The sequence below is a fragment of the Sphaerodactylus townsendi genome, linkage group LG09 (assembly GCF_021028975.2).
Source record: "Sphaerodactylus townsendi isolate TG3544 linkage group LG09, MPM_Stown_v2.3, whole genome shotgun sequence".
NCBI classification, from domain to species: Eukaryota; Metazoa; Chordata; class Lepidosauria; order Squamata; family Sphaerodactylidae; genus Sphaerodactylus; species Sphaerodactylus townsendi.
This window is the reverse complement of record NC_059433.1, coordinates 21,070,830-21,213,384: the sequence shown is the minus strand read 5'-3', so window position 1 is coordinate 21,213,384 and position 142,555 is coordinate 21,070,830. Positions and strand designations below refer to the sequence as shown.

Sequence of the window (142,555 nt, the reverse complement as noted above, 5' to 3'; positions counted from 1 at the left end):
TGCAACAGGGCCCGGCTTGTGCGGACACGCTCGGAATGCGAAAGGAAACAGCTTACCTTTCTTAATTACAGTTTGATCTGGGATGTTAATACCCGGGTCTTCTACGTGCTGCAACAAAAGAAACACGCGGGCATGTGAAGATGGAGACAGGCCCAGAGAAACGCGCTGGGAAGACCCCCGCCTTCCCCCCCAACCCCAACCCCAACCCCCCCCCCTCCAAGGCATTTCCGCCTCTTTCCTGCTAGGCTGATTCTGATGATTTTATAGGGAAATATTTCATTCCAAGGCGTTCACCTTTGAGCATTTCTGTAAATTAAAGGCAATGCTTTTTTTTTCACCCCACCTTTCCTTCCCCCCCCCCCCAAATTCTTTGCCTGGGGAGTCCTCGCCCTAAACAGTCCGGTTTATGTACCCGGCAGCTATCCTCCTCGGATTCAAAGCGACTTACTTCCAAGCAAGCAGGTTTAGGATTGCCAGCCGGGCAACACAATTGACTCAGAGGGGGCCGTTTATGGGGTTTCTTCCCTAGGAAGCGCGCCTGCCTCCTCAACCCCAGTGTGGCCTTGATTCGACTGCAAATGAAAGCGTGAAGGGGGGGGGGGTTGTTTCCCCCCCTCCTTCCCAAAACGGGCTGTTATTAAAATAATCAGCAGAATCCAGAATGCCACGTGTCGCCTCTGGGCACAGAGCATCACAATAGGACCGGAGCGGCTGCACAGGCAGCAGAGGCGACGGGGGAAGGAGGCAGTCATGCCCAGGGGGTGGGGGAGAATCCCGGGGCAGGGGCTGGAGAGCAGCCCGAGCAAACAAGCCCCCCCCCCACTCCGCTCCTCTGCGGTCCACAAGCCAGTTGCCCTCCTGCTAGAGAGAGGCGTTGGCATTGGGGTGGCATGTGAAAGAGAGAGGGGTGCGCGCGCTGGTCTGTGCGCCCCACACCGCCCGGGCATCGGAGTTTCCGACCGGGATCAGAAAGGAACACCGAAACCCGGGTGTTCCTTGCCTTTGCAAGAATCGAATCGAATACGCGTCTGTCTGCGTTTACACCTTGGCACCGAAGCCGCTCCAAATCGAAGACTTGGCAAGGGGCTTACCAAAGGCAGGAGCTGCCCCCCTCCCCTCCAAGGCCTTCCCCCCCCCTTCTTCTCTAGTCTCTGTCCAACAATAATACCGGATTCTTCTGCAAACCCCCCACCCCACCCCACCCCCGCCCGCCCTCCATTCTGCCTTGGATTTATGCTCCTGTTAATTGTGCCGGATCGCAATGATTCCGGGTGGATGGTACGAAGTTGCTTTATTACAGGTTTTATTGTACTCAATGCTCTCATTTGTAACTTGCCTAAAGTGCTTCTGGATTTGAGCATAATTAAATTGAGAAATGTTCAGAAATGACGGCGGCGGCAGTTTCCTTTGGGTTTTTTTTTTTTTTAAACTATATTGGGAAATATGATCCCTTCAAGCAGGCGGCCTTAAACCCATAAAGTAAATGCAGTGGGGCGGAACATTCCCCCCCACCCACACCCCAGTCTTTTGCTCGTATTACTGTAACCTATCTAGAACCGATAGGAACCACCGACTGTTCGGTTTTAAAATCCCGCTGAGATATTTATAATGAAATAATCCCTGCCCCCGATTTAGCCTGCCTTCCCTTTCCCGTTGGCTAGGAAAGGTTAACAGCAGCAAGCACGGGAAAGAACCTTTTTCTACTGACCCAAATTCCTTACGAAGACCAGGGCTGCTTTCCCCCCAACCCATCCAGGAAGGAAAAACGCCTGGACCCTCCACAAACCGGTCCACACACACAGAGAGAGAGAGAGAGAGAGAGAGAGAAACCCACAACCCGGGTCAAAGTCGGAAGGCCCCAAAGCACTTTGTTCTGCGTCAGTGGACGAAGCTGGCGCTGCCGGGAGTCCAGGTATTTCTGCTTAACAGCGCTGGGGATCAGGCCGCCTATGCTTTAAAGGAGCGGGGGGGGGGGGCACTGTGCCGGTTTAACGATTTAAACCAGATGGCATCCGATTTTCTGCAAAGATGCCCAATGAGAAGTCCTCGCTGTCTTGAGACGCGAATGAAACAACCTGGATGATTATTATTATTTAAAAAAAAAAAAAGATCAATGCCAATTCGTTGTTGCAAAAGCTCTCCGTGGAAACGGAATTATGCCGGGAAAGGAGGCGATTTCAGATCAAGTTTCTCACAGTAAGCGAAACCCCGGCTGGCATCAGATTAGTTTACATCCCGATACCCAAAGACATGTGGCTGGTAGTCCCCTCGGTGGGGAGCAGAACAGACTTTCCTTCCTTGCCGCTCCTACAACAGACGCCGATTCCAAATATGGCCAGCATGGCGTTGATGTGTTTTGTTTTTAAAGATTAGGAAAAATGTTTCATTTTAGGACCATCCGAATTACTGCCTAAATTCTTCCCCACCCACCCCTGGAGAGAGAGAGGGGGGGGGGTTGTGGATTTCAATCGGGAATCGTCTAAACACAACCATTTCCGCGCCGGGCAGCGTCCAAAGAAGGCCGCCGTAGGTTTCCTATTCCAAGTCTGATTTGTTAAAGGGGCAGAGGGAAAAGGCCTTCCAAGTGACCCCCAGATAGCGGAACCCATCTGAAAAGATCTCCCTGCCACACGAAACTGTAAAGCATTAAACTGTCAACGGATATATTTTTTTGTAATATCTGAGACTGTAATTTGGGATGTCATATTAGCAACAACAACAAAAAAAAACCTCTCCCAAATCACATCCAGATACCACAAGCCGGGTTTCCCCCCCCCCCTCCCTCCCTCCCTCCCTCCCTGCCTTCCAGTCCTTTCTGGATGATACAACCAGCGCTAGAAACAAGCATGAAATTGGCAGCATGTTCAAATTCTAATTCCCCCCCCCCCAATTGAAAAAGCAAAGAGGGAAGGGACCTTTGAGAAGGAATTCTCTTCTTGAATCTGGCAAACCCCACTGGATATCTCCAGGGATCCCAGCAGCTCTTCTCGTTTGCAAGGAGCCGGGTTGTGTTTCCCCTCCTGTGCGTAGATTTGGGGAGCCGGGTCTTCACCACACACCACATTTCACTACAATGAACCTTCGCAGCTATTTAGCTGGTCTTGGTGAGCATAGGAGACCCTGGGGGTTATTGACAAGAGCCTCGTTTTCAGCTGCAAAAATGCACGCCTTCTATCCCCACCCAGACATCCTATATTTTTTTAAGTGCTGTTATTATTTGAGGTAGGGAAACTCTGTCTGGACTTAAAAAAAAAAAAACCCTTGGGAACCCTTCCTTCCCAAATGCTCGTGCCAATGGTTTTGTCTGGATAAATCCAGACACAGGCATTTGAGAGGGAAGCGATTTTTTTTTCTAGTTTGCAATTGGTAGGGTTGGATCCCTCACCTCGTATAATGAGGAAGGTATTTCTTGAGGTTCGGGGAATTTGTTAGGACGAGGTTTTCGCCCGCCCGGATCCTCCTTGGGGCCTTTCCCACAGTTTAGTGCTCTTTGTCCAAAGCTATTGTTAACAATGGCCCTCGTTTCAGTTATCCGATATTCGTTCGAGGGTGTCTCTTTCCCCACAGCACCCCCTTGAAGGCGCTTTCGAGAAAGGATGCCAGGAAGGATCCTTATGGGGCCAGGTGCTCGCTTGGAGAGTTTCAAAGGGATCGAGGCCGCCACCCCCGCGATCTGTGCTGTCATCATAGAACCCACACACATCGAAGTGTGTGTGGGGGGGTGCAATTGGGAGAGGCGGCCCCTTCTACCTCTGGTGCCAGCAGAGGATCTAACCCATTGTTGTAATTGCTTCCTGCTAGGAAGGCCAGCTAGCCAGTAAACATTTTTTTTTACACAGATTTGTCGAAATGTCTGGAACGTTTTTTCAGACTGGGAGTGACTTTCCCGATCGCTGAAAATTGTGTTCTTACACACACACACACACACACACAGGACCCCAAGGCAAATTGCGGCCGCGCCTGGGAGGGTCGGAAGGGGCCAAATCTGAGCGGGTCTCCTTACCGAGACGTCTTCTAGGGAGTGAGGTATCGAATGGATGGGGATGTCTCCTAGTCCTGAGCTCAAGCCGTGAGGTCCGTGCAAAAGGTCTTCGTGCCGCCGGTAATCCCTTCGTGGGTCCAGGCCAGACAGCTGGTGCGGAAGTCCCCGGTGGGTATGCAAAAGGCCGGTCTCCTGGCTCTGCCGCTGTCCGGGCCAGCCTGGGTGTTGAGGCTGCGGCTGGGCGTGGAGCGGGTTCAAGCTGTAGGGGTCGTTCACGTGGGAATAGGGGTCTTGGGACTGGGGGTAAATGGGCTGGTAGGGGGGCGGAAAGTAGGGAGGCTGGAAGTCAGCGTTGGGGGTGTGGGAGAGCGGAGGGGCGCTGGTGTAGGGCGACTGGCCCACGCCCCCCAGTTGGGGCAACCGGGCCGTTCCGTTGCTGGTGCCATCGTGGCGGTCCTGATGGAAGCAGACAAAGGGGGGTGGGGTGGGGAGAGAGAGAGAGAGAGAGAGAAAAGAAAGAAGGTCACAAGTAAGCTCTTGATAGCAGGCCAAGTGCCCTGTAGAGAGACACCCCCCAATGCAACCCCGATTTGCAATTCAATTGGTTCAAAACAGAGGGGAAAAGGGGGGGAAATAACCCTTCCGAGACTCCCCTGTCTGCAAGACCCTGGCCCCTTTGAAGCCGAGTCCGTATTTGGGGTTCATTTTGAAAGGGTGGCCCCAGTCTTCAATGCAAAGACGGAGGAAATATAAAACAGCGCTCCGTATTAAACGTTCTGATTTTGGGTTGCTTTCCCGCCCCCCGCCCCCCACCCCCCACTGCAAAACTGAATCTGTTTGGGGGGGAAATGGGACTCTGTGCAGGAAATATCTGCACATATATTCCGTGTCTTTCTGCAAGGGACACAAACGACCGGCCCCAAAGATATCTCCGTTGAGCGCCTAGTTAATTTTGCCTAAGAAAAAACCTCCCCAGAACTAGTCAAGGGCCTTCTTTCGATTAGTCAAAAACGGATCTGGAATCCTTCGACCCTGGACAAGTTTTCCAAGAAAAAATAAATAAAATAAAATCTCGGAACGACCTGCCATGGAAACAAATAAGCAGATCACACAACCACACTCTTGTGTAGGGATCAGAGCTCTACCGTACACGTGCGTATGCAGGAAAATAAACTATATCCACACATGCATGTATCGGAAGGAAAGAAAGAAAGAATGAAAACGTTCCACATAAATAATGAAAACAATTTTTTTATCATAAACTTGGTCTATGGTCGGAAAACAGAAAGAACGGGAGAAGGTAGGGGAATGAAATGAAAACGAGATTTCTGGGACGCGTGTACAACGGAAACTTGTGAATGGATCGCCCACAGGTAAGTCCAAGGGAAATGCAGACCCACTCGAATGGAAGGTGGGGCGGGGGGACCGGGGATTCGGAGCACGGCGTCGTTCAATGCAACTCACGCCAACCTCATCACCCCGGGCGAGAAAAAGAAGAGAAATGCGAAATGCAGATGAAGAGATTGGGGCGGAGGGGGGGGGGGGAGTCGCCTTTTGTCCCAAAAGCCACAACGACGGACACAACTTTCAAAAGAAAGAAAGAAAAGGACTCCAAGCGGGAAGGGGAGCCCCAGGAGCGGACCCCCCCCCCGGCCCCCAACCCCCCCATCCCCGGAAAAAGAGGGCGACCCGCCGGACTCACCATCGCCGAGAAGCTGTGCACTAACATCTGGGCGAGTTCGGGGGGCAGCAGACAGAGAAGGGGGGGAAGCGCCGGCTCCGGCTCCGGCTCCGGGACGCCCCGGCTCGCGAGCTGCCTCTCGGGGGCCCCACAGGCGCCCTGCCTGCCGCATGCACGCCGGCCCGCCCGGCCACACAATGAAAGGCGGCGGCAGCACCAGCCGCAGCCCCCGGCCGCCGGTCTAGCGCCAGCCCGCGCCCGGTCTCCGGCGCCCGGGCTGCTCGGCCAGCGGAGGCGAAGCGCGCCCAGGAGCCATCCGGAGGAAACTTGACCGACGTCTCGCAGCCGCTTAAGCAGGCGGGCAAAGACAGACACAGAGAGAGAGAGAGAGAGAGAGAGAGAGAGGGACGGATCCTGGCGTGCTCGCCCGTTGATGCCCAGCCGAGTGTGTGTGCGTGTGCGCGCTCGCGGGTGTGGGCGCGGGTGTGCGCTCCTTAATCCTGTTGGGCCCCCACCTTCCTCTCTCTCTCTCTCGCTCTCTTTGCCTGCTGCACGTGAGCTCCAGGGGTGGGGGGGGGGGAGTGAGAGAGAGAGAGTGTGAGAGAGAGAGAGATCCGCCGCTCGCTTTCCTTGAGAGTCCTAATAGCAGATATTCATGACTATTAATATTACACGAATACTTAATAAGGGAAGAATGGCTGGAAATCGAGCGTGAAGCGAGGAGGCGACCGAAGGCAGAGCCCGGTCTGAATGACGTCCATTGAAGGAAGGATCCGTGTATCTAATCAGAGGTGGGGGGGAGGGGGAGGGAGGGGGGAGGGAGAGACAAAAAGGGAGAGACGGGGGGGGGGGGGAGAGCCGCGCCGCCGCGTCTGACGAATCACGGGAAAGGGGCAACATTTTAAAAGGTTGCAGGGCATTTGCAGGAGGGAAAGAGGAAGAGAGCCGGGGAGAGGGTGGGAGCCGGGGGGGGGAGTAGGGGGAGGGGGAGGCGATTGAGGTGGCAGAGAAAGAAGAGCGCAAATGTGGGTTGGGGGAAGAGCTGGTTCCGAAGGAGGGGACAGGGGCTGCGAAAAGGAGGTCGCTGAAAGGGGAGGGGAGGGGAGGGGAGGGAGAGGGGGAGGGGGAGGGGAGGGAGAGGGGGAGAAACCGGGAGGGGAAGAGGCTCGGTCCCGTTGGGAGTCCAGGCAAGCTCTGGGCGCACCTCGGCCTGCTGCTGCTGCTGCTGCTGCTGCCGGTGCTGCTGCTGGGCGAACCCGGCCGCCTCGAAGGCCAAGCCCAGGAGCTGCGGGGTCCCGCCTCCCCTCTCGGCCCCGGGGGAGCCGCTCTCCGGGCCAGGCTCGGCGCCTCCGCCTTTCAGCGCCCGGGGCTCGGCTGGGCCCGGCTGCTCGGCTCCGGCAGCCTCCTGCTGCTGCGTCACGTCCATGGTTCGACGGGCCCGGCGGCGGTGGCGGCGGCGGCGGCGGTGGAGGCGGCAGGAGGGCCTCGCCGGAGCCCGGGCCTGGAGGGATCGCAGCGTGGGATCCCCGTCTTCCGCCGGCGCTCAGTCCCCGGAGGGGGCTGGGGAGGGGGCTGGGGAGCCGCCGTCCGCGTCCTGGGCGCCCCGCGGAGCCTCCGGGGCTAAGGCTTGGGAACGGGGTGGCGAAGAAGGGGGGGAGGGAGGGAGGAAAGGGAGGGAGGGAGGAAAGGGAGGCGACTGGAGCGCGGCTGGCCCTGACAAGCCGGAGCTCCCAGCCTCGGCCCAACCCGTCCAACTGGCTGAGCAACTCGCAGCCAGCAAATCCCGTGAGACGACACAGGCGGGCAGCAGCTCCACTCTTCCTCCTGCCGGCTCATCAATAACAACAGGCGCTCCGCCGCCGCCGCCGCCGCCTCCGAGCGTGTCTCGGCAAACCTCCCCGAGCAGGCCCCGGCCACGTCCAGGGAAGAAGAAAGCACAGGAGCCGGCCTCGGAAAACCGGGCCTTCCTTCCGGGGTCTCGCAGAGACACAGGGGGGGGGGGGTTGTTCCTGTAGCTCCCCAGGAAAAAGGGGGGCTTTATTCCCGCACGGACCCTTTCGCCTCGACGTTGGTGGGAATGGGAACCGGCCGAGGCGACGGAAGGTCTGGAATCGCGGCCGAGTCGACGACAGGACTGGTGGCTTCCAGGTCCAAATCGCCAGCTCAGGATCAAGATTTTTTTTTTTTTGAAAGAGAGTTATTTCAGGTCGTTTCAGTTTATTTTTGCGCACTTGGCCCCCTGTGCATGGTGGCTGGAGAAACGCATGTGGCGCATTGCGTCACCACGGCGGCCCTGGTCAATTTCAGGCAGCCCTGGTCAATTGCAAGTGATCTGCCACATTCCTCCCACGGCGCGCCCTTCATCGACGGAAGAGGGTCTCCTCAGCGCCCACCCACCCCCAGCCCTCTCCCCCTCCCCCACAGCGCTCTCGCCCTACCGGGCTTTGGAAGCTGCGCGCTGGGTTTGTTGACCAACTCGTGGTGAAGCCGCAAGAAAGCAACGAAAGAGATTTGCACAGAAACAGACCGGCGGGAGGCGCAGGCAGACCCCTTCAATCTGGGGGGTGGCGGGGGGCTTCTAAAAACCACACTTCTCTCGCGGTGGGAAGGCGAATTGTAGCTCTGCTGGCCGTCCACGCTCAGTTTCTGACATCTGCCGAAACACAGCGCCCTCCCCCCCCCCCCAAAAAAAAGCAGCCTTCAAGCCTCACACCAAAAGCACATGGGGCTCCTGAATGAATTTCCCAGACGGGCGCGACCCTGTTCTGGGCATCAGGGAAGGGCGGACACGGACACACGTGTGCCCCTTTAACACAACACGCCCGCCAAGGGGAGGAAGCCGGGAGAGCACCACACACCATAAGTTTTCACAGCCAGATTGTTCTTACAGACCGCCAGAACAGAAAGTAAACACCGGCCAAAAACTGGTCCAAAAGTATTCACCGCGCCGGTACAAAACACCCTTGAGATGAACGTATTTAATGCGCACCGTTGCTTTCATTCGAGCCTGTATTCATCCATTCCCTCGCGCCCCCCCCCCCCCCGCCCCCAAAACCTATGCCGGTCCACACAGCTTTCCACTTCTCCCCTTATCAACCTCTATCGGCCGGAGTCTCAAAGCCCCTGGGTTTGAATATGGCATCTATTCTAAGCTGTGGCGCGCAGTTTTGTCAGGGATGCCCGCGAACGGGGCGAGCAGATCTCTGCTTTCTAGCCCCGGCCGGGGAAGGCGCCGCGCTCTGGCTGGCGGGGGGGGGGGGGGGCTCCTCTGCCCAGGCGGCCACCCGGAGCCATCTCCCAATCGCAGAGCCTCGGAGGCGGCTTGGAGTTGGGAAAAAAGGCGTGCTTAAAGCCACGCGGTCCTCCAACCCTCGTCGAGTGGCTGAGCGGAAGCACAAGGTTGAGCGGCGCCTTGACGCTCAAAGTGACAACTGTCCACAGCGTCCTCGCGCTGGAGAAGAAGACCTGTGGACCGAGGGCGCCCGGCGTCTTTGGCGAGCGTCACAGCCAACTCTTGAGGAGGTCTCTCCGCTGCCTGTGTCCGCCAGAACCGTTTCGACTTCGACGGGTTGCCTTCTCTGATCCAAGCCCATCCATCCATCCATCCATCCATCCATCCATCCATCCATCCATCCATCCATCCATCCATCCATCCATCCATCCATCCATCCATCCATCCATCCATCCATCCATCCATCCATCCATCCATCCATCGTCCTGCTGCTATTTGGGAGCAGATGTTGGTCCCCCAAAATCCGCGTGGCTTTTGCGCTTCTCATCTGATCTGCTCTGGTCGCTTTTGGCGAGGTCCCCCCCAAAAAACGGGTCGCCCGCCCGGACCCCCTGTCCAACCCCCACGCGCTCTCCTTCCCCTCTGGAGCAGTGGCCAAGCGGCGGTGGGTTGATCTTCCAGGCACTTCCCCGTAGCCACGGGACTCGGGGGGCGGCGGGAGGCGGTGGTGGTGCGCCCCGGTCGCGGGGAAGGCGCTTACCTCGCAGTCCTCATACTTGATATTATCCGTCAGCTTCCAGAGCATTTTCATGGGTTGGCGCGGTGAGTGCCCGGGAGGAGAGAGCGCGAAGAGGAAGGAGGCTGTGCCCTGCCCTGCCCGCCCGCCCGCCCGCCCGCCCGGCGCTCTCCTCTGGCATGCACGCCGCGCCTGCTGGAGTGCAGGAGCAGCAGCAGGAGGAGGAGGAAGAGGAGGAGGAGGAGGAGGAGATCTCCCGTGCCCGCTCGGAGATCTCCCTCTAATGGTCGGAACTTTCTCCTTTTCCAAGCAGAGCCCTTTTCTTTTCTTTTTTTTTTTTCACCAAGAGCCTAATCGGCTCATTTGCATAGCGACCATAGCCAATTGCCCAGCAGCGCAACCACCTGCGAGCACCGGAGGGACACAGGTAGCCGGCCACGCAGGCGTCTCTCCGTCTTCTGGGTGCCTTTAAAAAAACACCCTCCCACCCCCCACCCCAAAAAAAACCCTGACAACAGGGCGGGGAGTGTTTTGATTTACTCAACGGAGGAAGGGGGGAGGGTTAAAGCCAAGATTCATAGGATCTCCTGTAACGTGCCTGCTCCCCCTCTACTCCGCGCGCCTCGCGCTCACCCACGCGCAGTTCCTAGCGGCGGAACAGAAGTAACAACCGGGCTGGAAGTAACTCTTCGGTTTGGCAGATGTTTGGGGCGAGAGGGGTCGCGCTTGCTCCTTTCCCCCTCCACTCCAACGCGGCGCTGTCTTCGAACTAGCTTTTTATATATATATATAAAGAAGACTGAAACCAGCGGGGCTCCTCTGTGGATCTGGCACTGGGAAGGGGGGGGGGCGCTTGGCTTTCAGAGGTTTGCCAACGTGGAGGAGGGGGGATCCTAGGCTTCACACGGAGCTGAGACCCCCCGGACACAGTGTGTAACAGACTTCCCTCTGTGATACGCCTCTGAAGATGCCAGCCGCGGTTGCAGGCGAAACGTTAGGAACAAGATCCATCAGACCACGGCCACACAGCCCACAACAACCAGTTGAATCTGGCAGTGAAAGCACTGGACCATACATGTCTGCTCGGGAGTAAGCACAAGACGTCCAGGGGTCTCAGCTCCGCGTGGCAGCTCTCTGCTGCTCCAACCCTTGCACATTCCGGCGAGTAGGAGTGGGAACGCAGCCTCAAAGGCGACAGCTGCTGCTTGGAGAGACCCCCGGGACAAGTTTCCGTCCTGACTTTGTTTTATGTTGTAAAACTGCTTTCTGTTGCACCCCCCACCCCACCCCGCCCGCCACCCCACTCCAATCTTACAGCACGCGATAGTTCCAAGTTTTAGCAAACTGGTTCCTTTGGGGAAGAAAACCTTCTCCCCCTTATGCGGATCAAGCGAATTTGCAATCTGTAAAACAAGTATTATTATTATATTCTATTTTGTTGTTGTTGTTATTACATACATAACCTGATTTTATGGTACCAATGAGAGAAAGTTCCATCTGTGCTCAGGGATACTCTGAAGCTGAAATCCGAGCAGTTCGGAACCGGTTCGCTCCCAAGAAACGCTTTAGGCCGGAGGAGACCGAGGCTGGATACATGTGTAGGCCACACGCAGACCAAATTCCATTCAAGGCTGCCGAATTTACTCCCGAGTAAACATTTTACAATATGTGGGGAGAGGGATCCTGGGGCTCCACTCAAATAACGCAGTTAAAGCCTCATTCCTGGGCTCGAAGGGTCCAGCTCTGGCGATTCTTTGGTTCCTGTCGCCGGCAATCCGCCCACTGGTTGCGTTTATTTTGGGCCGGGGCTGAAGCTCCGGGGATATCGTTTGGATTAGTCGTCCCGGATCTGAAGCCATCATCACAACAGTGCCTCTGAGCAGGTGCAAAGCGCCGTTAGCCAATCTTCGCAAGGCTGGAGGTGAAGCAGGGAGCAGAGAATCCAGAACTGGGCTCGAGCCCCGGAATGTCTCCTGTCATTCGCAGTGACGCCAGAAACGTGGTGGCACATTTGGATGGCACGGACTGGCGCCAATTGCTGGGATCCCCGCCGGGGGCAGAAAGGGCGTGGGCCCTTTTCCCTTCGGGCGCCCAGGAATACACCCCATGCCTCCCTTTAATTCTTTTTTAAATACTTCTCGGGCCCGAGGGCTTTTGCAGAACCGTTAATTCGGTTTCCTTTCTCTCCACGTCGGTTTACACTCTCTTCCCTATTTTAATCCGAATGTGCTGCGAATCGCCCTGTCGGCTCCGCGCTGGTTTTCCATTTTAACGCCTTTGAACACTACAGCTCTGTCCTGCCATTTCAAAGTCAGTGGGAGAGGCCGGCCCTCTTCTCCGGTCCCCCCCCCCCACACACACTTAATTCCACTCTCCTGGGGGGTAGGTTCTCCGGGGCAGGTGGACGGGCGAAGGGGGCGACCTGGAGCAGCCGCTCTGGCGCGGGTTGGGGAGCGGCCGACCAGGTTTCGCGCGGGCGCCGCTTCTTTTGTTGAACCACAGCGAGATCTACAGGTCCAAGAAGGCAGAGGCAGCCTCAGCCGGGAAAACCGGTGCTTTCTCGGGGAACGATACAGACCGATGGACACGTGGGTTCCGTTCGTTTGGGCGTTCAATCCGTTTTGGCTCCGGCTTAAGTGATTTGTGGATTGGGTGATTTCTCCTCCCCCCCCCGCAACTGCAGGACCCAACAGTCCGCTTCGGATGGCCGAGAAATTGCAAAGGGACGCGCGAGGCGGCCGCCTTGTCTGTCTCCCTTCCCTTGTGTCTTCAGTGCGTCCAAGAGCCCCAGAGCTCCTTCGGTTCGATTCCCACCCGGCTCAAGTGGGGCTGTGAGAACCTGGCAAGCCCCCCTCCCGCCTCCAGGCATGAGCGCCGGCTTGGCCGAAAGGGCGAGCCCGTTGCCCGACAGTTCGGCCCACCCTTGAGCCACAGACCCCAACGGGCGCGCAAGATTCCCCCCAGGGCTGAGCTCCTCAACGCTGGGGGCTGGACCCGGCCAGGACGAAGAGGCTAAATCTAGGCCTTTAGGAGCGGCCTACCCGCCACCAGCCAGCCAGCCAGGCCTACTTGGGCCGGAAGCCTCTAGCAAGAGCCCAGGAGCGGCCCCAAAGCCTTCGAGGCCAGAAGAGGTGCAGGCGGGGAGACTTTGCCAGTCGCCGCCTAAACCCCGAAAAGGCAGCAGCGTTTGAGTTCCCGGAGAGGAGGGGCTTTCAGGACAGCGGGGGGCGGGGGAGAGACTAGGAACAGCCCGCAAAACCTTTGAAAGTCCACTTCCTTTTAGGAGGGAGGCGATTGTGCGTAAAGACCTGGCCACAAGCGCCTTAGGGGCCCTTCGGGACTTCCACGTTGCCCGGCCGGCCCATTACAGCTGCCCGTGAGAAAAGTTGCGCTGCGATCCCGTGCTGAGCTCGAGGGGGCTTCGTTGCTGCAAACGTGATAGGTTGAGGGAGAGCCGGGTATCTATTACAAGCCCCGGACCCCAGACCCGGCGCTTGGCGTTCACTTCACCCAGAATAAACGCGCGGCGAACTTGAGTTAACTTCGATCCTCCTTTGGAAAAGGAGATCGATTTCGGGGAGGTTGACTTCCACCGGCCTACACTTTTAGGATCCACTTTCAAAGACGTATAAAATTAGGCTCCGTTAAGCCCGCGAGAGTTTTCTGTGGCCTTTACGCGCCAGTGGGCACGATCCTGTCAAAGTTAAGCAACTGCAAAATCCCATGGATTTAGATAGGAGAGATAGCCCGAGTAGGTTTATTTAGATTCCAAAATGCCGCGAGACGTCGGAGCCCGCGGGGTCCTTTTAAGGATCGCCGTTGAGGCAGAGCAAGGGGGAAAGGAAGGAACCTGAGCGGCCCCAGGGTTCGGTAGGCACTTTGACTCGGATCAGGCCTGGCACGCAAAAGCCACCGAGTTTCCCGCCTGCCGTGCGCAAAGGTCACCTTTCAAGTTGAGGCAGAGAAGGGACCCAGGCAGGAACGGGGAGCGATGGGAAGTTAAGGATGGAAGCTAAGCCACGCCGTTGCTTCTGGCGATCCGATGGAAGGGTGACTTTTTCCGGATCGACCCCTTACCGAAGAAAGATCTTTTCTTGGGGCGAGCCGGCCAGGCCCAGCCTCAGCAGCTGCGGGTGGGGGAAGGGGGAGGCAAGAGAAAATACTACGGCGGACCCTAAAACGTCCGATCTTCCAGGCAAAGAGCAAATTCCCTGAGGGTTTCATTTAGTGGCCCGACTTCAGGGGTTCCACGTCAAACTTTGCAAAGTTTCGCTTGCGAGTCTCTTTCCCTTTTTCTCTCTCACACCAATATTAAAACCCTCTTCCAGTTTCCTGAGCTCCCCCTGGCCACCGAATAAAAAACACCTCGCCGACCGAGGTCAGCAAACTATCTTTAAAAGTATGTGTGTGTGTGTGTTTTAAATCAGCGCATTTGGCTGAGCGCACGTGGAAAACCGGAGTTTCCTTTTGAAATAGCCAGCGGCTAGTTACGCCGGTTGCGCCGTCCCACTCCAAGTGGGCCTGCCTGCCTGCCTGCCTGCCTGTGGAGAAGTGACTGGCTCGCCCCACCTGTTGAATTGTCACCTAAGGCCTGGGCGGTTGCAAATGGCCGCGCCGCTCTTTGCTGGCTCCTTCCGGCAGCTGGGCAGGCCGGGGCGGCGGGGCCAGGCCGTCGCGCTTCCAGGGTCGCCCCGCGAGGAGTCGGCTCCGCTTCTCCCCTTCTAAGTTCCCCCGCGACGACAGGAGGAAAAAAGGAAGGCAAAGGAAAGTCGCGTTACCTGCCAGTCCCCCATTTTGGCGAGGAGTGACATGCTGGCTCCGGGCTGCCTACCACAAGGTGCCTGCTGGTCATGGAAGGAGTGATCCGCCCGCTCGCCTCGCCTGCGATCTCTTTAGGCAAATCCTCCTTTACCTGCCACAGGGCTCACCTGGTCATAAAGAGCAGGGTGCTACCTGCCCGCGCCTGCGCACTGGCGCAGGAATGCACCGGGCCAGCTCCCCTCCGGAGCTCCCAACCTGTCTCAGTGGATGATGGATTTGCAGCAACCGCCGGCTCTGGAGCTGCCTGGCTTCCCTCCTGCCCGCAGCTCCTCCGGGGAGCAGACCCGGGGGGCGGGGGGGGGGTGTCCAAACAGCCGCCAGCCAGCAACGCTGCGGGCCCCCTCGGCTCCTTGCAGCCCCTTCCTCTGTGCTCCGCTAGCTCGCAAGGTAGTGAGACCCGAGGAGAGGGGCTGGGAGCCGGAGGAGAGCCCGAGAGATGGAGACGCCTCCTCGACTCGCGCTTCGGAGGCTGAGAGTTGAGCCGGCGCTTGTGCCAAGCGGGTCTGGGCGGCTCAGGCGCCGGAGAGGGGGGGGGGGGCTGCGGAGAACCAGCCGGCAAAGGCACCTGGGCGTGGGGGGGGGGGGTGCCTCCTGCCTCGCTTGTCACCGGCTGCGGCGCTCGGCTGGAGGGGCGCTCGGTGGGTCCTGCGCTTAGCAAAAGCAAGAGAGACCCCCCCCCCCCTCGCTCGCTCTCCCGATTCCGGCCTCTTCAGTGCATCGGATCTAGCAGCGGCCCAGCGCCGGGCCTTTTCCCCTCGACGGCGGGCTGCAGAGCTGGGCGCCCCCCGCCCCCGAGTCCTCCTGGAACCGCCCGGCCCCGATTCACCGCCCGCACCCGACTCGAACCAGTTCCCAGGGAAAGAAACGGATCCCCCGTGCGCGATCCTTTCAGCCGCCTGGCTCCTGTCAATGGGCAGGAGCTGGACTTCGCAGACCCGACCTCTGGGACGGTTCCAAGTTGACCCAGACTGCGGGGGGGGGGGCAGGGTTCGGGCGAGCGCCTGGGGTCGTCGGGTTGCGGGAAAGTGCCGGGCTGGGCCGAATAACAAAGCCCTGCGAGCAAAGACGGCGCGGAGAGGAAGGGGGTCGAAGGCGGAGTGGCGGCTTTTTAATTTTAATTTTTTTTTGTAAGCTTTGGCTTTTCTTTTGCATTCTGAACATCGGAGTCCGGAAAAATAACCATGAGGCGTATTTGGACATTGACCGTGAATAAAGACTACTACTACTACGACTACTACTACTACTACTACTACTACTACTACTACTACTACTACCCAGGAGGCCTCTGCTTCCTCTCCTCGGTTGAACAGGGACGGAAGGGTCGGACGTGCCTCCCGCGTGTTAAGGAACTTCTGGTAACTTCCTGCGAGATCTGTATGTTCTTCCCTGTTGAAATCCAACCCAACCAACTCTTGTCTTGGAAAGTCGGGGGGAGTTTTGTTTGCTTGATGGCAACAGCTTCAGAGTATTTGTTTCTCAAGACTCTGGTGTGTGCGGGGGGGCGGACGAAGGGGCAAACCGGCTGGAAACGCGCTTTCAGTTCTCCTGCTCAAGTTAGCTCTGGAAGTTTTGCCCACGGGAAGGAGGGAATCGACTTTCTTAAGTATGCGAAACTGCAGGTCTTAGAGGGAACGGGCTAGTAAGGTGCCCGTGGGATCTAGAGAAACGTCAATCAACAGGTTCTTCATGATCTATTCTAGTAGGCCTTAATGATCGACTGGCGCGGGCTTCTAGCTTCATATCGAGAAGAAAGAAAGAAAGAAAGAAAGAAAGAAAGAAAGAAAGAAAGAAAGAAAGAAAGAAAGAAAGAAAGAAAGAAAGAAAGAAAGAAAGAAAGAAAGAAAGAAAGAAGCGGCCCTTGGGCACAACCCGCTTAAATCACGTGAGGGCTTTTCCCGAAGAATTACTCCTTGGCCCTAAATGCAGTTTTTAAGAGCCTTCCTTGACTGCGGACGCAGCTGCCAACCTGTTGCTTCTCCTCAACGCGTTTGTGGATTGGGCTCCTCCTCCCGCTGAAAACCCAAAGCTCGGCTCTGAACCCCGTTTTGGCCGCGGCCTCCCCAACCCGATGAAATCGATTTATCCCTTTCCCGGGGTCTGGGCTCTCTCGCCGGGTTTGGGTTGCGAGGGCGGAGCCAGCACCCCTCCTCACCCTCTCCCATGGAAAAAGCCCCCCTTCCCACCCCAAGGAGTGAGGTTTTGCCTGGGCCCGGGGAGGTTTGGGAAGGGGGGGGGGCGTTCAGGGAGCCAAGAGATAACAAAGCATCAAGGGAGCAGCGTCCTTTGCCCGAAGGGCTCCTCCGAACAGCAGCCGCGGTGGGTGGGGAATAGCAGGAATCCGGGCTCCAGTCAAGATTCTCAAGTAAACAGCCGCCTCTCTGCTTAAGGATCGCGCCTGCGGAACTCCAGGACGGCCTGGAAGGATCAGCTAGGGAGGCTCAGAGCTCCGGTTGACTCCAGGATGAAAACTTGAAAGAGGGGCCACCAAAGTCTACCTGGGAAGTGAAGTCGACTTGGGCCCCTTCCGCACACGCAGAATATTGCACTTTCAATCCACTTTCAATGCACTTTACAGCTGGATTTTACTGTGCGGAATAGCAAAAAATCCACTTGCAAACAGTTGTGAAAGTGGATTGAAAGTGCATTATTCTGCATGTGTGGAAGGGGTCTTGGACTTCCACCTCCTCACAGGACTTGGTTGCTCTCTCAGCCCCACCCACCTCACAGGGTGTTTGTTGTGGAGGGGGAGGGAAAGGAGATTGTCAGCCCCTTTGAGTCTCCTTACAGGAGAGAAAGGGGGGGTATAAATCCAAATTCTCCCTCCTCCTCCTCCTCCTCCTCCTCCTCCTCCTCCTCCTCTTCTTCTTCTTCTTCTCAGCCCGCGCCTCCCATTTCTGACAGGGGAGGTCCATCCTATGGAAGTCAAGATGGGATTGACTTCCAGCCTGTTCAGCTGACTTCTTGCTCCCAAGCAAGCGCGGCTGTAGGGTTGCTGCAGCCCCACTCGGTCAGAGCGAGTTGGAGGCCTCCACCCCAGGCGTCAAGGCTGCCAAGGGTTCGATCCCCGCATCTGCCCCTGCGAATGGTGAATGGCGCTGGAAACTTTTGGCCCGACCTTCTGGTTCTAATTAATTTTGCAGCGTTCCATGTAATAAGAAGGGAACATTTACTTGGGACTGACTGCTCAGACACGACTGCAGTTGGTCACAATGGGCACGATCCTTTAACCTGAATTAGAGTCCAAAGCGCGACCGGCGGCCAAAGCAGACATCCGCAGCGCAGGCGCGTCTTTGGGGTGGGGTGCGGGTGCTTTGGGACCCAGGGGCTTCCCTTTCACCCAGAGGCGGTTTTTAATAGCTGGAGGTCCGCCGAAGGAAAGCGCCGTTCTCCCACACTACCTGCCCCCCAACCAGAACGCTTGGCCACAGGTTGTTGGTTTTTTTGCTTCATTTGTATCTCGCCTTTCTTTTATATTCACAACAGCCCTATGAGGTAGGTTAAGCCGAGAGTGATCATGGCGCCAGTGGGGCCTCTCAGGTATTAGTCGGGCACTACTAACTACTACATCACACTGTAATTCAGTAAGTGGACCAGTCCACTCGAGGCAGGTCCTTATTTTTAATTTTTTTTCTACCAGCACATATTTATGGTCCCCTTCCTTCAATGAGCAGAGAGTGATGAGCGTGGTCCCGCAGTCCTCGTGTTAGTCTCACAACCGCCCTGCGAGGTGGGCCAGGCTGAGCCTTCAATGGAATTCTCTGCCTAGGACGGAGCAGATGACTCTGCCCCACTAGCACTCCCTCAATCTGGATTTAAAACAACGGAGCCCTTGCTGGGTCAGGTGTTCAGTGGTTTCTCTAGACTAGTGTTTTCTTTCCACCTTCCTTTCCTCCCACCTGCAATATAAAGGTGTGCAACCTCTGTTCATGGGTGGTCCATTCGTTGCCACCCCCTCCTCCAGAAATTAATGGCGTCTGGTGCCAGGATCTTCCTTCTGTAAGTCCCAAGAGCCAGTGTGGTGTGATGGTCCACAGTGCTGGACTACATCTGGAAGGCCCAGGTTCGAATCCCCACGGGTGCCAGGAAAACTTGCTAGGCGTCCATGGGCCAGTCATGCTCTCTCGGGCTAACCTACCTCACGGGGTGGTTGTGAGGATAAAACGGAGGAGAGGACAATGCTTTGCGGCCCCACTGCAGAGGAAGGCGGGGCATGATTTGAACTCATGGCCACCCATTTCATTTAGGAGGAAAGAAGGGTTACTTCCGCCACAGCCACCATTCCCTGCATCTCTGTCGTGCCCTCTCGAAGCCTCTAAAAAGACAAGGACCTGCTGGTGACTAGACTCCCAACGCAACACAGCACCGTCAAGTCGCAGCAGACTCACAGCAAGGCAAGGGACGTTCAGAGGTGGTTTGCCACTGCCTGCCTGTGCGTTGTGACCCAGAACTTCTTGGGGGGGGGGGTCCCTTCCAAATACTGGCAGGCGCTGACCCTCCTTAGCTTCTGAGATCTGATGAGATCAGGCTCACCTGGGCCATCCAGAGCAAGGCATAGATATTGAGGGGGTAGGGGATAAATGGTAGAAAGCCATCCTGGAGCAGTTAAGGTGTAAGACTAGGAATCCCGGCTCTGCCAAAGAAGTTTGCTAAGTGACTTTGGGCCAGTCACATACTCTCAGGCCCCTTCTGCACAGGCAGAATAATGCACTTTCAATCCACTTTCAATGCACTTGGCAGCTGGATTTTATTGTGCGGAAGAGCAAAATCCACATGCAGAATAATGCACTTTCAATCCACTTTTAATGCACTTTGCAGCTGGATTTTACTTTGTGGAATTGCAAAAGCCACTTGCAAACAGTTGTGAAAGTGGATTGAAAGTGCATTATTCTGAATGTGTGGAAGGGACCTGACCCTGGAAAAGAATGTTAACAATCAGCGGTCTTATTGGAAGCAGTTTTCAGCAGTGAGGAAGACGGGCAGGGAAATATAACCAAGCACATCAAGCCAGTCTTGATAGACTCCCTTTGTTCGCAGTCCCGATCATTTTGCTTTGGCCCCTTCTGGACATGTGGAACATACACTTTCAATCCACTTTCACAATTGTTTGCAAGTGGATTTTGCTATTCTGCACTGAGGCCCCTTCTGCACATACAGAATAAAGCACTTTCAATCCACTTTGATAATTGTTTGCAAGTGGCTTTTGCAATTCCACAAAGTAAAATCCAGCTGCAAAGTGCATTAAAAGTGGATTTAGAGTGCATTATTCTGCATGTGCGGAAGGGGCCACTAAAATCCAGCTGTAAAGTGGATTGAAAGTGCATTATTCTGCATGTGCGGAAGGGGCCTTAGTCTCCTAAATCTGTGATCCACAGGGCGAAAGGGGCAGGCTATAAATGAAGTTACCATCTTAAAAAGTTCCGTCATTTTCATTGGGTGCTGAAGCCCAATTACCATGTGTGCTTCTTCAGAGTAAACGCCAGGAAGTTCAATGGGATCCCCCCACACACACTAAATGCCCGTAGGACTGAAACTTGAGCCCAATATGTTTACTCTGCATTGATCTCAGTGGGGTTTGTTCAGATCAATTAAAGGGGTACTTTTAATAGATGTTTCCTTACCAGCTCCAACCAAACGAATCCATCTCATACAGGCTGTGGGGACTGATTCTCTTAACTGAAGGGGAATCACCACAGACTGGCTTGAGGTGGGATTTCGGGTCTGTCAGCCCTAGACACTCCCAGGCAGCAAGACGGCGCACTCCACGCATCCAGAGACACACCAGCCACCCTCCAGGACTTCTAGAAAGTGGCTCATTTCCTCCCACCTTAATCTGGGTCCCAATTTCTTCCGATCTTTATTGCAATTCAAGCGGGCTTCCTCCCCCCAATACCTGTTGCTTTGCAAAATACAGATAGGCAAAATGTAGAGGGGGGGTTAGACAGAAACGTTGGGAGGGTGCCAGAAAGACTAGTTTTCCCTTTTTAAACAATTAGACTCTAAGACCCCTTCTGCACACACAAAATAATGCGTTTTCAAACCATTTTCACAACTGTTTGTAAGTGGATTTTGCTATTCCGCACAGCTTCAAAGAGCACTGAAAGCAGTTTGAAAGTGCATTATTCTGCATGTGCAGAATGAACCTAACCTTCACCCCCCCCCCCCAAAAGGAAACATGTGGCAGAATAAAGGAAATCGTTCCTGATCTCTTCAGGACATCAGATTTTGTACCCTTGACTGTGACCGGCTGTTGGGAGGTTGGTGGTGGTGGTGATGGTTAACACAATTAAACTGGTCTGAACAGTTGATACACAAGCCATTATAGCTAAAATTGCCCACTTCGGATGCACGGGAATCTAGAGATACTAAGCGGGCAAAGAAAGTCAAACTCTCTTGAAATCCTAAGAAAGACCCTCGAAAGGAGCTTAAATCACGCATAAAAGCATTACAGTGAAAACAAAGAGGATAAAAAATATAATAATCCATATTATATATTAGAAATATTAAAAGTGGATTGAAAATAAGGTGTTTTTTTAAAAAAAAAAGTGGATTGAAAGTGCATTATTCTGCATGTGCAGAAGGGGCCCTAGAAATGCGTGAGGGAGCTGTGCTAAAGGGATCGACTCAGAAGGACGGAGAGCTAAATGGATTGACGCAGGTCTATCCAGTGGGGGCTGACTCCCACGGAAAGGGTACCCTTGAAGGAATCCCATTCGGATTCCCAATCTAGCCAGTTGGTGCCAAGCGCTCTTTTCCACACGTGCAGAACAAAACACTTTCAAACTGTACTATTCTGCACAGCTGCCCAGTGCATTGAAAGTGGATTGAAAGTGCATTATTCTGCATGTGCGGAAGGGGCCCAAGGGGCCAGAAATGGGCTCTGAGGGGCAGGTGGTGCCTTTTGGCGGAGTCAACCCAAAGCCCAGGGAGACGATGAAATGAAACTGGTTTGAGCCACTGTTCCGATTTCACCGGCTCGTGGCTTGATGACCTCGACAGGTCTCTCTCCTTCAATACCAAGAGTCCTGCAGGTTTTCTCTTCCTCTGGATTCTGAATGAAACGTGAATTTCTTTCCACTCTCCGGTGCTTGAGGATCCGTTGCACATCGCAGGTTGTCCTTGATGCACCCCCTAGCCGGGATTTTCCTTCTGTTTACACAGCAATCCCCATCAAAGGAGACAAAATCACCGCTCATCCATCTTGGCACACTGTAATCCGTCCTGGAGGGAAACAGTATAAATGCGGGGGAGGGGGGGGGGGCTAACAAACAAAAGGAAACACTTTAAATGCCCTATTTTTGTTACCAAAAATGTTCATTCTAGGTCATCAGTCCCAAAGAGCGCGCTCATTCATTGCCTGCTGGGTGATTTTTAAATATATATATATATATGTTTAATATATATATTAAGAAAAGCAAGAAAAGGACACACTTTTGCAGTTGGAAAGTTTTGAGACTTTTACCAGCAAAGACGTCCAAGATTCATTGCCACAGTGGGCGGGGCGGGGCGGGGCGGGGGGCGGAGTTTAAGGAGCGTCTCCTCCTCCTGAGGAAATCGGAATCCAAAGATGAGAGTCTTGAAGGGGGAAACAGCCTTTCCGCCACTCAAAAACGGACTTTGCAAGTATCCACATGCAACAAAACTCGTTGGCATATTCTTACTGAGTCCCATGTGTGTGTGTGTGTGTCTGTGTCTGTGTTTTAAAGTGTCCACTGGTTTTAGATCATCTCTCCAATTGAAGCAGTGGGAGTTAAGGATCCAGTGTTAATTTCCCCAATAAATCTCACTGTTTGAGAAAACCTTCCGAAGATTGGGCCTGAATCGTGTCCATGGTGAACACCAGTTTGGATTTATACCCCACTTTTCTCTCAGGGAACTGTGACTGGATCAAGGTCACCCAGCAGGCTTCAAGAGCAGGAGTTGGGGAACAAGTTTTCCAGATTAGAATCTACCACTCTTAACCACCACACCACGCTGGCTTTAACGGGTCATTTGGGGCTGGAGGGAAGTCTTCAAAGTGGGCTCCTCTCCCAAGCTTTTCTGCCACAACTTGGATCAAAACCAACACCGGCTGGCTGGTGGATCGGGCCAAAAGGCTCAAAGGATGTCAGTTGTGACCAATGAGACGTGTTCAGTACGGAGTGGTGACGCCAGTCCTAAAAAGTGGTGTCCTTCTGAGTTCAGTGGACTTTACTTCCTAGTAAGCACCTTGCTTTCTTATAGATGCAACTTCATTAAGATCTTGATCAGCTTCAGGCCAGTATAGGCGGCACCAGACTCTTTTGTGACCAGGGTCCTTTATGAATCCCTAGAATGATTTCCTCTGTGCAGACACTTGAGTCAAAGAGGAAAAGAGTGAATCATAGCCATTAATAAGAATTTATGCAATGCCCAATTCTAAGCGGGTTCATTAGAAGCACCGTTTCATTCAGCCCCACGAAAGTGCTTTGAGGATCGCCACGGAAAGTGCTTTGAGGATCGCCACTGCTGCATTGTTTTCTCGCACCCAGGAAGGTCATGGGGCTTGATTTGGCGCTGGTGAAACCACTCATGGAAAGAGGAGGGGCGGCCCTCTGGCCGGGATACACCCCAGGAACTCTTCCCAACCCCACACAGCCCCGCTCTCCTCGGGGGTCCCACCGCTGGAACAGTTTCGCAGTGCCTTGGAGGGTCACAGTTTGCAGCCCCTTCCGCACACGCAGAATAATGCACTTTCAATCCACTTTCACAATTGTTTGCAAGTGGATTTTGCTCTTCCGCACTGTAAAATCTAGCTGCAGAGTGCATGGAAAGTGCATTCTTTTCCATGAGCGGAAGGGGCCAGAAACTCGCCAGCCTGTTCCAGAAGTAACTCACCCCAGCGGTTTGCTCTGAAGCGGTTTCCTCTGAAGATGCCAGCCACAGATGCCGGCAAAACATCAGGAGAAAATGCTACTGGAATACACGGCCATACAGCCCAGAAACCCCACAACATTCCAAAGTTGCTGTTGTTTTGGGCTTGCAACAGCTGCACTGGTCAAGGCAATTTTGCTTCCAGTTTAAAGCCCCACTTTCTGCCAGGGGTGGGAAAGGACTCTCCAGAAGGGGTGGCCCAGAGGCAAATAGTTCCCCTCAAGAAGATCACCTTGTAGAAAAATGGGCATGAATGGGCATGAAGGGGGGGGGGGGCTCTTTCTCGGAAAGAAGTTCTCTAGATCTCAAAAGAGTGAATTTCCTTGCATGTCTCTTGGACGACCAAAGCTTAAAGTCATGTTAATTTCAAACAGGGTGGATAATGGGATTTATTAGACCAAATGGATCATAAGCCTTTGGGTTTAGAAAAATTGGCTCCCCGCTAATGTCAGTAGGAGCGCCATAATCTTCCGCCATTAATCACACCAGGACATTCAGCCTTATGAGGAAAAAGCATTTGGATTTATACCCCACCTTTCTCTCCTTTGGGGAGACTCAAGGTAGCTTCAAAACTCCTTTTCCCTTCCTTTGCCCACAAGAGATACATTGCCAGGCAGGTGGGGTGGAGAGAGTTCTGAGAGAACTGTGACTGGCCCAAGGTCACCCAGCAGGAATGCAGGAGTGAGGAATCAAATCCTGTTCTCCAGGTTAGAGTCCACCGCTCTTAACCACTGGCTCTCCGAAACCCTCCTGCGCATCCGAGTAGTGTGAAAAACGGAGTGCAGGTGTAGTCATCTGGGTAAGGGATCCCGTACTATGTACCTGCCGATCACAGGTGAGTGATCACAGGAATTCTTGGTTGTTTTCTTGGATGGCAGAAGTGGCTGTCAAGTCCAAGGCTTCTAGCACAGCTTTTCATTACTTTTTGGAAAGGTGGAGAAGATGAAGAGGAGGAGAAGGAGTTTGGATTTATACTCCACCTTTCTCTCCTGTAAGGAGATTCAAAGGGGCTTGCAATCTCTTTTCCCTCCCCCACCCCACACAACAAGCACCCTGTGAGGTGGGTGGGGCTGAGAGAGCTCCGAAGAACTGTGACTAGCCCAAGGTCACCCAGCTGGTGTCTGTTGGAGTGCACAGGCTAATCTGAATTCCCCAGATAAACCTCCACAGCTCAAGTGGCAGAGCGGGGATTCAGACCCTGTTCTCCAGATTAGAGTGCACCTGCTCTTCACCACTAGGTCACTGCTGCTCATATGGGGCAGGGCCACGAACTCAAGAGCCCAGTCTTTGGAAGCCAAAGGTCCCTGGGTCAACTCCTGGCATCTCAAGGAGCAGGTGATGAGCAAGACCATCCTCCGAGCTGCTGTGCCTGGACCAGAAGGATAGCTGAAGGATAGCTGTGAGTCAGCGGGAGGCAGGCTTAGCCTCTGCATGGGGGGGAGGGAGGGGGTTCTGCCCGGGGTTTAGGACCACATCTTGAAATGGCCTCGAAGGTGGCTGCTTGCTGGGCCCACCTGGGAGTTTTTAAGCTCTGTGGCCCCTTCCGCACATGCAGAATGATGCATTTTAAATCCACTTTCACAATGGTTTGAAAGTGAATTTTGCTATTCCACACAGTAAAATCCAGCTGCAAAGTGCATTGAAAACACATTGAAAATGCATTATTCCTCATGTGCGGAAGGGTCCGATTCCAGGCTGCCCTTGCTATGCCCAGGTGGATGGGATGCCGGCCCGCTTTCCGCGGCCTCTGGCCCTTCCATGGAGCCTGCCACCAGGAGCTGCTGGCTCCAGTCGCCATCGACAGCTGCTGTCAGGCAACGCCCTCCTCCTCTTTGATCAGGACCTGCTTTTCTGGGTGGGGCGGCTTGAATTCCTTTGCCCTGAGAGTTTTTCTGCGCCTTCCTGCAGCAGAGTCTTCCAAGCGCTCCTTTCTCCAGATTTTTGGCCTGCCCGGTGCAGAACTTCAGGAGGCTCCTTGGAAAGCTGACCCCCCCCCCCCCACACACACACACACACACAGCTTCTGAGTGGAATTGCAGGCCCTGGGGTGGGATGGGGGGAGCTCTGCCTTCTCAGCATTTCCTGACCTGTATGGAAAGCCGAATAAGTCAAGTTGCCAACAGCCTGGAGAGGGGGGGGGGGAGTTCCCCTTTATTTTCCAGGTTATTATTGAATACTGACTGCCATGCCTTGAAAAACAACTGCTGCTCACTTCCTCACGTTAAAGGGATTTCCCGCTCTCTCCAGACTGCTGGCAGTCCTCCAGAAAAAAAAATAGCAGTTTACAAAATGATAGTAAATACAAACTTGTTCTAATTGTGTGTGGTGTGGTGTGCAGAGAAGCAGCATAGTGTGGAGGTTTGAGTGAAGGTCGATGGATGAAGGCTGTTCCTTCCCAGGCCCCAATGAAAGACAGGTTGAATAATTTATTTCTTGAAGATGGGATGTGAAGTCCAGTTAATAATCAGATATGACTGTATGAGTTAATGCTCCCATTTGAGGGAGTTATCTTTGTTTTTGTCCATTCGAGAAAATTGTACTTACCGTTGTTATTTTACTGTATTTTTGAACTGAATCAATAAACTTTATTAATTAAAAAAAAGATATCGTCGAAGGCCTTCATGGCTGGATTCAACTGGTTGTGGTGGTGGTGGGTTTTCCAGGCTGTGTGGCCGTGGTCTGGTAGATCTTGTTTTGCCTGCATCTGTGGCTGGCATCTTCAGAGGTGTATCACAGAGGGAAGTCTGTGTGTAACACCTATGGTCGCCACATTCACTCAACACACAGACAATCTGAACTAAGGAAATACTGACCTCCCATACGTAAGAGTGGCCTTTCCATTAAAAATAGCAGCAGATGCATTTCTCTGGGTTGCCTGAATAGTCATCCTGATTGGTTTAAATGGGGCTCAGTGATTCCTTCCAGGGGTTCCTGCCTGCAAGGGAGAGGGCAGTGTTGGCAGGGCAGAGAGAGGCAGGATGTACCAACAGACATCCTGCAGTTGAAACTCTCTCTCTCTCTCTCTCTCTCTCTCTCTGTGTGTGTGTGTGTGTGTGTGTGTGTGTGTGTGTGTGTGTGTGTGTGTGACTGGCAAGAGGCAGAATTGCTGGCCTGAGAAAGGTGAAGAGTCAGCTAAAGGTTGCTGCTCAGGGGAGGGGCAGAGAATGACGCACGGCCCAGGTACGCCAGAATGGCCTCCCTCCAACCCACTGTGCTCAGCACTTTCCGAGGGCAGCGAGGGCACGCTCCGAATGGTAGCGGTACAAGGTCACCGGGGCCAAGGAGGAGTAAATTACCCAGAGGTGATGTGGGTGTGACTACAGGGCCGGGAGTTGACAAGAGCTCGGCCCAGATCTGTTCCACTTATATATCCTGCACCAAATCATCAACTTTCTTTGACTTGCTGAGTGGGCGCAGAGATGGCAAGATTCCGACACCAGCTTTATTGTATCAGTAAGATTACCCTCAGGGGGGGAAAGATGAAACGCTTCTGTCTCACACCAAGCAGCTTGAAACGTGAACAACCGACCTTGTTCCCATTTCATTTGATTGTCTCTTTCAAGGGAATTAAGTTGACTTAAACCGGTTTGCATAGCTTTGTACAATTAAGCGTGGCACATTCCGCATAGAACATTGTCTGCGAGCATGTGGACCGTCATTTATTTTATTTTACTTCATTCATACCCCATCTTTATTCCCAATGGGGATCTGAAGAGGATTTTTTTAAAAGGCAAGAGGCTTTTTTAAAAGAAATCTGTTAATCTTGCAGCGACTCTCCAAAAAGAGTATAAGGTCATCAGGGATTTTTTTTTTTTTGGGGGGGGGGGTGATCCACTGCAAGACAAAGGGCCTTTTGCACATGCAGAATAAAGCAATTTCAGTTCACTTTCAATGCACTATCAATGCACTTTGCAGCTGGATTTTACTGTGTGGAATAGCAAAATCCGCTTGTAAACAATTGTGAAAGTGGATTGAAAGTCAGTGGCGTAGTGGGTGGGGGACAGGGGGGCACAATGCACCGGGCGCGTGCCGGTGCGGGGACATAGTGGGGGCATTCTGAGGCAGGACAGGTGGTGTTCCTGGGTGGCGAGGTGTGGCAGAGGTGCTGGGCGCATGCGTGCCCTGGGCGCAGTTCCCCCTTGCTCTGGCCCTGTTGAAAGTGCATTTTTCTGCATGTCTGGAAGGGACCACAGTTTTAACAGTGTAACAGCACCCACTCTTAGAGGGGAGACAGAGGCCCCAAAAAGGAAGTGAAGCCTGTTGCTGAGGGTTGATGTTGATGGCCTAAGGCACTCCCCTCAACTCACACACACACAGGCCTTTTAAACAGGGCAAACTAATCTATAGTTTTTAAATGCTGCCACCATAAACTGCAGTAAAATAACTGGAACTTAAAGAGAGGCTTTTGAAAGCTTAAACACAAACTGGATTTTTATTTAACAAACTTCTCTTCTCAGGATAATGGTTCAGAGAGCCACATAAGCATTACGTTAGGCAAATATGGCTAGATGTTACAGAGCAAGCAGTTTCAGTAAGATTGGCGTTTAGTCCAGACTTTAAGGTAAACCATCCACACACGGTCCAGACCCTTCTCCTTAAACACCCACCCTTATCTCCAAAGGGATTTTTCTGGCTTAGGAGGGTCTCCGTGTAATTAATAAGTTTCCCTTTAGTCTCCCACCAACTTAGGCCTCTGGCAATCTCTGATCCTTCCTCTCAGTCTCTTGGAGATCACTCTGAGGAATCTGGCCACCTAGCCTCCCTCCCTCTCTCTCTGGCCTCACTACCACCAGACACGATCTCCAGACTGAAGGGTCTGTGTGCTGACGCAATCTGTGTCTGACTACTCAAAACTATGTCTCTCCCCATACAGTCTCAATTCCCCACGGAGACCCTCACTGACAGGCTTCTTCCTGCTTTTATAGCAGTCAGCACACCCTATCTGTGGCTGCCAGCTATGCCATTACAGCCCAGCCAATCAGGTTGTGCCCTGGCTGTTACTGTGGGGCTCTGGCTAACTGCACGTTTGCAAATTAATCTGTCACAAACAGGAATTTTTTTTATGTTAAGAGAAAAGAAGAAGAAGAGTTTGGATTTATATCCCCCCTTTCTCTCCTTCAGGAGACTCAAAGGGGCTTACAATCTCCTTGCCCTTCCCCCCTCACAACAAACACCCTGTGAGGTAGGTGGGGGTGAGAGAGCTCAGAAGAACTGTGACTAGCCCAAGGTCACCCAGCTGGCATGTGTGGGAGTGTACAGGCTAATCTGAATTCCCCAAATAAGCCTCCACAGCTCAGGCGGCAGAGCGGGGAATCAAACCCGGTTCCTCCAGATTAGATACACAAGCTCTTAACCTCCTACGCCACTGCTGTGAAAAACAGCCATAAGCTCTCCTTGGGAGGAGAGAACATATTGTCACCTTGTGAAAATCTGATCACAACGGGCAAAGCTTTGGGTTTATCAAGGATGCCCTAGGTTCCTGCATTCTTAAAAAAGATGCATTTGACAGAATTAGGATGAGCACTTTACCCAGAGTGGGATGTGTGGAGTTGAATGGCAGAGTGGGATGTGTGGATGAGCCCTCACAAATGAACGGCTGCCAGCAGAGGTTTTATGTCATTGCAAACACCACACTCCTCCATGGAAGCCGTTCACACGTGCATCTGTGACTCCCCGAGCCATCAGAAATCAAGCAATCTGTGGGAATGTGAACACATGAGCCGATACTTTACTGGAGTTAGATTCTTCCACAAGCGACAAATTATAGAGAGGGGCATCACAGAAAAATAACACCAACAAACACCTGGTGACACTGTATTGTCAAAGGCTTTCACGGCCTGATTCAACTGGTTGTTGTGGGTTTTCTGGGCTGTGTGGCGGGGGTCTGGTAGATCTTGTTCCTAACATTTCGGCTGCAAACTTTTACGCAGGCAAAATGTTAGCAGCAAGATCTATCAGACCACAGCCACACAGCCCAGAAAACCCACAACAACCATCTGGTGATATCTAAAAGACTAACAGAGGTATTGCAGCACCAGCATTCAAGAGCTGGAGGCCATTTTGCCCAAGGCAGATCTGGGCAGCTGGCTCATTTGTTTTGTGTCACTTTTTATCCTGTCCCTTTTCCATGCAGTTCAAGGTGACGCCCATTGGTCTCCCTTCCTTCATTTTATCCTCACAACAATCCTGTGAGGTGAGTTTAGGGTGAGTCACCCAAGCAAGCTTCGTGACGCAGAGGGGATTTGAACCTGATCTTTCAGATCCTAGTCCAACTCTTTAACCACTATGCCAAGCTAGCGTTTAGGCCACAACAGATATATTTGACTTTAAGGAGCAGCAGTGGCGTAGGAGGTTAAGAGCTCGTGTCTCTAATCTGGAGGAACCGGGTTTGATTCTCCGCTCTGCCGCCTGAGCTGTGGAGGCTTATCTGGGGAATTCAGATTAGCCTGTGCACTCCCACACACGCCAGCTGGGTGACCTTGGGCTAGTCACAGCTTCTCGGAGCTCTCTCAGCCCCACCCCCTCACAGGTGTTTGTTGTGGAGGGGGAGGGAAAGGAGATTGTCAGCCCCTTTGAATCTCCTTACAGGAGAGAAAGGGGGGGTATAAATCCAAATTCTCCCTCCTGCTCCTGCTCCTGCTCCTGCTCCTGCTCCTGCTCCTGCTCCTGCTCCTGCTCCTGCTCCTGCTCCTGCTCCTGCTCCTGCTCCTCCTCTTCTTCTTCTTCTTCTTCTTCTTCTTCTTCTTCTTCTTCTTCTTCTTCTTCTTCTTCTTCTTCTTCTTCTTCTTCTTCTTCTTCTTCTTCTTCTTCTTCTTCTTCTTCTTCTTCTTCTTCTTCTTCTTCTTCTTCTTCTTCTTCTTCATATGGCCCAGACTCTTTGCATTTCTCAAACACTGCATGGTGGGATTATGTATCACTCAATGTTCACTCAAAGGCCAGTTACAAATCCCTCTCCAAAGCGGTCGACCAGGGACTACATTGAGGAGGAAGGAAGCAGGATAGGTCGCCTATCTGACACATCCACTTATATGTCTATCTATTCACTATGCATGCAAAGGATGCAGATATCTTTGCATCACTATGGCCCCTTCCGCGCATGCAGAAGAATGCACTTTCAATGCACTTTCAATTCACTTTGCAGCTGGATTTTACTGTGCGGAAGAGCAAAATCCAGTTGCAAACAATTGTGAAAGTGGACTGGAAGTGCATTATTCTGCATGTGCGGAAGGGGCCCAAATGTTGACTCTGTGATCTGTGTTAAAGACAGTGTTAGAGGTACATAAAAATATCTAGATGCAGCAAATGTTTGCTGGAAAAAAAATCTCATTTCACCATTGCAGAGGCGGAGCGAGGGGAAACTACCCAGGGCGCACATGCGCCTTGCACCCCTGCAGCAGCGTTGCCCACCCCTTCCCTGGACTGCCCCCTTCACGCCCCCCACCCCACAGCCTGGCCGCACCTCCGCACCATTGAACCTTAAGCATATTCAAAACCGGGCTCTGCAGTGGATGTCATCCCTCTGCAGCTTCATTGGAACCTTACCTTCACAACTGAAAGCTGAAATAGCTCTCTTCCTGGTTTATACTTTTACCTTCTCCACTTCTTAGGCATACATGATCTCCCAAAAGATTATTTGCTTGTTGGCCATCGTGTTACAACTAACTTATGGTGGCCCCCTAGGGTTTTAAGAAAAGGAACATTGAGCAGTGGTTTGCCTCTACATAGAAGAAGAGTCTGAATTTATATCCCAATTTCTCTCCTGTAAGGAGACTCAAGGTGGCTTACAAGCTCCTTTCCCTTCCTCTCCCTACAACAGACATCTTGTGATGTAGGTGGGGCTGAGAGATTTCTGACAGAACTGTGATTGACCCAAGGTCAGCCAGGAAGGTAGGAGTGCGGAAACACATCTGGTTCACCAGATAAGCCTCTGCCACTCAGGTGGAGGAGTGGGGAATTAAACCTGATTCTCCAGATTAGAATTCACCTGCTCTTAACCACTACACCACACTGGCTCTCGACATAGCAACACTAGACTTCCTTGGTAGCCCCAGGGCTGACCCTCCTTGGCTTCTAAGATCTGATGAGACTAGCTTCAGCTGTCCAAATTTGGGCAGAGGGTAACTAGGACAGTCCTTTTGCCCAGGTGTGATGCCCGGGCTCCTGAATGTCAGAGTGAAACAGTGGCTTTTTGTGTGTGGAAGTGACTAGTTTGAACACTGCATGTTATGTGAAAATCCTAGGAGTGACCTGACAGTCCTAAGAGAGGGTACAATTTAAAAAAACTGGATCTAAAAGAAAAGTTTGGAGAAAGGGTTGAAAATCTTTCCCTGCTCCCTCTTTCCGCCATTTGTTATAAAACTCTTCTCTGATGTCCAGCAGAGCCTCACACACGAAATGCACCCCAAGATTGGGTGCTGCAGTACCAAGGGGGTGGGATAGGTCATATTGCCTACTTCTCCTTCCTGTTGATGCAAGTGTAACCTCAGCTTGTGGGTTCTGTGGGGCAGAACTTGGAATGAGTTTGCAACAACAAATTTAAAAAAAACAAAATGGTTTACTTTCTTAACATATAACATCAACATTTAACATCACACTTCAAGGTCCTGTTCAGGTTGCATTTTCAAGTCCTTATATTTACAGTCTACTGATACTGCCAAGTCCAATGCTTCTTTGCAAGTGGGTTGGCTCCTGAAGACTCCAAGGGCTTGCTGAACAGGATTCAACATGATGAAGGTTTCCAGGAGAACTCTCACCCATTACAACCACAAAAAGGAACCCTGAAACAATAAACTCCAACATTTACAACATAGCAAAAACAAACAACTACCTTCCCAGTAGTTCCCAACAATATTGCAGTTTACCTTAACAAGGTGTTGAGGGCTTAGACAAATCAAGCTCCGAGTCTGGTAGCCTTGTCTCCTCCAACTACATGAGGTCTGCAGCCTTCTGCTGCTTTGAGTCTCCACCCCTTTCTGGGTCAACCCATTCTGAGCATGGGGGTTACATAAGCCACAAGTGGATGAGTGCTGTCTCCTGGCCCACGGTGGCTACCAAGAGGCAGCACACCCTGACTTGAGGAACAGGGAGAAATTTGGGGACAAAAAAGCTTGTTGCTTGGAAAGGGGAAGGTGGGAAAAGACCCCCTCATGAATTCCTCCACAGGATCCAAACGTGGGAGGACAGCAGATCGCCCAAAGTTTCCAAGTCCATTTCCTGAGCCAAAACCAAAAAAACTTAATTCCTGCATCCCTGAGCTAATGCTGGCTGAAATCAGCAGAATGACTCGGGGTAAAATTAAGCCCACATGGAAACCTTTGCGGGACTGAGTCTCATTGTGTGACTCCACCATTGAAGTTTTGTCTGAAGAGCCATCTTCAGAATTGAGCCATTAAGGAAGAACACTCGGGAAGAACACTCGGCCAAAGGAAAGTGCCTGGGGGGTTCCATTCGGGGTGGGGGGAGGAATGCTCCATTTCAAGAAGGGGAACAACATTTTTGGCGTCAACTTGTAAATAATCATGTCCTCGCATGGTCTGGAACATATCATCAACAGTATGTGCAGTACAAAATACTGATTTATGTACACAAATAAATTAAATGTGTGCAGTTTCATTACAAGGGCCCCTGTGTCACAGAGTGGTAAGCTGCGGTACTGCAGTCAAAACTCTGCTCACAATCTGAGGCCCGGAGTGGCCTCGGGGCCATTCACACGCTGAGGTGTGAGTGACCCCAGAGCAGCTGCTGCTTGCAGAGGCTTCTCCACCCAAAGAAGAGAAGAAGAGTTTGGATTTATATCCCCCCTTTCTCTCCTGCAGGAGACTCAAAGGGGCTTACAATCTCCTTGCCCTTCCCCCCTCACAACAAACACCCCGTGAGGTAGGTGGGGCTTAGAGAGCTCCGAGAAGCTGTGACTAGCCCAAGGTCACCCAGCTGGCGTGTGTGGGAGTGCACAGGCTAATCTGAATTCCCCAGATAAGCCTCCACAGCTCAGGTGGCAGAGCTGGGAATCAAACCCAGTTCCTCTAGATTAGATACACGAGCTCTTAACCTCCTAGGCCACTGCTGCTCCTCCGTTTTGTTTCCCCACACTTACATTGTCTCCCTGTGGAGAAAAGATAAGTGTGAGGAAAGCAGGAGCAGCGCCTCCAATCCGGTGTCGTTTGCACGGCACCGGCTGGGGAATGCTGTTTCCCAAAAGCTTGACTCATTGAGTGAGACAGGAAAACAGCATTTCCCCACCGATTTTAGAGGGGAAGCATGGCGTTGCCTCAATGCAGAGGCGGCAGCCATGCAAACAGCACCCCTGGAACGGTGTTTTTACCTCTCCAGGGGTGCTGTTTTTTGGCTCGTGCGGAGTGGGCCCGAGTTTGATCCTGCAGGAAGTCAAGTTCAGGTAGCTGACTCACAGCTGACTCAGCCTTCCATCCTCCCAAGGTCAGTAAAATGAGTATCCAGATTGCTCCGGGAGAAGTGCAGATGACTGGGGAAGGCACAACAAACACAGTAAACATTGTGATGTGACATCACCCAGTGGATCACTAATGCCCCAGTGCTTGCACAGCTGGAGACTACGTTTACTTTTTCACTTTTATTACAGTTGTTTCAAAAGGGTGACCATGTTTTCAGGCATAGATATATTTCTGAAGATCTCAATGGGCACTATTCAATGTAGAGTTCAGCGTGTTTAAACAATTAGAATCCAGAACTTTGTGGCTTAAACCTTTGATAGATGTCAGTCACAAGCCTTTATTGGCATAAAATAAACATACAAAATCAGCATACAAAATTTGCCCATTATTGCTCACAATTATAGACACTGGTACTAAATACTAAATACTAAAATATATACATGGTCCTTCTGTAACTATAGGACATTCCTTCAGCTAAGTTAACTCACTTAAACGTCATCGGATACTGACAGAAGCTAGAAAAATTACTGCTGGCTATATGTGGTCATATGCACTGGAGCATTGGTTGGTATTCATCTAGACTTCGTCTATTATTGTTAGCAGAAATTTTTGCTACATTCTCACACACTATTAAGGATCCATGTTGTTCAAAAGCATAGGTATCTTAAGAGCATCAAAGTTAGATTATTTATACAGAAATGGGATAAGTGCAGATTGTGACATTCTGATTTTTGCAAACCTTACACAATGAAAGAGGGTATGATCGAGTGTCTCCACATGACCCATATTGCATGGACATAGCCTCCTCTGTTTATCAATTTGTTGATATCTGCCATAGAGCAGCATAGAAGGCATTAGATTGACTCTGGCCAGTGTTAAAGCTCTTCTTAATTTAGGGTTGGTGATCCACTGTAGATAATTGGCCATGTGTCCTTGTTCAGTGGAATAAGCAGGGTCAGGGGGGAACACGTTTTCCTCGCAGCTGTTATCATATCCCGATACTCTTGTTCTAATAGCTTAGTTTTCAAGCAGCTATATGCTTCTGATAGGGAAAGAGGGACTAACGACTCTAATGAAAAGCCAAGAGTGTTGATTTTCCCTCAACTAGTTTCAGCCACCCAGAATTTGCATAGTCGGAAAGCATGAGGTGTAACAAACTGGAGTGATCCTGCAAATAGTGGATACGTAGCCAGTATCTGACAGTTCTCAGCCAGGCCATCGTGGCATATGATATTTGCCCGAGTTCTAAACATAGGGCTGCATATGAAGCACAATTTGGTAAGCCCATAATTTTGTGGAAGAAACGGGACTGGGCTGTGTTTATATTTTTGTTTATAGCTCCGATCACCTTTGATAGATGGATGCTTTATATCAGAGGTGCCCAACTCTGGCACTTCAGATGTTCATGGACTTCAATTCCCATCAGCCCCTGCTTTATATATATCCTGCATTTTCATGCTGCTGCTCAAAGACTTAAACTAGTGGTTGAAAGTCGGATTTGGGAGACACGGGGTCACATGGCTGCTCTTGCATAGAAGCTGGTTGGCTGACCTTGGGCCTGTCATGGTCTCTCAACCCAACTTACGTCACAGGGCGGTGGTTGTGAGGATAAAAAAAAGAAGAGGGAAGAATAATGATGCAAGACACTTTGGGCAGAGGTGGGATCCAGCAGGTTCTCACAGGTTCCCGAGAGTAGGTTACTAATTATTTGTGCGTGCCGAGAGGGGGTTACAAATTGGTTGTTTTGCCACGTGAGTTTTGCCTTAGTTACACCCCTCCTCTCAGCAGTAGCGCGCAGAACTTGAAGCAGTCTAGCAGGAGGTGCACCGGCGTGCTTGGCAGCCTGCGCCTGCATGCATTAGTTTCCTGCCTAAGGACCGGCGCAGCGGCTGCGTCCTTGCCACAGCCCTGCCCAGGAATGCCCCGCCCCCGGAATGCCCGGCCACGCCCTCGTCGTGCCCCGCCCAGCTCCATTGGCGCTACGACACAGTTTGAATCCCACCACCATGGGAACCTGTTACTAAAATTTTTGGATCCCACCACTGACTTTGGGTCCCCATTGTGGAGAAAAGCAGGGGCGGTCACATGGGGTAAGGGCCATCCCTTGTTCAGCCATGAGGGAACAGCGAGGGGGGGCACTGGGGGCTAGCCACGATCCTGGGGTTCCATCCAGGGCTTTTGCCCACAGTCTCAGAATCACTTAAACCACCCCTGGAGAAAAGCAGGGTATGAATATCCAACAAAATAAATATGATACTGTGCTAGTGGCCATAAGTTAGGCAAGGTGAAATGGACATCTCTCAGAAAACCTTGGATCTTCTTCTTTTGTGACTGGCTGTCCATGATAAAGTACTTAGAAACACCCCACACTCCTGGGATTTGATTTTGGTTTCTCAACTCTATCATTAAAGACACTTTCCTTGTTGATTTGTCCTTTGAAACCTTCCCTACCCACCCCCCAAACACATACCAGCATCTGCCATGGAATTGGAACCTGCTACAGCCTTGTGGAGGATTTAGGGGGATCTTGGAGAGTAAACATGCAGGTCTGTTGTTTTGGATGAACTGAGTACCTTGCCTCCCATACCCAACACACCTCTAAATCAGCGGTGGAGCAGGGGGAAACCGGTGGCAGATTCTGCATCATCCCTACTATTTGTTCTTTTTAAGGAGCTCCTGAAAAGTTTCTGAGGAGTTTCCCCAAAGGGAATTTTAAGAGGGCTGCAATTCCATGCCTCTTGTAAAATTGTTTTTAAAAGATTAACCAGCCTGTCACAGCTCCTAGTTCTTCCCCACCCCCCACCTGCTTCTGCTCTTGTATTTATTTTATGTGAGAAACATGGGCCTACGAACATCATGTTTCTTCCTCCCATTTAATTTTCCCTTAATGGACATTGATCAACCCATGGTAAACAGCAAGTTATGAGATTGAGAACATAAGAACATAAGAACGATCCTGCTGGATCAGACCAGGGTCCATCTAGTCCAGCACTCTGCTACTCGCAGTGGCCCACCAGGTGCCTTTGGGAGCTCACATGCAGGAGGTGAAAGCAATGGCCTTCTGCTGCTGCTGCTGCTCCTGAGCACCTGGTCTGCTAAGGCATTTGCAATCTCAGATCAAGATTGGTAGCCATAGATCAACTTCTCCTCCATAAATCTGCCCAAGCCCCTTTTTAAAGCTATCCAGGTTAGTGGCCATCACCACCACCTCTGGCAGCGTATTCCAAACACCAGTTACACGTTGCGTGAAGAAGTGTTTCCTTTTATTAGTCCTAATTCTTCCCCCCAGCATTTTCAATGAATGCCCCCCTGGTTCTAGTATTGTGAGATTGGACAAGAACCAAACTCAGGATTTGTTGGGAAGAGACTACCACACCACATCAGGATGTGAATGTTACTCTGTGAACAAATATAGCACAAAAAGACTTACAAGGTAGATCTGGGTAAAGTTTTGCTGTTGTTGTTGTTGTTGAGAGCTTCATTACATGCCTGACTCCCATGTCATCAGGAGACCGAGCCAGATGGATGAGGTGAAGATGGGCCATAGATTAGTTGTATTCACCAGAGAGAAATCAGTATGGATATCTCTCATGAGGTGAGAACTCTAATTACCTATGAGATGAAAGGAAATATGAGAATGGCCTTGAAATGTGGATTGGAAAGGGCTGGAATTTTATTTGTTCATTTGCGTACTTTGCATACTTTATAGTCTGCCTTTCTTGCTGTGACTCAGGATAGATTATAAAAATTAGCAATGCAATGGGTCGTATTGAAATTGAAATGAGACTTGAATACAAAGTTAGGCATATAATAGACATTGTAATGTGACCTAAATACAAAGTTAGAAAACAACACAATAAAGACAGTATAAGATATGACATCAATGCAAAAACAGGATTACAGAAGTCAGGAAACAATACAATAAAAAAAAAGAAATGCACACAACAAATGATGTCATGAACTCGCAGGGTTGCAGTTATGAGGATGAACTGGAAGAGACGAGGATTCTGCAAGTCACCCTGGATTCCCAATGGGGAGAAAGGTCGGGCGTAAATGAAGTATGTTAATAAAGAAATAAGCTACCGTCCTTGTCCCTTCATAAAAACACCCTTCGGAACAAGTCCATCTTACCATAACCCTATTCTCTTTATTAAAAAGGACCACTGTGATGGATTCCAGGACTTTGCTAACAGGTAACTAAGCAGAGCCAACTAGAGTTAACTTTGAATATAAAGAAGAAGAAGAGTTTGGATTTATATCCCCCCTTTCTGTCCTGTAAGAAGAATAAAAGGGGCTTACAATCTCCTTTCCCTCACTCCCCCCAACAAGCACCATGTGAGGTGGGTGAAGCTGAGAGAGGTCCAAAAAACTATGACTAGCCCAAGATCACCCAGCTGGCATGTGTTGGAGTGCACAAGCTAGTCTGGTTCCCCAGATAAGCCTCCACATCTCAAGTGGCAGAGTGGGGGATCAAACCCGGTTCTCCAGATTAGAGTGCACCTGCTCTTAATCACTACATCGTGCTATAGAAGCATAAGAGAGAAAGAAAGAAAGAAAGAAAGAAAGAAAGAAAGAAAGAAAGAAAGAAAGAAAGAGATTGCTTCTGATTGGCTGGAGGAGAAAGTGCCAGTTAATCAGTGGGTGAGCAAAAAGACAGTTGGAAGAGAGTTTTGGGGAGGGAGAGGTTGAGTGAGCAACTCTGTACTCTTGACTGAAAGCTCTGCTGACTGAAAGCTCTGTGGGGATTGTCAGTCAGAAGTGGCAGATCTGATTTGTGTCCCCTCGTCACAGTTTAACGCAGACAAACAGAGGGATACTGGTTATCTTTGAGAAAGAAATACTGAAAGGGAGAGGCAGTGAGGCTTCTAATTCAGTCAGTATCCAAGGCTGGTTCCGCATGGGCCCAAAACCGTGGTGTGAAAACAGTGTGAAAATGGTGTAAACCCTTTTATACCGTTTTAAACCCTTTTACACCATTTTCACACCACTGTTTTTGGCCCATGCAGAATCAGCCCAAAGAAGGAAGGTCAGAAGGGAAAATTCTGATCTTAATCTGTGTGAACAAAGAATAATCTTCTGGTAGATTGTCCTTAGTCTGATTTAGGTTAAACTACTAAGATTTTACCTCAGGGTAAATATATGCTCTCAAGCTATCTAGAGGTGAAGGAATTCTAATAACTAGTATCAGGAGGTGCACAGACCTAACTGGGATTATAAATTCCTAAGGAAAACTGGCAGTATTTAAAGTAAATTAAGTTACTTGTAACTTCTTGTCAGGATTGAGAAATGAGTCCAAATCTGTTAACAGTACCTAAACTGAAACAGAACTCTGTAAATAACTGTGTGATTTTGAAACCTACCTGTTTTCTCTTTGGGACAATGCCAACAACTTAGTTTTAATAATTTTTTTCTAGTTCTTTTTTAAACTGTTCAAGAGAACCTGGTGCCAAATCATCTCTGACAAGGAATCAAGTGTGGAAACACAGTGACACGCTACAGTTTTCTGGGAAGGTCCTTTGGACTGAGGGGAGAAAGACCAACTATGTGTGTGTGTACATATATATACATGTGTACATGTGTATATATATAAACCACATCTATCTATCTGTCTGTATCTATAAAGGGTGGGACAGTGGCAGACAGTGCAGCAAAAACATGCATCATTAAAACCTAACAAAAATCCTTAGAACCCGTCTTGGGGAAAAATTAAATTAAGTTGCAGAGTGGCGTACATGGTTTACTTGGTCTCTATTTTATCTTCACAATAACCCTGTGAATTAGGCGGTGGCGGCGGCGGCGGCAGCGGCGGAGGAGGAGGAGGAGGAGGAGGAGGAGGAGGAGGAGGAGGAGGAGGAATCTCAGAATGTCTTACAATCATAAACCGTTCCTCTCCTCAAAATAGGCACCTTGTGAGTAGGTGGGGATAATAGAATCCTGAGACTGGTCTAAGATCACTTCAGGTGGAGTAGGGGATCCAACGTCGTTCTCTATATTAAAGCTAGCTGCTCTTCACAGTTGAACCGCGCTAGCTGTCATAATAACAAGGAATAACAGACCCAAGCTTATCCATCTGTTTAACTCTACATGGATCTACCAGATCACATTTGTACATGTAGCAACTGCACCATTTGAAATATTCGTCTAATTCATATTTTACAGTTGAACCATTGGTGCAAAAGTCACACTGGGGGAAAGTACAGCAGTGTCCAGTTTCCCTTTCATCTCAGCATGGTTGTGCAGGCAAGCACTATTTGAAATATTAATCTAATTAATATTTGGGAATTCACACATTTTCCTGAATATGGTAATTCAGTAGCGTGTCATAATGCACACTGCATGCATAGTGGCTGCTAGATAAACATATGATAGCTAAGCTTGCTATTTCTTGCATTCTGCGTTAGCAGCCTTTTGGTCTCGTTCCATGAGATATTATCATTATTTGGTGAGAAATGTCTGTCACACTGAAAACCCTGGATAATGCTCGCTTGTCATCACCGCATGGTTCTTCATGCACCTTTCCATTTTCACAAAGAAGCAAAAGCACTTTTTAATCAGTTTCAAACGTCATGGACGTCTGTGCAATTGGGGCGGTAAAGGCTGGCCCAGAAGGGACCTTTCCACTCTGCTGAATTCATACTTTACAGTTAAACCATCGGAGCAAAAGTCACACTGGGGAAAAGTACAGAAGTGCCCAGTTTCCTTTTCATCTTAGCATGGTTGTGCAGGCAAATCTTCCAATAGATCACACCCTTAAGATCCACAGTTTCAGGACTGTAGTAGTGCACTGCCGACCCGGCAGTGCCGTGAAATAGAACGTTAGCCGCATCGCGGACCTGCGGCCTTGCGGTTGCATAAGCACCCCCACTCCCTCATCCCAGTCTGGGTAGGTGAACTGTCTGGCTCAATCACCGAGTAGCAGGGACAATGATCTTGCCCCAGGTGAGGATTAGGCTCCAAGGCATGAAGCTCGCTACTCGCCGCATTAGCCAGATGAGATCATGCATCACCTGATGATCTCCGACCTCCCGGCTCTCCGGAACTCCCCAGTCCTCCCTCCTTCACGCCCCGATAGAGTAACAATAAAAGTGCAGGGCAGGCGAGTGGCTGCGGACCTCCGGTCTCCGCTGCTGGCGTCTCCACCAGATGTTATCTCAGCGTCGTCGTTCTTCACGTGACGGCGTGGGTCGACTAAGCTGGTGCGAAGCGATCCTCGAACCTCCACCCTGCTCACGTGTACTTTCAGGAAGGGCCGCGATACCGAAATCGCTGGATGGCATCCGAGACCCCGTTTGAGCCATGCTTCTCTGGATGACATCCAGAACCGTCTAGGACACTCTCATCGGCCAGACACCGGTGAGTATGAAGGGCTTGCAAAAGCAGGGCTTATGAGCAAAGCCGTTGTGAGCTGAAGAAGCGTTAACGAAATGCGGCAGGGTCCCGTAGAAGGGAGCTCGCATAAAATTGGTTGGGAGATTGGCTCGTGCGGTGCCCAGAGGGGGGGACGTGAATCTGGGACTGGGAAAACGCCAGGCCTCTTAGCACAGAAATTTTCAGCGGCGCCGATAATAAGCTGCTACTGGCGTGGAGACAATGTTTTGTCGCCATCAGCCTGCGAACCCTCTGGCTCCCTTGCGCGACGCCTCTTCTGATCTTTCACCTTCAATTTCCAACCCGGAATTTTCTCTATCCCATAAGTGGGCGCCTGTCCTCCCTTCCTGCCCGCTCCTTCACCCAATTCAAACTCTCCGCGGCTCAGCGCCCCTCCTGCTCCGCCTTCATTTTCGAAGCCACTGCACCTCCGTCAATACGTAATGCGGTAGCGGGTTCAAACTCTTTCGCAGAAGTATTAGCCGAATGCGGAAGAGGAAGCCCTGGCGGAAAGGCGATGCCGATATTCTTGCATTGTGCTATCCGCTTCACGGAATAGAAGAGTAAGCATGGATTACGGCGTTTCGTGAGTACGCTTCAGGCTATAATATCGCCACCGAGCTCCGCCAAAGCAATGCGGGGCATTAGTCCGCAGCCCCTCGTGAGAGGCATGCTGGAAGCCATCGCCAAGGAACCACCCTAATGGTTCAGATGACTGGAAAACCACCTTTATGCTCCTGAGCCCTGCGCCAATTTGTGGTCTGGGAAAGTGAGTTCGCCAACAATGCTTCAACAGAGCACGCCACCGGCTACACCGCCGCTCAGCTTTCACGGCCGATGCTTTACTTGGCAACCCCAGCGATCAGATTGTCCTGCGCAGGGGCCGCATACGTTGCTCTACAAATTCGCTATAAGGCGTTATCAAAGTCCCCAATGCCCGGCCAGCCAACTCAGAGTTTCTCCATCGTAGAAACCCCAAGAGCCCTATGCTGGGTGTAGACAGGCTCCAGGAAGCGCTCAAGAGGCAGGTAAGGTGAGAGGGCCAAAGCGGCGAGCTCCTCATGTACTTAAGGAGAAGCAGCTTCCATGGAGTACCGCCAGGGCAATCACGGGCCCTGAGGCAAAAAATCCTGAGAACTAGCCCGGCATGGCAGCTTGCAGGACATTGAATCCTCGCCCACCAAGCTAGCCTCTGTGCGGCATCTCCACGGCGGGAGGCGGTCTCAGGATGACCATGCACTTTAGCATCGTGGGCAGGTTTCCCGAAGGGTGAGCGGCGGGGGGCCTGCAACCCGATGGAGGAGGGTCCTCCCCCCCAGGAGAAGGCCACCAAAGCCGGTGCCCGTTGCAGAAGGGCTTCCACTGGAGAGACGACTGCCCGTCGAGAAACTCCGCCGAGCGTCTCCCAGCCAGGACCAGGAGGAGAGTACTAGAGCAAGCTCAAATGCAGGCCCCTGCCAAAACCACCCCTCTACCGTATCGGCTCCGTCGCTCAGCCAAATCTCCTTCAAAGTTCCCCACGAGGTTCTTGTCGCCCCAACCCGGTATAGCCCGAGCCCATCCCTACCCGGGACAATTGGCTAGATGCTGCCAAAGGCACCTCTGCCGCTGAGCGAGGACTGTTCATCGTCCCCGAGGTGATGTCGACTCCACACCAGGACCCATCACGCCGGTGGACAAACATCCTGGGAGCTGCCGGGCCGACAAGCTCAGCTGATTCTCTTGCCCCATCATGCCTGCGGCCCAGCCAAGAGCTCGGGCCCCAGCGTAACATGGCGCCCTCGCCACCCGTCGCCAGCGGTGGAGGCGTATCGGGAGCTCCCGTCCATATCTGGGCTTCGCCATAGAAGGATGTAAGTTCAGGCACCAGGTGGACACCAGCGCTTCAGTAATTTACCGTCCATCCGAGAGCAGCGGTGGCCGACCAGTGGCCCGGCCGAGGGCTTGCGCATCTGGGGTGGGGAGACAAACCGCCAGAGCGGAGCATCCGCCCGGCCTCCCGCGGTCAACAGCCCAGGACTCGGCCGGCAGCTCACAGTCCCGCCCATCGTTCCTGAACATCCATGTCAATCTCTGGGAAAGAGACCTCATGAGTCAGGTTAAAGCGACTCTGGTCTGGGATAGATGCAAAGCCGTCACGGATCATTGATTCCAATCGTGCCTTCGAAGTTGCCTCACATTTTCCACAGAATCTGAACACCTCCCTCCCCTTTTCCTTCTGTTTTTTTGAGCCAGTAAGGCGGGAGGGCCCGTGGCTGACTGGCCTCCCTGGATTAAAATCTGGGCCATCACAGTGCCGCCCAGCACTGTCAGGACAGGCCTAAGCTAGAGGTGCTGCCGCGCAGAATTCACCATAAACGGTTTGGGCACCCCAACAAGGTTGCTCTCCGGTTTCTGACTTATTCCGGCCCTTGGCGAGGCAGCCTGAGGCGGTCGTGGCGAATGAATTACGATCCTAAAAGGTAGCACCATCCAGCCTCCTGCATTAGCCACCAGATGCGTGGTAACTCCCTTGCAAAACCCCCTTCCCTTCTCCTTTATTATTTTAAGGAATTTGCCTCTAATGCAGCCTGATTGCTTCATTCCCAGTTCACCCGGCATCCCGAGTGCTTCAAAGCCCCTTTGTGTTGCTGATTAAGCATGCATACCCACAATCCCCAGAGTTTCGCCTGTTCCTCCCTCGAGGCTTTCCGGACCCTCGCTTGACACACCCTGATGGCTCTGAAGCCGAATTCCCACCAGACGCCTACCTCCTGCCCTCCCTGTCAAACAACTAAAGAAAGAGGGTAGGCTGGAGGTGCATTAAAAGCAACATACAGGCTGCAGTAAGCCTTCTTCCTTCCCATACTAAATACCAAACACTAACGATCCAATCTCCATATCGCCTGAGCTGGGCACGGGACCGCCCGGCCAGCCTGGGAAAGGGGTATGTTCTCAGAATCCTCTTCCTACAGGTTCCGTGGACTCGATTAGCCACGACAGGCCCACCCATGGAATGGCGCCAGGAGAACCAACCCCATCGAGATGGAGCATCTCTCGAGGATCCAGCGGCGATCTCGACAGGAGCGCCGTCGCTAGCGCCCAAAGAACCCGGATGACCTGGGGAGGCGTCAAAGGCGACCACCAGCCAGGCCCACAAGCTGCTGCATGCAGCAAAGACCACCCGAGACACCCGGGAACCTCTGTGCATCTCTTTGCAATCGTCACCACCAACTCAGCAACCACCATCCTTTGCCTGCTCTACTTGCCTCCTGCGTGGCGTCAGGCACCCCTGTGACTTTCACCAGACCAGCATCTGGGAGCAGTTTGCTGCAGCTGCCAGCGTCATCTTTCTGCCTGGGCCAGTACCTACCAGGAGTCCGGGAGCCTGCTAAGCTCCTGCCTGCTCCCGTCTGTAAAAGCGCCGGAGGCCTTCTGGCGAGTCTGGGCTGAGCCTTCATGAATGCCTCATCCATCAGGTACTCTATGGCGACTGGGGACCGTCGTCCAAACCTTCCGGCTGGCTCTTTCCCTTGTCACCAAGGCGATTAAGCTAACCGCGGAGTCAACATGCGCCCGCATCACCGGCGCCCAGCCGAAGCAGGGGAACCGACCGGGCCGTTAAGTCGGCTCGACAGTTGGAACTGCACACACATGGAGGACATTCCCCGTGTTGAAACATCCTGCTCCCCAGGGGCTGGTTCTGGACCTGCGGGGAGAGGGCGTTTAACTACATCCCGCTTCGACTCCCTGCGAACTCTTTGCTGCCTCAGTCGCCTCACCATTGTCTACCCAGGCTCCACCCGGGGAGCCGGACGCCCGCCCGCCCTCGCCCTGCCGCCGACCCCTCCTGTCGGGCGGCGGTCATGCCCTCTCCAGCGGAGTTCGTCTCCTGCCAACTTCCTAATTAAGGGGTCCCGGTTCGCTTCCCTGCACAATGCTAAGACTATTGGCCGGCTGGCCTGTGCCCTTCGAATCCATCAACTCTACCTCCACGGCTCTGGATGCCCTGGCCTCGAGCAGCAGGAACCGTCAAAGCGACCCTGAACAATGCGTGCGCTATTGATGATTATTGTTGTTGTTGCATCACCAAGGTTGTGAGAATGTACATAATATGTGTTGTTTTAATCTTTCTGATAATTCCCAGTTGATCCACATGAAGTGCGTGAGCTGCAAGAAGTTGTATCTAATCTGAAGGTATGATGTTTTGCCCATTGGTAGTCAGCCCTCTGGAGCTGGCTGCGGAGGAGGACTCAGTTGAGTGCTATTGTACAGCTCTGCATTGGTTTTAATTGTACATGCCTTGTTATCCGGATCTTGTTTCGCTTCAATGCGTGTCTAATATTGCCTGTAACGATGTGTAGGAAACCCCTCGCATTTCCCTTACCCGCAACCCAAGTTCTAATGTTGCACAAGCAGCTTGGTCAGCTTGACCATACGGCGGAGGAGACAAAGCGTCCCTTTAAATCGCCCCTTAGCATTTCGCCCCGTTTTCTAAAATGTAAAAAAAGGAGAGTGTAGTAGTGCACTGCCGACCGGCAGTGCGTATTAGTAAAGCGTTAACGCATAGCGGACCTGCGGCCTTGCGGTTGCATCGCACCCCCACTCCTCATCCCCATGAGTCTGGGTCGTGAACTGTCACTGGCTCAATCACGAGGCGCCGAGGACAATGATCTTGCCCCAGGTGAGGGTGAAACTCAAGCCGTCGCAGCTCTTCTACTCGTGCCAGATGAGATCATGCATCACCTGATGATCTCCCGACCTCCCGCTCTCCCGGAACTCCCCAGTCCTCCCTCCTTCACGCCCCCGATAGAGTAACAATAAAAGGTGCCAGGAACCAGCAGACGGGAGATTCGCTAGGAACACGGACCTCCGGTCTCCCGCTGCTGGCGATCTCCACCAGATGTTATCTCCGCGTCTCGTCTCGTTCTTACGCTGACCGCGTGGGTCGACTACACAGGACCTCACATTTCAGTGTTTTTTACTTTAAAGCTCTTGAGTCATGAGGTGATCCATCCATGAGGCAATTAAATCTCAGGGCCGTTTCTTACCAGGGTTCCTTTTTTAGATTATAAGCAGCGTGCATGGAAAACAATACTTGTCGCTGCCCATGATTTCAAACAAATAAAACAAACTTCTCTCCGTTATCGAGACACTGATCGGAAATATTATCTTAAAGGCAAAGGATTTCATAAGAACAAAATCACGCTACCGCCAAAGGGGTGCACTTTAGCTGCCGTGAGTGGAATCTGACCGTCGAAGAGTTCATTGTTCTGAACAGAATTCCTTTCCACCAAAAGAGGGGGGGGGGGCTTAATTTGACAGGAAATGTCCAAGCACTCTTTAATCTGCAGCAGATTTCTACATCTGCAATTAATTTCTGCTTTCAGATGAGCTCTTAACTTTGCCCTGATGCAAATCTGCATCCTCAGGCCTTTGGAATGCTAAAAATAAACTGGAATAGCAAGATGTCTGACTTGTGTGTTCTCGATAGTGTGAGGAGCAGGATTAAGCAACGCTCCGCGCATAGGTTGGAGAAGTCAGATGCTTTCGCTGCAGGCTTGTCTAACTGGTGAGCTGCCAAACGAAGAACAGCTCAGCAGCCATTTATGGAGGCCCAACAGACACTCAATAAGGCTTCAGGTTTTGCTTCCTGAGATCACCAAAAATGGCAGGGCGGGGGGGGGGGAGGGCATTGCCTGACACCTGCAGGACCACCACATATGCCAGCCAGATGGCAGGTATGGCACTGTTTCATTTGTGCTGATGTTTTTCCTCAGTTTCCTGCCAGTCTGCTTATCCTCTCCACTGCAGCAGTTAACTCAAAAATCTGTCAATTCGAAATCAGTTTGCCATAGTACAGTCGTTCGTACTGTCCCCTGATCTTACCTCCAGCAGTGGCGAAGGAGGTTAAGAGCTCGTGTATCTAATCTGGAGGAACCGGGTTTGATTCCCCGCTCTGCCGCTGTGGAGGCTTATCTGGGGAATTCAGATTAGCCAGTACACTCCCACACACGCCAGCTGGGTGACCTTGGGCTAGTCACAGCTTCTCGGAGCTCTCTCAGCCCCACCTACCTCACAGGGTGTTTGTTGTGAGGGGGGAAGGGCAAGGAGATTGTAAGCCCCTTTGAGTCTCCTTTAGGAGAGAAAGGGGGGAAATAAATCCAAACTCTTCTTCTACTCTTCTTCTTCTTATTTTCTCCTACATGTGTAAAGCAGGCCTAAAGAGACAGTTGTCCTCAAATTGTTGAAGCTGTGAGCGTGTTTCCTTTCTGGTAGCTTCTTTTCCGTTGAGGCAAATGAGAACCCAGGGATATGGTATGGGGGGGGGGGTATGTTTTAATTGGTTTTATTGTTCTGTTTAGAGTCCTGTGGCGCAAAATGGTAAGTTGCAGGTCTGCAGTCCAAGCTCTGCTGCCAACCTGAGTATGATCGGTCAGAAGCTGGTTTCAGGTGGTCGGCTCAAGGTTGTCTCATCCTTCTGAGGTCAGTTAAATGGGTACCCAGCTTGCTGGGGGTAAAGTGTAAACGACTAATGATTTAATGTTCATGGGTGTCATGGAGGATAGAAGGGTAGATAAAAAAAATATAGCTACATGTATAAAACAATGATCAAAGCAGCACATGCAACAATAGCTTTAGGCTGGAAAGAAAAGAAAAAATGGACAATCCAGAAATGGTTGGAATACATCTGGGAACAAGTGACACTGGACATTTTCGAAATAATAACAAAGAATAAACCGTGGCAAGATAAACAGAGTGAAATCTTGAAGATAGGGACTATATATGCAGACTGGATGAAAGAAGCTGGAGTCAATGAGGAGAAATGGGAGAAGAGATTACAAAGAATGAACTTACTGCTGTTTTTTTGATAAAACTATGAAAAAATATAGGGGGAGGGGGAAAGGGGGGGAAAATGTATTGTTTGAAAACAAATGAAGAAAAGCATTAATATAAAATGTAATATTAAAATGATACAATAATTTTTTTTTTAAAAAGTGTAAACGACTGGGGAAGGCATTGGCAAACTACCCTGTAAACATAGTCTGCCTAGCAAATGTTGTGATGTCATGGCACTCTGTGGGTCAGTCATGACCTGGTGCTTTCACAGGGAACTACCTTTACCCTTTTATTGTTTCACTTATTGCATTTATTTGTATTGTATTTGCATTCATTATATTTTTAAATATTGTAAGCCATCCCAAGAGGGTGTAGGGCACCAAAACAAACAAACTCTGTGCAACTAAAATGCTTTAATACAATAGCACCCTACCTGTCACTGGGCTGCGAATTACAGCCAATGTTCAAAATGTTCCATCAATAATATAAACACTTAGGAAGAATGCTGCTGGACCAAGCCGCGGATCATATTTTTCAGATAACTTTATGTATCTTTAGAAAGCCCAGAGTCAAAGCAAGAAAGCTATGTGTGATGTGAGTTTTCCGGGTTATATGGCCATGTTCCAGTAGCATTTTCTCCTAAGGAAAACCCACAACACACTAGTGATTCAGGCCGTGAAAACCTTCGACAATACAGGAAAGCTATGCTTTGCTCCTCTTCCCCGTCCGCACCAAGTGTTCCATGACATGCTGCCATCTGAACATGGGTGTTCCCCTTAGTCAAATGACTAGCAACCACTGGCATATGTAAAAGTTAGCACATTAGTCTTACAAGAGGGATACAACTGAAAATTGCACCTCTACGACCAGTTCTCCAGCTTCTGACCATAAGATTTAGGAGCACCTTACTGTGTCGTGTCACCAATGAAAAAAGCAACAAACAACAAGCATGCCGTCCTTCAAGGATAGGGGCCATCTTCAGGGCTATTTTGTTGCAGTCTACCAGGAAGTAGGATATTGAAGACATTGAGCTGCCGAGGTGGAGAATGCCCCATGGAGACGCCATTGCAATGGTAATGCAAGAAAGTGATATACCAGGTATCCATTTAACTACTATGTCAATTTCCACAAATAATTATTTATTTTTTAATTTTATTTTTATTTATTTTTCAGACTTATATACCGCCCTACCCCCGAAGGAGGAGGAGGAGGAGGAGGAGTTTGGATTGATCCCCTGCCTTTCTCTCCTGTAAGTCACCTTGACTTGCAAGCTTCTTTTCCTTTCTCTCCCCATAACAGACACCTTTGTGAGGTACGTGGGTCTAAAAGAGATCTGAATGAACTGTGACTAGCCCAAGGTCACCCAGCAGGAATGTAGGAGTGTGGAAACACACCTGGTTCACCAGATAAGCCTCTGCCACTCAGGTGGAGGAGTGGGGGAATCAAACCTGGCTCTCCAGATTAGAATCCACCTGCTCTTAACCACTACACCATGCTGGCTCTCATTTATTCATTCATTAGTTGATTTCTAGACTGGCCTTCTCTATACAGGTTCAGCACCGTTTCTAACAGCAAATCCACCATTAAACAACAGCACAATCAATAAAATAATCTCTGTCAATTCATGGCACCAAGTAAACTCAAATTCATTATTTTTTGTTTTGGTGGCACTACTATTGGACTTTACCTCCAGTGTTTTCACCCGTTTTCAACAAAGCAGTAGTTGGTCCACAGTATTTTTGGGTCTTCTTACATTCTTTCTTCAGGTCAGCAACTGGCGCATTTAAGCCACATGTTGAATGAACGGCCACAATATCAGTCCAACTTTCATCCCTGCTCAAGCTAATTCCATGGCTATTTCTTTTGCAATGGCAGGGTCCACTAAGTTCTTCATTCTCCATGGTTTCAACAGCAATCCGGCATGGTGTAGTAATTAAGAGCAGCAGACTCTAATTTGGAGAACCGGGTTTGATTTCCCACTCCTCCACATCAGCGGCAGAACTGGTGAACCGGGTTTGTTTCCCTGCTGGGTGTGCAGCCTGCTGGGTGACCTTGGGCTAGTCACAGTTCTCTCTGAATTCTCTCAGCCCCATCTACCTCACGTGGCGCCTGTTGGGTGAAGAGTCAGGGAAGGAATTTATAAGCCTCTTTGAGACTCCTTACAGGACAGAAAAGGGAAGGGGGCTGAGAGAGTTCAGAGAGAACTGTGACTAGCCCAAAATCACCCAGCAGGCTGCATGTGGAGGAGTGGAGGAACATGCCTGGTTCAGCAGATAAGAGTCCGCCACTCATGTGGAGGAGTGGACGTTCAAACCCATTTCTCCCAGGTTGGAGTCCACCACTCTTAACCACTCCACTGATCTGAATGCCATGCAAAAACCAGCATTGTGGAGTGGATGAAGTGTGGCACCAGGATCTGGAAAATCCAGGTTCAAATCCCCACAAAAGCTTTCTGGGTGACCTTATTATTATTATTATTATTATTATTATTATTATTATTATTATTATTATTATTATTATTATTATTATTATTGTTGTTGTTGTTGTTGTTGTTGTTGCTGCTGCTGCTGCTGCTGCTGCTGCTGCTGCTGCTGCTGCTGCTGCTGTTATTGTTGTTATTGTTGTTGTTTGTTTGTTTGTGTGTTTGTTTGTTTGTTTGTTTGTTTGACTTAATATACCGCCCCATCCCGAAGGGGCTCTGGGCGGTGTACAACATAAAACATCATACATAAAACATCATAATAACATAATATAACATAATAACATCATAAAACATCATAAAAACAACATAAAGCATCATACATAAAACATAATAACCTTGGGCCTGTCATGTACTCTCATTTTATACTACACTTCAGGCAGTGGTGGGATTCAGCCGGTTTGCACCAGTTCAGTAGCTAATCCCACCACTGCACTCCTCGGCCCCCGTGCCCCCCAGTGGCCCACTTGAGCCAGGGAGGCCAGAGCAGCTGGGGGGCTGCTACTGCCCCCAGCTCAAAATCCATCGGCGCTGGCCCTGTTGCCTCATCTTTGAAGGCAGCAGGGCCACCACCAATGGAGGTTGAGGAGGAGGCGGAAGCAGCCAGTGGAAAGCCACAGCCCTGCCCGGCTGCTTCGGCCCCGCCTCCCACTTGATCTCCATCAGTGGTGATCAGGGCCACCATCGATGGAGGTTGAGCCGGGGGAGGGAGGCCGCAACAGCTGGTTCCAGTTGAGCGGGGGGGGGGGCGGCACCCCACCACCACCCCGCTCAACCAATCACACAATCAAGTTTCAATTTTTTTAAAAAAGTATAAAAATTACATTTGCAGCAAACATAATCTGTGGGCTCCAGTACATGGGAGACGCCTCCTTTGTAGCTCGCCTTGTGCCCCCCCCCCCAGCTGCTCTTCAGAGGCAAGAAGGCACTTAGCGGGAAGAGGCTCCAAGGGTGGACCCAGAAGAGGGGTGAAGGGCTGAATGGAGAGAAAGGCCCCGTGGCACCGAGAGCAGTCGTGCAGGAAATGGGGCTGCTACTCAGAGGCCTCCAGGAGAGAGGCTGCAGGACCTCTTCCTGAGGGCCTCCTCCCCGTTTTGGATCAGAGGCAGCTGCAAGTTGGTCCCCGCCCCCCCCAGCAGTTCCCACGATAAGAGGAGCTGAAGGTAAAAGGCGCCTGGTCCAGCCTGGCCATGAGGCTCTAGTGGGGAGTGGTTGCCCTGACCTTGGTGCGTGGGAGAGCACAGGGCTGATTTTGCACCAGCGTGAAAACTTTGGCCAACCAGCCCTGCAGCAAGTGCTGGGCAAGGAAACAGACCAAAAGCACACAGCCAGATGCTGGCTGGCTGGCTTCCTCCTCTCCCCCCATCCCCAGTGCAGAAGCCTCCAAGCTGGGTTATTCAGAGGGGCACCTGGAGGAAGCTTCAGAATTTGACCCCATGTATTCAAAGACCCCTCCCCACCTCACACTGGGGGCTTCTGTGCCACGGCTCAGCAGAGCCCTTTGCAGATGGGCAGACTGACTTCCACAATAAACGGCAGCACCAGCAGGGCCTACCTTAGGCTGTGACACACACACATCCCATCAGCCCCCTCATCCCCTGGGAGTGGTTTGAGCCTGGGGCCAGAGGAAGGCTTCCTTTGGAACTCTTCCTCCCCCTTCACAGCAAGTGGGGGAGGGGGGGAAACACCAGTGGGGGCAAGTCCCTTTGCTGGACAAAACAGTGCTGAAAAAGTCAAAAGCCAGACACAAGAGATAGATCCCCAAGGATTTATGATCCAGGTTCCTACAGAGTATGTGCTAGAGAGCCCCCTCTCCTCCCCACCATTTCTATTTACATGGAGCCAGGTGCAGCTGTGGAGTGTCCCGGGTGCCCTCCTCAGAGGGTGTAGCCGCTGCGCATCAGGAGCTCCTTGTCATCCATGGTGCTCCACACGGTGCTACCCCGCTCAACCAGAACTGGTTGTTAAATTATTTGAATCCCACCACTGCCCCTTAGGGCAGATAAAATGGAGACAAGGGGCATGACTTTGGGTCCCCATTGGGATGAAAGTAAGTTAATGCTTCTGTAAATAAATGCTTCAGTTAACACAGTGCAAAGACTGCACTGGGGATTGCATTAAGCATGAGGGAATCTTAAAATGTCATTGCAATTGGTCACTGAGATGACACAATCCCATTAACATGCCGCTCACCAGTCTGGGTGTGGATAGGAGAACACCGGCAAGTATCTGTGGCAGAATACCTAAGCAGAAGTATGCTTGAGGAGAGTTTATTCATGCATTTGATCTGACATTAAAACAGGTGCTGCCTTCGCCCGGGCTGCTAAAAGACTTGACATCTCTGCTCGGATTGCGTTGACGGGTCTGTCTTTCCAAAATCATGTCACATTCCTAGCTCACTGGCTTCGTCTCGTATTCTGCTGAAGCAGAGGGTCCTGTCAGCTCAAACTATTTTGTTTTCTGGTACTGCACCTGCTAGGTATGGAAGCAAGCATTTCGCTCGCATGCCCCGGCATGCAGGCGGTGCTATTAACTGGGAGAGATAAAGGGAAATGTGCTTTTTGCTCTGCCAGTGATGGGCAGCAGCACTACCTCTGGGGAAGGAAGAACCAAGGCAAAGGCGTTTCTTCCGAAACATCGTACAGAACCTGTCCTTTCGTGACTGGTGGAATCTGATCTCTCAGGGCGACTCTTAATTTCCTACATTTATTTGTTTTATTTTTATTTAAAACAGGCATAAGCAGTGGTGGGATCCAAAATTTTTAGTAACAGGTTCCCATGGTGGTGGGATTCAAACAGTGGCGTAGCGCCAATGGGGCTGGGCGGGACACGACAGGGGCGTGGCCGGGCATTCCAGGGGCGGGGCATTCCTGGGCAGGGCTGTGGCAAGGACGCAGCTGCTGCGCTGGTCCTTGGCCGGGAAACGAATGCATGCAGGCGCAGGCTGCCACGCACGTCGGTGCACCTCCTGCTTCAAGTTCTGCGCACTACTGCTGAGGAGCGGAGAAGGGGCATAACTAAGGCAAAAATCACGTGGCAAAATCATCAATTAGTAACCCCCTCTCAGCACACACAAATAATTAGTAACCTACTCTCAGGAACCTGTGAGAACCTGCTGGATCCCACCTCTGGGCATAAGCCTTCTTTCCACCCAACTTAGTAGTTTTACTTGTTCTTTTTATGTCTTTGTGCATATATTAGTGTGGGTTTTAATTGTTTGAATGATGTTTGTGTTTGGAGGGTTTTAAAGGTTTTAAAATGAAGTTTCATTATGTATGTTTCATTTGTTTGGTGGCCCTTGTCAGGGCAGAAAGGTAGGATATGCATTTTCTTAAATAAAATAAACAAGCGTAGGGAGCTCATACTCAATCTGCTTTCTTGGGTCACCTTACCAAAATCTTCCTCTGCTTATCCTGCTTATCAAATGCTATTTCCTGTCCAAATAAAAATTGGCAATGGGGGATCTTTTGGGCGATGTGTAAACCCCAGAGAACTTCATTCTAGTTGCGTATGAAGGAAAGGTCACAGCAGGAAATGTATTTGCCAGTGAAACTAATGAAGACGAGGAACAAATGCAGATTTTGAGTTTAACATAATTCATTCAACTTTTTTTTTAAAAAAAGGAAAGGGCACCAAAATAAAACAATTGCACAAGAGCGACGTACGTTGTAATGAAATAGTGTGTTTGCAACCACATGTGGACACCACAGAGTGGGAATTTCTCACTTCTGTCTCCTGCTGCAGCATCTGAGCCCTCTAATTTTGTCCTTGAGGGATCAGAGGACCCTCGGAAACAACACCGGGGTCTGCAGTAAGAGGGAGAAATCAGTGGAAACCATTATCCTTCTTCAGTGCCTGGTTTAGATGAAGGGCGGCCCTGGGCTATTCCACTTGTGAGGCCCCTCCCAATCCCCCACCCTCACGACTAGAGGAAGACAGGGGGTCTACAAAATGGGATCCTCTTCAGTGAGTCCAGGAAGGACAAAAGCCATATAGAAATCAATGCTAGTATAGAGTTATTGGCTTGAGACAATATCATTCTGAAATGGAGTGCAAGAAAATGACTGGTTGTGTAGAGACTATTGTACATTATGTCAGCATGTGTAATAAAGGCCTATGACAGTGTCAAAAATATCATGTACCTTGGCCTCCTAGATTTTGAGGCCCCAGGCTTCAGCCTGCCAAGCCTATGTCAGTGGTGGCGAACCTATGGCACGGGTGCCAGAGGTGGCACTCAGAGCCCTCTCTGTGGGCACGCACAAACAGAGTGCCCCCCCCTCACATCTAGGCTGGCCTGGGTCATTGGGCTCAATTATTAGCATTAAACCTAAGACCTAGTTTTGGGGAAGCAGTGTAGGTAACCCTGTTAAGCACTGTTAAACCCCACTGATTTTCATGGGAAGAACTAAAGCGCAATCCTTTACCTGGGAGTAAGCTTGGTTTCTGGCAATGGGGCTTGCTTCTGAGTAAACCCTCCCAGGGTCATGATTCACCCATTGGAAGAGTTGCACGGTTGCTTCAAAGCAAAGCCACTGACTACCACCAAGCTTACTCCTGAGTAACGCACGCCTTGGAGCCAACTGTTTTTTCTAAACTAAAACCTCAGTATCCAGGTTAAATTGCCGTGTTGGCACTTTGCGATAAATAAGTGGGTTTTGGGTTGCAATTTGGGCACTCGGTCTCGAAAAGGTTCACCAACACTGCTATTGGTAAATCCAGCACTGCCCATCTTTGACGAATGCTGCAGAGTTGGAGACTTGTGCGGTTGGATAGATGCCAGTACTTCATCTTAACAGTATTATGAATGAAGGAATGAATGGATGGATGAACAAATACACGAATGAGGGTCCTAAAAGGTTGACCCTGCTTTTGGAAAGATAATTTAAAATTAGTAATAAAAGAGGATACAGCTCTGGTCGTCTAAAGTCAGGCCTAAAATCAAGCTTCCAAGATTATGCATCAATAAAACCCAAAATGTTCCAAAAGAATTTTTTTTTAGAAGTACACATTTTGGATTTTATTAATGGACAGATTTTTAATGAACAGATTATTAGTGAACAGATTCATACAAACAGATTTTTATTAATTCTTAGAAAAAAATGGGTAGGGTTTAAAGCAAGTGGTTGTGTTGTTCGTTGTGTCTTTGGTACAAGAGACAGGCAAGGGTCATGTATGTGTCACCTCCAAGTAAGCAGAAGCCATTTGAAAAACAAACTATGGCCCCTTCCGCACACACAAAATAATGCGTTTTCAAACCACTTTCACAACTGTTTGCAAGTGGATTTTGCTATTCCGCACAGCTTCAAAGAGTACTGAAAGCAGTTTGAAAGTGCATTATTCTGCATGTGCGGAATGAGCCTATATTACAATTCTTTGGCCATGCATATGAGCAAGCCAGTCATTCCTGCTTAAGGCTCACTAGAGCAATGCTTAACTTCAGTGCTTTTGGTAACCAATTTGCCACAATTAAGACTCTTCCCAGCTAATATTACATGGTAAAAATCTGTAGCGTGTCTGAGGTATGGTTGCTTTTATTTTCATGAATATCTTCCATTTTTTAAAAATGCAGGTAACCACTATGTGTTCTTCTGAGCCTTTGCTGCCCTCCTGTGTCCAATCGATTTAAAGCAAGAGAAGCCATCAAAAGCACAAGGAAAACACTTCTATTTGTCACTTCACACAGCAGGTCTCTCAAATCCGGAGTAAAATAAGGGTTGGTTATTTTGTGAAAGGAGCCCCGTGGTGCAGAGCGGTAACCTCCAGTACGGCTGTCAAAGATCTGCTCGTGACCAGCGTTCAATCCCAACAAAACAGCTTCAAATGCCGGGCTCAAGGTTGACTAATGGCTCAGTCCAGATGTCATTTGGCAATGGCAGAGGGTTTGACCACTCTGCTGGCATTGTGGGCAGCCACGCCCGTGGACAGCAAACTCCCTGGTGTCCAGGCATCCTACAGCTCCATGACCGCCAAACCCAAAAGTGGGCACCGTTGCAGAGCTGTGCCTGCATCTGAACCGGTGGGGCAGGGTGTTCCTGGGGTGGAGCCAACTTTAATCGGCTTCCACCAGTGTTCCTGCCCAGGAATGCCACCATCCAAACCTGCAGGTTCACACAGTTTCTATTAGCATGTATCAGTTTTATTGACACAGTTTACGAATTGTATAAATATTTTGGTTTTGGTTTGCGGGGTAAGCCATCTGGAGAGTCAACTAGTTTTGAGGCTGGGGTAGAAACTGAATGAAATGTCAACTGTGTGGTCTTTGTTTCGGTTGCCAGGGATACATATTTGCTAGATGGGAAAAGTCATGGTTGTTTCATCCCCAAAGGACAACAAAATATGTCAGGTTGTTTTGCACACAAACTGCCAGGAAAAGCTTCCATTGGATTAGCCACACTGATTGTTTCAAAGAGACCAAGAGCTCTTGTAACAGATCTTCAGATCACTGAAAAGTTTACATGGTCCAAGGTAGTGAGTGAATCCATGGCGGCAGTCTGGTATGTTCAAATTGTTTCGTGTAATTATAAAGTGTAAAGGTAACAAAGATGTAGGTAACGTCTAAATAAGCACTAACACATTAAACACGTCACCCACTAGGCAGCCAATTTAGGCTTGGTATTTCTTATATATTAAGGAACAATGCTCATCACATACAATTGTAATCATATATCTATCTCATATCAACAGAATTTCATCATTCACTGTTGTAACCATCACATGAATTATTTTTCTCTTTTTTTCTATTCAATAATCTAAACACAAACAGTCCCTTCAAAGGTGTTTCCACATTCATTCAAATTCCAGGTTCTTGCAGTTGATCACAAAAGTTCATTCATAAATATTGCGGTCTTCAATTCATTGCTTAGCAGGAATGTATCGCATGAAATTGCGCTCTTCGGTGCCTTCATCAGTGCCAATTTGCCATTTACTTGCATATGAGGTGTTCTATAGGTAATCTGTCAATGGATATTACATCATATCAATTCATAGCTCATTTCAATGTCCTGGAGCAGCAGTGACATAGGAGCTTAAGAGCTCGTGTATCTAATCTGGAGGAACTGGGTTTGATTCCCCGCTCTGCCGCCTGAGCTGTGGAGGCTTATCTGGGGAATTCAGATTAGCCTGTACACTCCCGCACACGCCAGCTGGGTGACCTTGGGCTAGTCACAGCTTCTCCAAGCTCTCTCAGCCCCACCTACCTCACAGGGTGTTTGTTGTGAGGGGGGAAGGGCAAGGAGATTGTAAGCCCCTTTGAGTCTCCTGCAGGAGAGAAAGGGGGGATATAAATCCAAACTCTTCTTCTTCTTCTTCTTCTATCGAACCCACCACTTATTAAGCACATATATATACATTTATTTACATTTATAACATACATGTATAGTGAATGATGAAATTCTGTTGATATGAGATAGATATATGATTACAATTGTATGTGATGAGCATTGTTCCTTAATATATAAGAAATACCAAACCTAAATTGGCTGCCTAGTGGGTGACGTGTTTAATGTGTTAGTGCTAATTATAAAGTGTATCAACGACGATGACCTTATTTGTCTTGTAGAATACTAAATACACGGATGAAGGCTATTGAAACAGGATAGAACCGGCAGCCTGACTGTGAATTTGTTTTGAATCACTTCAGATAAAGCTGCTGAATACCTTGAGCAGAATCAAGAATTACGACTGCGCTGCAAGTTTTTTTTAAGGACTTTAATGACAAAAACTCAGCAAAGAATGCCTCTCATTTCTACAGTGCTTTCACAAACCAGCTATCAGTTCTATTTATTACACAGGACTCCTTGTTTCGAAATAAGACGGAACGTTTTTAGAACTGGGATGTGGACTGAGTCCCCTCGCTGCACTGAATGTAATTGTTCCTTTTTCTCTCCCAAGAATTGTTCAACTTCCCAACTTCATCAATTTGAAGACAAGATTACTATGGAAGGTGTTTTAAGGCACCTTAAAGAGCAACACATTTACTGAAGTCTAAACTTCTGTTACTTAGGGTCAACTTCATCAGATGCATGAACCCCCACAGATGGGCTGCTAACTACCTGTAGACAAGAAATGCCCCATCCCTTTAATGGGGGCTTCATGTTGGAAATGGGCAAGTGAAGCTTTCCAAGGCATGGCAGAAAATAATTTCACTTGTTAAATGGTATCCTATTGAGCCTGCATTAAAAGGGTTGGATTTGTCTTATACAGGCAGTTGGTAACCATCACTGTGTATATGCCCACACACATTTACACAGAGTTCAGATACATGACTGTCTTACAGTTCAGGGCATAGTGAAGCCAAATTACTTCGTGCCAGTTGCCAAGCTAAGAAATTTTGCATTGTAAGATGTAAACTGCAGGATGTCTAAAAGTTGCCTTGCTCAGCATCAGCCCAGCTATTGTCTTCTGGCAACAGTTCTTCAGGCAGAGAAAGAGGTTTCTCCAATCCTTGATTCCTGAGTTCATGTAGTGAAAAGTACCAGGAACTGAATTTTTAATGTTCTGTGTACCAAGTATGTCTCATCCCCTGACCCACAGAGTCACTTCCCTCAGCAGAGAATAAGTGATAAAGTCTCCGATGGCCTCATTGATGCCAGCTAAGACAGCCTCTGTTCCACCCACTTTCTGAGGCCCCTTCCGCACTCGCAAAATAATGCGTTTTCAAACCACTTTCACAACTGTTTGCAAGTGGATTTTGCTATTCCACACAGCTTCAAAGAGCACTGAAAGCAGTTTGAAAGTGCATTATTCTGCATGTGCGGAATGAGCCGTGAGACTTTGAAGAGGAATATTCTGAGCCATATTCTGAGCACAGGGCAGGTGAATCAGACAACTGCTTTCCAAATCAGCCAGAGCTCATGGTTCACATCATGCTAAGATACAAGGGTTGGCTCAGCTGGCTTCTTACCAACCTCCAGCCCAAAACGCAGGCTGAAGCCGGACTCTCATTTCCATATTGGTCGCCGGAACCAATATAGGTGTGACACATGAGGTTGCTAAAATTGCCTGGATAATTTGTGAAAAGTATAAGGGAGGGTTTTTAGCTTATGCAATAATTTATTTAATATTCTGATTGTTAAGGATTTTGGCTTGTTGATTGTACTACTTAAGTTAATCTGATGTTTTAGTCTATGGTAATTTGTAAGTGCTGGATATTGTTTATGATTTTGGTCTGTGACCACAAATAAAATCGTTTATTTGGCTGAAGTAGGCTGGGTCTTGAGAGTCTTATTAATGTGGGGCTTTCCCATGGGAATTGGTGTTTAAACCAGTTGATTGCACAGTGACAAAGGATACTTAGTTCTGATTCATACAAACAGCACATGTCATAAGCAAATGCAATACCGCTTCTGATGGAGAGCTGTTTCAGGAGGAGAGGTCACATGGTTAAATTCTCCTCTGAATAAAGGGTAGAGTGAGGATATAGCAGAGGTGTAGAAGAAGAAGAAGAAGAAGAAGAAGAAGAAGAAGAAGAAGAAGAAGAAGAAGAAGAAGAAGAAGAAGAAGAAGAAGAAGAAGAAGAAGAAGAAGAAGAAGAAGAAGAAGAAGAAGAAGAAGAGGAGGAAGAAGAAGAGGAGGAGGAGGAGGAGGAGGCGTTTGGATTTATACCCCCCCTTTCTCTCCTGCAGGAGACTCAAAGGGGCTGACAATCTCCTTCTTGCCCCCCTCCCCCCCCTCACAACAAACACCCTGTGAGGTGGGTTGGGGCTGAGAGAGAGGCTCCCAGCTGTGGAGCTTAGCCCCAAGGTCACCCAGCTGGCATGTGTGGGAGTGTACAGGCTAATCTGAATTCCCCAGATAAGCCTCCACAGCTCAGGCGGCAGAGCTGGGAATCAAACCCGGTTCCTCCAGATCAGAGTGCACCTGCTCTTAGCCGCTGCTCTTAGCCACTATGCCACTGCTACTCCCATAATCTGGATCGGATGATGAAATATACCTGTGTGACATCCTCTAGATATTTCCGGCTGGGAAGGGTTCAGCCGTTCCTGAGGAGCTGGGACAGTTTCCTACTCTCCTCATGGCAGCCTGCTACATGGATCACAGGACAGATTTTAAAATGACACAGTCCCCCAAAATGACGGAAACACAGGAAATCAAACTAGACAGCCTGACAGAAAATAAATTTGAATTCAACTAATTTGGTGTACCTGATTAATTAAGTAACCAGATCACACACACCCTTCCCGACTTGGTTCTCCTAAACACAGACATGTTTTGGACATGTATGCACACTTCTTTAAACATGAAGGCAGCTCTTCTTCCTCAGCGAATTCAGTTTATCACTGTTAAAAAAGAGAAGTCAGCAATAAGCGAATGCCGCCTGCTGGATAACATGATAAATGAAGTAACACCACCATCTGCTGGTAGTTTGAAACTTCAATATTCCGATTTGATTTTTTAAAACACTGATGGATATTCACTGTTTCCTAAATAAAACATCTCATTCTAATTTTTCTGGACCGCTAAAATTTCCCCAGTTCTCATTGTGAATATACCACCAGCTCTGAATGAGAAGTTTGTTTGTTTGTTTGTTTATTGTTTAGTTTTATATACCGCCCTATCCCCGAAGGGCTCCGGTTCTCTCCAATTCTAGCCCCCCCCCCACCTTGGAGTCAGCATGGTGTAGTGGTTAAGAGCAGGTGGATTCTAATCTGGAGAACCGGGTTTGAATCCCCACTCCACCTGAGTGGCAGAGGCTTATCTGGTGAAACAGATGTGTTCCTGCACACCCACATTCCCGCTAGGTGACCATGGGCTAGTCACAGTTCTTTGGAACTCTCTCAGCCCCACCTATCTCACAAGGGGTCTGTTGTGGGGAGAGGAAGGAAGAGGAGCTTGTAAGCCACCTTGAGTCTCCTTGCAGGTGAGAAAGGTGGGGTATAAATCCAAATTCTTCTTCTTCTTCTTCTTCTTCTTCTTCTTCTTCTTCTTCTTCTTCTTCTTCTTCTTCTTCTTCTTCTTCTTCTTCTTCTTCTTGATTGACAGGATGCTTGATAACATTCCGCATCATTCAGAATCATCAAACGTGTGGAGTCAGACTGTTGCTTTGACTGAGCAGGCTCTATTTCTATTTGTTAGAGCTGAATCATTAAGCCAAAACCCAGGGTTTCTCTAGAGAAGCCTGGCAGGACTTCTTCGGAGTTTAACAGAACTCTAGTAAAAGTACCTTGAGGAATCAAATTCCTTGTTGTGTGAAAGTGTACTTTTCTTTTGTCCTCAATGCACTGCCAAACGATTTCAATCAATGATCAGAAGTTCTAAAACGGTAACCAGGGGTGGGGAGAATTATCTTTGCTTTCTCTACAGATCTCCTCTGAGTCAGTGTTTCTCTGACTAAAAAAAGCCACAACTTCTGGAGGCTTTTTCTTTTTGTAGAGAAGGCACTCTTTGATCATTTCTGTCGCCCTCTTTTCTGCATTCTTCCCAGGTCTACAGTACTCAAAATAACAGCAACAATATTGAGCATTTGTAGAAGATATCCAGGCATTGCAATAATAGCTGTTCTCGATTCAGTCTGTTTCCCAATAATGTTTGATCGCCTGCCAGTTCTACTCACAACCTGCTAACAGGTAGGGATCATGGGAGCCAAACATTTGACATGCTGGCTGCATCCAAACAGATTGAATATATCCAATTGCAGGAAAAGATGGTGCTACATGTAAAATCAGGTACTGCTTTGTTCTTACAGTCAACCTGTCGCACCCCTCATCTGCTACCACCAGCATCTCCAAATTTATCGGCACATTGTTTAGCAAAATAATAATAATAATTTTAACAGTTTTTAATTGAGACTTACTACTTTAGTTTTCTATGTGACATTATTTCTGACCATAGACTATTATAATTACCCATAAAACGTGAAACTGAAAAAATAGAAATTATATGATTACATAATATCCATCAATGTTTGCTGAGCAGCCTGAATCCAGGGAAGTTTGTGCATGGCCTCACAAGAACCAAAGTATCCCCTTCCCCACACCACCACCACAGAAACCTTGTTTTTCAAACTTATACATTATTTTTAAAAAGATGTCTCTTGGGTCATGTTGCATTTGCAATGCAGTATCTCTGTCTTGCCCTTCTTTTGAACCAGTTGTTTGACTGCTCTGGTCACCTCTTTAACAAAAGTATATGGTCCACGCATGAACCCAGGTGAGAATCTTTCTATCGGTTCTTGTGTTCACAATAGAGGTTGAGAGCTATGCAGGAACAAAGTGGGAACAAATTAGGAGCCTCTTCTATGCCCCCCAAATAGATCACTTTCATTACCCCAATGCTGATTGCAGTAAATAGACACCTGATTTAGATCTCTTCCAATCTGGTTTCAGACCTAGTTATGGGAGTAAACAACCTCGGTTGCTCCAGTAGATGACTTGTACTGAGTGAAGGATAGAGGAAATGCAACTGTTGATTCTCTTGGGCCTCTAGTCATGTTTTGATGCCATCTGTCAAGGTATCCTTCTGGCCTGCCTCTGGGCAGAGATTGGGAGGTGCCCTTTTGTGGTGTTTCTGGTCCCATCTGGAAGGTCATGGGGGGACTGTTCCTCAGCCCTTTGGCCTATGGGGTCCAGCAAGATTCCATCTTGTCCCCTCTGCCCTTTAACATCTATACGAAAACTGCTGAGCTGGAAATTTGGGCTGGGCTGTCAATATCCAGATGATACTCAGTTCTGGTGACTTTACAGCTGATCTGGGCTTGCCATCTTCCAGGTGTGTCCTGGAAGTCTCAAAAAATGACAACTGATCTTCAAATGATAGAGATCAAGTGGCCCAGCAAAAAGGCTCCTTTGCAGTCATGGCATGATAGCTCACTGTGGTCTCCCTTTGCCAATTCTCTTCCCTTCTGCTGCTGTCTTATGCCAGCGGGCGAAGTGCTTTTTTGGGTTTGTTTGGCATTCCCTCTGTGGCTCATTCCGCACATGCAGAATAATGCACTTTCAAACTGCTTTCAGTGCTCTTTGAAGCTGTGCAGAATGGCAAAATCCACTTGCAAACAGTTGTGAAAGTGGTTTGAAAACGCATTATTTTGCGTGTGCGGAAGGGGCCTGTGTTCCCTCTTTCCTAGCCAAGGTTTTAATTGTATTTTAACTCTTTTTTTAAAACTTGTTTTAATGAGGTGTGTTAGCGGGTTGATTTCAATTGCTTTAAAATGTGATTTTACAAAGCAGGTTTCAAATTGTCAACCACCTTGATGTCCTTTGGAAAGGCAGAAAGGCAGGGTGTACGTTCTGTAAATAAATACATTAAATAAATCAGACATCAGACTGTATGACCAGGAATACCAATCTCTCCTGAGTGCTGCACAAAGCTCCTGTTCCCCTCTATACTAATCTAGCCCTGCTGTATATTTAGAACAGCTTGTTAATTATAAGTGCAGATGGGTCACGACAAGAGCAAGGTGCAACTCATTCCCCTCTTTCTATCTTCAAGGTCGATTCCTTATCCCACAAAGTGAGCGTTGTTGTCGGTACTGTCCCAACGCTATGGACTCAATCCCTAATATAATGCTTTACTGTTCGAGGTATAATGATATTAGAACTGATCTGGGAGCTTTACTACCTCTAGAATTTATGTTTTTCTCAGACAAACTAAAAATGTCTAAGCTATTGAACTGCCCTAATGTAGAAATTTCTGTAGCAACTGCTACATTTTAAATCCATGTTCTACATGATATATAACAATGATCCTGTTTTTGTACTTGGAATGTATGGTACTTCTGTTTTATGCCTAATAAAGATTTTTGGATTGGATTGAAATAAATCAGACCTTACAGGGCATCTGTGGCGAATCTTGAAAAATGGCCATGTGACAATCAGGAACTGGATATTCAGCTCACTTGTGCTTAAGTTCAATCAAGGTACTTACACAAGCGAAAGAACAAAAAAGCTTTGGATCATGAGTGTCCAACATGCATCCCGTGGGTCAGTCTATAGGACCGTGGAGTACAGTCCATCCGAGACTCTCAGCAAATGTTTTCTAGCTACTCCAGTTTAATTCCAGTTCAATTCAATCCCGAAACTACGCCATTATGAAGGACCACCGTGAAAAGGAAAACTGGAATCGAAACTGCCGTCGTATTACGCTAAAAACGCCCACATTTTTAAATAGTTGACAGGTCTCTCCATCATTGCATAAAAAGTACACAAGGCCAACACATCTGTGGATTGCTGATTATTACTGAAAAAACCTGTGATGCCCCTTCTTTAGATGAATGACACTACAGCAATGGCCAAGCAGCAAAGATACTGCGAAGAAGCAAATTCTCCTTAGCCTTTGCGAGAATGGGAATATCTACAATAAGAGGCTGCAGTGCTTTGATCAGCCAAAGGGGGCAGCAGAGACAGCACTGGTTAAACCATCTTGGCTTCAGCAAAGTTTGGGAAGCTGCTGAGCTTGGCAATGCAAACTTGGGGTAAATGACTCGAGCGAATAAAGACGGAGTATTATTTTATTAGAGCACACAAGTTCCTGCTTCTCAAGGCGGGACCTAGGGTCACAGCCCAACTCAGACTTGCCCAAAGACAGGAATCAACACTTTACAGGAGAATTCTTGTTCATTGATGACTAGCCTAGAAAAAGCTGATGGCTGTATTGTTTGAACTGGCCAGCAGGCTCGCAAGCACAAGGTTATAGTGACCCAGCAGGAATATGACAGATCAACACACACATACCCCTCGGAGGTGAGAAGACACACACACACACAGTTCCCAGAAGGTAGGGAAGGAGGGGGAAATTGGGAAGGGGGCAGAAAGAGCTCCCACACATACCAGCGATCACACCTCTCCAGGTGCTCATGGAAACAGAAACTTCCCAGGCCATTCTAGCAAGGAGCCCCCAGTAGAAAAAAAACATAGCAGGACCTGAGCTAAAGCAGTGGAGGGAGCAGCAGTGGCGTAGTGGTTAAGAGCAGGTGCACTCTAATCTGGAGAACCGGGTTTGATTCCTTGCTCTGCTGTGGGGGCTTATCTGGGGAACCAGATTAGCTTGTGCACTCCAATACATACCAGCTGGGTGATCTTGGGCTAGTCACAGCTCTTCAGAGCTCTCTCAGCCCCATTCACCTCTCAGGGTGTTTGTTGTGGGGGGAAGGAAGGGAAAGGAGATTGGCAGCGCCTTTGAGTCTCCTTACAGGAGAGAAGGGAAGTGGGTATAAGTCCAAATTCTTCCTCTTCCTCCTCCTCCTCCTCCTCCTCCTCCTCCTCCTCCTCCTTCTTCTTCTTCTTCTTCTTCTTCTTCATGACACCTAGCAGTGAATGCCTCCTGTGGTGTAGTAGCTGAAGTAGACTGAGGACCAGACCAGACATGACAGTGCCCATGGATCCAACCCATGCCTACCAACACCATTTTGAAGAAGAATCTGGCCATTTTAAAATGCTGGGAGGGCCTGATCCTGACTGAGCCTGCAGCTCCAAGCTTTTCAAGTGCCCAAAATAGCTTGGGGGGGGGCGGGGAAACACTGAGTGCCATGAAACTTACTGAGTGACCTTTGGTCAGTCATTTTGTCTCAGCTTAGTTTAACAGGGTGAGGGTCACATGGAGGAGGGAAGACTCATCTATGCTGCTCTAACTACCTTAGAGGAGTGACAGGATAAAGGTGTGAAATGAAGTCACAGAGGAGACACTCCTAGTGGTACCTCCCCCACTGAGGTGCAGGGGCAGGTAGGAGGGATTTCTCCATAATTGCCCCCAGGCTTTGGATTAGACCCCCCCCTTGTAGATTGCCAGGCATTTATCCTTTCTCTTCGCACAGGCATTTGGTAGCCTCCCTGAAACCCCCTCCATAGCTGCTGGGCTGGGAGCTGAGATGAGGGGAGTGAGGACTGGAGTTAATTTTTATGCTGCTTTTATTGCTTGGTTTAAATTGTTATTGGCTGTTTTTTCACGGCGAAATTGTACCGATGTTAGCATAGGGAACATCCCAGTGCAGCCTAGAATTCTTCACGGTCCATGAAACTACACTGGGTCTGCCCCTGCTTTGCACCACCATTTCCCCTTTTTCCCAGGGCTTTCAAAATCCGCCAAATTGGAGGTTCTTTTGAAAGGCCCCTCTGTGACTCCACTTTCCCCTGTGTGCTGCCGCAGAACCGAGGCCATTTTTCCAGCCTCGCCTCTCTGGCCCACCCCACCCCACCTGTTGGTGCTGGGTGTTTGACATAATGAACGCCCTCCACCACTCCTCCATTTAAAATCCATGTGCATTCCCCTCCCATTTGGGGGAACTTTCAAACCCCCCCCCCCCATTTAATATCCACAGTTTCTCCCTCACACTCTGGGGTCTTGCAGAAACAGCAGGGGTATTACATACAGGCTCTGCCTCAACTCCCAGGAAGAACCGGGGTGCTGTGTAGAGTAAAAAAAAATAGGAAAAAAAGCACCCCAGTACGTAAGATCCCCAGGTCATTATGACGGCGCAAAAATTGCCATAGTTTGTTTATGATGCTTTTATTGTAATGATTTATTGTTGTTAACCTTGGCAAGCCACCTACAGACTTTGATATGAGGCGGGGGTACAAATATTTATAAATAAAAATTAATAAATTCAATAATAAGCATAAGACACTTGCTTTTGTTTTAAAAATGTACTAAGTTAATAAATAAGTGGAAAATGCTGCCGAGTCACAGCCAATTAATGGCGACCCCCAGTGGTGGAATTCAACCGGTTCGCACCGTTCGCCAGAACCTGTACCTAATTTTTTGCGGAGTTTGGCGAACCGGTTGTTAAATTAATCCCACCACTGCTCCTAGATGCCAGTCAAGCTGGGAGGCCTGCGTGCTGGCCATTCACGAGGCGCTCCAGCCCCAGCAGCCCGGAAAGCTGCAGCACCCATCCGCGTTGCTGCCCTGCGAGCCCTTCATGCCACCCTCCAGGCAGGCTCAAGGTGCCAACAGGTGTGTCCAGCCCCCGCACTTGATTCATCCCTCCCGGGGTCCTGGCCTAGGTCCAGAGGGGCCCCCCCATCCCAACTCAAGCCAGGCCGCCGAGAAAGGGTGGCATGAGAGGGAACTGCACCTGGGGCACGCGAGTGCCCTGTGCCCCTGCCGCAGTGCCACCCATCCCTGCCATGGCCCGGAATGCCCCGTCAAAGCTCTGCCCGGGGCATCATGCCTCCTGCCCCATTGGTGCTATGCCACTGCCACCGAAAGCCCAGCAAGAGCTCCCCACCCTGCCCCCCTTCAAGCTTGCTGGGTTGCTGTGAGTCTGGCGAGAGCTTCCCCATCTCGCCCCCCTTCAAGCTCACTGGGCTTCAGTGAGCCTGGCGAGAGCTTCCCTGCCCCACAGCCCAGCAAATTTGAAGGGCGGCGGGGTGGGAAAGCTCTCGCCAAGCTCTTGGCAGCCCAGCTTGAGTTGGGACAGGGGTGGCTTGAAGCTTGCCAGGCCATCGAGAGCCCTAACCCTAACCCATCCCTAGACACCCTCCCCCACCCTAACCACCCCTTCCTATTTTCCCCACCCCTAGCCATCCCTTGCCACCTTCTCCAATCCCTCCCCACCCATTCCCACCCTCCCACACCCCTACCCATCCCTTGTGTTGGAAGAGAAGGACTTTATGCTATTTCCTGCCTCAACCCACAGAGGGGGTTTTACTAGTAAGCCAGATGCTAGACAGGGACCCAGGGATTGACACCTTTACTCTATCATGCTGGCACTATCCCTTTGATGTTAGACCAGGGGTCGGGAACCTTTTCCCCTCAAAGAGCCATTTGGTTCCCCCTCCCCTGCTCCCCCCCCCCCCCCACCCTTCGGCTTCGCTCGCTCGCCCCTCGGCTCCCCGCCCACTTTGCTGGCTCGCCCCCGCCCAGCTCTCCCACCCCACGCCTACAGGGGCGGGCGCCGATAGAGCCAATGACACCGGCCCTGCTCCGGCGCAGGTAGGGTGAAGGGCCCAGCTGGCTTCGACTACCCGGACGCCGAGGTGATTAATCGCCATACCTGCTCCGGCGCAGGGCGGGTTGAAGAACCTGGCGGCCAGCTTGGCCGGGCGACGGGCGATTGATCGCGCCAGCCCACCTGCTCCTGCGCTTAGGTGGTGGTGAAGGGCCAGCGGCTTGGCTCCTGGAGCCGCCGGAGACAATGGCGGAAGAGCGCGCGCATGCTTGACTCCTGAGCAGCGTGGTTCCCGACCTGTGTTAGACCCCTGGTGCTCACCAGGGACGTCCTTCCGGCTCACTCTTGCACTCTCCTCCTTGCTCTCAAATCTTCTTCAGGACCATGTGCGAAGAGAGGATAGAGTGCATCCGTCCCCATCCAGCTAGATTAGATTAGTGAACCTATCTATCTACTTTTCGATCCAGAATGGAGTTCACTAATAAAAACTCTTTTTATTAGATTAGAAACTACAAATGACTCCGACTTTTTCTTTGTGCCAAAGCTCACACGCATGTTTGGGAGATGGTTTCGCTGTGCTGCACCCTCCAGTGCACTCTGCTTGTTATGCAAAGGTGTAATCTCTGCGAGATTATCCAACACCTTGACACCCTCTCCAACCCCTACCCACCCTCCCCCTCCCCTAGCAATCCCTTGTCACCTTCCCCCACCCCTAGCCACCCCTTGACACCCTCTCCAACCCCTACCCACCCTGTCCCACCCGCTCCCCACCCCTAGTCACCCATTCCCACCCTCCCCCCACCCCTAGCCATCCCTTACCACCTTCCCCCACCCATAGCCATCCCTTGCCACCTTCCCTCATCCCTAGCCACCCCGTCCCCTTGACACCCTCTCCAACCCCTACCCACCCTGTCCCACCCTGTCCCACCCGCTCCCCACCCCTAGTCACCCATTCCCACCCTCCCCCACCCCTAGCCATCCCTTGCCACCTTCCCCCACCCATAGCCATCCCTTGCCACCTTCCCTCATCCCTAGCCACCCCGTCCCCTTGACACCCTCTCCAACCCCTACCCACCCTTTCCACCCTTCCACACCCATAGCCATCCCTTACCACCTTTTCTAATTCCTACCCACCCTTTCCCACTCTCCTGTTATGTTCCCCTTCCACCCCACATCTCAGAACATGCATCCAATCCGGGATTTTTACGGATACAATATATATATGAGATATATTTCTGATTTATATTGATGCTAACAGCTATATATGGTGTGGAGCAGGATGAAACAGGCTAAAAGCAAGTCTGGAAAAACAGCAGTCAGTAGAGAGTTAATTTACTCATTTGCTCCCTTGCTGTTCACACCCAAGCCAGAGCTACAGTTAATGGAGATGCAAATGTGCACTACGCCTTGAATTGAGATGCAACCTTTCTTCCCTTCAGCTGTTCCTAAAACCTCCTAAATACTCCCATCCCTGATTTAATCTCGCTGCCTCTGCAAAATTACAATTGCCATAGACTCACTCTGCCAGCCACCTATTCAAGGTGCTTCTAAGGCAGGGGTAGGGAACCTGCGGCTCTCCAGATGTTCAGGAACTACAATTCCTATCAGCCTCTGTCAGCATGGCCAATTGGCCATGCTGGTAGGGGCTGATGGGAATTGTAGTTCCTGAACATCTGGAGAGACGCAGGTTCCCTACCCCTGTTCTAAGGTAATCAGAGAACAATTGGCTACCAATCCCCTGGGTTTAGAACAATAGATAGAGCTGCTAATTAGCTCAGCCCTGCAACCCAGCACAGATGCAAGAACTGAAACCTAATGCAAAGGGCCTCTTTTCCCGCCAAACCAGCGATCCATCCTATAAAAGTCCTGCTCACCTTAAGCTCATGGCTCATTTCTAACTTGAACCTCCCTTGGTCAAGTTGGTGGGAGACACGATATCGTCCTTCTGTGGGATCTCTGTGCTGGCATAGAGTCCCTGCCTTCTCCTTCGTCTGCTGCATTGGAACCATTAGATAATGTATCACCCTGCTGCCTCCCAATTCCCATTCTATCATCGAAACCTATTTTTCCCCACCTTTTTATATCTCTAGGAACTTGTATGTATGTGCCTCCATATCTTACTATATGTGTGCTCGAAACCAAATTTATATAAACATTTAAAACTTGATTTGGACTCCTTGTGTTACTTTGTGGAATGCTCCATGCCATATTTCCCCATATGTATAGTCTCAAAAATCCCAGCCTAGCCTCCTCTCACATTGCCAAGTGAGTTATCTCCCCAAAGCTCTGCCAAGCAAAGTTGCTCTCCCCATTGCTCTGCCAAGCTAAGCTCTTTCCCCAACATATTTGCCAAACCGAGCTATTCTTCCCCATTGCTAACCCCAGAAGAAATCCTTCCCCCTATTAAGCTAGGTAACACTCCCCAACCCCAACCCTCCCCACCACCCCTAGCCACCCCTTGACTAGGAAGGTCTCAAGGACTGGATAAGCACATTTCTTTGGGGCCAACCCTCTGAGAAAAAACAGAACTGATTCTAAATTGTCTCATACATAGTCAATGAGTGATGTCAATTACCAGTCTGCATGCTGGAGAAAATAAAACACTGTTGTGGACTTGGCCTCTGTGGATCAGGCTCATGTGGGTTTTCTGGGTTGTGTGGCTGTGGTCTGATAGTTTTACCTCCTAACTTTTTGTCTGCAACCATGACTGGCATAATGATAATGTTTCTTAATTATTTCATTCATAGCTTTCTTCCTTCATGAATTTCAGTGTCAGGAAAACTTTTTTTCTAAGTGCCTCTCAGGACTGGAAGAGGTGACCCTCCCACCACCACCACCACAACAACCACAACCACAACCACAACAACAACATCATCATGATTTTAAAATTTTAACATAATTTTAAAAGCCTGAGAGCCAGCATGGTGTAGTGGTTAAGAGCAGGTAGGTTGGAAAATTCAAACAGTCTCCCAGTTACACAGAGACATGTCACATACTTCCTGTTTTCATGATAGCACACTTGACTGTTCAAAACATGATCATATCAACAATAAGTATGTGACAGCTTTCACTTCAGACTTGTGTTTGTTCCCTCTACACACTGACACTTAGACCCTGGCCATTTTGCATTACAGTCTAATATTTCCTACAGGTGGATTCCAATCTGGAGAAGCAGGTTTGATTCCTCACTCATCCTCGAGCGGTGAAGTCTTATCTGGTGAACCAGATTTATTTTCCCACTCCTACATTCCTCCTAGGTGACCTTGGGCTAGTCACAGTTTGTTCAGAATTCTCTCAACCGCTCCTACCTCACAAGGTGTCTTTTGTGGGCAGAGGAAGGGAAAGGAGCTTGTAAGCCACCTTGAGTCTCCTTACATCCAGATTCTTCTTCTTCTAGTCCCTATGACCCATGACTCTTCTAGTCTCTAGTCCAGGGGTCTTCAAACTATGGCCCTCCAGATGTTCATGGACTACAATTCCCATCAGCCCCTGCCAGCATGGCCAAGTGGTAAGGCTCATGGGAATTGTAGTCTCTGAACATCTGGAGGATAGTTTGAAGACCCATGCTCTAGTCCCTATGTTCCATGGCTGAAGCATTCTGTGCTAGCTGCAGTTTCCAAACACCTTTCAAGGGAAGCCTCACATATTGTGCATTAAAGTAATCTAATCTAGATAAAATCAGGTCATGTGCACCCAGAAAAGGCTGCAGCTGACTAACCAGTTTAAGCTGATAAAAGGCACTCCTGGTTTATTCATCAGTTGATCCAAGAGCACTCCCAAACAACAGACATATTCCTTCAAGGGTGGTGTAACCCCAACTCATGAGTAACATCTTCTTAAACCCTGAATTAGGCCAGTAAACTCCACAGCAGTTCTTCGCCCTCACCATGATCAAGAACTTAACCTCTGAAAAACTGCTTCCAGGCACTGGTTTGGGGTCCCCACAGTCTTGTCAGAACCAACTGGAAGGACAAGGTGGAGCCGAGTAGCATCTAGATCAGTGGTTCCCAAACTTATTTGGCCTACCGCCCCCTTTCCAGAAAAAATATTACTTTGCGCCCCCTGGAAATTGAGGTACACAGGTACAATAACAATTAAACAGAAGATATATGTGGTAATGTTCAACCTGTGGCCCATCCCACCCACCCCCCCTGGATGCAGCTGCAGCACCCACCAGAGTGCTGGTGCCAAATCTCCCACCCAGGAATCACTGATCTAGATATTGGCAACAAGCCAGCCCTAGGCTCCAGGAGACTCATCTAGTGGTTTCATGTAAATGTTGAAGAGCATAGGCAACAAGATAGATGCATGTGGGACCCCACAGGCCAAAGGTCATGGGGCTGAGCCATCCCACACAACTTTCTGAAATCTCCCCTCCAGATAGCACCGGAATCACCACAAGAGAGTCCTTCCCAGTTCCAGCCTGGAAAGGCAATCCACAAAGGTCAGTAGTACTAGAAGTCACTGAGAGGTCTAGGAAGACCAGCAATTGCGCCTCCTTTGTCCTCCTCGGGGATCAAATCATCCACCAGGGTGATCAAGACTGCTTCAGTCCCATAAATAGACTTGAAACCAAGTTGGAAAGATTGGAATAACTCACTTCATCCAGGAAACTGAAATTATTTAGGCATCATCAGTTAAATCACCTGGCTCAAGGAGTTTACTGCATGGGCCGGGGGCGGGTTCCATCATTTCTGGTCCCGTACTGCTTTAATTTATCCCTTGATTTACACATCATTTTGGCACATTAGTTTTCACTTTGGGTTTTTTTCCTTCCCAGTTTTTTTTCCAGGTTCTTTTGAGACCACTTTTATCTGATTTTTTCTGAAAACAGTTTTTGTGTTGCCTCATGAGTAATGTTTCTGTCAATTTTCTTTGTCCCACCCATAGTCTATTTTAGGATGATTAAATGGTCACCATCTTCAAATCACTCCCTCTTCCTTCTCCATCCAATTCTCAAGAAGAGTGTTGTCTTTTTATTTTTCTTAATGCACTAGCATATTGATAAATTGACAGTGGCCCATTCCACACAAACCATTAAAAACATTTTGAAAATGTTTGCAAACCCTTTTCAATTCCCCCTGCTTGTTTGCACTCACACCCTCAGAATGATTCCTGGCTGCCAGTGGTGTAACTCCCATTGGGCAAAGTGGGCAGGTGCCCAGGGTGTCCCCTTGTGGCGGGCGCCAAAAATGTAGGTTCGTTTGTGGGTTTTTTCTATTTTCAGTGTTTTTTCTGTTTTTGGCCTGCAGGGGTCGCAGTTTTTAGGCTAGCAGCACCAAAATTTCAGAGATGTTTCCAGAGATTCTCCTGATGCTATCACCCAGATTTGGTGAGGTTTGGTTCAGGGAGTCAAAAGTTATGGACTCCCAAAGGGGGTGCCCCATCCCCCATTGTTTCCAATGGGAACTAATAGGAGATGGGGGCTACAGTTTTGAGGGTCCATAACTTTGGACCCCTGAACCAAACTGCACCAAACTTGGGGGGTGCCATCAGGACAGGTTCCATATGATACCCTGAAATTTTGGTGCAATCACAAATCCAGAAATTCCCACCCCCACAGAGACATCCCAGAAATTTGCCCAAGAATCTTTGTTCTGCATTGAGTTTTCTGTATTGCTGTCAATGGAGGGTGCAGACTGGGGGGCAGCACATTTCACTGAAGGCACAGTCTCCAAAGTAGAGGGGTCTCATCAGGGAGACTGCCTGGTGATGCCACCCCCCCAGGAACGTTGCAGTTTGGTTCAAGGGGGCCAAAGTTATGGACCCTCAAATGGGGTGCCCCATCCCCCATTCTAAGGAGATGGGGGCTACCCTTTTGATGGTCCACAACTTGGCCCCCTGAACCAAAATGCACCAAACTTGGGGGGTAGCATCAGGACAGTCTCCTGATGATACGCTGAAATTTTGGTGCTGATATGTCTTAAATGCACCCCCTGCAGGCACCAAGGACCTGGTGCAAAAAAAATATTTTAGGTCATGGTGGGGTGGCCGCCCACCGGGGTGCATCCAACAGGTTTTGCCCAGGGCTCCGGTTTGCCTCTTTATGCCCCTGCTGGCCTCCATTTTGTGGTCATTCCAGTTTTTTTAAAAGATCTGTGAATTTAATGCTATGAAGCTTCAAAGCCTCATGCTGTGATTCTCTAGGGGTCGTGCCTTTGAAGCTACTAAAGAAAATACAGTGCAAGACAGCCAGCTTGAGCTCAGAAAATGATGCTGACGAGGAAGCCAAGGAGGCACGGGAAACATCTTAAAGAGATCGCACAGCAAGTGAAGATATTTTCAAAACAGTTTCCGAAAATGAACCACCAGGGAACAAGATCCAAATAAAACATTTTGAAGCTGGAAATGAAACATTTTGGGCTGAAAACGTTGCAGGACTCCATGGAGGAAATGTGTTATTTCCAGTCTCAAAATATTTTTTAAAGTTTGTGCAAAAAATCGTGTCAGTCTCTAAAGCGATACTGGTGTCGAATCTAGCTACAATACACTGCACGCTCAGTCTGCACAGTGGCCAGGGGGAGGGGCTGTGAGGGGAGAGAGCGACCCAGCAGGTTCTTGCCTCCCAGATGTTGGGCAACTGAAACATCTAGCTCCAGTTCGCACTATACAACATTATCGCTGCCAGGCACTGCAGTATACAGCCTCAATCCCAGTGCTAGTGTAACCTCTATCTGTGGGTTCTGTGGGGCAGAACTTGGAATGAGTTTGCAACAACACACTTTAAAAACAAAATGGTTTACTTTCTTAACATATAACATCAACATTTAACATCACACTTCAAGGTCCTGTTCAGGTTGCATTTTCAAGTCCTTATATTTACAGTCTACTGATACTGCCAAGTCCAATTCTTCTTTGCAAGTGGGCTGGCTCCTGAAGACTCCATGGGCTTGATGAACAGGATTCAACATGATGAAGGTTTCCAGAAGAACTCTCACCCATTACAAACATAAAAAACCCTTAACAAGGTGTTAAGGGCTTATATAAATCAATCAAGGTCCGAGTCTGGTAGCCTTGCTTCTTCCAACCTCATGAGTTCTGCAGCCTTCTGCTGCTTTGAGTCTCCACCCCTTTCTGGGTCAACCCATTCTGAGCATGGGGGTTACACTAGCTCCCTGCCATGAGGAGGGCTTTCAGTCTATACAACCCCACGACCTCTTGTCTGACCCATTCCAGATGTTGTGCATGAGTCTGAGGGTAAAAATGATGGTTCCCTCTGCAGCTGTCCCTTCCGCATCCATTTTTCTGCTAGCCCAACTTCCAAATGCACATTTACGATAGAACCATGGGGCTGAAATCCCAGTCAGAAGAGGGGACTGGCTGGGGGGTGCGGGGGGGGGGAGCTGCGGGTAAAAACAGTGAGCAGAGAAGAATTCAGCGTCCCATCAACCAGTTTCCTCCAGCAAACTGTTCTCGTCTAGTCCCAGTTTGCAACCCAAAAGAGGTGGCTGTCCTTCGCAAGGGCGGCTCGGCCATGAAGCTTCTCTTTCTTTCCCAGAATTGCTTGAACATACCTTATGCAAGAAAAACGTTGTGAACAAAAGGAAAACCTGAGGGGACAATTATAGAGAGCATTAGGCAATCGCAACAGGAGAAGCTGTGGAGCCCTACAAGCTGTAATTTGGCATCTCTGAAAGCCACAGTAGGACTTCTTCAGCACAAAGGCAAGTTTCAACTAGCCGGCTTATTAAGGTTACGTGCTGCTTATGATTTAGTTATAAGTCCACAATTTTACTACGTGTTCAACTAGCCGGCTTATTAAGGTTACATGCTGCTTATGATTTAGTGATAAGTCCACAATTTTACTACGTGTTCAACTAGCTGGCTTATTAAGGTAACGTGCTGCTTATGATTTAGCTATATGATTTAGCCTCTTTTTCCTTCCCCCTCCAAATTCACATGATGCTGCCAGCGAACACCTCATAGACAAGGGCTGGCTAGATGCTTCTGAGTTTGGAAGGACAAATGGATTCATTATAGACTAGGGATGTCCGATGCTTGTCCGCAACCAGCAGGAGTATTTGGGGGTGGCGACTCAGAGAGCATGACATCATACAATCACTTCCAGTTGTATTCTGTCCCCCAAGCAAAATTGTTTCTGGTGCCCTGTGCCCGGCCAGAACATTAAAAAAGCATCACAAAAAGCATCACGAAATAAAATTACCAAAGGGAACAGAAAATGTATTCAGTGTGTGTGTTGGGGGAAGGGATAAAAATCTAATCAAGCTTTTCTCATATTCTTAAAAAAAAATCACTTTTAACTTGCAGTGAAAAGTTCCTGCTCTGAAGGATAGTGTTGCTAATTTAAAGAGCCACATAACACCACCCATTGTAAAACTTTGGCCCATTCTGCACAAGTCCCTGAAAACGTTTTGCAAATGTTTTCAAAAACCCTTGTTTGTCTGCACTCACCCCCTTGAAAATGCTTCCTGGGTTGCCATTTGCCAGCATTATGCCAGCAGGCCGTGCGTTGGACTTAAGCTGACCTTTTGGGTGACATAAGTCCATTGAGACCAAAGGAGGCTTCTCAGGGGTGGGGGGGCTCTTTCACTTTTCGAGCCTCCCCACACCGCCGGGATGCTTCTTTGGGTGCAGTGACTGGGCATCCAACTCTTGGATGAGACTGAAATTCCATGAAACATTAAATCATCCACAGAGGTGTAGGTCCAAAGCGGCCAGGGGGGGTGTGCAGTGCACCAGGCACGCGCCCCTGTGGAGGTGTGGCAAGGGCATTCCTGGGGCGTGGCCAGAGGTGGGATCCAGCAGGTTCTCACCAGTTCCCGAGAGTGGGTTACTAATTATTTGTGTGTGCCGAGAGGGGGTTACTAATTGGGTCTGCTTTTCCGTTAGAAATTCCATTAGGTCCAAAAATCATAAAGTCCTGTTGTTTCCTATATGGCTGGTTAGCGAAGGTAGAAAACGGGATAATTCTCCCTGTTGGGCTGTTTTAAAAACATGTTTGAGAAATATGGTAAAGTTCCTTGTTTAAGGAAAGTATCCTTCTTTTGATTTCTAGAAACAAAATTAAGTATTTGAAAGTATTGACAGGCAGTCAATTAGAGGAGAAGTAGTTGTTTCTGTTGGCAGTAGACGATAGGACTTGCTATAATGAGTTTAAATTATGGACAGAAAGATACCAGCTGGAAATTAGGAACTTTTTTTTACAGCAACAGAGAAATTATTGCCCCACCCCTGGAATGCCCAGCCACGCCCCCGTCATGCCCCGCCCAGCCCCATTGGCACTACGCCACTGTTTGAATCCCACCACCATGGGAACCTGTTACTAAAATTTTTGGATCCCACCACTGGACGTGGCGTGGCGTGGCAGGAAGGGAGGACGCACCGGTGCACTGGTGCTTTTCCCCTTGCTACGCCTCTGACCATCCATAATTGTTATAATACGTTTTATCCGAAGTAGATGTTACACACATCTGGCAAAATTGGTAATTATATAATCAGTTTGTTGTGTGGACAAATACTTAATTAGCAGAGTTAATGCAATAATGAGGCAGAGACCAGTTGCTTTACTGAAATAAAGTTTACTTACTACAGTGAAGGGAAACTTGGAAGAAAAACAATAAACATCTTTCTTACTAGCTAGCAGCAACAGCCAGCTTGCTGCTTAGACTATTACATGGCTACTAAGCTATGGATAGAGTGAACTGAACTGACTGAGCACGTGCAGAGTGCAACACAAAGAAGATATATCTAAAGCCTACGTGCAGACCTGCATGTAGCCCACCCAACCAATAGGTATCAATTACCTGGTCACTGACTTCTGACCTCACTAACTAATTAGCATGCAACAATTAACTCCTTCATTACTGGATTGTGTTACTGGCACTTGCCAAATCCCATCACAGTTTCAGTGTGAGGCCATTTCAATGGGGAAAGACTCATGGTTTGTGTTAAAAAGCCACACCAGACCGCACAAGATATAAAGGTTAAATGGTTAATTTAAAATATAGCACGATAAAATAAACAGAATGGTAAAGTTATTTGTTGAACCTTTCCGTCTTATCAAACAAACACAGAATCTTCCTTCTTTGCATGCCATTAACTATTATTTTACAGCTGATCCGCTAGTTTGGTTTGCTGGTTGTTTGCCATAATAAAAACTGAACTGAAACTTGTTCTCCATACTGAAAACTAATAAGTATGCAGTTTGCAGTTTGCAGGAGGGGTGTCATTTTTAATAATAGCATGTATTTCTTCCCAACAACTGCAGTTGAGGTGTACAAACTGGATGGTTAGCACAGTAGTGTCATATGATACTTGTTTGTATAGCACACATCTCTTGTGCAAAGCCAGCTGCATTCAAAAAGAGACAATGATGCAAAGAGAATGATTAAGCAAGCACAGCAGTGTGAGACAGACAGAGAGAGAGACAGAGAGAGAGAGAGAGAGAGAGAGAGAGAGAATAAACGATATTTGCTGACAAGTGAATTTCACTCAAAACTCCAGATGAAAATTCGCTGCAGCAGTTATGGTCAATGGCTGCTCTAGATCTATTGAAGACTTTTGCTGGTTCATAGATAAGGCTGGATCGTGTGATAACTGGAAGTGGTCAGAGGATAATGAGTCGTGAAATGTCTCAGCCTGGGCTTTCTGGTACTGTGCTCTTTGCTTAAAGGTATATAATGAAACAGAAGAACATCAGTCTTCACTGAAGCTAGAGGCACTGTTTCTTCTCAACAGACTTCCATCCCAGCATTCTGTGGAACCCTTCGGATCGGTCCAGCTATCACCAGGTAAGTTTGTACAGTTTCTTAACTATTCCTTTCCTGATTTCTTGGTGTGTGACTTGCTAGCTGATATCGATAGGACAATGTGCTTGGATGCTGAACACATGAGGCTGAAGAAAATTACGTTGAAATTAACGGGGATCGCTTGGAGGTGAGCAATGTGGAAGAAGGTGATTGATGAGGGCTTGAGAATAGATGAAAGGGCAAGGAAGCAAAGAGGGGCAGAAGACCTAATTACAACACTCTGCGTTAGACATGGGCATTCCCCAGGGGTATAACAAGGCAAACTGTAGCCCTGGGAAAAACCTGAGTTGGATGCCCCCCCCCCCCATGGGCGGCCACTCCACCACGACCCCCTCAAAGGGGGTGCTCCATCCTCCATTCTTTGCTAAGGAGATGGGGCTACCTTTTGAGGGTCCATAACTTTGGACCCCCTGAACCAAACTGCACCAAACCTGGGGGGTCCCATCATGACAGTCTCCAGATGATATCCTGAAATTTTGGTGCTGATATGTCCAAAAATGCACCCCCTGCAGGAACATCCCAGAAATTTGCCCAAGAATCTTTGTTCTGCATTGAGTTTTCTGCATTGCTGTCAATGGGGGTTGCAGGCTGGAGGGGAGGGCACATTTCTGAAGGCACAGTCTCAAAACTTTCATGGTCTCATCAGGAGACTTCCCTAATGATACCCCCCAGGTTTGGTGCAGTTTGGTTCAGAGGGGGCAAAGTTATGGACCCCCAAAACTGTAGCCCCCATCTCCTATTAGATCCCATTGGAAACAATGGGGGATGGGGGCACCCCCTTTGGGAGTCCATAACTTTGGACTCCCTGAACCAAACCTCACCAAACATGGGGGGTAGCATAAGGACAGTCTTCTGATGATAATCTGAAATTTGGGTGCCGCTAGCCAAAAAACTGCACCCCCTGCAGGCCAAAAATGGAAAACCACTTAAAATACCCAAAACGAACCCTGCATTTTGATGCCCCCCACAAGGTGGTGCCCTGGGTAGCTGCCCACCTTGCCCAATGGGCATTACGCCCCGTCATTCCCCGCCTCAGCTTTTTGTGTTTATAACCATAATAATCCAGAGAGGTGTCTGTTTGTCAACCTGGGAATTTCGTTGAAAGTTTCTGTGTAGTTCAAAATGCACGAGTCAAAACTGACTCCATATGAGAAACCATATTTCTTTTATGCTAAAATCCGGAAAACGTGATGAGATTGCAAAAAAAAAATGAGCCAGAGATAGTATCTAATTTACAGAAGGGAAAAGAACCGGTTCTACTGCACATTTCAAAACTCTATTTTTAATTAACATAATTAAAACGTCCTGTTCTGTATGCCAGTAAAGGCTTGTGTGTATAATTAAAACATTTATATAACTGAACCACAACTCTTAATCAACACCAAAACACGATGAGATTCCCAGAAATATCCCCAAGCGATTTAGCTTTCCTCAAGCTTTCCTATCGCTCTCTGCCTTCTCCCGCCCACGCCACAATAGTGTCTCCCACTCTTCGGGACATCGTTTCAGGACGATCAGACAGACTTCTTTTTAATTGTAACAGTGCAGATTGATTGTTGGGGCAGTGAACCCGGTGAAGCTGACAAGGCTGGTCTAGCAAAGCGAGACTAGAATGATGCGGCTGGCCTCCACACGGGCCAGGGCCTTTATGGCTCTGGCCCCAGCCTGGTGGAACGCTCTTCCTCCAGCTGTCCGGGCCCTGCGGGACCTTGGCGAGTTCCGCAGGGCCTGTAAGACGGAGCTGTTCCGCCGGGCCTTTGGAGGTACTGGCCGCTGATGTGGTGCCCCCCTCCCTGTCTGGCCCTTGTTTGACCCTGATATCTGGGTCATCTGTCATCCAACGAGACCGTCATGCCTCCTTCTGGGGTGGGGTGGGGAGGGAATTCTAAAATTAGGCTGTTGGACGCCACTTATATTTTCATTCCTTCACTAAATACTGTTTAACTGTTGCTGCTTTTTAATGTTTTAAATTTGTATTGTTGCTTTTATCTATTGTACACCGCCCTTCGGGGATGGGGCGGTATAAAAGCCTCAGAAATAAATAATAAAAATAATAAATAGAACAAAGATGGCTAAAAACAAAAGTCAGCAGGCTTTAAAAAGCAACAGCAAATGCCCCCCAAATGGAGGTTGCATTGAAACAAGGAAGCAGGTGGGCAAAATGGCAGATGGCTCAGCGGGGAGCACTTTTACAGAAGGGTAACCTGTGTAAACAAAAAACAGACAGGGAAACAAAAAAATGGCATAAAAATGGCACTGCTGAGCCCTTCAGGCGTGGGCTGCCTATTAAATCGAACCAATAAATAAATGCAAAGTTAAGAGAATCCAACTGTGGGATAAGCAGTGCATGCATAAATGATAGCCAGGGGCGGAAGAGAAGAAGAAGAGTTTGGATTTATATCCCCCCTTTCTCTCCTGCAGGAGACTCAAAGGGGCTTACAAGCTCCTTGCCCTTCCCCCCTCACAACAAACACCCTGTGAGGTAGGTGGGGCTGAGAGAGCTCTGAGAAGCTGTGACTAGCCCAAGGTCACCCAGCTGGCGTGTGTGGGAGTGTACAGGCTAATCTGAATTCCCCAGATAAGCCTCCACAGCTCAGGCGGCAGAGCGGAGAATCAAACCCGGTTCCTCCAGATTAGATATACGAGCTCTTAACCTCCCACGCCACTGCTGCAAGGGGGAAGTGTGCCTGGGGCCCGTGGGCACCCTGAGCTCCTGCCACACCCCCGTCCAGAGGTGTAGCTAGGAAAAATGGAGCCCAGGGCAAAAATCTGAGTTTTTCACCCACCCACCCTTATATGGGCGGCCACCCCCCACCACCACCACCACAACAAAAGAATGATTTTTTTTTTGCACCATCACATTATAGAACATGCTCCAACACACAAATCTGCACACCCAGGGCTCCCTAGTTTAAACAATATTGTAAATGATGCTGTGGGGGGAAGGAGGCAAGAATCCACCCCGAATCAGCATCATTTTCAATGTTGTATAAAATAGGGAGCCCAGATTCTCCTTTTAGATTTTCCATAAAGGGAGAATCCACCCCGAAACAGCATCACTTTCAAAGTTGTTTAGGGAGCCCAGATTCTCCTTCTAAATCCACATTTAAGGGAAAATCTGGGCTCTCTAGTTTAAACAACACTGAAAATGATGTTATTTCGGGGAGGGGGGGAGGATCTACCCCCAAACAGCATCACTTTCAATATTGTTTAAACTGGGGGGGGGGGTCAGATTCACCTTAAAGGGAGACTTTGGGCTGCCTAGTTTAAATAACATTGAAAATGATGCTTCTCGGGGGGGGGGGGGGAATCCACCCTGAAACAGTATCACTTTTAATGTTGTTTAGACTAGAGAGCCCAGATTCTCCTTTTACATTGGACTTAAGCTTTTACATTCACCTTACAGGGAGACTCTGGGCTCCCTAGTTTAAACAACATTGAAAATGATGCTGTTTCAGGGTAGATTCCCCACCCAACCCACAAACAGCATCACTTTCAATGTTGGTTGTTGTGGGTTTTGCGGGATGCGTGGCTGTGGTCTGGTAGATCTTGTTCCTAACGTTTCGCCTGCAGCTGTGGCTGGCATTTTCAGAGGTGTATCACAGAGAGGTCTGCTATACACTGTGTCCAGACTTCTCTTATAACAGACTTCTCTCTCTGTTATGGACCCTCAAAATGGTAACCACATCTACTATTAATTACCATTGGATGGGGGATGCGTCACTCACTTTGGGGGTCCATAGCTTAGTACCCCCTGAACCAAAATTCACCAAACCTGGGTAGTATCAGCAGGAGACTATCCTAATGATACCACCTAGGTTTAGTGAAGTTTGGTTCAGGGGGTCCAATGTTATGGTCCCTCAAAAGGGTAGTCCCATCTACTATTGGTTCCATTGGTAACCATTTTTAGTGTTTTTACTCTGTCGGATGGCAGTGGGTGCAGTTTTTAGGCTAGTGACATCAAGCTTTCAGGCTATCATCAGGTGACACTCCTGATGATACCAGCCAAGTTTGGTGAAGTTTGGTTCAGGGGGTTCAAGGTTATGGACCCCCCTGGCAGCCATCTCCATTGTTTGGGCTGGGAACCACAGTAGGCTGCCATCCAGTTGGCCAGCCATGGCTCGCTCCATGGATGGGGTAAGGGGGGGGGTTCTCAATTTGAACTGCCCCCCATTCATGTCCTGGCCTCACTGTTTGTGGTTTTTAAACATTTTTCTTAGTGTTTTTCGGTGTTTGGCTCAGGTGGGTGCGTGACAGCCATAGCAGGCACCACACTTTCAGGGGATTGGTTTGGGGACTCTCCTGACGATACTAACCGGGTTTGGTGAAGCTTGGTTTGGGGGACCAAAGCATGGACTCCCCAAGGGAGTGGCCCTATCCTCCATTGTTTCCAATAGGAACTAATGAAGTAGATAGGAGTTTGCTAAGATTCCAGGGGTTCAGCAAATATGGCCTGCCCACCCTAGCAGAGAGAGGGAGGGGAAAGGTGGCATGCAAGGGAGTGGAGCGGGCCAGCATCTGGACATGGCCCACCCACCCTAGAGGAGGGAGGGAGGGGTAGCATGCAAGGGAGGGGAGGGGGCCTGGCATCTGGAACTGGCCCACCCACCCTAGCAGAGGGGTAGGGTTAGGGAAGGGGAATGAGAGAGTGGAGAGAGGGAGGGGTGGCATACAAAAAAATAGAAATGAGCCCAATTTTTCTGCACCCCCATACGATCCAATGGTGAGCGCCTGGGACATTTGTCCTCACATGTCCCCATGGTATCTACGCTGCTGCCTCTGTTCGCCCCCAGAACACCCTAGAATGCCCCTGTTCCAGCCCTGGCGTGCCCTGCCATGCCCCCAGAACACCCTCACCATGTCCCCGCAGGCGCTACGCCACTGATGACAGCTGATGATCCGGAGGGATTTGATCCACTAATAATGGATGGAGTGGTGTTGGCATTTGCTAAGGCAGCTTAAAAGCTGATGGGTTACTCATGAGTGAGCCGTTCTATTTGGAAAACCAGCTGGGGAGGTGGTCAACAGAAACCCTGGGTTTTGGCTTAATGATTCAGCTCTAACAAATAGAAATGGATCCTGCTCAGTCAAAGAGCAGTCTGACTCCACACGTTTGATGATTCTGAATGATGCGGAATGTTATCAAGCATCCAGTCAATCAGAAGGAGGAGGAGGAGGAGGAGGAGGAGTTTGGATTTATACCCCCCCCCTTCTCTCCTGTAACCCAAAGGGGCTTACAAACTCCTTCCCCCCCCCCCCACAACAAACACCCTGTGAGGTGAGTGGGGCTGAGAGAGCTCCAAAAAGCTGTGACTAGCCCAAGGTCACCCAGCAGGCTAATCTAGTTCCCCAGATAAGCCTTGACAGCTCAAGGGGCAATGCGGAGAATCAAACCCGGTTCTCCAGATTAGAGTGCACCGGCTCTTAACTACTACACCACTGCTGCTCCCCTCAAAGCTCTTCATTGGCTGGGTTCAACGTACCTAAAGGACCATCTGTCCTCACTGGATCCCAGCTATCCTCTTCAGATTGCCAGCTTTTGAGTGTTCCCTCAGGAAAGGCGTCAGTGAGGCCCCGTGCTTTCTGAGAGCTTGCTTCCACTTACAGAATGAGCTTTCTGGGGGAACTTGGGAACTTTTTGGAGATTCTGTAAGGCTGCTTCTCCCGAGCTTTTAGTGATATGTAAGTTGGAGACATTTTATGAGACTTGGGTGCAGAATTTGGGAGGGGGGTGAGGTTGTTGTCATGTGATGCTTTTATTGTGGATTCTGAACAATCTTGAGCTATGGGAAAAGATGGGAAATATTTAAATAAATAAATCAGTTACAAGTAACAAAAATAAAATCCGCAGTGATGTATCCACCACGGGAAGCTTTAAAAAGAAAAAGAAGAAGCCTTTGGATGAATACCCTGCCTGACTCTCCTGTAAGGAATATCAAAGCAACTTACAAACTCCTTTCCCTTCCTCTCCCCACAACAGACACCTTGCAGACACGTGGGGGCTGAGAGAGTTCTGAGAGAACTGTGACTAGCTCAAGGTCACCCAGCAGGCTGCATAAATAGGGACAGGGAAACAAACTTGGTTCACCAGATAACAGTCTGCTCCTCATGTGGAGGAGTGGGGAATCAAACCCGGTCCCCCTGATTCGAGTCAACTACACCACTGCACCATGCCGGATCTTTAAGGGAGGGAGATGCCCCCAGCACAAGAGAGTGTAGAGGAAAGAAGTCAGTCATTGTGGTTTGCCACACCTGGCCCTGTGCATTGTGTTGGTCTAAAACTGCCCTAAGTTTCATCATTCTAAATGGCATCACTTTCTTTGAGTTTCTGAAGTATCTGAACCCCTGGCTTTTTACGACAACAAGGCTAGATTTGCAGCAATGAGACCGTAAGTTCCCAGCCTGCCTCCCCAGTCACAAAACAGTGCCTTTTGTCATGCAACTCATGACATGTCATGTAACTTTGACCGCATTGTATTATGCCTATCCTGAACCAAAAGGCCACTTCTGGCCCTTAGCACCTAAATGCAATCTCTTACCCTGTTTCCCCTAATATAACACATCCCCTAAAAATAAGACATAGTAGAGGTTTTGCTGAAGTGCGAAATATAAGGCATCCCCCGAAAGCAAGACATAGCAAAGTTTTTGTTTGGAAGCATGCCCGACAAACAGAACACAGGAAAAATAAGACATCCCCTGAAAATAAGACATAGCGCATCTTTGGGAGCAAAAATTAATATAAGACACTGTTCTCTGTCTTACACTTACACTGTCTTATATTCGGGGAAACATGGTAGCAGGTGATCAGCTCCCTATATAAATATAGCCCCCACCAAGCAAACACTGAGAGACCTAGGAGCTTAACAATAATGCTAATTGCCTTGTGCTACAGAGCGAAACAATAATGCTAATTGCCTTGTGCTACAAACATGAAATTGGTCACCTCAGCATTGCCACCCAATGCTTGAAAGATTTCAGTCCTTGAAATAATCAGCTTATTTTTTCTTCCTGCTCAGTGAAAATGTAACCCCACTGCCCCCCCTGAACCAGAGGGGTGAAGTTGTTAAGAGAGCATGGTCAGACTGGCTGAATCCACGAAGAGAGCCAATTTCGGCACTAAATAGATTTGAAAAAAAAAAGGCATCTCTCTAGTCTGGTAAACCAGGTTTGTTTCCCCACTCCTCCACAGGAAGTCTGCTGGGTGACCTTGGGCTAGTCCCAGTTCCCTCAGAACTCTCTCAGCCCCACCTGCCTCACAAGGTGTTTGTTGAGTGGGTGGGGGAAGGAAGATGATTCTTCCTCTTCTTTTTGCTCTGATTGAAACAGCAGGCACCACTAGGGAAAAAAGACCACCATGCCTGAGCTGCAGTTGGTTTGCTGGGCTTAAGGAACATAACAATTAGAAGACATTGTTCAATGCAAGGACGTAGGTAAGGATTCAACCCCCCCATTGCGTGTCTGAAGCTCCACCCCCTCATTTGTGGGTTTTGTGTATTTTCATTGTTTTTTCAGTTCTGGGCCTGCAGGGGGCGCAGTTTTTAAGCTATGGACTCCCAAAGAGGGTGCGGGAGGAGCAGGGCAGGGCAGGGGAGTCTGCCATCCCCGGCCTTGGAGAGCTGCTTTTATAAGTGCTAGGCCAGGGGCGGGGCTTGGGGAGGCGGGACCATGCCCAAGGGGCGGGTGATGGTGTGGCCCCACCCCCGAACCCCCCCCCATAAAAAATCTATACCTACGTCCCTGCACGCAGTCCAGAAAACCCACAACAGCCAGCTGATTCTGGCTGTGCAAGCCTTCAACAACACATTGAGGCACGATTGTGTGAAACTCCAATGTCATCTCCAAGAGGGAACCATCACTGGTCTTAATTGCATGGACTTGTGAGGAACAGCATTGACGATTTATGATCTTGCCTTCTTGCAACAGGAGACAGACTAGATCTGCCTTCGATTCCTTTTAAGAACATGATTTTATGGACGCTTTTGTGGTTTTACAACCACCACTTTGACTGCTGTGTTTCTTTTCTGATACTCAGGATCGATCCACTGGGACACACCTTCTCCAAGTGAAAGCAAAGAAGGAAACAGTGCATGGCACAGAAGAAGTGGCATATGGGATTCTAGCGTGGCACTGCCATCCAGTGCGATTCTAAACGTGTTTATTCAGTAATAAGTCCTGTGGAGATTAGTGGTATTTATGGCCTAGTTGCTGTGTTTTGGATTGCCTTCACCAAACAAGTACTGCTGCCCAATCAAACGAACTTGACCACCTCTCAGGTGGATGCCGTGTTTTCAGAAGGGATCATGATTTCTCGAATGCGTCACATTCTGGCCTGTTGTGCCGTTGGCATTTTGTTTTCAGTCATATTGTATACTAGAATATGTGAGGAAAACACGTCAAGCACATACCACCAACTACCAGCCAGGGACTTAACAGAAGTTTGTGACGCCCTTATTGAAGGAAAGACCATTCAGGTACCAAAAAACCTGCCGACTGGATCATTTGGGCAATCAAACTGTGCGGATTATGTGACCCAAAATCACTACATCACTAGACCCCTCTCTGTGGAAGAAGCTGCATTCCCAATTGCCTACATTATGACTCTGCACAAACGATTTGATATGTTTGAGAGGCTCTTCAGGGCTATTTATATGCCGCAAAACATATACTGCATCCATATAGATAAGAAAGCCAGCCGTGAGTTTCAGACAAGGGTCAAAAAATTGTTGGGCTGTTTCCCCAATACGTTCATTGCTTCAAAAGCTGAGTGGGTGGTTTACGCTGGGATCTCTAGGCTTCAGGCAGATTTGAACTGCATGAACGATCTCGTGAAATCCCAAGTGCCCTGGAAATATGTTATCAACACTTGTGGCCAAGATTTCCCCTTGAAAACCAACAAGGAAATAATTCAGTACCTGAAGAGTTTTAAAGGGAAAAACATCGCCCCAGGGATTCTGCCTACACCTTTCAAAGCCCGAAGGACAAACTATATCCACAGGGAACAAAGATACAGTCTCTTTTCTTTCATGCTGTGGACTTTGGTGAGGAAAACACCTCCTCCACACAATCTGACAATCTATACTGGCTCTGCTTACATTGCGGTCTCAAGGGAATTTGTAGACTTTGTGCTCAACGATCCCTGCGCCACTGACTTCCTTGAATGGTCCAAAGATACCTTCAGTCCTGACGAACATTATTGGGTGACGCTCAATAGGATACCAGGTACATTCCATTTCCTTTGCACTTTTTTAAAAAAGGTTGACTACGCCGTTTCACAGGAGAAGGTTTGAGACCAGTGGTACCTTTAAGACCAACAAATGTTTTATTCTTGGTATAAGTATTCAGGTAACCCATCAAGTTATATCTGTTGGTTGATGATAAGATTGCTACAAATTCCCACTTGGCGGCAGAAAACCGTGATACACCCACCATACCAGAGTACTGAGGTGTGTGCAAAGTACTGGCAAGTTTCAGCCAATTTATGGCAACCCCGAAGAGTTTTCAAGGCCAGAGACTAAGAGAGGTAGTTTGCCATCGCCTTCCTCTACACAACGACTCTGGTATTCCTGGTGATCTCCCATCCGAGTACTAAAAGGGTCAACCCTGCCTAGCTTCTGAGATCTGATGAGAACAGGTTAGCCTGGGATGCTGATATTAATCATTAATTGCATTTCGTTGGTATAACTGCTGAGGTGGGTTGAAAATGGGGCAAAGTGGGGGATGTGAGATATGGCAGTGGGCAGTGGTGTAGTGTCCACGGGGCGGGAAGGACGCAATGCCCTGGGCACCCCCCAGGGCAGACGCATGGCTGGGGCATTCTGGGGCATTCCAGTGGTGTTCTGGGGCAGCGGCACGGCAGTCCCCCCTCACTGCAGTGGTGTAGTGGCTAAGAGCAGGTGCACTATGATCTGGAGGAACCGGGTTTGATTCCCAGCTCTGCTGCTTGAGTTGTGGAGGCTTATCTGAGGAATTCAAATTAGCCTGTGCACTCCCACACATGCCAGCTGGGTGACCTTAAGCTAGTCACAGCTTCTCGGAGCTCTCTCAGCCCCACCCACCTCACAGGGTGTTTGTTGTGAGGGGGGAAGGGCAAGGAGATTGTAAGCCCCTTTGAGTCTCCTGCAGGAGAGAAAGGGGGGATATAAATCCAAACTCCTCCTCCTCCTCCTCCACCCCTGGCAGTGGGTTGGGTTAAATCCTCTGTTGACTCAAAGCTTGGTTCCACTCTCTAAAGAACAGTATATTTCTCCAGATTAAACAAATAGGGCTTCAGAGTACCATCCCATCTCTCTTTCTCTCCCATCCCCACAGCTATAATGAAAAATGAGATTCTGACCAACTACAGACAACCCTGACATGATCCCAGTGGCAGGCAAGAAGGAATATTACTTGGTCTCTGTGATGACAGAAAGCAGGTGGGAGTCTGGTGATGTGAGCTCTAGTGAATGGGCAGTCTGCACAAGCCAAGAGCGTCACATGAGCAAGAGATAGTCAAGAAGAATTACAAATATAGAAAGAACACAGCCTGGTGTAAATACTGAGCCAATGCAGAGTAGTAGGCTAGAACTGGTGTGATGCAGGTTCAGATCCTCATTCTAACATGAAATTATTTAGGAGACATCAGACCTCTCAGCCTAACTTATCTCATAAGGTTGGTGTGAAGAGAGCAGAAACACTTGTGCCAGAAGGAAAGATAAATATAGGATTTATCTTTCAGGTGTCCTGCCTGATATCTCATTTGTGCAGTGGTGGGATCCAAAAATTTTAGTAACAGGTTCCCATGGTGGTGGGATTCAAACTGTGGCACAGCGCCAAATGGGGCTGGGCGGGGCATGACGGGGGTGTGGCCGGACATTCCATGGGCAGGGCATTCCTGGGCGGGGCTGTGGCAAGGACGCAGCTGCTGCACAGGTCCTTGGGTGGGAAACGAATGCACGCAGGCGCAGGCTGCCACGCACGCCGGTGCACCTCCTGCTAGACTGCTTCAAGTTCTGCGCGCTACTGCTGAGAGGAGGGGCGTAACTAAGGCAAACATCACGTGGCAAAATCACCAATTAATAACCCCCACTCGGCACACACAAATAATTAGTAACCTACTCTCGGGAACCTGTGAGAACCTGCTGGATCCCACCTCTGCATATGTATATATACATATGGGTCACCTGGTCCCAGTGGCGTAGCACTAATGGGACGAGGGGGGATGATGCCCTAGGTGTGCACTGGTGTGGGGGCGTGGCTGGTGCATGGGGGTGTTCCGGGGGCGTTCCAGGGTGGGGGGCACCACGATAGGGCTGTTGATCCCTGCGAGCAGTGTGGAGAGGGGTCTGCCTGCACAATAGCGATATAAAGAATATCAATATTATCTTTTAAAAGTTATTTTTAAAAAAACCCCAAAATGACAATTTTCATTCTTCGCTGGGATGGGGGCGTGACCTGGAAGGAGCAAAGACCCAAAATGAGTGGAAACATCAGGGTTTCCCATTCTCGCTAACTGCAGGATTTCCAGGTCAGCTGTGCTATAATCGTACGTGTATCTGTACAGAAATTTCTGCTGCGAAGGAAACGTTCCCTCAGAGCAAAGCAGCAGCCCATGATTTGTACTCCTTCCCCATCCTCCCACTTGACCCCAGTGGGTAGTGAAGACTCTCTGCGGTCCCCTTTGGAGTCACTAAAGATCAGTGGCGTATCTACCTTGTCCCTGGGCGCCACACTCACACTGACCAGGGTACCTTGTCCCTGGGTGCCACTCTTCTGGTCACATGGGGGCGCAAAATCAGCCCCCCACATGACCAGGAAGTCCTGCTGCCTTGTTGTTTTCACGTGCCTCGACCCCATTCGTGTAAGTCGAGGCATGCAAAAACGACGAGGCAGCAGGACTTCCTGCTGCCTCCAAGCGCCCTCAACCCCACCCTGCACTCCCCCCTCCCTTCCATCCCCCCCGACTGGTGACATGGGCGGGGTTGAAGGTACCGGCAGTGGGGGACGGAGCCTGGGGGGCATCCCAGAGATAATTTGTCTCTGGGCGCCGTTTACCCCCAGTACGCCTCTGCTAAAGATCATAAGGAAAGATGTTCCCGTTCCCCATCTGTTTTAGCTGCTGATGTCTGGCTCCAACAGGTTGCAGAGGCCTTCCAGAGCTAGAGGCTGCAAACATATGAGGAAAAGGTATGTGTACTATCCCGGTGGTGCTGCTATAAATGGGCGGGGGAAGCCACTGTTCTGTGCCTCCACTATTTGGGGAGACAAAATGGGTCGAACCACTCTAGCAAGCAAGGACATGCTGTTGTAAAACGGCACCGAAGATCAGTTGAACAAAATCGGTCACCGAAAGATGATGGTTAATTAAAAAGATAGCAATTTAAGTTTTTAAAAAATAAGCAGAACAGTAAAATTATCTGTTGAGCCTAGCCCGTGTTTCTTAGTCTTGCACAGAATCATTTTCTGATCATTAATCTTGTTCCGCTGATCTGCTACTCTGTTTGCTGCTTCGGCCGTAACAAAAGCCGCACTGAACTTTATCTAACTTAACAGGCAGGTGTTCTCCACACTGAGACACATAATAGGTGTGCCATTTGCATTGGGGGGGGGGAGCTATTGGTCATGGAGTCTCACATGCAAACTCCTTCCCAAACCATGGAAACATAGTCACCAAGCAACCTGATGACATCATTGCAATGGAAGTGTTTTTCAATCCAGTTGATAAGAAAAGTGGGACATAACTACTGTTACACAACCTTAGAACCGTAGAGTTGGAATGGGCCATACTAGTCCAACCCCCTGCTCAATGCAGGATCACCTGCGGCTCTCCAGATGTTCATGGACTACAATTCCCAATTGCCCATGGTGGCAGGGGCTGATGGGAATTGTAGTCCATGAACATCTGGAGAGCCACAGGTTGCAGACCCCTGGCCTAGAGCATCCCAGACAGGTGTTTGTCCAGCCACTGCTCAAAGACTACCAGTGAGGGGGAGCTCCCCACCTCCCTAGGTAGCTTGTTACACTGTTGAACATCTCTTACTGTAATTTCCCCCCTAATATATAGTCAGAGCCTTTCTATCTGTAATTTAAATCCATTATTGCATATCCTATACTCTGTTGCTGACAGGAAAGCGTGTCTGCCCTCCTCTAAGTGACAGTCTTTCAAATACTTAAAGAGACCAATCATGTCCCCCTCAACTTCCTCCTCTCCAGACTAAACATTCCCAAGTCTCCTCCAGGTGCCAACAGCCTGCATGGTGAACCAAATAATAATGTTCATTGCCTGACAAAGCACTCGTCATCAACCAGATGTCCTTGTCCTGTCTGCTCCCATCATGCACAAGATATCACCCAGAGGCAGTGGTGGGATCCAAAAATTTTAGTAACATGGTGGTGGGATTCAAACTGTGGCACAGCGCCAAATGGGCCTGGGCGGGGCACGACGGGGGCGTGGCCGGGCATTCCGGGGGCAGGGAATTCCTGGGCAGGGCTGTGGCAAGGACGCGCCAGTCCTTGGGCGGGAAAAGAATGCACGCAGGCACAGGCTGCCACGCACGCCGGCGCACCTCCTGCTAGACTGCTTCAAGTTCTGCGCGCCACTGCTGAGAGGAGGGGCGTAACTAAGGCAAAAATCACGTGGCAAAATCACCAATTAGTCACCCCCTCTCGGCACACACAAATAATTAGTAACCTACTCCCGGGAACCTGTGAGAACCTGCTGGATCCCACCTCTGCCCAGAGGTCTCTGCCACTCTTCTGCATTCCTTTCAGCCTTGCAAACATTAATAGGGTCAAAAGACCCTTACACGATTATGCTCAGCTCTAGGTCCTGCAGGTCTGGGCCAGCTCATGATGGGATAACAGGCTTAGTAGAAGGCCGTTGGAGGCAGGGATGCTGGCTCTGAGTTGGGAAATACCTGGATGTTTGGGGGGTGGAGTCTAGGGTGGGTGGGGTTTGGGGAGGAGAGATACATCAGCAGGATACAGAGCCACAGAATCTACCCTCCAAATTAGCCATTTTATACAGGGGAACTGATCTCTTTTGCCTGGATATCAGTTGTAAAAGCAGGAAACCTGCAGTCCCCACTTGGAAGTTAGATTAGATTAGATCTTTAATTTATATACCACCCTCCCCCAGAGGGCTCAGGACGGTGCACAACATAGTAAATAAACAATAACATAATACAGTAGGATTAAGCGAAGTAACAATACCAATTCCACAATGGACCAACAGTTCAATAACTACTTAATACAGTGGTGGCGAACCTTTTTGAGACTGAGTGCCCAAATTGCAACCCCAAACCCACTTATTTATCGCAAAGTGCCAACACGGCAATTTAACCTGAATATTGAGGTTTTAGTTTGGAAAAAATGGTTGGCTCCAAGGCACACGTTACTCAGCTTGGTGAAGAAACAGTGCAACACTTCAAATGGGTGAATCATGATCCTAGGAGGGTTTACTCAGAAGCAAGCCCCATTGCCAGCAACCGAGCTTACTCCCAGGTAAAGGATCATGCCCAGGGCAGTCTAGATGTGTGTGTGGGGGGGGGGATGATTTTCCACCCCCCTCCCACATGATGAACTCTGTGTGCGAGTGCCCACAGAGAGGGCTCTGAGTGCCACCTCTGGCACCCGTGCCGTAGGTTCACCACCACTGACTTAATAATTCTATATCAGGATAACAAACTAGTAACAGGTTAATAAACTTGTAACAACATCAGCAAACGTTGACATAACATTTCATAGCAACAGCAGCATGATAATAAATAACACAGCACAATAGCACAACATTAACAACATAACAACAATACAGTAGCAATGTCAGTATAATGCCCTAACAGCAAATATCACTGCAACCTAAATCCACAATAAACACCATTTCGTAACAGATAAATCATAACCAACCAAAACTAAACAGGCTCTTATTGGCAACCTTAATTAGAGTTGTGGTTGTCAGCTTTGTAGTGGGGAATACCTGGAGATTTGGGGGTTAGTGTGGTTTGGGGAGAGGAGGGATTTCGGGTGGGGTATGATGCCATCAAGTTCACCTTCCAAAGAGGCCATCTTCCCCAGGTAAATTGATCTCTGTTGCCTGGAGATCAATGGTAATAGTGAGAGATCTGCAGCTACCATCTGTAGCTACCAGCTGTCACTGGAGAAGATAATGCAAAAATTATACCAGGTTGTTTAAGAGACTAACCACAAAAACACAGCACGGTACCTCGGGTACAAAATATAATCTGGAGAACGCCAACTCCATGCAAATATTTAATTACAGCAAGCTATCCATCATATTGCAAAAGCAAGGTGACACAAAGATAACGAATTAACCCCTGAAACAAGCGTGGAAACCAGGTGCCTCGTCTGCCAAATCATTGATGGAGTGCACATTTTGATCTCACAGTTACGGGTGTGTCAACTCACATGCAAATTATGATTTTTGCAATATGCTTGTTATATATGCATACAGTTGGCCCCTCTTGAGATTATATTTTGCAGCCTAGGTACAGGATTGTGTTTTTATGGTTCACCCTAACTGGAGGACATCTTGTGCGGGTCACCCCAAAACCTACATAGCTAGATTTTGAGGACACCAGGCTCTTCTAACCATTGATGGTCCCTTCTGGGCAAATATCAAGGTTAAAAACAAACAGAATATATGGAAAAGGATAAATGGAAACTGCAGGTGGAGTTCTAATGCAGTTCTTTTCATTCTGTTGATCAACATTGACTCCGTGTTTTGTTGCCTTTCTGTTGATTAATCTAAATCAATCCACACGGCATCCACCCAGGCTGTCAGGCCTGCACCATACTTGGCTTGGCAGCTCGCACGTACACGGCCTGGGGGCAGATGGCCCAACTATTATCATCGCCCAAGGCCACGGGGCCTCTTTCATTTGCTTGCAATGAAACTAGCAATAGTGCTTAATAGCTACTGTTATCTGACTTCAGTGGTGGGATCCAAAAATTTTAATAACAGGTTCCGATGGTGGTGGGATTCAAACAGTGGCGCCGGCGGGCACACGCACCTCCAGTCCCTATTGGGCAGGGAGGTTGCTTTAGTAACCCCTTCTCGGCACTCAGAAAAAACTAGTAACCACTTCTAGAGAAGTGGTGAGAACTGGTTGGATCCCACCCCTGACTTCCTGAAGGAGTAGCTTGCCTATCCCATAACAATGTCTCTTTCTCACTGTCCTTTCTGATGCTGATATTGTGGGAATGCGAGGGAGCGGGGATTCTGGGATGAGTCAAACTATAACTTACAGGTATATACTGGGGCCAGAAAGCCAAATCCCAGTTTCGGCTATCTGGCCGTTGGGCTGACACGGTTCTGAATAAAGCTCTTGAACCTACCTTGAGTCTTATAATTGACTGGAGTACAAGACACTTGGGCTATTCAGAGTTTTTGAGGCTTCTGGTATAATGTTGACAATGGCTCTGTATAAAGTACCTCCCCTACGCAAACAACAAAGTTATATTCTAAAACCACAGTGGCACTAGATGCTGACAATACAAAACTGGGTTTTTGTGGGCTTTCTGGGCTGTGTGGCCATGGTCTGGTAAATCTTGTTCCTAATGTTTCACCTGCATCTGTGGCTGGCATTTTCAGAGGTGCATCACAGAGATAAGTGTGTTACACGCTGCGTCCAGTGAGAAGGGAATGCTTAGTGGGGTATATATTGTCCACGTCTCAGGGTGGGGAACTAATCAGTAAGCGTTTGGGTGGAACTTGCTATGCAAAGGTGTGGCTGACTGCATTGTATTGCGGGTAAGGTTTTCAGTCCGTTTACATTCGTATTCGCATTTGTATTCCCTGTAGAAGTAGCAACAGTATTAGTGAATGCAAATCCTGAGTCTGGGTGGAGTTCATTGTCCATGAACCTAGCATGCCCTTGGCCTTTGATTCTGGTGTTTTTAAGTACTGGTGGCCAAGTTTTGTTCATTCTCAGAGTCTCCTCCTTCTTGAAGTTGTCTTGGTGTTTGTGGATTTCAATAGCCTCCCCAAACACCAAGACAACTGCAACAAGAAGGAAGAGACCCTGAGCAGCTCCCCTGTCAGCTATTATATTCAACAGGTAGTATGGGCATGTTTCTTTAGATTTTTCACTTTGTGTTTTCCCACTATAATTTGAATAAACATATTCTTCATCTGCTCAGTGTGGGCAGGTAGAGATATACGCTTAGGAAACAGAAAATAAACTTTTTCCCTTCTGTCAGAAACGCAAACTTAGGCACCAGAGGCTTTATAACTTTAAAAAGATGGGGGGGGGGGTTTGATGTTTTTATTTACAAGAACAAAAATAGTTTGGGCAAAGTACTACATTTCAGGAAACATAAAGCAGGTTGTAAAGACAAGCTGTTGTTGGATCTCACTTCTTATTTGGTTCACTTCTTACCGTTTAATTCCGCTCTTGAGCTTAGTTCCTTTCAGTTGTTACAATCAGGCTGTTATATACAGATATATACACTTCAGTAGTTGTGAAACACTAATGTTTCTGCACAGCACAACTAAGCACAAATAAGACCTCTGGTGACTTATTCTTTTTATTCTGGACATCACAAATAAGACATCCTGGGGATGTCTTTTAAAAAGCCACCTATCATGTTTTGTCGAGACATCACAGGCATAAGAGGAGAAAGAGGCTTTTTCCCACCTGGCCATTTTGCTGTCTGGTCAGTTTCACCCTCAGTGTGCACCCGACATTTTCTGTCCTGCTGTAGGGATTCTCTTTGCCTCCATTTGCTAAAGGTTGCCCCGGGACGTTTGCTCTGCAGACTGCGATGCTGGGTGCCATTTCAATCCAAAAAGTACACAGCTGTGCTCAGCTGGTCCTGCCAATTCTGGCTATAGTTTTTTATTTTAATTTTTTTAGGAGCTGTATTTTATTTATTTATTTATTTATTTATTTATTTATTTATTTATTTATTTATTTATTTATTACTTCAATTTCTATACCACCCGATCCCCGAAGGGCTCCGGGTGGTGAACAACATAATTCAAAGCATTAACAGGAGCAAATCCTATAAATACAATACATAGGCTCCATCAGTAAAACATCTTAAAATTTCATATAAACAGCAGTCATATAAACAATTAACAAATAAACAAGAGGCGTCCAAACCCCAATTAAAACCTACCCCCCCAAAAAGGGGGGGACGGTAGGCCCCTCAATATGAGGGGCTCTGATGTAAAATACCAGGCAAAGAGCAGTGGGGGTATATGCAGATATGCAGACGCACACACACAAATGAACTGTGATTCTCATGTGCAGGTCTGAGTATCTTCAAACACAGTATCTCAATTTTTTAAAAAAAAATCATAAAACTATATATTGCCAAAATTGGCAGGAAGAGCTGAGTACAATTATGTACTCTTTGGACTGAGACGGTGCCCAGGATTGGAGCCTGCAGAGCTAACATCTTGGGGCAACCTGCAGCAAATGGAGGCAAGGAGAATCCCTTTGGCTGCACACAAAATGGCGGGCACAAACTGAGGAGGAAACTGGCCAGAGAGCTTAACAGTTGGGTGGGAAAAACAAGAAGCCTCCTGAGCTCTGCACAATCAGGCAAACGACTTCTGGGGGAAAAGGTGCACATTTTAGCATCTTCAAAAAAGATGCCTTGAGTTGAAATGAATGTCATCATGCAATGTATAAAGGGGAATGGATGCACAAGTACTACATAAACAATGCAAAAATGCAATTAGTATCCAAAAGGCTATCACCACTACCACGTGGTATATTTTAACAAATTGATCAGTTTATAAATGAAGGTTTACAATAAATCATGTGTTTTCATACACTTCATATATATACATATATACAAGGTGATAGCCTTTTGGATACTAATTGCATTTTTGCACTATTGAGTTGAATGAGGCATCCTGAGGAGACCTTGAGGAAAAAGCTGTGTGGAGTTCTTCCCCAGTATGCCTTTTTTGTATCCCAGGATGTCTTATTTGCAGATGTGTACCTGCTAGGGGGACATGTGGGGTCAACATATCCCCGGGTGCCACCCATTTAATCACATGGGGGGGGGAATTGCTCCCACACCCCTCCTCCTTCCCCCACTGCTGTTCAAGAGGTGACCTTGGTAAGGCCGGCCCGTGGGCCTGCCCCAGCCCCAACGCTTGGCCTGAAAATCTTCTGCTGCCCTCCCAGCCCAGGGCCCTGACGTAGCCTGCAGGGCATCACATGTGGGCTGGCGCTTCTCCCCACAGCCCTGCCTCCCTGCCTGGCCCCAGGGGGCAGAGGCGGCCCTGAGCTGTGCCCTCTCCCCTGCCGGCCCTCTTTGCCTGGCGGGTGGGCGAACTGCCTGCCGGGGCATGCAGTGCATCTGTCGGGTGGCTGCATCGGGGCGCAGGAGTGAGCGAGGGCGGCAAGGGCACAGTTCAGACAGCCCAGCCTAGCAGGAGAGCAAGTGAGCAAGTGGACAGATGGCAATGGCGGCTCCACCCCCCAGAGCGGGCTTGCACTCTGCAGCCAGCGAGGCAGGTGTCAGAGCTGCCGGCCACTGGGGCAGTGGTGGAGGGGGCAACAGCTGTGGTTGCTGAAGTGTGAGGACGGCCACCACGTCTGACAGGGAGGCCATAAGTGGGGCTTAGGCAGGGCGCAGAAGGCCAGAAGGCAGAAAAACCAGATCTTGCCCCAGGCACCATGGGGGGTGCGGAAAACTCTGGGTTTCCCCCGGCGCCATTTTCTGTCAGTACGCCTCTGCTTATTTGTGTTGTGGATCACTGTGTTTTTCTTCTCCTTTGTTAGAAGGACCTTCAGTTTACTCTCAGATAAAACTCTCACACAAACTGTGACTATCCCTTATCTTGATATGTGTTGCCCACAAGTTGCTTTCCAAAGCAGGATTTACTTCTATACTTCAGGCAACAATGGAAGGTCAGACAAGTGTGACTTACCACATCACAGAAAATGCTTCTTTTCTACTGGAATGGCCTCAATATGTGCCAGAATCAAATTACAGTGGCAGTAGTGTAAATCTTGAAAACCTCATTGTCTCCAGGTTGGCCAAGCCAAGTCCCTCATTTTTTAATAACAATTGCAAATGAAATAAACAAAAATGACATGACTGAGACTGGTGGTTACCCAAACAGGAAAAACTCTGTCCCCTCTCCTGTTCCACAGCTGCCACTGCCTGAAGTGAATTCACTGGTCTGTGGCCTTGAGAAACTGTACCCAGGAGGCAGGTGCCACAGGCTGGTGTAAAACATTGCTGGTTGGGTAGTAGTCCCTCTCCCTCTGAACTATGCCTAGAGGGGCAGAACTTTGCAGACCTGACCTGGCAGATCCAAGCAGCTCCATAATCTCTACGGCTGTCTTCCAAGAAAGTTCCTCTGTGCAGATAGCAGGAATCAAGTCTGAATGCAAATCATCAGTAGAAGAAGTGTTCGGATTTATATCCTGTCTTTCTCTGCTGTAAGATCAGAATAGTTTACAAACTCCTTTCCCTTCCTCTCTCCACAACAAACACCTTGTGAGGTAGGTGGGGCTGAGAGAGTTCTGAAGGCTCCATGTGCAGGCTTCATGTGCAGGAGTGGGGAAACAAATCCAGTTGTGAGGTAGATGGGGCTGAGAGAGTTATGAAGAACTGTAGCTAGTCCAAGTCACCCAGTAGACTTCATGTGTAGGAATGGAGAAACTAATCTGGTTTACCAGATCAGAGTCCACTGCTCGTGTGGAGAAGTGAGGAATCAAAGTCATTTCTCCAGATTAGAGTCCATCACTCTCAGCCACTACACCATGCTGGTAGAGACCCCCAAACAACTTGTTTCTGCTAATATTTTCTGCCAACAAACTCATAAGGGATCGGCAAACATTTTTAAATGTGCCACGCAATCTGCCACAGCTTCTGTCGACAGCTGCTTCTTGGACACAAAAAGAAATCTGCGAATCAGTTCACTTTTCTAAGGCTCAAGGCCCCACCTGGAGTTTGGCAACCCTAGAAACGTTCTGTCAGACTTTACAGCAGTAGTCTCTTGTCCAGAGTATGGGTTGTGCACAGTGGCGTAGCACCCAGGGACAGGGGGCGTCTTGCACTGGGAGTGCTGGTGCGGAGGTGTGGCGGGGTTGGGCATTCCAAGGTATGGTGGGGGCGCAGGGCACACACATGCCCCGGGTGCAGGCTCTGTGCATCAAAACAATCAGATGCCGTAGCATGCCCATTCCCTTTAAAACCAGCTATAGCTTTTCGCGATTCGCAGTCAGAAACTTTTCTGTGATCTATGAAACACAAGCCGATTTTCTTCTGAAATTCCCTCATTTTCTCTAGAAACCAACATACATTTGCAATAAGATCTCTAGTGCCTCTTCCTTTTCTGAATCCAGCCCATCAGGATCCAGGCATTTCTTGTTCCGTATGAGGTAACATTTGTTGTAAGATTCTGAGCATCACTTTACTCGTGTGAGAAATTAATGCCATCTACTAGTATGTTATCATAGACTTAAAAGTAAATGGGCTTTTTGGCAACACATACCAATGTGCTCATGAAAGGGACTGAGTAGCCATTGTTGTGCTATCAAACATGCTTTCCTGCTTAATGGAGTGTTCCAATATAAAGCTCCTGTTCACTTTCTACTGGCTGACTCTTTTCCTATCGCTCATTTATCATTCATCTGCCACCATTCCATTCCTTTCCCCTGGAGTGGGGAAATGCAATACCTTTGATAGCAGAATGTCTTAATTCTATAGTCTTTCTTTTGTGACGTTTGTCATCAACGGGCACTACAGCAAAAAAAATTAGTCACATACAGGGGTCAGGGTGTTTTGACTGATTTACAAGGAGGCATAAAATAGCCGGTGCTGTGGGTTAGGCGGTCCCAAGGCTCAGCCGAGATATCTTTGTTTGAAGGCTTTGTCAAGACCGGTCTGACTTCCTGAACAGGCTTCTGGAGCTCGTGAGTGTCCCCTGGACCTAGTCATAAAAGTAGGAAAAGGAGGAATGAATTGAGAGGCAGGATGCAGGTCCAAGACAGATGCCATCATACTGGGGGGTTCCTGATGTGATGTTTAAAAAATGGCAACTTCTACTTTTAATAAACAGCCGAAATGCTAAGATCTAGTTTCAAGCTGTACAGTTATAATTCTGTCTTCTCGGCACGGGCTCATTCTTATGAAATTGTTCTGAAATAAAAACTTCCTGCCATGAACGTTAGCAATAAATAATCTTTTAGGCGCTCCGTGGCCTTCCTTCTCTGCTTTCCTTTCAAACAGTCCCCTCAGAGAATAGCAGCAATTTGAACTTGATAGAAAGTGTGGTGCAGCGAAGGGTCAATATTCGTATGGGATAAGCTCTGTTTGCCAGGGTCCCAGCCACAAACTCCTCCAGGACTTTAGTACTTGAAACCTAATTCGCAGGTGCGCAGGGATCCAGAGGCGTAGTTGGGCCAAACTGCGCCCGGTGCGCAGTGTGTTCCCCCCCATAGGCCCCGCTGCAGCCCCCCCGTCCCCTTCCCACATTTACCTTAGTTCCTTTTCTTTTTCAGACTGAAAAAAGCGACCTATTTACAGTTCAGGCTAAAAACTTCCCAGGAGACCTTGTGAGCCCCAAGGTCTCCTGGGAACTGTAGTTCCTCAGGCCGTTTTTGAGCCTGAACTGTAAATAGGCTGCTTTTTTCAGTCTGAAAAAGTACTAGAAAAAGAAAAGGAACTAAGATAAATGTGGGAAGGGGGCAGGGGGCTGTGCGGGGTCACAAGAAAAAGGGGGAGGGGCCGGGGTGATTTTCCATCCCCCCGGTGTGCACCCAGTACGCGACGCAACCCCCCCCCCCCGCGCTCCCTTGCCGCTCCGCCACTGCAGGGATCTGATTTGGATTAGGACCAGGGCACATGGAGAAAGTGGGCTTCAGCCTCGTCTCTCCCCATGCACAATTTTGCCCACTTGAAATGGCAATGTTTGCCCTTTTGAAAAAAAATGTGCATAAAAATGTACTCTTAAGCTACATGTAAGTTTCTGCAGCAATAGACCACCAACACAAACTTTGTGGAAGGGCTACAAATTGTACCATACACACATTAACAAAAATGCTTATGTATTCATCATGAACTCTGTGTTCATTTATCATTCATGTATGATTCACTCCTAGAATGTATGTATGCACCAGGAACATGGACTTTCCTATATTATGAATATTATTTATAAGTAATGCTGTTTGTATGTATTATGTTAGTCTAATACTTTTATATGTATATATTATAAAGATAACAAAGAGTTCATGATGAATATATAAGTAATTTTGTTAATGAGTAAATAATATAATTTGTAGCCTTTTCACAGAGTTTTTGTTAGTCGTATATGGTAATGTCTTTATACTCAGTGACTCATATTTTGGTATTTATATTTTTCTGCAACAAGCCATATAGTAGCTCCCAGGGGCTGTTTCACGATAGGAAAACAATATGGGGGAAAGGGTTAAGCCCCGTCTCTGCATGTACCACAGTCCTGATCTGAAAAGCCTGTGCATGTCTGGGAATTAATGTAACTACCAGCCTGTCAGCTTGATGTCTCTACCTGGAAAGTTTTTAGAACAAATCGTCAAATAGTTCCTGAGGATTTAGAAAGGATGACTGTAATTACCAAGGGCCCTTCCGCACATGCAGAATAATGTACTTTCAATGCACTTTGCAGCTGGATTTTACAGTGTGGAATAGCAAAATCCACTTGCAAGCAATCGTGAAAGTGGACTGAAAGTGTGTTATTCTGCCTGTGCAGATGGGGCCTAAGAGCCAGCACAGGTTCCTCAAGAACAAGTCATGTCAGACTAACCTTATCTCCTTTTTTGAGAGATGCTTCAGTGCTTCAAAGATTCTTGCTAAGGTTTCACAGCTTGTAGTATCATTGATGCTTCTAAGATTTAACTCCCCCCAAATTAAAAAACACACACACAGAGAAACTATTAAAATAATCAGGCGAGGGGGAACAAAGTGAGCTCAGAAAACGGCAGCGAGGAGGGAGCTTGGGGACAGCACAGATGCATGGAAAGCATAGTCAATAGATCACACAGCAAAACTGAAGACATTTTGAAGACTTTTCAGTCAAAGAATTGCTTTAAAAGGGGATTCATTTTAAACGTTTTTAGGCTGGAAATAAAACGTTTTCAGGATATAAGGGGGGGGGGAACAATATGGAACTCCATGGAGAAAATGTTTCATTTCCTGCCTCAAAACATTTTAAAAGGCTTTTACAGAAGGGTCCACCACCTTGTTGGATCAGGGGAATGCTATTGACATAGTTTATCTTGATCTGAGTAAGGCTTTTGATACTGTTTTGGGTGCTGTGTGGCTTCCGGGCTGTATGGCTGTGTTCTAGCAGCATTCTCTCCTGACGTTTTGCCTGCATCTGTGGCTGGCGAATAACATTCTTGTTGAAAGTTGGTAACGTTTGGTTCGGATCCTACTATTGTTAGATGAATTTGTAAGGGGTTGACAGACTGAACCCAATGAGTGCTGGTTAATGGTTCCTCAGTGGCAACCTCACTTCCTCGGATCTGTCCTGTCCTGTTCAACATCTTTATAAATGATTGGGATGAAGGAGCAGAAGGGAGATTCATTAAACTTGCAGGTGACACTAAATTAAGAGGGGTAACAAATATAGTAGAAGATAGAATCAAGATGCTTGGTGATCTTGACAGGCTGGGAAACTGGGCTAAAACTTGCAAAATAAATGTAAAGTTCTGCCTTTTAGCAGGAAAAAAAAATCAAATGCAGGAAGGGAAATACTTGTCTTGGCAGCAGTACATGCAAAAAAGATCGAGGGGGCTTAGCAGACCACACTCTGAATGCGAGTCAGCGGTGTCGTGCAGTAGCTAAAAAGGCAAATGGGATTTCGTGCTGAATCAACAGAACTATTGTGTCCAGGTCATGCAGTGAGAGAGTATCGCTCTGTTCTGTGGAGTACTGTGTTCAGTTTTGAGCACCGCAGTTTACGAAGGATGCAGACAAGCTGGAATGGGTCCAGAGGAGAGTAATGAAGACAGGGCATCCTTTGAGGAAAGGCTGAAGGAGCTGGGAATGTTTAACCTGAAGCAGAGAGAGACCATTGAGAAGGTGGTATGACAGTCATCTTCAAGTATTTGAAGGGCTGTCATAGAGAGGGTGGTGCAGGGGATAGAGAGGGTGGTTGCCACAGAAGACTGGGCTACAACCTAGTTGAAATTAAACCGAAAGAGTTTTCAGCTAAACATTAGGAAGAATGTCCTGACACTTAGAGCAGTTCATCAGGCTTCCTCAGCAGGTGGTGGGCTTTCCTCCTTTGGAAGTTTTTAAGTTTTTAGATCTCCATCTGATCATGCTGATTCTGTGAGTGTAGGCTGATCACAAGAGGGAGGGGCAGGAAGAAAGGAGTCTGTGCCTATTCTTCCTTGCCCAAGAAAAGGCCGATCATCATTTTGGGGTCAGGAAGGACTTTTCCTCCAGGCCACATTGGCTCAGGGATCCTGGAGGTTTTTTGCCTTGATTGCAGCACAGCGGAGGCGTCGCTGGTGGAGTGGGGGGGGATAGTTGTGAATTTACTACATTGTGCCGGGGGTTGGACTAGATGACCCTCATGGTCCCTTCCAGCTCCGTTTCCCTATTGCACCAAGTGAAAAAGCCCTGCCAGGTTAAGGAATGAAACTCCACCACCATCAAGGTCAGCAGACAGGTGAACAAACCAGTCACTCAGCTCACAGGTGATCACAGCCATCACATTAGATTGGATGGATTTGCCACAAAACTTGCAATACCTGAAGCTGCCACAAGGTAGAGAAGGGAATTTGGGATTATAGTTTTTGGAGGTAACCCTGTGGTCCAAATCACATCTACTTCTGTCCTTACAATATTTTGCATGATTATGACAAGGAGACCAAGACGAATTGTGGCTACGTGGCATGGGATGGAGGATCCCGTGCATTTTCCCTTCCTTTGTTTTTAGCCAAACTCATTGTTTCCCATTTTCCCCATGCTGACTTTTTTTTCCTGGAGGTACCCATGAATAAACCGATAACAACAGCTCTTGTTTTCTTGCTGGAGGCTTAAGTTCTATTTTTGCAAACATTTTTCTATTAACTATATATTTTCTATCGTTTTCTAACTGGGTTTCATCCCGTAATCTCACAACTACAAAGTAACCATCAAAATGAAAAAGAGCAAGGCTGAACTTGTTAGCAATAAGAAGTTACTTCCTTGCGTACCACATCCCAACACGCACAAAAGCTGAGTGTGTAGCATTACTTTTACGAGTGTCTGGAAGGAAGCCAGTGAACAGGAGATAAACAGTTGTAAAGAGAAGAATGAAAAGGAGTGTAGCCCTGGAAAAATCTTGGTGTAGCTCTGACTGTCCACTAGGGGACAGACTAGAGCTTCAGTTATATTTCAAGTAAAAAAAGGAAGTCCTCACATGTCAGATCTGAACAAATGACCAAAAAAAAAATGGAATGAAATTTTACTTCTTTTTAAAAATGTAACTGGTTTTGTATGCTGCCCTTCCCCTCGTGGGCTCAGGGCAATTTAAAACATTTAGCAATAAATGCAATAAAACATATTAAAACTTAACCTAAGTCCTTTGATGACTGAGTCCTCTGTGACCAACAATATATAAGAAGTGGGGGGGGGGGGGGGGGCAGGAAAAGAGAGAAACCAGATTATGGGAAACTTTAGTAGCCTCAACAGTACGCACAATCACAATAGACCTTTATTGGCATAAGGTATACAAGCGTGAATGTAGACCGTTATTAAATTTTAAAGAGTTGTACATGCCGTCTATGAGTAATTTTACATTCTAAGATCACACTTCATTTATAAAAATATAATATAGATTAAAAAATTTTGACCATTCCATTGTACACGGAATTGTGAACAGATATAGTACAACTAGACTTAAAAGGCAGGATTAAGATATTTCTAGCCATTCGTTATTCACAGCCTATTTACTAAAAAGGTATAACCTTCCCCAGGGTCTATAAATGGTATATACTAATTAATGCTATAAATTAATTAAATTTCCATTAAAATGCAATAAATAACAATGAGCTCCTTATATACACCTTCTATAATAACCCAGGAGTACCAGAGGTATAGAGTATTTCACATTTAAATATAATTTTATACTTGCGTATTTTACATACCTCTTAAGGACATGACTTGCAGCAAATAATTGGCTATTCTCCCAAGTGTAAAAGGATCATTACTGTTTAGCAATTTTGGGATTGATATTTTGGAAGGCACATTTCCCATTATCGGTAGTAATAAAGCTTCCCTCTGTGGGTTATATGACTTAGTCCTCTGGTGATCAACAATATATAAGAAGAAGGCGGGGGGGAGAAGGCAGGGGGAAAAAAGCAGGAAAAGAGAGAAACCAGATTATGGGAAACTTTAGTAGCCTCAACAGTACACTTGGTGGAACAGATCTGTCTTACAGACCCTGCGGAATTGCATCTGATCCTGGGTCTCACTATACAGAGTGTTCCACCAGGTTGGGGCCAGCACAGAAAAGATCCTGACCCTGGTTGAGGCTAACCGGATATCTTTTGGGCCAAGGACAGGTTGACCAAGTCTCTACATTACCTGTAAAAATGAACAAGTGTGAAGGAACTCTTACAATTCCAGACAAACTAGTTAAGTGTAGAACTGGGACCATGGGTGCCCAGTCCAACAGCTAAAACAAAGGTGGATCCAAACATCCTATGACTGTTTGGATGAATCACAGCTATTCAGACTAGAGATATGCCTACTTCCGTATACTTCTGCTGCTTAGCTAGATTGGCGTTTCTATCCATTTTATTTTCCTGTTTGGATAAATATTATGAGGAAAGAATGAAGTAGTTCAATCACCAAGACCAAGATGCACTCCACTGACAGCACTTCCGAGCCTCTCACAGTTGTTATTGGCATGCAGTAATGTAGGCCCAAAATAAAGCTGACCATCCGTCCCGCTTTTGGTGGGACATTCACGCCTTGAAAGAACTTGTCCCGCGTCCCGCGGGTTTTCCCCAATGTCCCGGGTTTTGGAAGGCTGCCGCACTGCGACAGGGTGGGAAACGGCAGCGCCCCAGAAGGCAGTGTGCTCCGTGTGTGTGTGCGAGTGTGTGTGGCTGTGCGAGTGTGTGGCTCCGTGTGTGTGTGTGTGAGTGTGCGCTCCGTGTGTGTGTGTGAGTGTGTGCGGCTGCGCGAGTGTGTGTGTCTGCTAGCTGGTCACCTTACCCAAAATATTACTTTAATATAACTGCATTGGGTTCTGTTTTAGTTGATTGATAACCATAAGAGAAAGCAGATTTATAATCCTAGCTCCATCTTACTGCACTTCTTGCATAAACTATTATTACAAGAAGATCGTTTTAGTCCTCTGCCCAACATCTTTTCCATAGAGTTGAACACAATTGGGAATTGCTTTTGTTCACATTACTCTAAACCACTCTTTCTTGTACTGGTGTCTCTTGGGTTACTATGACTATATCCAACATGGCTGACTTTTGGGAGCCCCCAAGTCTCCTTCCTCTGATGAAGCGCCATTGGAGAAGGATTTTCAATGACCTTATCTGTTTCAACAAAGACTAGAGAAGGGAGTAAAATAAAAAAAAACATGGTAGAGGAGTGGGTGGACAGCAAGGGGGTCTCTGTCAGCCTCCCAGCAACCACATTACGGTGGCATTGCATCCCAGTCATCTTGGGGGCAGGATGAGCCAGCAGCCTGGCTAAGCAAATGCAGAATCCACCAGACCACAGCCACACAGCCCGGAAAACCCACCACAACCAGTTGAATCCAGCTGTGAAAGCCTTCAACAATACACACACCAGGTTGGTTTTTCAGCTCTTTTTGGACCACCTTTACTCCAAAGCCCCTTCCACACAGGCAAAATAATGCGTTTTCAAACCACTTTCACAACTGTTTGCAAGTGGATTTTGCTATTCCGCACGGCTTCAAAGAACACTGAAAGCAGTTTGAAAGTGCATTATTCTGCATGTGTGGAATAAGCATGGTTCTTCTGGAAACCAATTTTTAGAGTTTTCCTGATGCATAAGGTTTCTATCAGGGTTTTTTTATCTTGCTCTAGGTTTTTTTACCTTTTTCCCCAAAAGCCCTAAAGAATCAATATAACGTTGTAGTGTCATCATGATAGTTTAACCAGGTTTTCTGATTCTCAGCTTTCACTTTTTAAAATACATTTTAGGCCACCCTAGGAAAGGGGCTGTGTGGGTGTAAAGTGCTATCAAGTCACAGATGGCTCATGTCAGACCCAGAAAGGGAGCAGCAGTGGCGTAGGAGGTTAAGAGCTCGTGTATCTAATCTGGAGGAACCGGGTTTGATTCCCAGCTCTGCCGCCTGAGCTGTGGAGGCTTATCTGGGGAATTCGGATTAGCCTGTGCACTCCCACACACGCCAGCTGGGTGACCTTGGGCTAGTCACAGCTTCTTGGAGCTCTCTCAGCCCCACCTACCTCACAGGGTGTTTGTTGTGAGGGGGGAAGGGCAAGGAGATTGTAAGCCCCTTTGAGTCTCCTGCAGGAGAGAAAGGGGGGATATAAATCCAAACTCTTCTTCTTCTTCTTTTAAGATATGTGAGAAGCAGGAGCAGCCATTCAGTAAATCTGAATTGGAACCCTACAGGAAAAAAAAAAAATTCGGCCTGCTCAGGCTTTACAAGCAGCTAGTCAGTCAGCAGAGAGTTGGATCTCCTGATCCCTGCAGGCCAGTGCCAAATTTAGATAAAGGAAGGCCCTGGGCTATTCCACTTGTGAGGCCCCTCCTAATCCCACACCCTCACAACCATTGGTGGGATCCAAAAATTTTAATAACAGGTTCCCATGGTGGTGGGATTCAAACTGTGGCGTAGTGCCAATGGGGCTGGGCGGGGCACGACGGGGGCGTGGCCAGGCATTCCGGGGGCGGGGCATTACTGGGCGGGGCTGTGGCAAGGACGCAGCCGCTGCGCCGGTCCTTGGGCGGGAAACGAATGCACGCAGGCGCAGGCTGCCACGCACGCCGGTGCACCTCCTGCTAGACTGCTTCAAGTTCTGCGCGCTTCTGCTGAGAGGAAGGGCGTAACTAAGGCAAAAATCACATGGCAAAATCACCAATTAGTAACGCCCTCTCGGCACACACAAATAATTAGTAACCTACTCTCGGGAACCTATGAGAACCTGCTGGATCCCATCTCTGCTCACAACTAGAGGAAGATGGGGTCCACAAAATGGGGTCACAAAAGGAGGTTCACTTCAGTGAAGTCCTGGAAGGGCAAAATCAATACAGAAATCAATGTTAGTGTCAAGTGTATCAGCTTAAGACCGTATTATTCTGAAATGGAGGGCACGGAAAATTACTGAAGGGTTGTTTAGAGACTACAGTGTGTTATGACAGCACGTGTAAGAAAGACCTATGACAATGTCAAAAATATTATACACCTTGGCCGGAGGCACCCTAGATTATTGAGGCCCTAGGCTTCACCTTGCCAAGCCTATAGGTAAATCCAGCACTGCTGCAGGCAGCTGTATCTTTGAGATTCAGGCAGTGGTGGGATCCAAAAATTTTAGTAACAGGTTCCCTCGCCAGCCCACCCCCTCAGCAAAGGGGCCAGAGGCATACCCAGGCAAACCTGAGCCCTGGGCAAAACCTGAGTTGGGTGCCCCCCCATGGGCAGCCACCCCACCACGACCCCCCCAAATTTTTTTGCACCAGGTCATTTCTAAATCATCATCACATTATAGAAAATGCCCCAACTCACAAATCTGAACACAGCACTGGTGAAACACACAGGTTCTTTGATAGAGACCGGTGAGATAAAAGGTACGAAAGGCTGAGAATCAATGAACTGCAGTACCTGAAAGGGATTAACCCAGTTCAGGGAGTGACATTATTGAGTACATGCGAATTGCTATATGGGAACCTTCAACGTTTCCATGCTTGGCAGGATGCCTCTTGGGGAGGCGAGGGCATGGAGATGGAAAAGCAGACCCAATTAGTAACCCCCTCTCGGCACACACAAATAATTAGTAACCCACTCTCGGGAACTGGTGAGAACCTGCTGGATCCCACCTCTGGATTCAGGTTTAAAAAACCTGAACATTTTCAAAAACCTGAAAAAGTCAACATGTTAATTCAGCTTTTGGGGGGGCAGGGGAAGGGGGTTTGAAAATTTCCAGGTTTTCTAAAGACAAACCTGAAAAATACTGGGGGGGGGGGGGGAATTGCTGCACTCCCCTAGTGAGAAGCAGAGATGGTATGCCATTGCCTTCCTCTGTAGAGTCTTCCTCGGTGGTCTGCTTTCTAAGTACTGACCTTGCTTTGCTTCTGAAATCTAACGAGCTTAGGCTAAACTATGCTGCCTTCCTTCAATCAACCAACATTTATTATGATCAAAAGATCAGTCAATATCAGTTGAACAACATAATTTAGATACAAATATAAAATAATATAGAGATTAAAATTAATAAACATATTGGGCTGTAATGAATTATATACAGAAGTTATTAAAATGTTGGGAATGTCCGCTTTTTTATGGATAAAGTCTCGGTACAGAATTTGTTTTCAAGGAGGAGATATGTGAAGCATTTTTCAGATCTTCCTTGAATTTAGAGTAGGACTGAGCTACGTGTTATAAAATGGACAATATAATAACACATATTCCACTGGAGTGTTGTGGGTTTTCCGGACTGTATGGCCGTGTTCCAGTAGTATATTCTCCTGACATTTCGCTTGCATCTGTGGCTGGCATCTTCAGATCCTCTGAAGATGCCAGCCACAGATGCAGGCAAAACATCAGGAGAAAATGCTATTGGAACACGGCCATACAGCCCGGAAAACCCACAACACTCCAGTGGTTCCTGCCGTGAAAGCCTTCAACAATACATATTCCACTGTTTTGAATGTTTTGAATTGGAAGGAACAGAAGTCCAAAATTAGGGGATACACAAGTATCTCTCTTCCAGTAGTTCTGAGGATAGGCACTTAAAATGGGCTAGCCTAGGGTGAAAGCTCTGCAGAATCTGGGAAATTCTAAAGCACCAAGGTAGTTCTCTGGGATGGAATTTGGGCTATGATTCCCTTCCACCAGATAAAGATGTCCCCAAGTTCTATCAGCCTGAAGAGCTGTATCCCAGATATACTGTTTAAGTATCTCTTTAGCTCTCAAAGATGGCACATTGCTAAGGGGGGGAAGTCGAGAAGCTGTGTTTTATTCTCAACCACATCTATCCAAACTGAGCAGCAGCTATCTGAAAGAATTAAGGGGGCTAATTCCGATCGGTTAAGGCGTCGCTTGAGCTTGCACCGTGTCCCATCGGCAGGGGAGGGTGACGGCAGCCACATGGTGGTGGTTTCGACCCTCCACCGGGGTAAGTGCCCCTGAGAGGGGAAATCCACTGGCGCCGCCACCCTGCTGCTCCTAAGGGCAGATTCACACACCCCTTTGGATGGGGATCTAAGAATTGCATTTGGTGCACAATAAGGAACACCAAATACACATCTAAAGAATTTAGATTGAACTGTTCCCAAGGGACGGAAGCCTTTGTATATTTGTGAACTTTACAGATTTGTGAACTATACAGGAACTGAGGTGTCACTTTACCTTGGAAGACTTTAATTACATAGGGAACATATGAGCCACCTTTCAAGTTGAAAAATCTCAGAATAGTTGATGCCAGTCTTTGAGCATTCTTGGTACCTGGGTTATCTGATCCCTCCATGAACCTTTCGATTGAAACACTATGCCTAAGTATTTGAATACCTTTACCTTTACCTGTCCTGTGTCTCTTGATCTGCAATCTATGTGTAACATATCTCCTGGAAAAGGCTATATTTTAAGGCCATTTTTTAAAAAATCATAATGTCGGTGATTAGAGAACATATTTATTCACTTTGTGTGTGTGTGTATGCGTAGCAGAACAGAATTTTATTTATACCCTGCCCTCCCCAGTTTCATGAACTCAGAGTAGCTTACAACACTACGTAATACAGACAATCCAAATTAAAATCACATTTAAACATCAATTAAAATAATCTGTTAATAATACATGTTCCTATAATAGTAGGTGCCAAGATACTATAAACACTTTCCCGGAGGACATTCTAAAGTGGTAACTGAGTGTCTTAAGTTGATTTGTGGAAAGCCCAGCAAAGGCCTTTCAAGGCAACTGAAAAACAGAGGGCGAACTGCCAGTACCTTCCTCATTCCTCCCTCTTTGGTGGTTCCCCTTCCTCCCTTCAGTTTAGCTTCTGAGATCTGATGAGATTAGGCTATACCATGTGGCTTTCCTATTACTCATTTCATTTACGCCTCACTTTTCTCCTCAGTGGGGATCCAAAGTGGCATACAATGAAAAAGAAGTGTTTGGATTTATATCCCGCTTTGCTTTCCTGTAGGGCAGCAGTGGCGAACCTATGGCACGGGTGCCAGAGGTGGCACTCAGAGCCCTTTCTGTGGGCACGTGTGCACAGAGTACGTCATGTAAGGGGGGTGGAAAATCACCCCTCACACTCACATATCTAGGAGGCCTGGGCATGATCCTTTACTTGGGAGTAAGCTCGGTTGCTGGCAATGGGGCTTGCTTCTGAGTAAACCTTCCTAGGGTAGTGATTCATCCTTTCGAAGTGTTGCACAGTTGCTTCACCAAGCTTACTCCCAAGTAACACGTGCCTCGGAGCCAACTGTTTTTCCTAAATTAAAACCTCAGTATTCAGGTTAAATTGCCGTATAGGCACTGCAATAAATAAGTGGGTTTTGGGTTGCAATTTGGGCACTCGGTCTCGAAAAGGTTCGCCATCACTGCTGTAGGGAGACTCAAGGCGGTTTACAAACTCCTTTTCCCTCCCCCCCCCCACCAGGAACCTTGTGAGGTAGGTGGGGCTGAGGGAGTTCTGAGAGAAGTATGACTGACCCATGGTCACCCAAGCAGGCTTCATGTGTAGGAGCAGGGAAACAAATCCAGTTCACCAGATAAGAGTCCGCTGCTCAGGGGGAGGAGTGGGGAATCAAACCCGGTCCTCCAGATTAGAGTTTGCCTGCTCTTAACCACTACATCATGCTGGCACTGAAGTGAGGAGAGTATTTTCCTTACCATTGCTGACAAGGCTAAGTAAAGCAATCTTGTCTCAGAGAACCTTTTGTTAGATTGATAATTTGTATGTTGCTTGAAAGGGCTACTTTTGACCTTTGAAGTTCTAAATCATTTGGTTCCAAGTTATCAGAAGGACCGTCCCCTGAAGCATCAACCTAGATGGACACCAGGCTCTTCTAATGAAGATGTACTTTGTATGCTATCTGCTTCATGGGTGACTGCAACACATATGATAGGCCTTTTCAGTGCTGGCACTGAAATTATAAGCTAAGCTTGACAACTCTGAATTGGAAAATTTCTGCTTAAACCAAAATTTGTGTGTCAGTATCTAGCCACCATTTTGTAATTTCATTGGCTGGGAAACAGTATAGCTGCATTCACAGAAACACTACTGGTTCCACAATAGCACAGCCTACAAAGGATTTAATCATTTGGTGCAGACCTGAACTAGAGATGTACATAACATTTCTGGAAACTTTGAAGACATGGGAGAAGAAAGGGACATGGGGGGGGGGGGGGGCAATGAATATATGCAGCAGTGGCGTAGTGGTTAAGAACAGGTGTATTCTAATCTGGAGGAACCGGGTTTGATTCCCTGCTCTGCCGCTTGAGCTGTGGAGGCTTATTTGGGGAATTCAGATTAGCTTGTGCACTCCAACACACGCCAGCTGGGTGACCTTGGGCTAGTCACAGTTCTTCAGAGCTCTCTCAGCCCCACCTACCTCACAGGGTGTTTGTTGTGAGGGAGGAAGGGAATGGAGTTTGTGAGCCCCTTTGAGTCTCCAACAGGAAAGGGGGAATATAAATCCAAATCATCATCATCTTCTTCCTCCTCTTCTTCTTTCTTCCCTTTCAAGCCTAAACTTCTTTTACTGATTTTAACAATATAAATGCATCATTTATTTTAACTTAGTTCATATTTATGTAATTTAAAAGTATACATATCTTCACTGACTATAAGAAAAACTGCAAGTTTACTCAGTACTTAATAAATTTTTAAAAAGGAAATTATTGCATCCTATGCTACCATGGTATATTTATCTTGATTTTTGTGGTCTGAGAGATAAGAAAAAATAAAAGTTGAAGGCAGAAAACGTAATATTTAGAAAAAAGAAATGGAAATTTTGGGAGTACATTGAATATATGCAATACTTACTTTCCTACCAAGCCTAAACTTCTTCTGCCGACTTTAACACTATAAATGCATCATTTATTTTAACTTAGCATATTTATGTAATTTAAAGGTATAAATGCCTTTATGGTCCATAAAAAAAGACTGCAAGTTTACGCAATACTTAAGAAAAACTGAAAATTGCATCCTATGCTACTATGGTATATTTATCTTGATTTTTGTGATCTGAGAGATAAAAAACTAGAAAAGTCGAAGGCAGAAAACTAATTTTTTAGAAAAAAGAAATGGAAATCTTGGGAGTACATTGAATATATGCAATACTTACTTTCCTACCAAGCCTAAACTTTTTAAAATCGACATTAACGATATAGATGCATTATTTATTTTAACTTAGCATATTTATGTAATTTTAAAGTATAAATGTCTTCACTGTCTATAAGAAAGTCTGCAAGTTTACCTAGTACTTAAGAAAAACTGAAACTATTGCTACTATAGTATATTTATCTTAATTTCTGCGATTTGAAAGATAAGAAAAAAATAAAAGTTGAAGGCAGAAATCTTTTTACAGAAAAAATATTATTTGGACAGAAACACTGTCATATAGTCACAACAAGTAGAACTGCTAGAATATTTGGGAAACTTAAGTTTAACTTAACTTTACAACATTAAAAATGCTGAACTCTTTGTTATGGCATTATTATTAAACACATCATATCATATTGCTGCCAAAATTATTTGTAATTAAACAAAAAATTGAACAAAAAAACAGATTCTCTGAAGATGCCAGCCACAGATACAGGCAAAATCTCAGGGGCTTACAATCTCCTTGCCCTTCCCCCCTCACAACAAACTAGAACACGGCCATAGAGCCCGAAAACCACACAACACCCCAGTGATTCCGGCTGTGAAAGCCTTCGACAATACATTGAACAAAAAATGTGACTGGATGATACCTTCCACCGTGCTGTTTCATGCAATATATTGTAGAATTGTCCATGTTACAATAGGAATTAAGAAAGATGGACCATCCAAAAATAAACAAAATGAATCATAGAAGACAAGGTTCATGACAGAATTACTCTTCAAGAATGAATCAGAGGTTTAGACTGAAGAAGAGAAGAAGAAGAGTTTGGATTCATATCCCCCCTTTCTCTCCTGCAGGAGACTCAAAGGGGCTTACAATCTCCTTGCCCTTCCCCCCTCACAACAAACACCCTGTGAGGTAGGTGGGGCTGAGAGAGCTCCGAAAAGCTGGGACTAGCCCAAGGTCACCCAGCTGGCGTGTGTAGGAGTGCACAGGCTAATCTGAATTCCCCAGAGAAGCCTCCACAGCTCAGGCGGCAGAGCTGGGAATCAAACCCGGTTCCTCCAGATTAGATACACGACCTCTTAACCTCCTACGCCACGGCTGCTCACTACTTAGCCTTGCAGACTCAGGGACTGCAAGGCTAAGTAGGTCTATTCAGTCTCCTCAGGGTCTGCTTAACGAGACTTACTGCCCAAAAGTGTTCTTAGGATTGTATAGTTAGAATTCCAAAATGAGGGTTAGAGCTTGTCATTAAATAATCAAATAGTATCGCCCTGGCCTGGGTAGCCCAGGCTAGCCGGATTTCATGAGATCTTAGAAGATAAACAGGGTCAACCTGGCTAGTAATCGGATGGGAGACCTCTCTGGAGCACCAGGGTCTTGAAGCAGAGGAGGGCAATGGCGAACCACTTGCGAAGGTTTCTTGCCTTGAAAACCCATAGGCCAGAGGTCAACTGTGTCTTGATGGCCAAAATTAAATTGCTTACAAGCACCACAGCAGACAGGAGTCACCTTTCACAGGCCCATTTTGTTGGCTGTCAATTGAAAGTCCTTAAAGGTAAACCTTAAAGAATAGCCGGGGAAAGCAATGGCAAACTACCCCACGAAAACGGCTTGCCGATGAAATCACTGCTTGCAGTGGTACCCCAGGGTTGGACACGACTGAAGGGGAAACTTTACCTTTACCTAAAGGTAAACAGGACAAGTTTTAGCTTGTCTGGGTTACCGCGTTTACTTCCATAGAGGCCATGGGGTAATACGAATATAAGCCAAACATTATTGTATTGATTTTCGCCACCAACTTGATCAGATTTGGCAGGCTTCAGCCGGGCACATTGTTCACAGGCCTTGTTCCATACAATATATTATGGGGTGGTAGAAAGTTACCTCAAATCATAACTGACTCATTGTGACCTGGTAGGGTTTTAAAAAACATACCATATATACTCGTGTATAAGTCGACCCGCATATAAGTCAAGGCACCTAATTTTACCACAAATACTGGGAAAACTTATTGACTCGCGTATAAGTCGAGGGTGGGAAATGCAGCAGCTGCTGGTAAATTTCAAAAACAAAAATAGATGCCAATAACATTACATCAATTGAGGCATCAGTAGGTTAAATGTTTTTGAACTTTAAAAGTACAAAAACCTTAGCTCAACCAGCAACCAAGCTAAAACACAAGAGTTAAAATCCTTCAAAACTGGATTCCTCATCATCATCTGTATGTCCAAATGTAACCCAACTTAGATTTTAAGAGGGATATTATCAGAAATGGAAAATCTACTATTAGCTTCCATTGTAAACAATGGGGGATGGGGCATCCCCTTTGGGGGTCAATAACTTTGGATCCCCTGACCCAAACTTCACCAAACCTGGCTGGTATCATAAAGAGACTCTCCTGATGAGACCAGCCAGGTTTGGTGAAGTTGGGTTCAGAGGGTCCAAAGTTATGGACCCTCAAAAGGGCAGCCCCATCTACTAATAGCTCCCATTGAAAACAATGGGGAATGGGGGCACCTCCTTTGGGGGTCCATAACTTTGGACCCCCTGAACCAAACTTTACCAAACTTGGCTGGTATCATCAGGAGAGTCTTCTGAGGGTACCCTGAAATTGTGGTGCCGCTAGCATAAAAACTGCGCCCCCTGCTGGCCGGCAAAGTAAAAAAACCCAAAAACGTTTAATGACCTGCATATAAGTCGAGGGGAGCTTTTTCAGCATTAAAAATGTGCTGAAAAATTCGACTTATACATGAATATATACGGTATTAGATGTTATAGCAACCATATTAGATGTTATAGCAACCATTCAAGAATGAGGAAGAGGGTTACAGCGCCATCTTAAACAGAGTTACACCCTTCCACACTAACTGACTTCCAAAAGGAATGGCACTGAGAGATTTGAGAAAGATGGAAAATATCTCATTATTCATTCATTAAGCTCTGTGCAAACACTGCTTACAAGATAATGACAAACAAGAGACACTCCTCAAAGCTGGATCCCCAACCAAGTTTTGACCTTTTCTGTTGGCAGAAACTGCAAATGTTCTGGGAAATCACCTGGCCTGGGTGTATGAGATTATCAGTCCATTTACACTCCTAAAAAGTAAACGATGTTTATTTTATTTGGATATCCTATCTCATTCCATTAGTGGTCATGGTACAAGCCAAAAATAAGCAAATACGGTTTTATTTTTTCGCCACCATCTTCCTCCAACTCATGACACCAGTCACAAATGTCAATTTCAGTTTTATAGGCAAAGTTTTGAAGAGCTAGATTATCTAAACAAACCAATCTCAAACATTCTTGTTACCTTTTTTCATTCAGGGCCTACATTTTCAGTCCCTGACTATGTTCCAAAATGGCCTGTAATTTATTCCAGGCCAACAGCCTCCCCCAGGAGAAGGAAACATCACTGGCTTGAGCCACCACTGAGCTCCCTCCTGTCCCCAAACCCTGCCCTCCTCAGGTTTCACCCCCAAATCCGGAATTTCCCAACCCAGAATTGGCAACTCTACTTGAATGAGCTAGAGAAATAACCATGATCAAAACATAATAAACCAAATTAATAAATACAACAGTAACTCCCTTCAACACATTGCCTCAGCTACAGGAAGGGATTCTGCATCTAAGACATTTTGACTAACTAGAGGAGGAGGAGTGCCAAAATTGGGGCCTTCTTACATTTATCCTGGTGGCCACCAAGTGCTTCTAGAAAGTAGGTGGGGCCAGACGGAACTTTAGTCCCACAGGGTTTCTCACTGACCACTGGAAAACTCATTGGCTGTGCAGATTTTTAAAAAATGTTTCAGCCACAGCTGCCACCACAACACAAGAATCTTCACGGAATGACTTCGGGTACATTGTGTTTCGGAACAAAATATTTCTAAACAATATGTTCCTTTTTAAAGGCATTCTGAAGCAGAGCTTCTGCCCGACATTGCAGAGTTGCTGTTAGTATCAGGAGTGACATCACTTCCTGACATTTTGTTGTTAGTTCCAGCTCCTGCGGAAGCCATTTTGTGGTTGCGCCCACCAACCTGTGCAAGAATTCTAAAGGTGCCTACAAGCTTAAAAGACTGGGAATCTCTGATCCAGAGTATCGAAGTAAAAATGAATCAAAATTTTCTTGGTGTTTCCTTTGTTATTTTAGCGCTATATTTTCAGAACCTACTGTGCTCAAAAAGAAGAAGAGTTGGATTTATATCCTTCCTTTCTCTCCTATAGGAGACTCAAAGGGGCTTATAAACTCCTTTCCCTTCTGTCCTCACAACAAACACCTTGTGAGGTAGGTGGGGCTGAGAGAGTTCAGAAGAACTGTGGCTAGCCCAAGGTCACCCAACTAGCATGTGTGGGAGTGTACAGGCTAATCTGAATTCCCCAGATAAGCCTCCACAGTTCAGGTGGCAGAGCGGCGAATCAAACTCGGTTCCTCCAGATTAGAGTACACCTGCTCTTAACCACTACGCCACTGCTGCTCCTCAAAAATGCCCCCCAAAATGCCAAAATGGCTGGTTTGGCCTATTAGTGGGAGCTGTATGAGAATAGTATATTCATGGAGGTTAGGATACACATGTCCCTGCTTCAATACTAGATAGTTCCTGTTCAGGCTAAGAGCAAGGAAATGACCATTGTTTTGTCTTATCTACACTTTGGCATTCATTGGCATGGATATACGGATGATCTTTATGTCAGCTTGTGAAGGTCTCTGATACAGAGAATGTCTGGTCATCCATCTAGTTTAAAACAACCTCTCCACAACTGAAAATCAGACTACTACACCCAGTGGTGGGATTCAAAAAATTTAACAGCCGGTTCCGGTGGTGGGATTCAAATAATTTAACAACTAGTTGTTTACAAGCACCATTTTAACAATCGGTTCTGCTGAAGTGGTGCGAACCTGCTGAATCCCACCACTGACTACACCCCTCATGGAAGTCATTATTTTTCGAGCAATGGAGAATCTTTACAACACCTAGGAAATAATTCAGACCGTTGTTGACCTACAGTTCCTCCTTTCTTTAGGGCTGCACTTGTGTTTGATTTGCCTCCGGAAAAACAGTGCTGAATATTTTCACTTGTGCTGGTCTCAGGAACCAGAATTTCCAGTAGAAACACAGGAAGGACCTCTTTCTGAGCCTGAAGCCTAGCAGGGCAGCCAGACACCTCTGAGCACTGGTAGCATGTTCTTCCCCTTTCACTGAGGCCCCAAAGCTTCATCAATAGAACGCAGGTCACCAGGGTTGAGTTGAACGAGTCACTCAACTCTATGGCCATTCTATGGCTGATTACGCACAGCAAGGTTCTTGCAACTTCAAAGAGAACTGACCAGGGAGTCTTTGTTTCGGGGCATGTTCGGCATTATTACCCACCACCCATTATTACCCACAGTGGGGCAGGCGTTACCGGGACAGAGCGAGGGGGGACTGCGCCCGGGGCACACTTGCGCCCTGCACCCGACACGCCCCCGTTCACCCCCGCCCTGGACCGCCCCAGAATGCCCCTGCCACGCCCCCAGAATGCTCTCGCCACACACCCACAGGGGCACGCACCCGATGCATCGTGCAACCCCCCCTGCCCCCTTGGCGCTACATTACTGGGTGTTACCCATCAGCTGGTTCTCTATTGCACATGCATGCTTTAATTTTTAATATAATATTTAATTTTTATCTTCAATCTTATCAATAGATTGAGATATCAATCTATCAATAGATTGGTATTTTGACAAAAAAAAGTCGAACTATTAAAGAAAGGTCTTGGATATGGCATCTGTACACTTAGCCCGAACACTAATTGTCTTTTATGGCAGGAAATGGCAGGAGTGGGGGGGAGTAATGGCGGTGCACAAACCGCAAAAGGACAACATGAACTGCTGTTTGTTGAGCTCCGTAGGTTTACGATCAATGTGCTGTAAACCCAAAAAGCGTCGACAGCCTTTTCCTAGTGTGATCTGGAATCACTGATTGCTTGTGTATAAAACTATGAGGCTGGAGGCGTCCCAATTTGTTGATTGGGTGTTTGGACTGATTGACTAGTCTTATTATTTTTACATTTTATTAGTATTAGTATGAATTTATCGATCTATCAATATGGTTATTTAATTTTTTGAAATCTAAAGATTTAAAGGTATGTAGGAGCGAGGAGGCCACCAGCATTAGAAATGATACGGCAGGACAGAAAGCAGCCGACAAGAAGCAGGAAATAGTCAGCAACAGAGTGGAGGGTGAGGGGGAAGCATGCAAAGCAGCAAGGGGGTGGGGGTAACACTAGTCAAGTTGGCTGCGGGCGGAGGGAGGAAGTCTGGAGCAGAGTTGTGTCCACTCTGGCAGCAAAGCAAAAGTGAAGCCTTTGACCAAACCCCAGTGCCAATCTCGTTCCTCTGTCTATTCTGGCAAGATTTCAAAAAGACCTAAACCTATAGGCTGTATTAATATATCTTCATTTTTCTATTTGCACTCCAGTGTGATACAAACTATGAGCTGCCAGCAACATCCTTCCGCTGCCTACATAGGTTCATCTGTGCACACAAAGTAAAAGGGATATAAATCTGACCCAAAAAAAAAAAAAGACAGCTTCCAAAAACTAGAGGCGGAACATTTAACTGTGCTGCGGAAGCTGAAAGCAACCGTCATGCAACCAAAATACGTCAAAGGGAATTTCCAGAGCGCAGGGCTGAATTAGTATTTGTGGGGAAATTTGATTGTGTCTGAGCAGAAAGGAAATGGTTAAGAGCAGGTGGACCCGAATCAGGAAAAACGGGTTTGATTCCCCTCTCCTCCACATGTGCAGCGGACTCTGATCTGGAGAGCCAGGTTTGATTCCCCACTCCAATACCAGAAGCCTGCTGGGTGGCCTTGGGCCAGTCACAGCTCTCTCAGAACTCTCTCAGCCCTACCTACCTCATAAGGTGTCTGCTGTGGGGAGGGGAAGGTAGACTCCTCCAAGGTAGAGAAAAGTGGGGTACACATCCAAACTTTGCTTCTCATTCTCACTCCCTGCAAGCGTTCAATTGGAACAGCAAAGTTAGAAAGCTTGTCTTGCCAGGTAGGATTGCTACTACCATGAAAGACAACTGTGTGCATCTTGTATAATTTGGAACTTTGCTCTGCCTGTTTTTCCAGGGTGAGAAATGCTACGGGTTCCACGTTCTAGCCACATAATGCATAATCTAACATGCAGCCCCGTAATAATGAATGATGCCCACTGAAAAGAACTCAAGATGGGAGGGGGGAAAATGAGAAGGGAAATCACAGCACGTTCCAATTTCCATGCTGCAAAAATAAAATGAAAGCCCGCCTGATAGAGACCAGTCCTTGCTCCTTGCATGTCCTTGTGGCTCGTCCTCTTGACGGCTATCCCATGCATGCCTTTGTGGTTCCAGCCCGTGCAACCCAATGCTTCCATTCTTTGCAGCCCATCCTCTGTCCCTTCACGGGCCACCTCTCCATGCCACAAACCGCCACAGGCACTTCGGGGGGCGCCTTCAGCCATCGGTTGTGCGCGCAGGGTCCTGCCCGGCCCAAGATGAAGGGAGGGTGGACCCACCGGCCAATGGCAGCGCGGGGAGCCGGCGGCGGCGGCTTTCATATGCAAATGAGAGTGCCCAGAAGGGCGGGGCTGAGCCGCGGAATTTAGGCAGCGGGACGCCGGGCTTGGGGTCACTCGCGCGGAGGGGCGGTTAGGGGGTGCGCGCGCAAAGCAGCCCGCGGCGCGCGAGGCGGTCCCTGGGGTCCGCGAGCGATGCTGCCGCGGGCGGCCGGCTGAATGACTCGCGCCGAGGGCTGCGGGGGGAGCGGGCCTGCCGTGAAAAACCCGGCGCTCGCGAGGGCGATGCTGCGCCCCAAGCCGCCCCACCTGCTGGCCGTGGCTCTCCTGGGGGGGCTGGGCACGCTGCTGGTCCTGCGCCAGGGCCTGTTCCCCTTCCCGGCCCCGAGGGTGCCCAGGTCCCCGGAGGGCCATCACCTGGCCCAGGTGTGCGAGGCTTTGACCCAGGAGCGGAAAGTCTTCGTGTGGGACAACCACCTGCGGACGTCCCGGAACGGCTCGGCGCCCTGCGGGGACTACGGGACCGCCAGCCACTACCTCCCGCGGGTGCTGTCGGCCGAGGAAGCCGCCTTCCCGCTGGCCTTCAGCATCACGCTCCACAAGGACTTCGCGACTTTCGAGAGGGTCTTCCGCGCCCTCTACGCGCCCCACAACGTGTACTGCGTCCACGTGGACGAGAAGGCGCCGGCCCGCTTCAAGCGAGAGGTGGCCCTGCTGCTGGAGTGCTTCCCCAACGCCTTCGTGGCCTCCAGAGCCGAGCCGGTGGTCTACGCCGGCATCTCCCGGCTCCAGGCTGACCTGCACTGCATGAAGGACCTCCTGAGGTTCTCCAGGCGGTGGAAGTACCTTCTCAACATGTGCGGCCAAGACTTCCCCTTGAGGACCAACAGGGAGATGGTCCGCCACCTGAAAGGCTTCAAGGGGAAGAACATCACCCCCGGCATCCTGCCTCCGAAGCACGCCGTCCACAGGACCAAGTACGTGTTCAAGGAGCACATGACTCGCGGCTCTTCCCATATGGTCAATACCGAGACCTTGAAGACACCTCCGCCCCACAACCTGACCATCTACTTTGGCTCCGCTTACGTGGCCCTCACCCGACCCTTCGTGGAGTTCCTCTTCCAAGACCAGCGGGCCCTGGATTTGCTGGAGTGGTCCAAAGACACCTACAGCCCCGATGAGCATTTCTGGGTGACGCTCAATAGGATACCAGGTATTCATTTATTGATCGATGCGTGTCTTTATCCCGCCTGACACCCAAAAGTCTCAGGGTGGGTTACGACATAAGGCTCATAAAAATCACAAAATCCGATGCGACCTAAAAACAATGCCACATGTAACAATAAAGCCAGTTTAAAGTTCATAAAACCTATTAAAAACTAGAAAAATACGTGATATTGCCAAAATACTTGAAAATGCATGATATTACCTAAAGGGGGAAACTATCTGTTCAGCCAAAGGCCAGGAAAAATAGATGCACCTTTACTAATTTTCTAAATGCATAAAGAAGTTGCTTAATGCGCCTCAAGGGGAAGCTTGTTCTACAATCTCTGGGCCACCACCAAAGAAGGTCTGTAGTGGCATCCAAATTCTATAGTCAGGATTACAGTTCTGATATCCTGGTCTCGACTGAGTCACAAGCTGAATCAGGTTGCACATTTTTTCCGCCTTTGTGCCTCTCCCGTTCTATTTCCCACCCTTTCATAGTAATAAATCACAGTACGGACAGTGCAGGAAATAGCTGCCGGGACAACTACGAAAAGGTTGCAGGTTGATTTTCTGTTACGATGAATCGATGTTTTCCTTCCACCTCCACGAATTCTCAATTATGTCATTATGAACTAATAAATAAACCAGATTTAGCTTGAAATCAACCCAACTGAGTTTAGTCCTTCACAGAACATTCTAGAGCAGGGCATCAAACGTGAAACATGGGGACCACATTTGGCCCCTTGAGAGAGCTGATCAGGCATGCAAGCCAGCTTTGGGGGGCGGGGGGGCTCAGCTGCCTCATAAGCAGTGGTGGGATTCAAAAATTTTAACAACAGGTTCCAATGGTGGTGGGGCCAATGGGGCGGGTGGAGCGTGACATGGTGGGGGTGTGGCCTGGGCATTCCAGGGGCGGGGCGTTCCAGAGCTGCGTGGGCAGTGCTGCGGCAGGGGTATAAATTTTAAAAAATAAAACATTCCCTTCTCACTGGACACAGTGTGTAACAGACTTCCCTCTGTGATACACCTCTGAAGATGCCAGCCACAGATGCAGGCGAAACGTTAGGAACAAGATCCACCAGACCACGGCCACACAGCCCGGAAAACCCACCACAACCAGTTGAATCCGGCCGTTAAAGCCTTCAACAATACAAGTTAATTTCCACTTTAATAGATAATTTCCACTACATGGGCTTCTGCCTACCAACTCTCTCTCCTAATTTTGTCATCACACCAACCCTATGAGGTAGGTTGTTAGCCTGAGAAACAGCTCCAAGTGGGTATTAAACATGTAAGTCTTTCACAAATCATCCCCAGTGATTTTTTTGCACCAGATCAGCTGAAATATTTTGTAAATTACCTGAAAATAGACTAACTGTCACTTTCTCTCGAGGGATCCATACTACCTTTCCCCACACCCATACCATACAGAATGTACCATATAAAGTTGCCATTTTCTCCTGATGAACTGATCTCTGTGCTTGGAAATCAGTTGCAATTCCAGGAGATCTCCAGCCACCACTTGGAGGTTGGAACAATATATGACTTGTACTCCTTAGTTATCTATGAATTTACTTTAAGAGACACAATATTGTAAAATCACATACGTGTACCTGCATAATTGTTTTAACTAAATGGCTTATGCAACTCCATTTAATAGCATAATATAAAAAACTACTAATTAAAATGTTGCAGGTTCAATTGTCCATGGCTGAATGCATTCTAGCATCTATGAGATTAATTTGTAAACTTCACATTCTTAATCTCTAAGATATATAAATTGCTGCTTGTGTGCTGTTTGTATAATGCAGTTTTAAAGTGCTAAATTTCTTCCCCACTCCACCACCACCCCTTGGCTCCATCCCATTCCCACCCCTTTCGCCAGTTTTCAAGCCCACCCCCCTCCCTCATGAGGCAGAACTTGCCTCTAAATAACTGAAAGTAGGTCATATTTTCTTTTAAAACCTACCTCCACAATTTTCAGACCTATCTCACCACCATTACTGCAGCCATTTTTGTTAAGGGCGGAAGCTATTTGGGGTTTTACTTGGCTATTACTGTAGCCATTTTTGTTAAGGGCAAAAGCTATCTGCTGCAGAAAAGAGACTTAAGTTAGGGATTGTCTGCCAATTCCTTTCTCGCTCTGAAATGAAGGTAAGTGTGTGGGGGGTGGGTGCTGTAGGGGATGGAGGGTGCCATAGGGGGCAGGGGGGCTCTGGGGGGCGATTTTGCATCCCCCACTTGACAAGATTTGTTGTACCCAGGGACAGAGATTGCCCCCTTGTCCCTAGTGGAGTTAATCATTAACAACCAGTTCTCGACCGGTTCTACTGAATAGGTGCGAATAGGCTGCATCCCACCTCTGCTCATAAGCCCTCTCAAGCTGCCCTCTCTCTCCTCCTCCTCTCCCCGCCCCCCCATGCCAATCTGGGCTGAGGAGCCTGCTGGGCTCTCACCAGTCAAGGCATTCCAGTCCCAGCCCGACCAAGTCACGTTTATACTATATCCCGACCTTGAAACAAATGAGTTTGTTATCCCTAATCTAGAGTAATTGTAATAATCATGGCTTAAAAGGACTCTTCCTCTTAAGGAGTGATCACTGCCTTAAAAGAAGGAAACTGTAGGACAGCTTTCATAACAAAGTAAGCGGTGGGGTTACTCCATGGAATCAGCACCGGTTGATTTATCCATTGGTAATCCAATGCTGTGGGTGGGCAATGAGACAAGTTAACTTTGTGGATGTCGCCAAATTGTTTAGGGGAAGGAAAACCCAAGCAGGACCGGACAACTGAATGTGGTTTACAGTGCAGTTGTAAATAGGGTTACGCCAGTCTAAGCCCGTTGAAATAAACGGGCTTAGACCGGAGTACCTTTTCTCAGGATCCTGCTGTTAGAGTAAGTCAAGGTCAAGTGATGGAGTGAAAATCCTGTGTTGTATCTATGCAGAGATTGATCTGGCTGTTACAAAGCAGGAAAGAGATTTAGGGGTGGAGGGCATGGCTGGCTCCCTGACCTGGATAGCCCCATGCTAGCCTGATCTTGTCAGATCTGAGAAGTCAAGCAGGGTTGGCTCTGGTTAGTATTTGGAAGGGCAATTTCCAAGGAGTAATGGGTCCTGATGTGGAGGGGGGCAATGGCAAACCACCTCTGAACCACTGTTGCCTTATGGGAATGCCCTAAGTCTGTGTCTTAATGGCGCTTGCAAAAAAATTGTCTGGCTCAGTGAAAGTGCCATTCAGGGTATATAGCAGTAGAAGAATCACATTTTATAGCAGGGATTTGAACGAGAACAGAATGGCATCCTGGCATCTTAAGGGCAGCCGCATTCAGAGTACTAGGTAAACTGTTGGATGTTTCATCTTTCAGAAATAGTGGTGAAAGGTTAAAAAAGGAACAGCCCAAATGATCACATGAACACATTATCTACAAGGAAATGATCTGCGGACCTTCTTATGTAGAAACAAAAGGTGATTAACTGGAAACATGGTCGATGTTTATGCAAAAATACCTACCATAAAGAGGGTGGAGTGAGAGATTTCTGTTCTATCTCATTTAAACTCCAGTTCACCCAAAGAAAGCGTTTGGCAGTCGCTCCAGCACAGATGAGAAAAAGTACATCAAACAAAATTCAGTCAGCTTGTTCAATTTGGTGTTTGAATATGTGGGAAAACATCGATTTAGATGGCTTACAAGGGGGAGTGGACAAATGTGTATCATTTATTTCAGCAGCTCTTCAATAGGTGACTAACTGCAAACCAAAGTGTGGGCTAAAAGGGCTTTAGAACTGGCGTCACTCCCGCATCTAACGCTGCCATAAGTGGAATCTGCTACGCAGCTGCAGGGCCAGTTATCCAGTATTGGTTTGCTGCACAGCCACACGATGGCTGGGCATCGTCCTAAACCTCTGCACCGGTACTTTTCCAGCACAGAACCCCACACTGTGGTCAATGGGGTCATTCCCAAGGGTGGAACCAACTTTAGTCAGATTCAGGTGGGTTTTTATCATGAGCCAATCCCTGGACACTGACGACTCTGCTGCAGGGCCTGAAGATGTGGTGGAGCCAAAGAGGTGCAGGCAGCAGAGACAGCCCCAAGCCCTTCCTTCCAAGCCAAGGTAGAGCCTGATGCCTTGCAGCTGGGAGAGCCATCAGGAATCTCAGAGGAGCCCAGTAGCGAGCCAGCTGCATGAAGGAGGCAGAGGCCACAATTACAGGATAAAAGAAGTGCTCGCATTGCTGCTAGGTAGGGCAGAAGGTTCTGCAAAATGGAGGCATCTGAGGAGGACTCAGTCCTTTAGGGATCCCAGCCTCAGTAACCAGAATTCCCTGTATAAACCCTGCCTTGGGTTTGGCTCTGTCTGGGTGCACCGAGTGTACTCCGTGGTGTGCCCCACATGCCTGGTCTCCCTCTGACCTCCGACTTTCCTCCTGCCTGCCTGATCTCTTGCCTGTGTCTTGACTTTGGACTGCCTTGACCATGCCTGGGTCTGCTGCCTGCCCTGACTCTAGGTCTCCCAGCCTGGTTGACCACACCTCACATGCTGCCTGCTGTGACTCTAGGTCTCCCAGCCACATTCCTTCTCCTGCCTACCCGCAGCACAGCTTTCAGCCTGGGAACGCCCTCTTTTGATGGCATTCTTGTGCCATCAAAAAAGCCGGTGCAGCCCATTGAGTTGTATGGGGGGGTTGCAGCACAGCTGGGGATTTTTTTGCTGTTTTTGTGCTTGCTGTGCCACCTAAAATCTCTCTGGAAGAGGCAGGGCTGCACCACAGTGGTGCCATCTCTGGCTGCCATGCAGCTAACCCCCCCCCCCCTTTGGATTGGGCTGCCTACTGAACCTCTGTGTTAAAAGACAGTGTACCTCCAATTACATGCCTTCCTGAGCTTCATAGAACAACTGAGTGGCTACCAGTAGAAACCAGAGGGAGAACTGATTTGGTGCTACAAGGATTAAAGTGAAGTTTGTTTATGCTACTTTTTCATGTGAACAAGGAAGAGACAGTCAACTTCTGCTGAAGTTTACACTTCAGATTGTTTAACCTGGAATTGTAAATTTTGATTGACATGCGTAATGGTTTGTGAAGACAATTTTGCAGACTGCTCTTGTGAGCCATTAACACACACACACACACACACACACACACACACACACACACACACCCCGCCCGGCAAAAAAACCCCAAGAGCAGTTGTTCTATCATTGTTTCCTTTAGCAAGGAAAACAAGGGAATCATGCCACATATGCCAACTTCAAGTTGCTAAGAAGGTTTCATTGCCATCTCTTCAGAGTCCTGCTCAAGGGAACTTAAAATTTAAAAAGAACATTAGTGATATAGAAACAACAAGTCATTAAAACAGCATAAAGCTGCCCATAAAACAGACCACAGATCATTTTAAAAAGCCGGAACAATAAAACCCATAGTTAAAAGCCTGAGTCGAAAGATGAATTTTGGCCTGGTTCCTAAAAGACTATTAAGCAGATACCAGGCTGGCTCCAGGGGCAGAGCGTTTCAATTGCAAGGGGCCACCATTAAGAAACACACCAGAGAGAGAGAATGTTACCAGTGAACCCACAGAATTTATTAGACATATATTCTATTGAACCCTAACCCTGTGTGGGTGGGTGTTAGTACTAATTAAATATTTGTTTAGGCCTTTAAGCCCCCTATTAAGCAAGATCAAGCCTTTGCCTGGAAGAATGCAATTGTGTAAACCTTTAAAGAAGTAGGCTTAGAAATAAGGATGCTACTTAAATAACTCCTTCCTTGTCTTTATTTTTTATATATGTACCTTTAGATAGGTTGTAGATTCCTCGATTGATATTGCTTTGCTTGCTACCCATGTGTGTATGTAGTAAAAATGTATTACTGGTGTTATCCGCCCCCCCTTGCCCCCCCAGAGGTAGGATCCAACAGGTTCTCACAGGTTCCCAAGAGTAGGTTACTAATTATTTGTGTGTGCCAAGAGGGGGTTACTAATTGGTGATTTTGCCACGTGATCTTTGCCTTAGTTATGCCCCTCCTCTCAGCAGTAGTGCGCGCAGGGAATCTTGAAGCAGCTCCAGTGCAGGTGGTTCACCCGGCTAAGTGCGTGGTGCCCTCTTGCGCTGCATGCGCAGGCATTCGCTTTCCACACAACAAGGACCGGCGCAGCGGATGCGTCCTTGCCACAGCCCCACCCAGGAATGCCCCACCCCGGAATCCCCCACCACGCCCCCATTGTGCCCCGCCCAGCCGCATTGGCGCTACGCCACAGTTTGAATCCCACCACCATGGGAACCTGTTACTAAAATTTTTGGATCCCACCACTGCCCCCCCCTCCCCAATATATAAGCATGTTGTTATAAGGTTAAGAGAGTCTATAGAGTTACATTAAGTAATAGACAAGAAAAGAAATGTATTAGAAATATTCCTTTTACTTTATTATATTAGTAGAATAAGTTCCATAGGATTATAATATTTAGTTTGGGTAATATTAAGGTCTCCAGGAAGTAAGTTAGAAGATGCAAAGTGAGCCAACACCCTTCAGCAATCAAGAAGATCCATCAACATACACAAAAGACTTGTTCTTACAAGTGATAGGAGGAAGGTGTGCCATGGCCATTGGAGACAGCATCCTATATTTCTTATTGGACAATTTGAACCTTCACTGAAGAGGATCTCAAAACCCATTGGACTGTTGGATTTTCCACTTCTAGGATCTCAAGATTCATTGGCAGCCTTTTCTTCTGGGACTTAATCCCATCAGCAAAAACAAAAGACTGTCTTCCTGCTCTTTGTTTTAGATTGTCTGTATTATGTAGCAGGGGACTGCCCCCTTTCCCTCTGATTGGGTGAAAAACTGTATAAAAGGGGCTGCGTTTCACTCTGTAGAAGGCAGTCTGGCCTGGAAAGAGCTTGAAATCACAATAAAGAACCTCTGCTCTGAAGGCAGCCTGCTCCTGCATCTGCTCACTGCCACCAAAGCTGAAATCACTATCGCTCATTGCCGCCAAAGCTGAAATCACTCTGAAATCACTTTCTAGTTACCCCTGGCAGTGGGTAACAAGAAGGTATAGAATTCTACAGAATTCAGAAGTATCCAGAAAAGGATGCTGTGAGATCTGCAACCCTACAGCAAGACCAAAGATTTGTATTCTCCTAACTCTGATAACTTATTTACCATGTACGTGCTCTAGTTTAACCTTTAGGAAGAAAGTTTCTTTCGTGTAAGAAAACGAGCTTTGCCTCAGATTCCACCCACACACTTAGTATTGTTCATCCACGCTAAGGGCCCGCACACACAGGGGGAGCTAAAGTAATTGGAAGCTCTGCCCTTCATACTTGCTCAGAGGCAACCTCGCCAGGGTACCTCAAGGTGTTGATTCCTTGAGAGGCTGGCTTTTATATCTTGGGGTGGTGGCAATGAAGAGCAAACATGCTTTACATACAGGTGAACATGCAATATGTATGTGAGAACACGCAGACTCAGGGTGGGATTGTGACCGTACTCACCATCCTTTCTTTCAGGGGACGCTTATTTTAAATGAAGGAACTGAATGGTCTACTGGGGACTCAAACTTTTTAAAGGCACCAAACGTTATTTTATAGAAATGAGAAGTTTGTAATCCTAGCTTTCACTTCCTGTGATTGATATGTATGCTTTTGCTCCTGTTAGAGATATGCACCAGCCTTTAGCAAAGAGCTTGTCTAACGAAAAGCAGAACCACCCTCAAATTGAAGCACAGTTTTAACAAATCTGCCACAGCAACAACTTCCACAAAGTTAATGATAGTATCCAAAGTCGAGGCCCGGTTCAGTGTTTGTAGGGAGGAGCCTCACAGGTGTTAGACAGCAGATTGAAGGTATAAATCAGGAGGTGACAGTCCCATTGCTTCTATTCCAGCCTGCCTCTCAGTGGTTGCTTATAACCTGCAACCTCCGGTCATTCTGTCACAGGTGCAAACCATAACAGTATAACAGAGCATCTAACTCGTTGCAATCTCCCTAACCCGGATCATAGAATCATAGAGTATGAAGGGGCCATCTAGTCCAACCCCTGCTGAATGCAGAATTAATCTAGAGCAGGGGGGTCTAACTCTGGCCTTCCAGATGTTCGTGGACTACGATTCCAGGGGTCAAAGGCCAGAGCTAGACACCCTAGTCTACAGTATCCCTGAAGAGCATTGGTCCAGCCGCTGCTTGAAGACTGCCAGTGAGGGGGAGGGAGCTCACCTTCCCCGGCAACTGATTTCCCCGCTATATTACTCTTACCCAGTCATTTCGGTGTCTGGCCTGCACGTTCCTCCTACCCCAGCTTCTCCAATGTTCTGTGGGCTCAGGTGATGATTGAGGGGGTATTACACTGAGATAAGAATTTTGACTATGTTGTTAAGATATGAGTTCCGGCTAGGTGTGATGAGAATGTGCAGACGAGAGAATCGTCTGAGGATTATGTATTTAATTATTGTGATGCCAGTAACATTTATGTGGAGTAAATGAGAGTTTGGTAGGCACCTTGAGTGTCCAGCTAAGATTTTTTTAAGCTATTCAGAATTAATTGACTGCCAGCTGACTGCCAGCTGTCAGGTGCAAGGTGGTTTATGTCTGTGTCTTCTGTGACACCTCCCTTTTGCTTCAATGTGGTGGGCCGCTTTCTGCTGCCAGCCTCAAACCCAAGGACTGCAATAGTGATACACTGGCTTTGGGCTGAAGCTCTCCTCCAGAAAGTGTAGGAATCCCTTTCTCTGGCAGAGCACCTGTTGTTAGTTTGGTTCAAGCACTGGGCCTGCTAGAACCACCTCCTCCTCACATGAGGAGGCTTCTTCATCCCCCATCACCTGGGTGCCCCAGGACGGGTAGGAGAAGAAGAGTTTGGATTTATATCCCCTCCCTTCTCTCCTGTAAGGAGACTCAAAGGGTCTTACAATCTCCTTTCCCTTCCCCCCTAACAACAAACACCCTGTGAGGTGGGTGAGGCTGAGAGAGCTCCGAAAAGCTGTGCCAAGCCCAAGGTCACCCAGCTGGCATGTGGAGGAGTGCACAAGCTAATGTGTTTCCCCAGATAAGCCTCAAGCGGCAGAGTGGGGGATCAAACCCAGTTCTCCAGATTAAAGTGCACCTGCTCTTAACCACTACACCACGCAGATACATGAGTTTGCTAGCGTCTGTTACATGAGTTTGCTAGAGCTCATTCCCTGAAGAGGTTAAACAGGCAAGTTAGGGGTGTTCTTAAGAACTAAGAGGGTTGTTGTTGTTTTTGAGAAAGTTAACATTTTCAGAAAGAAGTGCTGATGAATGCAATATGGCTGGTTCCAAACTAATTCCACACAGAGAGAGCCACCACTCCGCTGACATCCTGTCTTTGTGCAGCATGAAGTGTGTGTCAGCAGAAAGGTGGCCTCCCCATCGGCTTCTCTTTCTGCTCCAAAGCAGGGAAGGACATCGTTTTGAATTTGGATATTGCTTGTGGTAGGAAACCACCTGTCCAAAATAGCATGTGACACAGAACAGAGAACAATTTTTTCAACTGGACTGTGTGCCCAGTGCTGCTTTAACCAGCAGTTTGACAGACTTGTGACCCCAAATTCAGAATGTTTTTACTGCAGCTTGCAGAAGCTGCAGCAAAATCTGGGAAGACCACATGTGATTTTGTCCCTCTCCGAGGCTTGGGACAAAATATTTCCCTTTCTTGGGAGAGCTGATTGCCGTAAGCCTCCGAAGCATTGATGAGGTGGGGCGTTTATCCGGATGCTGAACAGCTCTGCAGTTTATTATTGACCCCTGTATTATGGTCTAGAGTTGACTTATGTTCATATGACTGTATATGAAAGATTCATTGATGTATTCTTATGATACAGTTAGGTTGTCTGGAAGCAGTTTGGTAAACAGTACAAGACTATGATGAGATACGGATTCTGTGTACTTCGTTACAACATTGAGACACTTTGTGTTTTTATTAGGGTTTTGAAGATAGATTTTTTTTGTACCACAAGACACTTTCAGTGTAGTTGTGCTTTATTTGCTTTTCTTCTGGTACCCTGACACACACACATACACCCCTCCCACGAGTGTTTGCTGACAGGCAAATATGGTTTGACAGATCCTTTCAGTTATCTCCTGGGTCATCCTTGATCTTCAATGACTATGACAATAAAATAATAATATTAATTATATGGTCTGTGCTTGACACCTAGCAAACAAAGGATATCTAAAACCATCACACAGCCTGTCCCCCCCCGCCCGATCTTGTGGATTTGCTTCCTGTTTTCACTCTGTCATCTGACTTCAATGATCAGCGCTGAGCTTCCATTGAAACAAGGGAGATGATAGTGCAGTTACACCTGCCAAACATGCTCATCCTTGAAAGAGTTACTGAAGCGAAATTCGAACACAGCTCCAGAGTCACCTGGGCTGCATCCACACATCATTGGGTATCTGCACTAGTGTCGCACTATAGCAGTCATTTGCACCTGGCTTTTCCTCTATGAGGAAGACAGAATCCTAGAAGTGAATGGTTTCTATGATGTATTCTGGCAGGGCAATATCCAGAAGAGGTGTGGATGTACCCCAGCCATGGCTAGATGCTACAGTTTTTAGGGAAAGTGTTGGGGTTTTTAGTCATTCCCCTGATGAGCAATGCGGAAAGGGAATTCCGGCATTCTAGCTAAAGCTTTGACGTATGCTGGCAATGTTTAGTAACTCACCGTAATCCAGATGCCAGCCCTTCCCTTTCCTCCACCTCGGAACCTCCCCGAGGGCATAGCTGAGTCAGGGGCTGTCTAAAGTGAACATACCTGTTGCCAGGGGGCAGGGAATGTTCTCATCTCTCTTTTAAACTACACCCTTTGGGCAACAAAGGAGGCCTCCATATGGGATCTTACAAAAGCCACCCAAGCTGGAAATACCGGTCAGCCTTCTCCTGAGCGGCTTCTTTCCCTCCTTTCCATTGCTATGGGCAATTTCAGAGTGTTTCCAAAGAACTGATACCACCAGTGGGTAAAAAAGTACTCCAGAAAAATGAAACATCCTGATATTTACGTGTTTTTAATTATCTTTATCTTACCTTTTTTTTCCATTCCCGAAAGCTACTGTGGGGAGGAATCATGGCCAGATAGAAGAAAAGTAGTCTTAGTAATGTCTAACCTACCTTACAGGGTTGTTGTAAGGGTAAACTGGAGAAGGGGAGGCTCATCTACACTGCCATCAGTATCTCGGGGAAAGGATGTGGCAAAAATATAGCTAGTAGACCTTTCAGGAAGCATCTTAATTATTTGATTTCAGTTGGATTTCAAGAGATGTCAACCCCATCATCTTGGTCCTGAGTCAGAGTTCTGTCTCAGCCTGGCAATAGCATCCCACTTGTGAGCCATAAAGGTAGGGCCCAGCTCAAAACCTGCCAATTCACGTAAGGCATATAGCTAAAAGTGGCAGAAGAGGAAAACAATTCTGAGGACTTTTTGTTGTTGTTGAAGGAGTGGGGAAACTGCCCCAGAAGCATTCCTTTCCCTCAGCATAGCCAGCTTTTCTCTGGTCAGCCACACACCATCTAAGCCCATACGTGCTCTAAATTCATGAATCTGTGATACCAGCTGTACCACCAAATCGCCAAGTCGGTGAGGAGTTAGGTTTGTTACCCAAACAGGAATGGCTCCCCTTGTGAGCTCATTGCCCGAATAGGTACATACGGGTACTCCCTTCCAGTGATCCTGATGCAGTGTTTCCCAACCCTGACCCTGACCTCACTCTTCATATCTCAGGGTACCCCTGCCGCCACCCTTCACCTTTCCCTCCCATTGCCCCTGCTTGCCACACCCCCACCTTCCCCTCCCAGGGTGAAGGGTAGCACTGGGGATGGGGTGGCTGCTGACCTTGTGGCAGGCCCTGCCCCATGGGCCAGCTCCATGTCCTTGCTGGCGCCGGTGGGAGACACCACAAAAATGAGGGGGGGCGGTAGTGTTGCCGCAGTACCCCTGGTACATGCTCACGGCACCCCAGGGTACCAGGGAACCCTGGTTGAGAATGGCAGTCCTGATGACTTGTGAGCTGTCTTTCTTCCTTACATAAAAATACATGAAACCATTTTTTTAAAATCACTTCTGTAATCAAGTGCAGTTCTAAATAAAACTATCTTCAGCTGGCTCCTACAGATCAAAAACAAGGGGCCAGGGACCCCCCTCCTTGGGGAGGTTGTTCTATAAACACTACTGGGCCCACTACTGAAAAGGCCCTCCAAGATGCCTGTTCTCAGGTATAAAATGCCTTATCATAGATGTAGGACACAATACATCCCGTCGATCCCCTGAAGCTGACCCCGCAATACCAGGGAACCCCCAAAATAATTCAACAGGTAATAAAAGTAAATCAGAAATGCATGCCAGAATACACTATGTTCATTTATGATTAGGTGGCCCAGCTTCTTCTGAACTGTTCAGATTTTTAAGAAACTTGCTGCTGAAGAAAAGTGGATCTAATTGAGCTTGGTGCCAAAAATGTAATTAAACACATGAGACACTCCCCCACCCCCCCACCCCCAGCTTATCAGGGCAGAGAACTGAGTGCCGTCAATGATTTGTCATTTCTATACCATTGTTCAAATGGATAAACTAAATTTTTCTGTCCTTCCAGCCCTGTAAAGTAGACCTTTGTGTTCCTCATTTTGCACAAGAAGCTCCAAGGAATAATCTTTTCTGAGATCACTTTGGACCCGTTCAGATGAACCTAGTAGTTGTGTGAAGGAAGCTTTAATGTGAACCTTGTGACTACCCGGCAGTCTGTACATGTGGGGAGACCTCAGTAAGTGAAATGCTGATCTTGGTGAAAGTCTAGTGTTTCCACGTAGTAGAGTAGACGGACAACTTCTCATACAGCGTCAGCTTTGTTTGGATTTAAAAGAACTGCTGTGCAAACAAGAGACCCTATGGATTCATGCAGCCTTCCGAAAGGGCAATTTGTGAAACCGTAAATCAAGGTTTGCCGTCAAATTTGTGAGGGGCTGTAGCCAGCGGTAGTTGCCTGTGCATCATGCCCCCTGCCCACTGGTATTCCGTTGGTCAGAGAACCTGAGTTTCCTACCTTGATTATTGTAGAAGTATTGCAAATCAAGTTGCCGGATCAGGCAGACTGAACAAGACCCTGCCTTAAGGTTTTTTGCTGAACCCTTTCTCCATCCAAAGAGTCGAAGGCTACAGCCAGCTCAACCAAAGCAGCATACAAGGCGTAGGAGGTTAAGAGCTCGTGTGTCTAATCTGGAGGAACCGGGTTTGATTCCCAGCTCTGCCGCCTGAGGTGTGGAGGCTTGTCTGGGGAATTCGGATTAGCCTGTGCACTCCCACACACGCCAGCTGGGTGACCTTGGGCTAGTCACAGCTTCTCGGAGCTCTCGCAGCCCCACCTACCTCACAGGGTGTTTGTTGTGAGGGGGGAAGGGCAAGGAGATTGTAAGCCCCTTTGAGTCTCCTGCAGGAGAGAAAGGGGGATATAAATCCAAACTACTACTACTACTCCTTTTCTTCTTCTTCTTCTTCTTCTTCTTCTTCTTCTTCTTCTTCTTCTTCTTCTTCATGAGGTCCTTCATTGCCAAAGAGGCCAAAGGACAGAGGGTTTATGCCCTTTCTTAACTCCTAACTGACAGGGATGTAGTACCTTGTTATCATTAGCCCAGACCTCAAGTTTAAGCTTCAGAAATTTGCCTTACAGTTTGGAGGCTACTGGGAAAAGGCTAATTGGTCTATAATTCTCTGGATCAGCCTTCTTATAAATAGGAGCTATGCTGGATGTCCTGCCTGTGTTGTTAATTTGTGTGAAAAGTCTCTCTAGTTGTTGTTTTTCCCCCTGTTTTGCCATGTTTATGGGATTGTATATCTGTGTAAGGGAAGACTGAGGGCTCGTGGCCAATACAGTAAACATTTTGCTTGCATGCAGAGAAAACCTTTGGAAGCTTCTGGGTAGACAGACAGTGTTGCTGCTAATAGCCCATCTTACCAATGCAGTCCACGGAGTTCTTGTCCCCACGTTGTCATCTGGATGCTTCGTGCTTTACTGACACATCTCTACACAGTAAAAATCAAATATGGAAATTTTGTGTGTGTGCAACCTGTCAGCGCTGGCAAGTGTGCTTGTTTCCGTCTGTTAACACTAAGCTGTAGGAAAACGTATCCCATCTGCTTCCGCCAAAGGAAGGAAATATTCTAACTTTGTTGTGGCAAATTGTACTAAAGCCTGTCAGTTGCTGTTGTGTGACTGACCCTCCCCACTCCCTTTCAGGCCAAAACACTGCTTTTTAACATTCAGCACAGCCCCTTTGATAAACTTTTTTTAACCACAGGTTTTCCCGGACTCGCTGCAGAGCTGAGGGGACTGTTTTGGTCCTAGGCTAAGGAGTAAAGGGCACATTTCAATCACTTTGCTGAAGCCAAGCAGGGCTAGATTTGATCAGGATTGCCAGTCGCCTGGAGACAAATGTCATAAGGACATAAGAAGAGCCCTGCTGGATCAGACTAGCATTCCATCTAACTCCGCGCCCTGTCTCACACAGTGGCCAACTAGTCATTCTGGAGGGCCAACAATAGGGCCTAGACTAGAGGCATAGCCCCCCACCCCACCCTGGTTATTGCCTCCTGGCACTGGGATTCAGAGAATGACGGCCAAATGCTCTTTAATAGAGGCTTAACGGGGTGTCAATTACTAGGTGATATTATTTGCCTCTATGGCATGAAAGGCTTCAGCTGCCCATTTCTATATATGAAGCCTCAGTTGAAGGGATGTGACAAGCTATCTCCAGGCCTGTTGGCATCCCTGGTGCCTGAATGGAAATCCACCTGAGACTCTGGTCTATCTCACCTTGAGCTCCCTGGAGAAAAAAAATACAATATAACAGAATGAAATGAATTTCATCAAATGGTCTGTCTATAAAATATTATGTGCATTGCATGTATTAGAATCATAGAGTTGAAAAAGACCCCTAGGGCCATCGTCCAACTCCCCGCCATGCAGGCACACAGAATCAAAGCACTCCTGACAGATGGCCGTCCAGCTATAATTTTGTCTATTCCTTTTCATTAAAATGTCCAAGGGGGCTAACAATAAACATAACAAGGAGAAAGTCTCATGTCAAGAAAAGCTTCACCTGTTTGATTTCATTGTGTTGGGCTGCAGTTAAACACCCAGGAGTAGAGCTAGTTAAAAGAAGGAAGCAACCCCAGTTCTGAGCAGTTCAGAGCATCCTCTTGCATGATTGGTCAGCCGAGATTAAGAGAAAGATTTGCGAGAAAACAATGCCTGGCTTTTGGATGCAAAACTGTTGCTATCGCTGGTGATTCGGGAATTAACTTTTACAACATTTTTTTCTGCCTTCTGCTGATTTCCATGAAATCCAAGGATTGCAGGTGACATCTGTGGTCATGAATAGGGCCTGAGGATCATCTGCTTTGCACCCTGAATGTCCTGGGTTTCATCCCAGCATCTCCAGTTAGAAGGAACAGATAGCAAGTGCTGGGAAACACCTGTACCTGCAACTCTGCAGAGCCTCTGTCCTTTAGAGCAGACAGTAATGGCCTTGGTGGACCAACGGTCTGAATCAATCTAAGCCAGTTTCATGAGTTCACGTGTCTTTGCAAACAAAATCAACAGTGAGATGGTCCACAGGGTGATGGATCCAGTCTTCAGCATCTGACGTGTTCAAGATAAACTCGTGGCTTTCTGAGAAAGGCTGATGTTTGTCTTGTTTTCTTTTCACACAATAGGTGTCCCTGGTTCGATGCCGAATGGTTCATGGGAAGGTGACTTGAGAGCTGTTAAGTGGAGCAATATGGAAAGCACTCACGGAGGGTGTCACGGTAAAGGACATACTTTCATTGTTTCTAACATCCTTTTGTTGTTTCTTGTACTCTGTAGAAGATCCCACGTGCTGAAATCTTATTTTCCTGTTCTATGTTATGGAAATATTTAAAAGATTCCTGAACCTAAAGCTGTGATGGCGAACCTTTTCGAGACCGAGTGTCCAAATTGCAACCGAAAACCCACTTATTCATCGCAAAGTGCCAACACAGCAATTTAACCTGAATACTGAGGTTTCAGTTTAGAAAAAACGATTGCCTCCAAGATGTGCATTACTAGGGAGTAAGCTTGGTGAAGCAACCATGCAATGTTTCGAACGGGTGAATCATGACCCTAGGAGGGTTTACTCAGAAGCAAGCCCCATTGCCAGCAATCAATCTTACTCCTAGGTAAAGGATCATGCTTTAGTTCTTCTCATGAAAATCAGTGGGGTTTAACAGCGCTTAACAGGGTTATCTACCCTGCTTCCCCAAAACTAGGTCTTAGGTTTAATGGTAATAATCTCCCTGAAATAATTACACTATTATCACGCTGGGGGCCTGGCGGGGGAAGGGGGAGGGGTGTGTGGGGGAAGAGGAAGTAAAACTTTCACTTTCCAAAACACAATAAACCCCTCACCACAAAATAGAAGTGAAAAGGCAGTAAAGGAAGGCAATCCTAAGCAAGAATGCTTTGGAATGGGTGGGATAACTTCAGGAAAGTTAAATTGGTGGAGCAGCCACCTGATCTGCGGTTTTTCCTTCACATGTCATCACAGCACTTGACTTCCCACAAAAAGGCAACAGGAACAGCAAAATAAAAGCAGTTCTAGCAAAGACTTTGGTGTGCTTTTAAAAAAATCCTAAATGCATCTTGGCTCCTCCAGTCTAGGCTTGATCTGCCCAGGCGATTGGCAAAAAACTTGGGTCTGAGCATTTCCCGGCACACATTTTGTTTGTTCAACCCCTTGAGCAGCAGTAGCCAGCCTGCTCTAACCTCCAGCAAGTCCTGAACGTACCACTCTGCGCCTCCGTAGCATCTCCTCTGCCTCTGCCCCCCCCTTGGGCAGCAGCCACCCGGAGCACAGGCACCAGACCCACCAGCTGAGTCCTCCCTGCTTGCCATGGTGTGTGCACGTCATGCCCAGCAGCCCAGACCAGCCTAGACGGGTGTGTGCGGTGGTGATCCCCCCCCCACATGACGAACTCTGTGCGTGCGTGCCCACAGAGAGGGCTCTGAGTGCCACCTCTGGCACGCATGCCATAGGTTTTCCACCACTGGCCTAAAGTATCCTGGCCCAAAAGCTATTGGCCCATATCTTTACCTGGCATTTTACACTCCTGAGGAGTCAGCCAGATGCTAACATTAAAGATAAAATTTTATTTAATTTTCAGTCTTTTCAACCATAGGTTGGTTGGATTATAGATAAAATGAAAACGAGGTAATACAATAAAACAATAAATAGTAAAATCATTTTAAAATGTGCAAAAAAATCTGGCCGTAGCCTGCTCAGATTGCTGGAAAATAACCATTTCAAAATAATGTAATCACTCCCGCACAAGACAGCAGAGTTAATAAGAGATCCCAATATACCATGCCTAGTTTCTGTCAATAGAGGACAGTGTAACAGTCCATGTGAGATGATCTCAAGAGTTCCAGTCCACAGTTTCTTTCAGTCCATCCCTTTAAGCCTTCCTGTGAGACGTTAACATCTTTCTGTGCAGTCTGTTGCTAAAAGAGGAATTGTTCTCCTCTTGCTCCACCATTCCTGTCTGAAAGTATATTTGAAGTATTTGTGCAATTGTGTGTGAGACAGAGCAGGAGCGCAAGATGGAAGCAACAGGACAGAGTATTAAATTTGCTCTGCTTACAAGGATAAATCCGTATGTTCACTGAACTTTTAAGAATCCAAAGAACGATTGAAAAGAGGCCCAATCCTTGCTACATTTCCTTATGAATAAATCTCGCTGAAATCAGTGGGACGTTCTTTTGTGTAAAACGTGCGATAAGATTGGCTGCAAAGGTATCAGAGCAAGATTGCACTTTGTCCCTCTTTGTGCCAGATACTGTTTTTATGAGACATTTTATGCCTTCACAGGTCATTATGTCAGAAGCATTTGTATTTATGGGACTGGTGACCTGAAGTGGCTGCTGAACTCCACAAGCCTGTTTGCTAACAAATTTGAACTGGAAACATACCCACCGACTGTGGAGTGTTTGGAACAGATCCTTCGGGAGAGAGCCCTGAATCACAGCGAGGTACCGGTGGAACCAAGTTGGTACTTTTAGCCAAACTGTGGGCCTCCCTTAAAGCAGATGAGCAGAGACAATAAGTCAGAATCAACAGTCTGGAAGAACCATTTTCTCTGTGAAGACTGTGCAGTTTCCGGATGTCTAATACGGGTACATTTTATTTAGCACTGTGAAAGTCCTTGCACTACGGTTGGAATGAAAACTCAAAGCACTCGGATTATAAGTGGAACATTCTTCGGGTTTTTTTTATTCATTAGGTTTTTTTTCAAAACTATTTTGCCGAGGGATTATCACATTTTCTCAAGTAACCATGTTCTGTTGGTCGATTCTTTGGCCTCCATTCAGGATGTTCTTTGTGCAAGACAGTGAGCTCAGATTTCAAGATGGTTGGATTAAAATTTGAAAATTGGAACCAGCCTTTAACTGTGTGACTTCCATTTCCTTCGTCCTGTCTCTTGTCAGGACCGCTATTGAAATGGGCTCGAATCAAGTCCGGCAGCCTTGTGTTCTCTGCTCTGACTGGCAGAGCTAATCCATGAATGTAGCGGCCAGAGATTTTGTTCTTTAAAAACAAACATGGTGGTTAGGTTTCCCACTGTGTCAGGAGACCTCCCAAATTCTGCCCATTGACCTTCCCACCACTTGGGGGGGAAGGGGGAGGGGGAAAATGGGTGGGGGAGAAGAGTTATGTGAATGGCAGTTCCAACGTAAACTTGGAAGTGACATCACCACATTGGTGTGGTGTTCCAAGATCTATATTAAAAGCTCTATGTTAAAACCATAGAGTAGTGTCAATCCCCCCCCCTTCCCTTCCCCTAGAGATGCCAGCCTCCAGGTGGTTCCAGGGATCCCCCAGAATTACAGCTCATCTCCAGACTGCAGAGATCAATTCCCTTGGAAAAAATTGACACTTTGGAGAGTGGCCTCTATGGCCTTTGACCCTACTGAAGTTTCTGCCCTCCCCAAGCTTCATCCACAAACCTCCATGAGTTTCCCAAACTGGATCTGGCAACCCTACCTCCTACATCCCCCGCTAGTGGCCAAGGGAGACCTGGCAACCCTCCTGCTCTGCCCTGGCATATCCAGTGGGGTGGGGGGGAGTGCTTATTCACAGGTACCCCTGCCTGCATGCCAGCCTAAAGGGTGATGCTGACATTGCAGAGATGCAGAAGCAATAGCCAGGTCTACCTACAAGAAATTTCCAGGAATTTCCCCCCCTGTTCTCATGCTTTCAGCTTGCTTGCCATATCAGCACATTTTCAGCTCCACAGCCAAGGAAGAATGTGTCCTCAACATGA

General features: G+C 48.0%; 2 protein-coding genes across 4 annotated transcripts in view; one reads left to right on the top strand and one right to left on the bottom strand.

The window, feature by feature from the left end:
- LOC125439324 (transcription factor AP-2-alpha-like) overlaps nucleotides 1–10,105 on the bottom strand; it is a 10,554-nt gene extending 449 nt beyond the window's left edge. The window contains exons 1-3 of one of the 2 annotated variants that reach the window (XM_048508369.1): nucleotides 9,656–10,105; nucleotides 4,004–4,438; nucleotides 1–108 (exon numbers count right to left, since the gene is read on the bottom strand). The exon at nucleotides 1–108 is cut by the window's left edge and continues 446 nt beyond it. In XM_048508369.1, coding sequence (XP_048364326.1) covers nucleotides 1–108; nucleotides 4,004–4,438; nucleotides 9,656–9,706 — 594 coding nt within the window. In that variant the 5' untranslated portion in view covers nucleotides 9,707–10,105. Of the gene's footprint in view, nucleotides 109–4,003; nucleotides 4,439–6,867; nucleotides 7,160–9,655 lie in introns of those variants that run through there. The other variant, XM_048508368.1, reaches the window with a different exon arrangement.
- A 68,774-nt stretch (nucleotides 10,106–78,879) lies between these two features.
- GCNT2 (glucosaminyl (N-acetyl) transferase 2 (I blood group)) lies at nucleotides 78,880–141,677 on the top strand. 2 transcript variants are annotated; one of them, XM_048508351.1, is made up of 4 exons: nucleotides 78,880–78,988; nucleotides 87,039–88,225; nucleotides 138,932–139,024; nucleotides 141,103–141,677. In XM_048508351.1, exons 2-4 carry the CDS (start codon nucleotides 87,307–87,309, stop codon nucleotides 141,291–141,293), a joined length of 1,203 nt encoding a protein of 400 aa, XP_048364308.1. In that variant the 5' UTR covers nucleotides 78,880–78,988; nucleotides 87,039–87,306; the 3' UTR covers nucleotides 141,294–141,677. The 2 variants fall into 2 exon arrangements, with proteins under 2 accessions (XP_048364308.1, XP_048364307.1); XM_048508350.1 differs by lacking the exons at nucleotides 78,880–78,988; nucleotides 87,039–88,225 and adding an exon at nucleotides 122,110–123,214.
- The last annotated feature ends 878 nt before the right edge of the window (nucleotides 141,678–142,555 follow it).

Bases quoted from the DNA above. Each gene is read 5' to 3' on its own strand.
- GCNT2 (XM_048508350.1), top strand. From the start codon at position 122,221: ATGACTCGCGCCGAGGGCTGCGGGGGGAGCGGGCCTGCCGTGAAAAAC. The intron at 123,215-138,931 runs GTATTCATTTAT...TTCACACAATAG, and splicing joins GACGCTCAATAGGATACCAG to GTGTCCCTGGTTCGATGCCG. The intron at 139,025-141,102 runs GTAAAGGACATA...ATGCCTTCACAG, and splicing joins CACTCACGGAGGGTGTCACG to GTCATTATGTCAGAAGCATT.